We start from the raw sequence: 144,179 nt of genomic DNA, 5'->3' as shown, positions 1-144,179 counted from the left end.
TAGCACTAGTTAATAAAAAAGCAGACAGGCGAAACAAAAATGTCTCATTATAATGCAGTACTTCATCTGAGTGAATTTAATCCGAAAATTCGCGACAGCTGCTCACCGAGAAACGTCAAAAAGCGTATCTATGATGGGACTAGTTAAATAAACGTTGATTCATTTCTAACGCGTAAACGCAGCATATTGTTCTGAACAGCTATTATTACTGCTTTATATTTAACCATTTTATTTTATTATCATAACGATTTTTTCGGTATGGATCCGCTCGTTGGTATAATTTCTTTTGTTCCGCGTTCTGATATTGTTTCTTTTTTTGTTATTTTTTTTCATTGTGTCGCGGTGTTGCCATCGCAGCGCGCGCGTGATTTATTCCCCCTTTTGGGTAAAACAACACCCGTGCGAGTTACGATTAGTTGGGTAACGTAATATCTAATTACTATGTGCGAGCACGTACGAACATAACTCGTGTGCTTCCTCCCACCAATGTGGTTTATGGAATTGGATGCTCATATTTCGGCAGTCTCTCGGTGGCCATAGTTTTTGTCCGTGTCTTGGAAGTAGCACTTTTCCCGTGTAACCTGATATCTTTATAGTTCCAACATTCGGAAATCAAGTAACACCGCATAAAGAAAAAAACCGCGAGCCTCCCGTCGCTACAGCGCTGCCTACACAAACACAGTGGGTACACAAATGCTTTTTATGCAGCTTTCTTCCCCCGGGATGGTGGCTAATGTTAGTAATTCTGAATTCAATCATCTCAAACAAAGGACGTCTCTCGCGTAGCTAAATGGCGTTTTTTAATCGGATATTATAATTAATGTTCCTTTTGTCGCGTGCTGACGTGCCCTCGCGCGAACAATGGGATATCTAATAGAAAAAGATATAAATATTTTTTCTAAGAAACGGGAGGCTACCTGACGATAAAACACAGGCGACAGACGAATCCCGAGCCGAATTAAATTAGAATAATAATCGAAGAGCCTCTTTGTTCTGGCCTTAAACTTTTGATTTTGATATGAAATTAAAGCTACGATTGTGTATTCAACAGCTACTGAACGTCCGAACGTCTGCCTTGATGGCTGGCATACATTACCATTGACTGACACGTTACAGCCAATATTATCAGAGATCTCCAAACTAATTCGGAGATAGATTGTAAAGCAACAAAAGCACTCCAGTGACCCTTAAAAGTCTCATCTAAACGAATATCCTTGCAAAACTCGAATCGACGTAAATTTTTTATCAAGCTTAACCCTCTAGCCCTCGTCCAAACTGCGAACCCTTCCCCATCCCGTACAGAAAAAAACACTAATAGTTAAAATGTATAATACGCGTGTATGGTGGAGTTTTTTTACTTGTGGGTATAAGGAGTAAGCAATAAAAAACTGCATTATATCACGGTGCCCTCCCTTCATTATGTGTCGCGAGGGTCGTTATCAATGTGTGCGTATTCTCTCGTGCAGATACGTGCGTGTGTGTGTTTGGCGACACATTTAAACAATGTTCTTAAAAAAGTGTTACTTACACTTTTTACGTGACAATTTCTTGTAAGAAGTTTTTTCAAACAAGATTTGATGTGCCTACAAGTTGTTCATAAGGTCCGTGAGCCACATTTTTTAGGTTCTTATTGGATTAACTTGTTGAGCAGCCCTGTTTTTATTCAATATACCTAATGAAACGACTTTCGCTTTTTTTGCTGAACACCTTTTCTTGGTAGTCATAAAGTTTTCGATTAATTTCAGTATTAGTGTAACTTTATTTTTATTACTAAACAGGAGCTTGTATTGTATTAACAAAGAAAAGTAATAAAAGCCATCAATATCGGAACTAGCTCATAAAGCAAAACAAGGCACATCGGTAGCACCCTACCGAATCGAATCTATAACAAAATTAACACGGACAAAACATGGCTGCCAGTTTTTTTTATACGCAATTAAAAATAAACTACAGGGTGACAGTATTTGGTATCGAGATATTGCAAACGAACACTGTATTGCTTAGCTTAGTATGAAAATAATACTATTTATTAGGTCAGATAACTACCTAGTTGGTGACAAAATTCCTTCATGATAAGCTCTGATTTTTAACCACTGTTTTAAACTTTCTTCTATTAAAAAAATGTTACAATTTAATTAAAGTTTCAATTCAATTATAGATGGCACCGTTAAAAACATGTACATAAAACACACAAGTAAAAATATCGCAATTAATGTAACTAACATTTTACACCCTGTATAAAAAAATCGTATTGCGTTTCCCACATCGATTCGATTTTTTAAGCCATAAAAATAACGACTGTCTCCCTATAGTAACGATCATAAATCGATATTGTATCCCAGTGTTTGATTGATATTCTCGATACAATTTTATTAATCGAGATTTGACTATTAAGTTTTATGAAATGAGCCCTTTAGTTCTATGAGTTGTAACTAAGATGGGAAATGATGGGAAAATTGTTATGGGAACAAATTGTTTGTTTACAAAAATTGTCCAAAAGAAAATAATGTATGTAGTTGTTTCTTTTTTCCATAAAAACTAGTTGATGTTAATTTGTTTTGTCTCCTAAGTTTTATAATCCATTTGTATTGTTGCTAAAACTGATACATCTAAGTATCCAAATGAAAACAACTTTTTTAAGCATCAGTGCCTTCCGAATCAGACTTGCTTAAGGTGCCTACCTCTAAAAGCTCAGGTTTCAATAATCTCAATAGATGCAATTTTTTGTAACTTACCTCCTAAGTAGTTGAGAATACCTACGAATAAAAAACGCATGACGAATATTATTAACATACAACAATTATTATTGGAAGTCGAGACAACATTTTGCACATTTGTACACACAGTAACGAATGCGTTATAATGAGACTCTATGTAGCAATCAGTGACGGTAACCAATTAGGTATTATTTGCGCACAGATATTGCCTAAACACTGATCATACTTTGACAGGTCTGCACGAATATTTATAATAAGCTGCAGTAAAGCTACACTATAAACTAATCCACCCAATGATTTCCTATAAACGGTTGCCACTAAAACACAAAATATATAATATTAAAGAGTAGTAAAACAAACAGACTTTAGGTCCGAGACTGTGGCGTGCACCGTATCGCCATTCCACGCCATAAAAATAATCAAATATATTCGTTCCATCTCATTTGGCGGCGTCTTAAACGATTTCTCTCGTCCGTCCTTTATTACCGAAAACATAACTCCTCATTTTGTTTTTTATCCCCTATCCACGCCACCCCGATGGGGCATAAACCTACAGGGGTAACTGCATATATTTTATGGGTTTTACGCGGATTTTCCTCATGTAGACTGCCCTCTTATAATTTTAATCACATCTGTTAGAAACTATCCCGTTGTCTACGTCTCTATATAAATCAAGATTATTATATCTCCTGAAATATTATTTATGACGTTCCAATTACCTAACTTAATTTCAGTCGTTTGTTTACTTTCTTAAGGTTGAATTTTCCTTAGCAAGCAAGATCCCAGAATGAAACTGACAGGAATACATAATAACACATTGTTTCATTTACGCGAGAGACGTACATAAAGTGTTTTATCAGTGGGAGCCCACATATTGCGAGGGGACGGCATTTTTTCCTCGTTCTAATGCGGTTAATTTCCTTTTTTCCTCTTTATTTATAGTAATCCCTTTATAAGGTGATTACGGAAATGTGTTTTGTGGACGTAAAAGAGCGCGGCGTGGGGCCCACACGCTCGCTTGTGGAGCTTAGGCGTGCGGAGCCGGGGCGCGCGCTAGTCTACAACCCGCCGTGCTTCTGCACTGCTCCATGCAATGACTCTGTCCACATGTGAGTCACACTCCTTGTCCTATCTCCGACACTTCTAGAGAACTCATTAAAATAAACCATGACTTATTTATTTTCTTTACGTCATGACCGCTTGAGGAAAGTTTTTACTATTACAATCAAAAATATTCCATTGCAGATAAGAATGGAATATTTTCACATTAAATTGAATATTAAATGATAATTTACAAAGCAATTTTGTAAAAGAAACGTTAAATTGTCTCCTGTGTTCTTCAGATTCTGTTAATATTTTAGAATGTTAAATTAGGAAAATTATACGAACACGTTTTGTAAGTGGTATTTGAATGCAAGACTAGGTGGTGTTGTGACGCATTGAGTCCCGGGACTACATAATATGTCCTTGGTTCAGCCCATTCATATGTATGTAATACAGGAACGGTCGCAATCACATAAAAATAGTCTTAATATTAATGTGATTGAACACTTGTTAGGAAATATATGCAGGTCTGATATAATGGACCTTGTTCCTTTTTTAACATTTTAAATTACATACAAGGTCGCATTTTCAAAGCCGATCAATTTGTTCTGGAAGTTTAAATGACAAGTTGTTTACATAAGTTTTCTCACAATTCTGCCTTGCCAAATTCCAATAAGATTGATTCAATTCAACATCAGCACACATCTTGTCAATTAGAATTTATTAATCAAACTGGAAAAGTTTATTTAAATTCATTGTAAAATAAAGATTTTCGTAGTTTTTGAAACTATCATATTTTTTTCTTACACTTTAAGTTTGTTTTAGGGGTCAAAGATATCTTATTCATATCAAGACATTTTCAGTAACATCAGATTGCTCTACTACTATATTCCCAAAATAGTCCACAGTCATTCACCTCAGATAGCCACTAGTTTAACAAACAGTTACTACGTGTTCTCCACATTTCCTGTCCACTGAATCCCGTTGGACAGGGTTGACAAACCTTGACCCAGTATTCGTAGCCACTCGATATATATTCAGTATTTACTAAATCCACTGACGCTCGTATCACGGTCTTTCCCAATTTTCAATCTGTTGATTTAGTTACTAGAGATTTTTGACATTAGTTCCATTCAAGTAATGTCTTTCTATTTCTGATAACCAAAACAAAAGATAGATTGCATATTGGGACGGTTGTTACTGGCCACAATAGATGGATGATAAGTAAAATTTGCATCAAAGAAGTCTAGTATAGCTGCTATACTCGACTGAAATAATACTTTGAATGGTATTTAAGTCTTCTTCCTAAAGTTACTAGGATTTTGAAACGTTATACTCCACTGAACTATTAATATTTAAAAAGAGAGCATAAGACTTCTTTCTTCATAGTTGAGGATTATTTCTTGTAGAATTCTGATCCGAGTTTCATGTTGTACGTAATCCATAGACATAATATTAGTAAACAGGACTGCGCATATAAACCCAAAAAACGAGCCGAGTGAAACAGTTAGTACGGAGGCTGTCTGTCCCTTTCTAATAGGGTGACTATGAGATTAAGCTATGTGAGACAAATCCGAATTTGCTAAGATTATTAAACACAGATTAGTATTGAAGTTCTAACTTACGCAGTTTGTGACCTTAAGATACTAATAAAGGCTTTTAATAATTAGCGGAAATTAGCAGTATAAAAGCAGGAAGATTCGAAGTGAAGACTGTTTTTTTTGTATTTCTACTTCATATATAGACTGCTGAGCCATTTATGTCGCCTTTCTTCATTTTTTGGGAAGCTATAACAATAGTACAACAGTTTTAAAATCCATCACCCATATTTTGACTCGTTACAAGAATTCATGGACACCCTAGTTGTTTGGTTTACGAAAATGTTATTATTAGCTAACCTGTGGAACGATATATTGCAACCACCATAGGATTCACTTTTGCAAGTAGAAACGCAACACTTTTTCACCATTTTAATAGTTTAAATTGATTTAACACAAAAAAATATAAACAAAATTTTAAATGCTGATTACGCGCCAAGAATGTTCAGGGTTACCGCTAGAAAATAAAAAAAAAGCAAAATAAAAATTTATGTTGTTTATGTTTTAATAATAAATACGAATAAATTAATGCGATTGTTATTAATTTGTTGACTTACAATTGTTAAAATAAGATAAAAATATAAGTGATTCAATTGTTTTTGGGAAGACAAAACTTTTGATCACACCATTTTTTTATGCTGGCAAGGTGTTAGAAAGAGACAAACAGCCTCCGTTCGAACTATCCCTCTCGGCTCGGATTTGCCTCTGTGTATTATGCAACCAATTTAGTACCTTATTGCGTTAGAATAGAGTTCATTTTCGTAAATATATATTTTGAGCGTGCGCAATCTTGTTTAGTAATATTATATCTATGACGTAATCTGAATACCAACGCCATCTGTTGCGATAGTTGAAAAGTAAGCGCTATTTCTGCGCAAGTTACTCGTAATATTCATGTTATTCGATAGATAAGAATATCAATATCTGTATAAACCTACATTACTGGAAAACGTATAAATTTCCTTGGTAACAAACAAACCAAACTAAAGCTTTTTTAGGGTTCCGTAGCCAAAATGGCAAAAACGGAACCCTTATAGTTTCGTCATGTCCGTCTGTCCGTCTGTCCGTCTGTCCGTCTGTCACAGCCGATTTACTCGGAAACTATAAGTACTACAGTGATGAAATTTGATGGGAATATGTGTTGTATGAACCGCTACAAAAATATGACACTAAATAGTAAAAAAAAGAATTGGGGGTGGGGCCCCCCATACATGTAACTGAGGGATGAAATTTTTTTTTTCGATGTACATACCCGTGTGGGGTATCAATGGAAAGGTCTTTTAAAATGATATAAAGTTTTCTAAAAAACATTTTTCTTAAAGTGAACGGTTTTTGAGATATCAGCTCTCAAAGTCGTAAAAAGTATGTCCCCCCCCCCCTCTATTTTTATAACTACGGGGTATAAAATTCTAAAAAAAATAGAGGTGATGCATGCTAATTAACTCTTTCAACGATTTTTGGTTTGATCAAAGTATCTCTTATAGTTTTTGAGATAGGTTGATTTAACTGTAATTTACGGAACCCTTCGTGCACGAGTCCGACTCGCACTTGGCCGGTTTTTTGCGTAGGTATTGCAAAGTTATATGTAGTGGTACCTATACCAAACAATTTGAAAATATTTTACACTCTAACACAATTTATTTGTCTATAAAGGCGTCCAAAAACAAAATTCCAAATGTGGCTCATTACCAGAGTGCTCTACCCTCCCTTTGCATATAATTGCATCTTTTTGTCTGAAAAATGCTCGCCCCGAGCACTGATCTACGCATACAAGGTGTGCAATAATAACGCCGCCTCAGAAAAATATTATTCAAACATACAATCAAGATTACAGAAATGTGTACCTTAACTACTGTAAATAAGACACGTTTTCGTGTGAGCTCGTGATAAACAGAACGTATTTACTGAAAACGTTGAGTAAAGAATCTTGGGGAGCCTCGCACCCTCGGTTTTTTCAAGCATCTTTTCCTTAATTTATATAGAAATGTTTGGTCTCATCTGACGCCTTTGAACGTAACAAGCTCAAATACGCAAGTGAAATTTTCGATTTCAATTTGCATTTATTTTAGTTAGGATCTTAGGTTTTTTGTTAGTGTGACGATGTTATGCGATACTCAACTATTTTAGCACGTCTCAGTTTTTTCTATGAAAAAACTTTTACCTAACTATTTTCCAAGTAATAAATTGATTTTGAAACCACATTTAAAATATTGATTTGACTTCATTTTCATATTGGAATTTTCTTTGAAATTGTAGCACAATTCTAATTAGAACCAAGGTTTTCGTCAGTTCTTCGGGTCTAAACTTTGCAATTTCTTTGACGTACAACTTGTTACTACGAAATATAATAAACATTCACAAAAACTTCACACTTAGATTACGCCAAAATTCTCATTTCTCGCAAAAGAATTCTTTCTTGCGATGACTTTCTTTAGTCGAATCGTTATTAAAAATATATCCCCTGCTCCCCCTCCAAGGGAAAGTTGACTCATAATAAAGGACGGCATAATTTTTCCTTTTAAAACTTTTTGATTAGATAAAATAATAGGGTGGCGTGGGGAGGTCTGAGGCTCGCGGCGATGCGCCGATATCGGCTATTCTAATTGTTGTTCCTCCGCCGATGTTTACATTCCTTTGTAATTCAAAAATATATACCACTTCGTTAACTCGCTGGGTATTTCTTAAGAAAAATATTTGCTGAGTACGAATGAAAAGTTGAGTCTAATTAATCGCGTTTGAACTTCAAAAATCGATACCCCAGCCCTCTTTAGAGTTGGCACATAAAGCCGCCCTCTTTCTATCGATTTAAATTGAAAAAACATCGACAGTTGAGTTTGACATGTCGTTTAAGTTCGGCTGCTTTGTGTCGAACGCATTGCCTATTTGTATTGATTCGTATTCATTTATTTAATTCATTGAACACTGTTTGCACAACCTGACGAACATACTATTCATCCGTTAGTCAGCACTGAATGCAATGATTGCTTTGAATATTATACTTCTGCACATGTAGTCATTCCTCATAGACCAGATAAATGTATGACTGGTATTAACTGTACCATATTTGATAGTATAATGTATGCATCATTATAATCGAACTCAATGGGTAATGAAGCAGACAGACTCACAGACAGAGCCATGCCAGCTCTGCATTTCATTGTACATTTGTCCACAAGTACGGCAAACTCCCAATTAGTTGAGGTACTTTTTTGTCCAAAACCAAGTATAATAACTCCCTAAAATATAAAATGTCACAGACGCATTACTAGCCCCGGTTTAGGGTTGTCCCCCGTTCTTTTTCAATTTAAACCGTTTGACAAGCCGCGCGTCGAACGCAGCTATGGCCTTTCCGATGCCATACAATGCCAGTTTTCAATAAGATTGGTTACACTACACTAAGCAATGCAATCAATCAAAATTGCATCGGTTGATAGACTTCGACGCACGTTCGCCCCGACCTACCCACGATCGTTTTCGCTTGAGTTTTATGTGGCTATTCGTTATTTTAATTTTCGAAGTTCTTATTTTGAAATTGAATTCAGAGGTAAATAATAGTCTTGCCCATATGTGGGATTTTATGACGTCTTTAACTTATTAATGGTTATTTAGCAAACGCTTTGAATAAGTTAGGTTAATGCAAAGTCAATGCTTAGACACCATTGACTGTGTTTCGGATGGCACGTTAAACTGTAGGTCCCGGCTGTCATTAAACATCCTTGGCAGTCGTTACGGGTAGTCAGAAGCCAGTAAGTCTGACACCAGTCTAATCAAGGGGTATCGGGTTGCCCGGGTAACTGGGTTGAGGAGGTCAGATAGGCAGTCGCTTCTTGTAAAGCACTGGTTGCCGACCCCAACATGATTGGGAAAAGGCTCGAAGGATGATGCTTTGAATAAGTTAGGTTAATGCAAATTTATTTGTAAACAACGTAACGAGAATTCTTGCGAATTTGATGAATTGAAAATGTACATAGATAATTATAGTTCATCTACATTGTTTGAATAATTTAATTTAGAAAAACTACACATCTCAAACTACTTCAAATCCCTGCTGGATTAACACCCGTAATTTTGATTAAATCGCGAACTATGAACAATGAATTCTAGTCACTTTTTACACGGATGGTTAAATTACAAAAGACGGTGAGCGCAAAGCGTGGAAACCAATGTAATTATTAACGTACGTATGTAATTAAATAAAAACACGGTGTACAGCCGTTTAGCTAAGCCGCGACGGTGTCAAACGGTGCATGAAATTCTGACAAAAACTCGACAATTACTCGATATATCTCACATCACTTAGTTTTAATGACAGCCCTAGTACAGTTTAACACCTCGCTGACAGCGCGCCGTAATTATCGGCTTTTAATAGCCGTTACTCTGTTGTTTTTATTTTAATTGATGTTACAGTAAAATGACGTGACGACACGACGCTGAAGCTTGGTACAAAATGTACATTTTAATGTAAGTGGACGATTTTGGTTGATTACACCGTGAAAATGATCATATGTTAGGCAACAGAAATTGATTTAGTACTTATCGCTCGAGTTGTTTATGTTGAATAAATCGGCCATTATGCTGTTTATTGTTTTTTAGTGTTTTATCTTATTGAAAGTACATTTAGAAAAGCTACCTTCACGTTTTCGATCGTATATTTAATATTGATTTATTAATTTCTAAATTACCTAGCATCAGAAACGTGTGCTAACAATCCCTTCACAAATAATTATAGACAAACTTAGACTGAAATACTACTTAGTCCTAACAATTAATGTGAAAAAGTCTACAAAAAAACCTCTAAAAACTACTCAGTAAACTGCATACAACTCCACCCTTCTCTGATTAAGACACGCCAGAAAATGAAAGAACAACAAAACGCCTATCAAATATTCATAAAACTCACGATGTATCACCGTTTAAATAATTAATCCACTAAAAAAAGTGTAAGAGAAACAGTGGGAAGTTATCATTAATACTAATAATAATTGGTGGGCTGTTATTTTACCCGTTTCAAACAACAAATTAGTGAATAATGAATGCCGAGTGCCGCCCACGAAGCGTTCCCTACGATCCTTCATTTGTCTTTCGTACCATTTTGTATTTATTAATTTTTTAACGTTTTTTTTTTCTTCATTTCGTTTGTACGGAGTTGTGTCCTGTAATTATAGTTTACGTACCTTTAAATAGAGGCTTTAACTTGATAAGTAGTTGTTTGAAATTAGTAATTTATTTATCAGATGGGTTTTTGGTTTTTACTTGAGTAAATGGAAATGTTAAGTTGAGATTTGGTTGTACTAGAAATGATTGGTAGTTAGTTTCATGTCAGCTTAAAAATGGACATTTCTTTTGAATCACATTAATTTGTCGTATTCTTTTTCATACATAGTCTTCCTACATATGCAAAAATTACACAGAAGAATTCAACGCAGACACTAAACTTACTCTTCTTTAAAGTTACAAGCAATAATTACTTACCTACTTAAATATGTATAATAAACATTTTCTATCCCCGTTCAGTGATGACATTGGCACACTTAACACCGCCCCTCCAAACTGCAGCCTAATTAATAGCCCAGTACACTGACCTACTACAACTTTCCCATGAGTTTTCCTCCCCTCCACTAATTGCCAACCCTAACGAACCATCGGTTAACCCTGCAAACACCGACATGCAAATTAACCCTTTCTCTGCCGGCTGTTTGCGCAGTTTACACCGCTTTATTGAATTAAAACGAACTGACTTAATAAAAGGGTTGAGGGATGATACTGTGTAAGGAGATTCTCGCTCCTTAATTAATGAGTTCGCCCCAAGGGCTCTGTGATTTGGTGAAGTTGTTTAATTATTGTAAAGGGTTGAGTTCGGCGTTAATGTGGGTTAATCGCTTCGTCTTTGTCTTGTGAGAACACCTGCTTGTTTGTTTAGGCTGTGGTTTTATTGATGTTTCAATATGTTTTGTTTTTGTTTGCGTGTGTATGAACGTAGATATGTGTGGATACTGTGGCATCAGAGCTTCTTAAATACCCATACATAAATGTCGGAAATGGTGCTAAAAACAAAATTCTCAGATTGAGTTAGCGATAACGTTGTAAAAAACTCCATAAATTAAGCAAAAAAGTCATCAAATAAAAAACAAACAAGTGGATTAAAATTAAGCACAAAAGAAAATCCCTGAAAAGGAAACTGCAATAAACTTCGTAGCAGGTTTAAGACACAATTACCATAAGCAACTTCCTTGAAAAACAGAACCCTCCCCCAAATCTGTGGTGAAGGTCCTAAAATCAGAAGTTTCCCAACAGGAAAAGCCAGGATTGTTCAAATGAGCGAGTGTCCGCCCGCCCATCCGCGTTAATTGCTTAATCGCGTCGTCAGGGGCGGATTTAATTGGCCTCAGCCTGACCACTTAAGCCCGTCCAGGGGCCGACAACTGCCGACAATTTCCGACAACTTCCGACAAGTTTGAGTCGGTAATTACAAGGCGAGATGTTTAATTACGCTCGGTCGCTCGCTCGGACACCACGGATTAATTACTTAGAGCAACTTCGCCCGAGGGTTCGTGTTGCTTACAAACGCTTTCCTTGACTTTGAGCTATTTGAATGGCTGGGAAATCGTTTGTTTTATTTTTATGAATAATTAACAAGGGGAAATGTTTAATGATATTGCCGCTTTGAAATTTTCATTTCAGTGATTTTTTGCAGTTACTTTAAGTTCAAGTTTACAATCGTCTGTTTTTTTTAGCAAAAATATACTTATGATACCTTATCATTTATTCAAAATTATGACTCCTTTTGCAAATAGTTGATCAATGCCTTCGAAACTATAAACTTTATCGACACCAAAACTGAACTACATAATCGTCTCAGTATAAGACTCCGTACATTTGGCCGCGTAAGTGCTAATTATAATTACGAGCTAGGAATGAGGATACGTCGCGTGGAGGCGGCACTTACTTACGCCGTCCACCGGACACCGAGCTCATTGTTTAATAGCTTTTAGTAGGTCACCCGCTTTGCCTATCCGATGAGGCATGCTTCCGAAACACTGGCCGCATGAATGGAATGCCAGATCATCTGGTGTTATGAAATCGTTTGTGGAAATATTTTCACACGATATATGTCATTACCATATCTATGTTGTAATTTTGAAATTGTTCCACTTTGTGTACAGTTGAGCAAATGAGCTTATTTATTTATGTACCTCTATGTTTTGAACGGGAATACGAAATAGTTGTTGTCCCATCTCACTAGTGTCCTTAATCATATTGTCCAAGAGATGTAGTTACAAAGAGTATAGGAATCATCTTAGAAATTGTATTAGTCATGTAGCTAAAAGCATCGTTAGCGTTGCGGAGACTTCGACGTTCTCCTCACATAAAGAAAATAGCTCAGCAATTTATATCGAAGAAAGCACAGTAAAAAGCCTGACACTAAATGAATTACTTACCGTATTCGCAATCTATAAAACCAATGAGATATCGATGAAATAGAAGCCAGCGGGAAAATTAAAGAAATCTGAAATTGATCACAGCAAACACGTAATTTAATATCAATCAAGCGGTTCGCTAGAAAATTACTTGAACGAGAAAATGGAATTAAAAGAATCACGGATGCTAACAAGTCTCGATTACACATTAAACAGACTGAGTGTCAGCGCGATGCTGCTGATTTAAGGAGATGAAAAAGAATCTAATTACAAGGAGACTCCGTAGCCAGTCTTTAATTGAGAACTTTCCACCCCCGCCGCTGCCCGCACCCCCCCGCGCTCCCGCGTCCTGTTTGCATTTCCCCCTAATCGCGCTCCGGCGTCGATTACATTTTTTTAACATTTTTTAATTTCGTTCGAGCTTTTAATTTTCTTCGCGCGCGCCTTTTCTTTTATGCGGCGTTTTTCTTTTCCGTTCGCCGGGCGATATTTCTCACCGCCATTATACCCGCCGTAATGAGATTTTCTTTCATTATGTTTAATCTCCCGATTAATTCAAATGTTAATCTCCTTTTTCCACGTAGCTTTTTATGGATTAAATGTTACCGTAGCGAAATGCAGAGGCGTCGCAATCAACTACGGATTTCGGGCGCGACATTTAAAAATAATTAAGAAACGTGACGCTCTTCCGGCCGGTGGGAGCGTGGTAGCTACCAGCGGGTGGGTGTCCGAGTGAGATCGGCTCGCCGATTAGATCGTCAATAATTTAATTCGCAACAAATTCAAAACGCCGGTCCGCCCCCAGATAGGTGCGTCGAGACGTGTCCGGAACGCCAATGGCGAGTCCAGGAGTCGGCAAATTGAAAACACCTCCGGCGCGGCTGTAAACACGTCACGTGATTTAGGTTTTAATCAAGTAGGGACGCACCGCCCCGCCGTAATTGTGACAAATCCTCTGTTTGTCCGAAGAAACTTTTAACTCGGCGGCGGAACGGGGCCGGAACGGCTCTTCGCACGTGCCCGAAGAGGGAGACGCTTTTTTGTCGACACATGTGCTCCCTTCCCTCCTCCTCGCCCGTTCGGGCTCTTGATTAATTTTTAATATTTTTTCTTCCAGTTCACGTACGCAATTTTCACTTTCCCGCTTAGACAGCGCAGTTTCGATCCTCTCTGTTTGAAATAGTGACGTCACGCACTCTCAGTAAATCTATTAGCTCCGCTCTAGTTGCCGCGCATAGATACGTAGTACGGTTGCATCATATGCAGACTAACATTCTTTCGTCTAGTTAGCGTTAATGCGCGTCGCTTGTTAGTATTAAACGTTTATTTCGCCCGCGCTACACCTACATACCTCATTAACGAATTAGCAAGACTTGCAATTGTCGCACTTAACGCCAGTAATAAAGTCAATAAAGATTAAGCTGGAAGACGCGACGTTTGTACCACTGATTTTTTTCCTGTTCCCATTAAAGGCACTTAAGAATTAAGTGGCATTTAACGCAGTATTTTTCTTCAATGGTGTGTGTCAATCTCACAATACATTATTGATGACTGAAATCCACTGTAGTATGTAGAATACAGGCGGATTGTCGCTTCTGTGCGATCGCTTCAGTAATCGGAAGAGCGCGCATTGTGTCTGTAATCTGTCGCAATTATCGCGTGGCGCATATCCCGATTAGACGCGGCGCGACGGCAATTAGGTCGGCGGACACACGCGTTAACCTGCGCAATGAGGATACGCCTAAACACTGGCTCGTTGTGCCAAAACGACCGACGTGCGCTTATTAACGACCTCAAAGCTAATGGAAAAAATAACCTCCACCAACGATGAATGGTCAGCATACACAGCCATCTCCCCTATTTATAAATCACATCCGCACTCTTTGTAAATTCACGTTAGCAGCCCACCCCTCCCGAGTTCAAAGAGTGCGCCGTCCGGGGCAATGTCCAAATTATAAATTCGCATTAGATCGGACGCGCACGGTTCGTTTACCATTTCATTTTGGTTCAATATCGCCACTCTACTTTGTTCCACACACTCCCCTTGCCCCCGCTCACCCCAGCGCCTTAAGACGCCGGGAAATATCTGCGTTTTAAGCTATATTTCTTTCATCCCTCATTTTTGCAGTTCGTAGCAATCTGAAATCCAACACGTCCCCCGCAGGGGTCTCCTTCCTCCTCGGGTGGCGACCCCCTATTCTTGTACCCGGATAAAAAAAGCGATATCTATTTATAAAATGTACGCACGCATATACGTGGCGTGTGTGGACGCAGCATTAGCGTATGTGTGAGTGGTCGGGGCTGCGTGTGTGCGTGGCCCGCTCATTTGCAAACCGTCTCCTGAGATAACGTCCTCTAGTCGGTTATCCCGTTCTTATTGCCTCCATCTTTCCTTGATTGCTGTGTGTGTGGAAAACTTTGGAGCTCTCTCACTGATGGAAATTGATTTTGTCGCTGAAAACGAAAAAGTTACAATACATCTTATTTAGAGACGAATTGTTGTTGTTAAGTCTTTAAATGTTTAGCAAAAAAGGGAGCCTTTGTTCAAATGTTTTAAATTGGCAAGTTGTTTCATAAGGCTTTTAATAATTAAAAAGTAATCGCGAGCAAGAGTATGAAGCGGAGAACTATTCTAAATAAGTAATCGGATGGCGCTGGGTGGCGCGGCGGCGGCGGTGGTGGAAAGCGACGGCGCTCACGTATGAACGTAATTATAAAAATTGAAGGCAACTCGAGACCCACTCCTTGGGTCTCTCCCTCGCTCCCGCAGCGCCGTGCATTTTTTCGTACATATTAAAGTCCCCGCCGCCCGCTGCCCGCGTCACTTCGCCCCGCGACTCCTCTTTTTAATCGATTTTCCCGACACAAGGGGTGAGTCCTCTGGGGTGAATGTAATTTTTTATGCGTTTTTTTTCGAAGGAGGAGACCGTCGCCGGAGGTGCCATTACGCCACGGCTTGTTGAGAATATTTTAATTATAAAGCATTAGCGAGTTTTATGATACCACTCGAATATATAAACGATCGAGAGCTAAAGTAATTAAATATGTATTTGAATGCGGTGAGATTTCCGCAGGGAGTTGGAGGAAGCTGGGATAATGGACGCGGAGCGATGTCCGCCAGCGCGTTAATATGATGGATATAAAATTCGATGAAATTATTGGTTAATGGTCTCTAGAATTGCTTTGGGGTGTGAAACGATGTTTCAGCATTTTCACGTAGAAAGTCCATTTGTTTGATGGTTCCTTTTGTAGAGTGGAATAATTAATTCTTGTTTACATTCGAGTAGTTGCTACTTACTTCTTAATGTTTTTTGTATCCTGTTAGTTGACACAGGCCGGTGGCTGATTGATGACTCGAAGCAGTCGAGGCGACCGCTCCCTGCTTCCCTCCATCCAACGATTATCGCTTTAGATTGCGAGACACTTTATTTGTTCAGCAAAAAATAAGGTTTTTCAATTGGGTCCTTTTGTGATAGCATCTGTTTCGTTCATTCGTCTTAACTGGGACCGTACCTACAGGTGGACCCAGATTAATTAGGATTCTTGCCTAAAGCAAACTTTTTTAAGTATCACCCATTGATATGACTACATGCACAGTAGTCTCTCGTCCAAGTTATAACTACGACCAACTAATCTGTCCATTATCATCTTTGTTATGACTTAAGTCTTGAGACATATGATGAGAGAACGTGTACGACCGACGTGTACAATACTAATTCGATTACCGCAGCAAGTGTAGACGTACAAAGCCGATTCACGTATTTACACTGGTAACAGGCGACGAAAGAAAACGACTGACACCTAGGGTTTCATGCACTATCGACTTAGGGGTGTTAGTGTGCCCATTTGTTGTGTAAGTGGGTTATAATGCCTCCTGATATGTACGAGCTATTTATATTTCACGTGCATCTGTGGAATTCGTTGTAGATTTAATACTGTAATTTTACGATTGTTACAAGTGTTGGTTCGTCAGCAAAACAATCTTTTGACCCAAGAAAATCCATAAATAAGGCACATTCATATGTCTAAATAATCAAGTATATCCTTACATCAGGTCCCTTAACATACTATAAACACAGTACATCACAACCGTCTTCGTTACACGCAACGACACAGAAAGCATTCCTCACTAAATAATTGCCATGCACAAGATCAATCTCATACGTTTCCCTGGACCTCATTCTACAAACAAGGAGCCAAGTTCAAGTCTAAGGTCCGTTAGTCTAATTGCTCGGACATCCCGGACAGTGATGGGACGGACGCCTGTCCGACCTGTCTGGCCTGTCCGGGAGAAACGCTCTCGGAATACACTGCTCCGATAATGTTTAGCTTTGTGGCAAGATTGATTCGGTGATAGGGCGTTATGTTAATTTGAGTGCTTACATTTTGTAGATAAATGGTTTTAAAGATACAATAATATTCTGGAACGGCGAAACAGTAATGCATTTTCCTCTCAAGCCTTAGCTATAGACACTAACCGGTTCTCCCCTTCTACATCAGTCAAAACAGTCCTAAACTCGCTACCGTCACCATCTACGACTCGATACGTCAGATACCACCAGTTTCCACGTCCCACTTTAATTACCATCCATCAAGCATTGCTGGACTGCATATCTCGGGATCAGACACCGAACCGTCCAATACGGGTCCCGATAATTGATGTTGTTAATATACGTCGATATTTGGGGGACAAGTCTACTGACTGACTTGCGAAAAATGGGATCGTGGGTAACTTGATGTTGTGAGACTGTCGTGTATGGATTAGATTTTTGAAATATGGTTTTTAATCTTTCGGGATCGTATTTGGAAATAAGAGAAAGCATTTGCAAAGTACCTACCTACAGACTTTTACGAGGTGTCATTCTTGTTATTTAAAATATTATCAATCCAGCTTCAAATGTAGTAACAATACACCTTAAATATCGTCCAATTAAAAAAAGAAGACACTTAATCCCTTAAATGGGAGTTGACGCAATGCTCAAAACTCAAGCAGTTCCAACGAAAGTCTGCATAATGCGTTGTATAGTCCAATAATAGCATCCTTAATGAGATGTAAATGAGCGAAGAAATACCCGACTCAGGCCGTTATAATAACACGTAACGACCTACAAGTCCGGATTAAGAAGCCCTTTGACTTAAACTTGCCCACCGGACCAAGTGGACGACCTAACCATGAGAAACTCAATGGATAATCAACTTTATCACTCACTACAAAGGTCTAATTTAAATCGTAGATTTCGAATCGTTAGGTGCGATGTGTGGTCGTGTTAGCAGCACAATAGTGTGGCTATTTTGAAACTAATTGGCAGAAAGGGTTGCGAATTAACGTCAGGGCCAACGTGTCGTGGCAGCCGGCTTTGTGCCACCGACGCTTGATAAATAAGAATAGGAATTATAATAATATTAAGACAGATTATTTTACAGGGATTATGGAACCTAAGGCGGATGTGTAAAACGTTCCTAAGCCGTTTACTGAATAAATTATATCAAAACGGTTTGCATTACAAATAAATAACAATGTATCCGTCATATACGTCTGTCAATACCAAATGCGACCTTTTACTTTGTCCTACATTAGAACAAATGGTAAGCTCGCTCAATTAGCTTTTGAATTCCACTTGAGCCATGTACGGTGTTCATTACCATTAGAGGGAACATGACATACGTATGAGCAGTCCCTAAGGCCTCATTACACGAAACACGACCGACCAATCAGCCCAAACGATTGTTAAGAGTCTGATTGAAAGCCGCACGGTTTCGCACGGGATTGTTCGAGATACCGAGCCGCGATTAAGGCCGGTATCGCATCACCGGAATGGTTACGAACTCAGATCGCCTATCGAATGCAGCGAGCGTTAGAAGATACCACTTTTTGTGAGTTTTTCATTTAGTATGCCTTACTTACTTTGACTTTAAATTTTTCAATATGTGAGGTAATTTTATTTAAAGTCAGTGTGCAGGAGAATTGAAAAATATTTTTTACTCATTTGAGGACTAAGTAAATGCGTAGCTAAAGAATTCATACAAATAAAATTTTTGATAAGCAAAATACGTTTGCCAACTATGAATAAAGTGAGTTGAAATGACGAAGACGGCACATAACTATCTGTTAGTTCTTTGTTCTCGAGTTCATCGTGAAGCACCACTTTAAGCTTCGCTGCTCGTTCCCCGATATAAAACTCGATGGCGACTCAAAAGCTATGTATTATGCATTCGTGAATATAAGCCGCATAAAGCAGCGTCCGAATCAATTACAGAGCCGGGCTGGGCTCGTTAGAAACGCATCACGCATGTACAATCGCGTCGCAGTAAGGTAAACACTGTTTATCTGGTGCTAACCTATTCCGAACAATGGGACTCCCAATTTGGGCCTGCGGGACGACGAGATCGACCGATCATGTTTTACTTTTCGTCTCCAATGTATTTGCAACGTTGACTTTATCTTTGTTTAATGTAAACAATTTATCGATGAATAACGAGACATGTTACGTATTTACAAAAATACAAGGACAAAGTTGAAAAAACGTGTAAAAATTGTGGCTCGGTCGAAAGGTCAGTTCACGGCTGCGGGCCGACCCTCGGCCCTCGATGTAAGTGGATTAACCCCTTTACAACGCGCCCGAGTGTCACAAAAGCGTGTGTCGACAATGTCGATATTTGATGCTCCGCGATGCGATTTAGCAATCCCCTTAGCTATATGATATGTAGACAGATGCAGAATACTAACACGTGGCGTTAATGACGCTAATACTTGATTATCTCATTATAGAGGATATAGTTTTAACGCAGATTTTCTATTTTGTTACAGGACCTAGTGTCAACCCCGCAGCTCTTCAACCACAACCGCAAGGCTTAATAGTGGAGACGGGGAACGGCGCCAGCGTGCTGCAGCTGCCCGCGAGCACTCTGGAACAGATCCGGCACATCGCGGGGGACCCGGGCGCGTCCACGCTGCGCCTGCCGCCGCCCGCCACCGAGGCCCCGGCCGGCGCGCGCGAGCTGGACTTCGACCTGTGCTACGTGTGCAAGCACTGCAAGGTGGCGTTCCCGTCGCCGGCGCCGCTGCAGGCGCACCAGGCGCGCTCGTGCTACGTGGGGCGCGAGGCGGCGCGCGGCGTCATCCGCGTGGTGCAGCCCGCGCTCGAGTGCCGCGCCTGCCCCGCCGAGCGCTTCCGCACCGCGCTCGAGTTCCGCCGCCACGCCGAGACTGAGCAGCACCTGCGGAACTGCATGCCGCAGCCGCAGCTGGTGCAGCAGCCAGAGACCCTCACGCACGAGATGGAGGATGTAGTGAACCAGATCACGCTGCTGGCCGCCCGCGCCGCGCAGGAGACCGCTCCACCCAAGGACCCGAACGCCAACTTCTGCGCGCCCGGGCCACGCTTCCAGCCTCCCGGCGAGCTCCCCCTGGCGAGCGCCGGACACTAATCCTACTCTGAAGAAATGTATAGTTACTATCTATTAGAGCCCCTCGCTCTCTCCGTTGTCCGACAACGCAGCAGTTCACTATTAGCTCTTAACGCTTCTTTTCGTTGATGAATGTCGCCGCAGAAGCGGCACTTTCCTAGTTATATTTAAAGCTTGTAGTTGTTTAAGTATAGGTTAATGGGAGTTTGGCTCGGCGGTTGTCGCGTGACGGCCGCCGCTCGCCGCTCCGCCGTCGCCGCGCACTGGGACGCGGCGGCGGCAGCGCCCCGGCCGCGCCGCACGCCCGCACTTCATATCATACGTTAGACAGGTTTTATTATATACGTTTATCGTTGCGGCAGCGTGCGCGCCGCGGTTGGAGTCGCCACACACTCTTAACATCAATTCCCAGGAAAGCAAGTTCCTATCTTTATGGCATATAATATTATCGATATTGATAATTACGATTTAATTATTGTTTAAAGCTATGTAATACATACATATAATCGTTCTAATTTTAGGCATAGATACGTTCTCGTAAGAAGTTCCTGACGCATCGTAAATGTATGGAGATATATATAGTGATATACGTATATGATTTTTTTAAACATGAAGCGAAGTTAGGTACGTATGTTAGGCAGTAGAGCGGTCGTCCTCTCTCGCGGGTTCCACGCTCAGGAAACGGCGTGAACTCACGCACACGCAACTGATCTACATGGAAGTACCTCGAGTATTAAGTTGTGCGGCTGTCGCTCGCACGGCGCCGCATCGCGCCCTACATGCGATGTGTAAGCACCGCGCGACTCAGAGCTTCTAGCGCGCAGAGCCGCCCGCGGAGACGCGACGACACCGCGTAGGCTTATTGGTAACACTTAATTATAATAATTATTATCGTAGCAAACTTTTCCAAAACGAACGAACTCGAAACTCGGGCTGCGCGCTAGCGCTCAGCCTACCTCGCAAACAAGTGAGTTTATTTTGGAACTAAGTGTGATTCTTGAATTTTTATTGATATTGTAATGATTATTAGTAGTGGCGTAAGTGAGTCCAGTGTCCGAAGGCGTGGGGGGCGGGGGGCGGCGGGCGGGCACGTCTCGCCCGGCGCCTCCAGCTTCGACCGCTTTACCGAGTGCGTGGAGTCCCTAATATTTTCGATGGCACAGATCACGTTATTAAAAATATTTTACATATTTACATTTTATCTAGCGGAGTGTACTACAATATTTTATCTACGAGTGGATCCTACTACAACATTGAGTTTGTTTTTTTATAAAGTGCAATGTTTTATTCCACCGGTTGCCGGCGGTCCTTGTTATGTGTATACATGCTGGTGTGTGTGCAATGTGCCGATGCTCGAGCGCGTCGCCTCTCTCCGCGACTACTCCCAGCGGCGTCTGGGGTTACACCTCAAGGTTAATATTGACTAAATCACATTTGGAAATGAAATAGATTTTTATATATAATGATATTCGAGTCAACACCAGTAAAGATTAGATTGTAATATTTATCAGTCGACACGCGAGAGGTACACAGAGAGGAGACGGCGCGTGGTCGGAGGCTGCGCGCTCGAGCGCTGTTAGTTCGCGAAGGCGCGCGTCTACAACACAATTATTTTGTTTGATTAGTATTTAATATGATTGGTTAGGCGCCACCGCACGTGACGGCGAGATATTTATTTTGATTGGTTTGTAATCGGGAGTATATGTACGTGTAAGTTTGAGTTAGAGTAGGTGGACGTGTGGGTAGTGCGATGTTGTGTCTCCGCGCGGCGAGAGCCCGCGGAATGAATCATGGTTCCTATGTATATTTCAATATTATCGCATCTAGAGTTTCACTATACTTTCCGAATACAAATTTTAATATTTAAGATTAATTCGGACTAGTCTGTTGTGTCTGCTGCTAGAGGTGCCGCCACGGCCATGTTATTTGTTTCTTTGTATAATATCGTTTACTTCAGACTTGTCGAACTCTCATGTATATTTTATTTATTTCTGTTAATAGTGAAACCTTTTGTGTAGATTTTTGAAGCCCTCTAGATATTACATAATGTTGGTTACGAATATTAGTTTATGATCGTAAAAAGGTAGCATTCATGTCTATCATAGTTCCTAATACTGTATTGTAATACTAAAATTATTTTAAAGTTCTTTACTAGTAAAATATACCGTTCCTACTATTTTAAATCTGTGACAAGATGTTAAATGTATACACGAAGTAAAAGTCAAGATTCACTTTCAATTTTGTTGGTATGTTAACTGAGGTGTTCTTTAATTGTAATTTATTTTTGGTACAGTTGAGAAAAAATCCTTATTAACTAATTGTAAAACTAAAGTCTGTTATACATTGTACACGGATTTTTTTGGAAATAAAGAGATCGCTTGACTAAAACAATGGGAATTTTCTCTGATTGTACCTGTATTAATGTTAATGTATAATTTATGATACTTTACATACATAGTTGAATGTGAAACTGTCAACTGAATAGCTGATTTGGTAGCAATTAGTTTAAGTTCGTCCGCATGACGTGTGCGTAGCAACACTCTACGCGCGTGCTACGCGCCTACGACGCATGCCATCCGTAGCCGACAACAGATTACGAATACATTGTCAAGTGTAAATGGTAAAAATAAACTCAAAGTTAGTTTATCAGAATCTGGAGTTTCATTTATTCCCTTATTGAGGATTATCCTAGATATTATAAATAAGAAATAACAATACTATAGCAAAAATATAATGCAAAGAAAGTTTCGTAGCACGTGCTACGATTCTAAAACAAAATGTAGACTTCTTAGAGCTCTTTGAATATATTCAATAAAATTAACAGTCTATTATGCATACATGGTGTAGATTGCAACAACATTGCATGCACATTATAATATAAAAAGTAGTAAAGCACAGTGAAGACTAAAAAGTCGGCCGACATTTTACATAATAATTGGCAAATATATTTATTTGAGAGAATCTTGATTCCAATCAAAGTTTACAGTCGGTCTGACACCGTCTAAATACCTGATCTCTGTAAAGTGCGTACTACCATTCATTTTCAAACTGTTTTATGAGCTCGAACAAACAATCGGCCGACTAAAAGTATGTAGTCTACGAGTAAGTTAACTGTATAGTAATGTTAATAATTTTAGGTACATAGTTACAAATTTTTAATCAAGAGAATTGTTGTTTTCAATTTTAATACTACTTTACGATTAATGCTCATGGTCAGTAAGTCAGTAACAATTATGTTGTTTGGTTTACAACCTTATGATGAAAATGAAACGTAGCACGTAAGTATTTTACACGTAAGTATTTTCTTTAAATTAGGCGCTAGAAAGTCATCCTAGTGAATGAGCAGTAGATATAAGAATAATTAGGAAATAGTAATCGTGACTGAATGATACTTAAATTGTATAAAATTCTTTGTTATTACTGCCGAATAAATAGCCATTCAAAGCTATTTAAAATATTGAGGATGATATTTAAGAAGTTAAAGATATCAAAATCTACTTTAAAGGATCAAGATTCAACCTTTTATTTATTTATTTACAAGGCACACCAACAACTTATTTACGCATATACAAGTTTACAGTTATGGTTAGTCCTGTGTAAATAAGTTAGTTACAGGTGTGCACAACGCTCACAGAGAATAGGGTGATCGGCTTTAAAAAACTTAAATACTTAGGTATTGAAGTCAATAAAATAAAATTAACAATAACCTTACCTGTACCTACTAATAAAGTCAACACAAATTACTTATAAGTGTCAAATAATACTCAATAAATATTAATAAACAAATATAATTCTGAGTCAAACCTGACGATCGTATAACAGGTTATTTATGTCAATAGGCTGTCATTTGTAGACAAACCGACAACTCAATCGAGTCATGTGTATCGAGTACATATGTATCGAGCATCGGGTGGACAAGTGAGGTAAATAAACATTATAGGAGTCAAAACAATTGATAAGTTGAAGTGTACTTGTCAGGACTGTAAGTAATGTGTGGTACCTATAGTAAGTATGATTTGATACGATACTAAATTTATCGTTAGTTTAAAAACACTTTAGAAACATTTTAGAGAGATTTAACATACGATAATTAGACTTTCAGAGACAAACATTTTGATTGACCAACAATAAAATTGTAAGGAGTTATGTAGATAGTCTTGATCCAGAAATATAAAGCATGCACATGCTGTATTCTTAGCGAATTTGGAATTAAAATAATACATGCCAAAATATTTTTCAATTCACGACACTGTTAAACATAAGATTCCTTGATTTTTTTTTATTCTTCGCGACATTAAATAGATAAATTGTACCTACCCATCAAAAATATTCATGAATCGTGAATAGAAAAATATGTCCGTATTAGAGCTCCTATGGTATAAAGCATTTACTATGGGACACGGGCAAAACCGCAAAAAAAGCTGCTAAGCCTGCAATAAGTTGAGACGCAAAAATAAGCAAATATCTAAACTAAAAAGCTTTTCGTAAGTTATAAAATTTAATCTTACTAAATTGGACTAATTTACATACAGGTAAACTGTAAATTAAAGAAACTAACCAAAATATAACAGAAAAGTTCGTAGATATACCTACCTTATGTAAATAATAACCTAGATCTATAATAAAGCCTAGATATGTACCTACATACAATACGAAATCTATACTTTTTATTACATTAATTATATAAAACCACACGTTTGCATGACAAATTATTTTCTTTTTATAACTTAGAAAACACGCATATAATAAAATAGGTATGACATTAATAGTTAGGTCACACGCCAAGTTTATCTATCTTAAAACAATAAAATATCATTGTTTATATAAATCACCGATCATTGCCATGGTCTACTTGAAGAATCCGATGTATTTCTAATTTCTGATATCCCTATACAATAACGTCGGATGGCATTTAGTTATTTCACCGCATTATAAATACTGAGCATAAAATGAACTCAAGAAACTGAAGAAAATTGATTTTTCTATCGTTTTATAATCTTTGTGAGTTGAAGTACTCTAGAAGTTTAATCCCAACTTAATTCAGCTTGTGGCTAGACTTAGTAAGTCTTTCAATTTAGAGCTAGGTGCAGTCTTTGTAGAGCGTTCTAAGATGGCTGCGACTACATAGACCTTAACGATGTCATTCTACAAGTATTTTACTACTGAACACTTGAAAGACGTAGATAGGTAAAAGCTGGAAAAAGTTCAAAAAATAAAACAGAACATTAGCTTAATCTAAAGAAAACATCTAATCAAAACATGAATTCGAAAATGGTAACGACACGCGAAAAATCACGCAACATAACCAAAAGGGCCTCTCAAACAAACATTGACACACGTTTATGCAAAAGAAAAGGAATCGGGAGGCAAACATTTATTACCAAAAAGCACGATATAACGAAGGCAAACTATCTGAAACGACGTCAAGTTCAAAAAGCCGCACGTCGCCGTCGCGTCTCTAATCACGCTGTTTGAACAAAAATGTATAAAACAACCCTTAGCCGCTTCGATTGGAGAAACTGTCACATGGCTGGATGCAAAGGGGATCTCACTAAGTTATTGATTATATCGGAATAAGTCGCTCGCGGGGTCTATCTCCTCACACCCCGCCACCCACCGTCGGGGGGTTACGATATATCGGCCGCATTATTTTACATATATGAGACATAGTTGCAGCTAGTAATTTTCACTGTTATTGTATCGTGCGGGTAATCTTAAATTGGGTTTTACTTTCGGTGTTTGGGATTTGATGGTGATGTTTGACTCAAGTTATTATAAAGGTAGGTACTATGAAAACGTATGAATTTATAGAGGTAGGTAGATACTTTTATTTTCTTTGGTGAATCAAAAGATGAGTAAAAGACTAAATATTCATGACATTTTGAAACTTTCACGTTAAAGTAGAGCTTTTTGCCATTTCGTAACCGAATACTTGGAAAAGTACACACAGAGACAGACATAACCCATCCTACTCGCAATAAGTCTTAAAACAAAGGGGTAGTAAGAGTACCATAAAGCCCTTAAGTTAAATAGCTCTTGAAGAACTTTTATGATTACCTCACGACCATGAATACAATACATATCATAAGAACAATCTTAAATAAGGGACATAAAAAGTTCGAGAGCTAGTATTTATACTGTTCTACGGCTATAAAGAAATTGATGACGTAATTCCCTAGCCCTTATTGGCCGTATTACTCGAGTGTCATGTCTAACTCGTAGTTAGAAAGTTTGTAACAACAAAGTTAGCGTTACAAAATCCATAAGGTGGCAAGGTCACGCCAGGTGAACAACAACATTTATTTATACTTTTGATATCTGAGGCAGGATTCTTTTTGCGAGTTTGTCTAGAATATACAACTGAAAAATGAGTGTTCAGCAAAGTATTCAGACGCTTTGTGAACTAGATTCCGTTTGACTAATGAGTTCTAGAATAGTTTATCATTATAATATTGTACGAGAGTTGGATGAAGGATATACAGTAAAGTGGAACGAACAAGCGTAGTCGAAAAAATACCCCAAAAACAAACAATAGCTGATGATTGGAATAATATCGTATGTAAATGGCGAGCTCCAAGGAGAAAGCAAGTCGGGCGCTACTAAATCGTATTGCAATATCGACGAGGACATATGAGGTGGCGGCGATCAGGGAAGGCGCGGGTGGCAGCCAACCCTTCACGCGTTCACGCCAAATCCTTAACGCGCGATTTAAAAAAGAAAACTAACGGCTGAGGGCGGCGCGGGCGGGGGCCGATTGAGATGGAAATGCCGATTGTCCCGATCGTCGGATCGGTGCCGCTAACTCCAGTTATAACGATGGGGAGAGAATTTTAATGTGCCACCATTTTGGCGCAATGCTCAAATTTTACGACCACCGAGTCATTATGAGGGAAATTATTGGCGCTCTGATTGCTTTCGCTGTGATAAAAATTCTCAAGTCGGCAATAAGGTGGAACTAATTCCGAGTTAGATTGAAATGGCGCTTACCTAATGGAATTAGGTACATAGTTAATGCTGCGGTGACCCGCTCTCCGAGCGGAGCGCTCCGATAAAATATTATCTCATTATAATAAGAATCTGTAATAGTATTGTTTATTAAATTGAAACAATTTTCCATTACTCGTTGGGAATTGAAATTGGATTATTCAATTATCTTCTTCTTCTTACTTTTAGAATACATGGCTATTGGCATAACGCCAATAGCCATGTATTCTAAAAGTCTTTTGTTTTACAACTGAATTAAAAAATTGATTACACGACTGTAAGCGAATCTTTATAATAAACCGGTGTTTTGTGGTTTAAACTTTCAATGACTTGCGTATGAAAGAGATACCAATTATTTGATTTCTATTGGTTACGGTATTCGAATGGAGCCTCGCATAAAGTACCTATAGGTATACATTGCCCTTAGGTACAAGAACATAATGTTGCATCAAGAACATAATGTTGCATCATGTAAGTATTTTCTTTGTTATAGTTTTAAAAACACAAAGCATCCAAATGAGAGTTTACAATCATCACCATATTAAAAAAAAAACGCGCTTAATACAAACAAATAGCATCACAAAATGCTGGCAACATCACTTGATAACACAATAAAGGAGCGCTCGCACAAGATATATAACTATTCAACTTACTTAAAACTCTGAGTCCATCAAAAGTTTTGAACAAAGCTTAAAAGTTAAAAGAAAATATCCGAGTCAGGTGGAGTCTCAGTTGAATAGAGAAAGTTTGGTGGCTCAGCGTGATTAATGAGCACCCTGTGTTTATTCCGAGCATTTCCAATGAGGATTAGACGGTAGACGCCTCTCGTCGTTTGATATTTAGATATCGGGGGCGAGTGTTTTCTTACAGTACCTGAATAAAAATAGGACCCTCAGAGGAATTTTCCGGTAGTAAATTGCGACTATGGTTTCGCTTTTTTTTAACACTGTATTTTTTATTTATATAAGATGACACTGCCAACTTTTCTATCAATAATAATTTGATCGAACTCATAAACCAGCATGGATATTAAAAATGCATAGGTATACATTACAGTGATCAGGTACATGTATATGACTTTCTAAAAAGTTTGATAAAAAAATGACGATCAACCATGCATCGGGCCAACTATCGGACGACAGTTCAGTCTTCAGTGCACTGGGCGTTGACTCTCAGTTTTGTCAACTATGCATTTCTACATATAATGATCATGTTCACGTGCATATAAATACTCAATGAAGCTCTCTTTTAAATTAATGATCAGTAAATATGAGTCAACAAAGCTTACCCCCTCTGTCAGTCGCGAAGTTTGTACGTACATCCACTTGGATGGTACGTAAGAGTGCTCACGTTGTGCAAGTTTGTTTTATTCCCAAAAAGGGTTGTTCTTTTATACTGTCGGTTTAATGAACTGTTTTAGTACGAAACAAATGGTAAACTAAAAATAAAATATTTGAATATCTAATTTAGACGTAAAAAACGTCTTTGACGTTTATCAAAAGATTGAAAAAGAAAATTTTGTAAATTCGTTCTACAAAAGATCTAGGGCTGTTTTTGAAGTATTGTATATCCCAAAGGCCAAATTGTGCACTTGTAAATTATTAATGATAGGTACATGTAGGCAAATCTGCTGATATTGAAAAATTCTGTAAACAAACACGTTGTTAATATTGATGTTGAAAGATACAGTTCCTTAAGTGACGTATTCCTTAAAAATAGCACCACTAAAAACTACCAAACGTTACGCGTACAAATACGTAGCAATCGGTCAAATTCCTTCGCGTACGGAGTCGCCGCACCCCGTCCATTCGTACAGTTGCGCATTTGTATAGTCGTACCACGGAGTAGGTAAAGATGAGCGATGCCACAATGCTGGTAGGTCAGGCTTTCTTCTAGGTCAAATTCGTAGGTGGGCATGATCAAAACGATTGATTACGAGTGAAATAACGAGGAATTCGAAAAAGATATCTGTAAACGATTTTTGGTATTGCAAAAAATGGTCGGGTCCAAGGAAGGCGTACAAGGACTAAAACAGCATTTTGGCGCGCTAGTTTCTTAGGAGATTTTTTGTTATGGCACCTCCGCTAGTCATTTTGTTCTCCATGAGTCGTACAAATTGCTAGCCCCCTGTTTATCTGCGATGGCCGACCCCCAGCCCCTTGTACGTATTTATCTTCAACCCTTCGGCTGCGACGACATTGCATTGACTTTGTAACGTTTTGTTCGATCTCCGAACGATAGCTATTGAGTATTTTTAAGTTTTTTTTTTGTGAGTGTATGGTGGTAGTAACGTCATGCAGTGATTGTACCAACTATTTCAACTATATAATACAAAAAAAAACATTTCTTGATAAGTACATAATCAAAAAAAGAACACAAATATTAGTTGTTAGCACAGAGGTAGCATAAAGGAACTTGAGTGTCATCAAATAACGAATAGATAACAGTCAAAATAAGTCAACAAAATGAAACATTTTCTTTCTGGTAAGACATATCTTTGATGCCTCTAAGATGCGTTGCGAAAACCTCCATTAAAAACCAACAAAAAACACTGATGAAATAATGAGCCAACCGTACAAACCCCATGAAAACGAGGCAGGCATACAAAAGGTCGGTACAGTACCAAGTTATACAGACAACTCTAGCGTAAGAAGTTAACTGCATAATTTAGACAGTCATTTGCGGCTGGCGCCAAATGTCAGCCGGATTTGTGCCCTTATGGCCGATGTACCTACACCACTCCGGAGTTTTACACAACATGTTTAATCACGATGAATTTCAAACTTACACGATTTGTTGATTTCATATAATTTTGCATCTGTGTTGATATTTGTAATTTTGGTTAACAAATGTTGGCTCGTGTATCTATTGCCTACTTAGCATAGTTTGGTATTTGCGCATATTCATCTGGGAAAAGCTAGCTTAATGATGAAAATGCATTTAACAGAATAAAATGACTTACTGTTCTTTATTGATATCTATGTAAGTACCTCTGTAATATCTTAAGACTTCCTTGATTTTTTCATTCTAACAAAGTATGCCAAAAATACATCCTAAGTTTACAAAATTACCCCTTTGTTTCCTTGCACCTAAAACACAATTAGAAACACGCAATCAATAAGCACGTGATTATGGTTTATAGTTGAGCGCAAGCGCACCGCTTCAGGCTACAGACAGCTGTGAGAATGGGAGTATCACAGCGAGGGTGACAATAGTTAGACTGAACAGTTTGAAGGATTTAGACATTGCTTACAATTTTGTTATCAGATTGAATAAAATTGTATGATGTGCTTAATTTTTGGTAGTTACAAGATATATTGGACTTAAGGGTAGTTTGATAGGCTTTTCGAAAAGTTAGAAATGCGAAGGGTATTAAAAAGATCATGATTGGGAATTTGCCATTCTTAACAATCATAAGAAGGCATTGATTCCATCATACATGCTTCCTTGAATGTATACTATAATACAAAACATTAGTAAAAACTTCATAATTATACTAAAAAAATATGGACATTGCAGTATCTCCAAAATAAATTAGCGTTTAATTTAAACACGCTCAATCAAAGCACTTGATAAACAATGCCAGCACTTCGATCGAAGACCAGTCGTGGGGTGTAAACGAGCCTCCCATAGATTTATAGCCATAATTCCGTGTGCAAAAGAAAACGGCGAGGTGTTATCGAGGCCGTATTGACACTTTAATGCTATTGTTTGATTTAGAGGGCTCATTACAAGCGCGGGAAGAATGGCGATCGTGAACCAAAGGTGCGAACCTGTGCTATACAATCCTGTATTCATAATTTCTTTATAGAAACGCTTTAGTGTCGCACCAGCATTTGTAGCGTTTATTGCCAACACAATTTATGTAGCCGTTGTTCGGTTCTGGCTGATATGATAGCGAACCTAATGGACGATAGTCGATGGCGAGTGTCTTTATAAGGCTTCAATGGTCTCTGATACCATTATGTTCAGTGAGGAATGAATTAATATCGATGTTGCAGTGTAAGCTGACTGGGAACAGTTTATAGTGCTTGTGATGGCTATATTAGGTCGTTCGATCATTGATTTGCGTGTAGAGATAAAATCTAGTTACGTTATTTCAATTTTATTGTATCTATTTAAAAGTAATATCGAGACGCCATGAGCTCTGAAGGTTTACATCTTGTGTAGTCATAAAAACTGGAAAAACTGAAAACCGTTTCCTGCTCCTATCGAATACTTATATTAGGGAGTTTCAGCAAAAACGGTTTAATTAGTGAATTTGTGAAAGATTTTAAAGTCTTTGATATTGACAGTAGGTAATGTGGGTTATCTGAAATTGGGCTCCGTTGATTTTTTCAGAATAATTCTGAAATAGATGTAACCAAAGCAAATCTATAGTGTACATTATATTATCTCATTAACAATAATTTATTATGGAGCAGTTTTACAGTTGTGCTAAACGGATCGTGATTTGCGCGGTCGTTGTGTACGATCCGAGCGATGCGGCGATACGAGCAGTCTCCCCGCGCGTGCCGCCCGGCCCGTAATAACAACAGAAAATTTTACGCTCCGGGACAATGCGATATAAAATTATCTGTTAGATCCAATAATCGCACGGAACAGCCGGGACTTAATGCCGGCCAATCATTAGCTACGAGGGATAACGGAGCCGACGGCCAGCGGCCCATTAACGTGGCAACAGAACTGCGCTCGCCGATGCCCCGTGACCAAACGTCAATGCAACATTCACTGCACCGATGTGTTTGTTACGCCGGACTCATCCCTCAGGCATCGCCGCACAAAAGAATGACTTCATTGTAGCCTCCAATAGGCTGAAGATATTTTTATGACTCTTCTCCGAAACCGCCTTAACCCTCCCTGTAACAACAACCTCTTCACTCCAATTATTTATTATTCGTTTAATTATTGACATACTCGTTCCCACAGATTTCTCCAGGAAACTTTAAGTGCGCACGTATGCAGCTCACTTATATAATAACTAGTATAAAGCTGCGATTAAGTGCGAGCACTTATAAATACTGGTAATTATTTTATCGGGATCGACTAAAGAGGACGCGAGCGCAGGCGGCCGCACTATCATTAGCGCGAGGAAAGCGATCAGTTATTTACGCGGCCGGCCGAACAGCGAGCCGTGTTGGTTTACGGCGGGCAACCCCCGAAGGAGATGCATTCCGCCATTCCACCGGCTCACGAACTCACGACTGCACAACAATAATTACCCGTGGGTGTACGCCATTATACTTCGCGAGCGATTATTATCAATCGTTGTGCTAGCGAACGGTCACCGCTTAGAACCCGATGTAATGGAGCTAAATTATCGTAATGTTATAACGAGAGATGCAAAGCAGATTATTCGATAATTATACGAAATAAATCAAAATGTCGCGAGTGCAATAAGTCGGGCGGCGTCTGTCGCACGGGGTGTCGTGTCGGTCGCCGCGCCCGGGGCCTGCGCCCGCGCTCTTGCCGCTCTGTGCTGTATTGTTCGCTCGCCGCAGTCGCCGCCGGCGGCGATTCATACCTCACCCCAACTCTTACCAGGATGTTACTAATTTTCTATCATTGCGATCACAACTAAGTTTATAGACCTTTAGATTTTGAAATTTAGGTGTCAGTGCAGTATTTATTGCTGATGCAAAGTAGGTAATTTCCAACAATGTAAGAACAATAGCCGTTGTTTCTAGCGATAATATTTTATGTATTTTACTCATAATGTATCGATACTAACAATTTTCAGTCGTTTCCCTCAAGAAGTTAAAATTGCACATTGATTTAAGTAAAAACAATTAAAATCACAGTTATAATTCTAATTTAATTATCTGATTAGTTAAAAGTGGTCATCAATTTGCAATATCCTTTACAATAAGTCGATAGCTAATTTATTATATGAAAATGATCAATCTATATAACTCCTTAAAATAAACAATAATACTTGACAACAAAAAGACATCTAAAAAGAAGAAGAATATAAACTACTGCTGATAATGACTTTGCCGCATAAATCACCTCTACGCAAGTTCTGTACATTCCCAAGCAGTCGCTAAGTACTAGAAAGAAGCCAGAGAGCATCACCAAACCATAAAGTTGACAGTTATTGTAAAAACACTATGAAGAAAGCTCCACGAAGACCTTTTGAAGAACTATCTATGCTTTGAAAAGCCTTCTCAATTCGCGATACCCTACGCACCACTCTAAGGTGGTCATAAGGTTTAGTGCCCACTCCCAAACGCCTTTAGGAGTAAGTAAATTGTAGACTGCGAGGTTCACGCTCCTCTCATTACGACAATAATGTGTTCCGTCATCGAGATTAACTCCTCGTAATGGCGCCACTTCTTATACATTTCTACAACGTCACTATTACAATTTCACATAATTGAGGTTTGTCCGCTTTTAGTAAAATGGCCAATTTCGTTCCTAATGTTGTTGTTTTGTTAAATGACTTACAGTTGTCTCGTTGTGGCCTGTTGTTAGTTTTGTTTTTTTGTATCGTTTATTTGGAATAAGTAGGTTTATGGTTTTTGAGTGATTGTCTTAGTACACGATTCTATTATGGTGTAATGGTAAAAAGAAATCGAAAATACCACATTCTACACTACATTACGTTATCGTTTAACTACAAAATCTCCTGAAATATATGAAATGCACCAGCATTACAGCAGACCACACATACAACAGTTTCATCTTGCGAAAAAGCAAAATACCTAACATAATTTCTTCGGAATGTAATTTCTAATATCTGAAAAATCGCAACAACAGCTAAAAACGGTGATTAGTGAGCAGATTGTCCGGCAATAAGTTAATTGACGGTTAGTTGAGTGATCGATCTATGGCGTGCGGCGCGGGGGAGGGGAGGAGAGAGGGGTGCGCCGGCGCAGCGACGTGGAGGACCGCCGCAGGCGACGCACTGTCTCACCTGCAACAACACTGTAGGGTTGGCGAAATGGAACCTGGAGCTAGGAACTGTTTTCGAACAATATGACTCTTCACGACGTCAGCGTTTGCTTTGATAAATTTTGGATATCATTTCAAAGTTCTCTTTAAAGTTTTACCGATAATTTTTCGCAAAAAATCAGCACCACTCGATATAAATCGTTGCCTGGCAGACCGTCAGCACCAATCACCGCCACGTGTGGGTAACGAGTTGTTTAAAGATCACGATCTCGCGTAAATGACAGGCTCCTAAGTAATGGTGCGCGCGCATCACAAGTGCCCACGACTCCTTAATAACCCACTTCCTCGGTTGTACCTCACACTTGAGCGGAATTATAAACAGATAAAACAATTGAAGCTTTCTAACTTCTAGACTGTTGACGAAAGTATGGACTCGATTCTGGATTGTTCGCAATGTTTTGGATCGAGACAGTATGGGTTAGAGCTTTTCATCTAAATTACATATTTGATATTGTTTGTGAAAGAGAATATTTGCGTTCAAGCTACTAGTCACTTAGCTCCACTTCTTCCCTTAATCACGACTGTCTTCGAGTCTACCAATTAATATAATTGACCAAAGTCAAAACAATAGATGAGTAAGTTAATCACTGTAGTAAATCAAGAATAGGAATCCATTAACAAATCTTCCATCTCCAATATTAACAGTTGACGACAGATGATAATTAAGTCCACTAGTATTCCATCATTCATCTCCAAATTCAAACTAAAACCTCCTCCCACCCCTACTTCATCATAACAAAGCAAAAATGGCTGAGATAATGAAGCATAATGCAAAGCGTGATATAAACTCCATACGCGCCCGAGGCCGGATTAACTTGTTAGTTAGACCTCAGTTCTACCCCACACTTCACTTCAGCACCGTGTCAGGTTCCAGATTAGATGTGGGGATGATAAAACTGGACTTAATGTGATACAGGAATTGCTGTTGATTATTTTCAGCGTGGGAAAATGTATCCTGAAAAAAAAAAGAAAGTGTCAACACTTTTTTTTTGAGAAAATTCGATCAAATTCTTTATTTTTGTAAGAAAGGAGAATGATTTGACAAAGATGTGTACAAACATTAGGTACAAATTTTCACATAGTTTCACATAGTTTCACATAGTTTCACATAGTTTCAAAAAGTTGACAAATAATTTCCACTTCAGTGTTAGTCGCAGCACTTACCAATAGGTAAATAGCAAATGTCTGATTGTGTCCTTACATTTGGGACCATTGACGTTTTCAGCTTCAAACTGCTGTGATTATTAATAATAGAAATTTAAGTTACCTAACGTACTTACAAATTATGAGGTATAATTGGATGATAATAAAAAATATGCTATAAACCAGCCCAACAGTGTAATTTCACAAATAATTACAACATCCCATTCAAACGATAATTTTAATTACCTAAGATCGTCGAATCCGCAGTCCATTTTTTGTACACAACCAATCGGATTGCAACAAAGAAAACAAAAATGACGTCATACACCAAGGATCAAATTACACGGCTAACTATGTTTCAAACTCTCTGGTAAATCATAAATATCTCTTAACGTGTTTAACCCCAAATCACTGTAAATTATTATTGGAAGTTTACATTATTAAAATAATGAAAATGATCGCCGACGGCCTCCATGCGTGCCTCCTTGCGAACATAAAAACCACTCGAGGCGATTAAAAATAAACAATAATTGGGCCGGCCATTCACGCATGTAGCCTCATTAAAACAATTAAATCTTGATTGAACAGAAATTATAGCTGTCGATTCTTTAACATAATGCGATGGTACCTTGCCGGAATCTGCTCCGAAAAAAGATTAACGTTGATTTTAATAAGAAACAATTATATACGTAGGTATGTGTCTACATCCCACGCTCAAGTAGTTTGATCGCGTTTTGGACCGGTTATACATAATTATCAAAAATTACCGATGGCGTTTTTTAATGTAATTTTGGAGTTTTTGTTGTTGGCAACCACGACGGTTAGAAACGTACCTTTGGTTTATGAGTCATTGACATTATCATTTTATTATATGATTCATGAATCATTCATGGACGAAAATTAAACCATTTTTCAACCCGAGCCTAGAGACAACGGTATTTCTTGGTTTGACCGTTGATTCCAAACTCCAATGGGGCCCACATATAGTTAAATTGTCAGGAAGGCTTAGTTCAGCCGCCTATGCTATTAAAAAGATCCGACTTATCACCGATGTGGACACAGCCAGAATAGTTTATTTTAGTTACTTTCATAGTTCAATGACGTATGGGATTCTCCTTTGGGGAAACTGTGCGGATGTTGAAACTATATTTATTTTACAGAAAAGAGCTGTTCGAGCCATTTATAATCTGGGTCCAAAAGTTTCTCTCAGAGAGAAATTCAAAGAAATAAACATTCTGACTGTTGCCTCTCAATATATTTTTGAAAATTTAATGTACGTTCGTAAAAACATTTCAAACTTTGTTCAAATGTCTGATGTTCATTGCATAAATACTAGGAATAAACATAATCTTGCTGTACATGCTACTCGCCTCCACAGAGTAAGCAACTCGTTCATGGGTCAATGTATACGCTTTTACAATAAACTTCCCAAAGCGGTTCGTGACTTACCTATCAGGAAATTTAAAAATCATATAAAATCCAAACTTTTGAAAAAAGGATATTACACAATATCTGATTATTTAAATGATAAAGAAGCTTGGGAATGAGCTGCTCGCTTAGTGAGTGATATCTTTTTAAATGCCTGTGAATTGTTACTTTTGACATTTAAATATTATTATCATCAGATAACTTTTTATTAATGACATTCTTTTTATTGACATTTATATGTTATATGTTATAATTGTATTTTTTTTTAATTTATTATTATTATTGTAAATGTGAGTATCGTGTATGCGAGCAACATTATATATTCGTATAACATAAATACTGTCTGGCGGGTTTGAGTAATTTTGAATGGCCTACGCAAATGTTCTGCAGATCTGGTATCGTCGTGTGACAGGTCGTTGAGCTCCCTAAGATATGGTTGAGCTACACGACGACTGATGCATGCGTGCCGTCTGTTGGGACTGGTCAGCTCCAGCCTGATGTGGCTCTTTCCTCAAAAGGCCATTCCAGACCGCGTACATGGTGACACTCACACATAATTATTTCATGTATAACATGTTTGGACTTTAAAGGAGACTATGACCCTTGAGTTTGTTTCGGCGTTTCTTCTCAGGGATCAGTCAGTTAGGAAATGCCGGCCTCAGCGTTCTTAAAATGACGTGTAAAAGTGATGTAATGTCCAACTTGCAAAATAAACAATTTCATTTCATTTCATTTCATTTCATTTCATTTCATTTCATTTCATTTCATTTCAGACAATTATTCCTTATTGACAAATAAGTATAATACAGATAATTAACAACCATCAACACACGTAATATCTTTCAGCTGTAATTCTACGTACTATACCGGGGTAAGCTCAATCCGTCTACCATTTGACTGCAGCTGAAATCAACAATGCAATTATCAAGCACACCCTGTACTCAGGCTGCATAATTGCGGCTCAGTCTACAAGCTGAGCTACAATCTACATAATTGTGGTACAGACACCCAAAACCACAATGGACTTGGAATTGCCATATCTTTAGATAATGAATGTTTGCATTTACATCCAGTCCTACTTCCTGATATTTCAATGATGACTTTTTTAAAATGTGAAACCGACTAAAAGGTTAGTTGGTAAAAAACTTAAAAAAAATTGTAATTCAATATAGGTAATGCTTATAATTTTTGTTTGTTACATAAAGTGTATCTTCATCTTCACTTAAGTGGTTTTAGTCAACTAAGGGTTAATTTGGGATTGGGAAATTGTTTATCGTAATTTGATAATAAAGTCTTTCAGCAACACATATTATAACATACTTGTGTAAGCAAAAAATTATAATCCTGTATATCACTCACACATGTAAATTCTGAACAGAAAACAACATTTTTCCATGAAATATAAAGATGCTGTTTTATCATTTTACAAAAAGTTAATCCCCCAAGTTCGCATAAAGAAGTTAATTCATAACACGAATAGACGTTGATACCTCTATTTGGAAGGCGGTACCCAAACCTTAATATTAGTTATGGAAATGGGATCGTTAACATAATTATAATTAATCTCCTAAAGTGGCCCATCACCGACCATCGACAGGATTAAGGAGGGCCCATCATTATGTACCTATTCCATATATTTACGTTTTCTATGTAGCTATAATTAAAATAATTAATACCGGCCATTGGTATGCCTACGTGGTCTCATAAGTATAATGGTATCACATTTTTTTAATGTCAATTATCTATGTAATACTAATAAAAGCAATTGCCTCCTTGTCGTTAACTTAATTTCATAGAACATGCTCGAGAAATTAAGTTAGTTTACGTCTTCTTTAATTAAAACTACATATGTAAATGTTTTGCTCTTTCTTATCATGATTCTATTGCGAGGAACTGTCAATGACTATTCCTTCTGTTAAATTTTAATGGCTTTACAGGCATTGTTTGAGAATATTTGCAGTGTTAATAGAAAACACTCAAACACAACCATCGATCTATTAGAATCTATTATAATTTACTTTTTGACACTCGATTAAACAACAGCCCAATTCTCAAACTAAAAGGTCATAAAACTATTTTCGATTCCAATATGAGATCTCTCGATTTGATTTAACTTTTTGCTCGGATTATGTGTAATAAAATGCCTATCTCACATATTTGCTGAAAGTTATTCAAATAAAACTTATTTAATCTAATTTCGAAACGTCTGCGGGCTGAGTGCAGGAGCAACATCATTACGATACCCATACATATTTACGTCTTATGATATTTTTAATTTAATTTTCCCGGCGAAAGTTCGGAACCTACTCCGTTGAGTGTTGAAAGCTATCCAATTTGCGTAATACTGCCAAAATATCTCATTTCTACGCTCGCTACCGATATACTACCACCAGACGACCTAACTTTGTACGAAATTTGAAGAAAATACTCCTTTCATAGCTTGCAATAGAATTCAAAACCGTCTGCACAATGGCTAAGGTACACTGTTTGGATATAGAACGCAAATGGAGTTTTGGCAATTCCATAATGCGAAAGTGGTCTGTTCAAGCTTTTGACTCTATGAAAAAAATACGAAACTCGGAAAACGTTAGAAAAAAGGGAACATTTATGTTTTCATAGAGTTATTATTTATGGTTCGATGGACGTGTAAAAGCGATATTTAGAGGGCAGCACTCTGCCGATTAGTGGGCTTGTGTGCGCCGAGCTTTACGGAATTACAGCGCTTTGCGAGCCCCAGTGGCCGGCAACCCTTTCAGCTTTGAAGCTATCAAAATTATTTCGGAGAGGGCTTAATACAAGTTGAATTTCATATCGTCGTAGTGGATTTTAATATTGCAAATTTCACATAGAATATTACGCACTGATGACTGTGGCCTTCTGCGAAAATGTTATACAGTATTTTCTTATTGAAATCGGAGACATGAAAATAGAAAATTCTCTGTTGATTTAATTTACTTATGCGAGTGCCTACGATCACGTAATATTCTAAGAATACTAAATATTTACTACATATAATGCTCACTAAAGCGTGGGAAATTATTTTACCTTTGAATATTATTTTTTAAGTACTATGATAATACTGTCCCAACGAAACTGCACCAATGGTCTATCTATGCAGTTCTAATTCGAATTAGTTCCATAATTATGTAAGTCCCTCTAGTTTTCAGTAGCGCCGACCAGATAGGTATGCATTACGCTTGACAAAACCCTATTAATAATTTTCAAAACTACAAATGTACATACACTCACCTTCTGCAAAGTTCACAACACTATATTCCACGCAAACAAAAATCCATTTGAGTAACATGTTTTGTTCCTTTCAGAAGCTCTCAATACTTTTACAAAAGAAAATATTATATTACTCACTTCCCAGCGAGAAAAGGTGATTCCTAAATAAACGAGAAACATAAGATATCATTCAATAAAGGGTTAATTGAATCAAATAAATAATAATTCCTGATACAACGGGCCCCTAAGCTAGCGATGGCGCCTGGATATTCCTGTCACGCTCCTTGCTAATAAAGCGATATATGAAGTGCTTACACAAAACAATATTACCTTTCTGAGAATAAAGGAAATTATATCAAGGTCATAGGAACTCTTTTGCTTTTATTTGGTCAATTTTTCTTAAAGAATATTTTAAAGGAAAATCTTTTTAATGGGTAAGTACAAGTATGTAATTAGACACTAATTATGAAACGACAGAATACACATCACTAATAGTAAAAGATACATAAATTATTCATTACAGTTACGAAAACTCAAAGTACCGAAAGGTAAATTTATATCTAAGCCAATTTTCTTCGAAGTCTTTAAAAAACACTTCGGAAAACTGATACTTACACTACGCGTGCATGAAAAAAACTAAATAGTATAGTAATGTATATGTGAAGGTCCATAAATTAGTTTTCAGGGCTTAATCTTATATTAGCTGTCGCAAGTGCGGCCGCTGAGCACAAGGTCTCGGGTTCGATTCCCGAGTCGGGCTGAAATCGCTTTGTGGGTTTTAGAAGACTTTCACAAAGCAGCCCGGAGCCTGGAAGCTGGTGATTGATACACCCGTGCATCGGAGAGCACGTAAATGTCGGTCCTGCGCCTGATCTCTTACCGGTCGTGTCGGATTGCCGTCCCATCGGGTTATGAGAGTGAAGGAATAGTGAGTGCACCTGTGTCTGCGCAATTGCTCGTGCACTTTAATATGTCCTGCGTAGTTGGCTAATCTCTTTACATGAGAACAGCCGCCGTAGCCGATAATCGGCTAGGAGGACATCATCATCACCTATCGATTTGTTGTTCTATTGAAAAAAAAAAACACTAGAAACTAATCCGACAACAACAAAAACACTAGAAGCAAATCCGATATAATTTTCAGTGAAACAACACAATTTTCCCCTATAGTAACAACATGATACACTCATATCTCGGTCCCCGCAAAGACGCCTAACAACTACGTATGTGTCGGTAGAACCTTATCACAGTAACGACATACATCCCGCCAAGCTCTTATAATCCTATCAAGTTTACAAGACTTGCAGCTGTTGGCTTTGTTCTTTGAACTTAGATGGAAACGAAATGTTATGATTATTGGTGGAGAGGTTGTGTTACTTTTGGATTTAGTATCATATCAGAGAGGCATTTGATACCATCTTTAAGTTCCAACTTTTGCAGAAAATAATGATAGTTAAAACATGGGATATAAGAAGAAGAGAGCAAGAAATCATGGCTCCGGAATATCCAATAGTAGACGAGTATTCTTCATCGATAAAGAAGAACAAATTAAGAAGAAAACTTGTTTTGAAACCTCCAAGGAGTTGCTAGAAGAAAAATGGAAATGGTCATGGATCATAAAAGTCATTCAGAATTAAAATGTCAGAATTTCCTATTTCAAATTTCCATAAACACGTCTACTTAAACTTACCAATTAACCGGCAATTAACATCAAAAATTCATGTCACTAAATTTCCTACACTTAAAACAACCAGGCTTTAAATGAATTAAGCCCCACAATTAACACTTATGAGGTATCGAAACACGCCCTACGAAGCTGCCCCTAAGCTGCTGGCCGTTACCACGCCATATGTACGCAGGTTAATTCCGCTCTCTCGGTATGAACGATGACCCCTTTATTACTTATTAAGAAGCTTCTGGCTGCCTCACCCCTGTACCATGTTATTTATGTCGTCTAATAATAATTTGTATTAAATCACGGACGCTTCCCGCAGGACAAACAGGATTTGTTAGCTTTTGTTGTTGACGGTTCCCTGCGCCTTCTTCGCGAAACGATAAGATATTGTTTGTTTGTGTTATGGAAAAAAGATATTTCTAATCGTGTTTTGTTTTGTTTGCTTGGGTTTTTACTATTACGAGTAATTTTCTGGGGGTTTCCCTTCTTCTGTTTTGGTATACTTTATTTTAAATGAGATTTACTTATGCAAATACTTACAAATAAATTATTCCCTGACAATACTTAATGAGAAAGGCGATTTACGAATGACGAAAAATACGCGAATTTACCTAATACGGAAAAAATCTAGTGTTACCAAGCCATTTTCACGATGCAATTTTTGAAAAAAGAAACAATTGCCACTTTTTATAGTCTGAATTTCAGCTGTCACTCCCAAACGTTGATTGTTTGCGAAGTAATGGTGGGGACATGACACTTTTCCCATCACTAAACGTCAGAGGCTCGTAAAAATTAGGTTTTTTAATTTTTCATTTTAGTCTTCAAATCATGATACGACCACAACACGCCTTCGGATTTCAAAAAATGCTTTAATGTATGAAATTGCGTGGACAGTCACATTTATTTTGACACGCTACGGAAAGTTGTTTGGCACTGATGGAGACAAAAATTGCTTTTGCAAATACGAGCTCGTAAATGCACGAACGGCCCATCTAATTTTGTAAAGAGAGTATCATAAAATAGACAACCACTTCAAAAAGTCAAACAAATAAAATAACCAACTATAAAAAAACTCAAGTACATACAGGGACGAATGTCTTGAGGTCAAAATTAACGTATTTCCCCAATTAAAATATGACTGCAATATTTTTGACTTAAGTATTTGTTTCCAAGAACATGTTAATCACACAAAGTTCCTTAAAATAAAACAACAATTAATAACCCCTAAAACGGTGTCGGTCAACGAACGGTAAAGTCTGAAGTCATGACACGGCGAGGTGTAAATCTCATGCGCTTATCTGTTCCCGATTCGCATACATTACACGTTGAAGATACTTGGGGCGACAACATTTGCATTTCAACCACACACACGAGTAATTACAAGTGGGCGCTTTAATTATCCGCGGGTCAACAACACCGTGACGTCGGCTCAGGAACGCGCTGCAATTTGTTTTTGTGATTTAAACGTGTCGAAAGCGCGCGCGCACATTTCAGACGCTTTGTATAAGGATCGCGGCAGTGTAGGTACGCTACAAGTTATGTCTTTACTTAATTTATTATGTTGCCATACAATGTCCTAAGCTAGAAAAACATTACTCATGCCGCGGAATGTGTGAATACATGAATTATTAAAACATTGCTCTTTGTCGCTTCTTCGTAATAAACCATACACAAGACAAAACAAGCGTCCGCGCATCGCTTCAACGTTTCTTTTGCAACTTTTCAGCACATCGTCGAGCGAACGTCAATTTTATTTTTTAATTATGGAACTGCCTAACGAACGCCTCCGTGTTCGTCCTGTTTAACTAAAAAAACATTATAAGCGAATCAGCAATCATCGCAATATACACTTTATTTGCACGCTACAAAGTTGCAGTTCGTGCAAATGCACATTAATGAAAGCCTTTTTAAATAAGTCATAGATGGCATCCAAAGCTCCTCAGCCTGTCCACAGCCGTTGAGCTTCAACTTAAGTAATGAGATATGACTTCAGCTCATTATTATTTTCCTTGTAATTTGTACTGCGAAATAAATAAAAGTGTTGTAAATTTATAACGTGAGAGATTTACTGCGCGTTTGCGCAAGTTATAGGACGTGATCTCTTGCGTGGTAGACTTCGTTAATCAACCACTTAAGTACTTGCCTACCTACTATGAATGTGAAACCAGATGTGAACATTTTCTCAGAGTTTAACCGAGTTTATAATTATTGAAAGAAAAAACAGCATGTAGGTATTCAATGTACCTGTCTACGCCAAATATACCTATGTTCGCAAGCGTATGTTCGCTAGGGGCAGCATCGCATCAGTGCGTCGACGTCATTACCAACATCATCGAACCACTGTACGTAAATGAAAACTCGCCTCATCACGTTCCAAATTGAAATCCTTCGTTCCCTCGCTAAGGCAGGCCGCAGACGTACTTTTTCCCTTTGTTTTATTGTATTGGCCGAGCCTCGATTATTCGAATTATGTTTAATTCATTTCCATCTCGATGGTAATGCCCGCGGTCTATGTAACTAATGCTACGGTGAGATACTAGGGGTAATCGATTCAATATCGATTACTTTGGAATAAATCTGCGAACAAATTGGTCATGTCGCTATAAATAAAATCATTGATTTTTAAAGGAAAGAAATTAATATTTAAACAGTTACAATTCTCATTTCAGTAACCGCATAAAGCATTGGAAAATACATATAAGTAGGTAAGCACTATATTAAATGCAAACTTATATGGGTTTGGATTATAGGCATACCTACATTTAGGTACTAAGTACTTGGAGTTTTTCATTATTGCGGGGGAAAATTTTTCCCTCACGCGCCACGTATTGCACGATAACTATTCGAAGTAGATACGCACGAGTAAACGAATCGAGTAACAGTAGTGACGGTTGCTCCAGCACAAATTAACATTAAGAAAGGGGACCATTAACAGCAATAAATGCGGTTACGCAAGACAACAGATGCCTTCACTGACGAATTTTATTAGAAACGTGATGAATGATGAGTATATTCGTCCGTTTCGAAATCAAAATCAGTGACGAGCGAGTGATTGTGGCCAGCGGACGTGATACCAGCGACACCTTCCGGCCGGTGTGAAACATTATTATTTTTTGATAACTTAATGCTCCATCTGTAACGCTGTAATTGCACGTTTAGCGGTTTGTATTCCGAAAGATAATTTCTCGGTATCTTCCCACCCTTTGTTACGGCTAAACCGATTTCCTGCCGGGCTACGTGAAAATTTAAACCGACTTAATCCCCTATTGAGCTTTTAATGACATTTTCTTGGAACGTGAAGCCACAAGAAAACAACCAACATGCCCACGGATGGTTAGCCGCAAATCATAGAAAGATTTGCCGCATTGATAAAAATAAACGAGAGACGATATTACGAAATCAATATGAAATTGCATTTCCTAATGTCAATTGTTAGTTACGAAGTGCAATAAAGTTCCAATAATCATGATATGAAATAATTTCTGAGCGATGTGCTCGATGGGTAGGTTGTCTCTGTCGTTTGTTCTGGCTGCAGCTACATGCGTCTCTGTCTGGGCCCGAGGATCGCACGGGGTATGATGAACTCGGTAATGATCCAATCAGAACTGAAGTGCATCAAGTCCGGCCGCTCTGTGAGAATGCGGTTGGGGGTGCAAAAACTACGTGCACAGATTTAAATTAAACCGACCATTTGGTTTTGTTTCAGATCACCTCGCTTTTTTAAACGAACAGATGATTGGTTATAATAAAAGAAACACATAAGTATGCTGCAAATGAGTGTAGTTTGATCTTGTTTCCTTTGATTGGATTAGGTTAGGTTATTTTATTTATCTGTATACGTAGATACGTTAATTGGTTTGAAAAGCAAAAGCTGTATATGACCTTAAATACCTTTAAGACGACGACTGGTTTTACGACTGTAATTCTATAAAAGGGTCTTTTCCACTGAAAACGCTTCTGCTTAGACGAAAATTAATCTGACATTAGGGTGTTTTTCAGAAAACTTGACCCTAGCAAAATCGGCCTGTCCCACACCTTCAAACATTTTTATTTTGATTTTTTTATATGGCACGTGTGAAAGTGAGTTTTTGATAAATTTAGGTATATATTTTAATGTACAATTAAATCAATATGTAGCATAAAAAGTGGATAGTTATTTTTATATTTAAAATAAACCTAAAGAGGACGTATAAATATCGTGTGTCCCATGGCGCTCTTGGAGATTTCAAATACATCTTACTTCTAAAATATTCGTTTTTGGGTATGTTTAAGTTTTTGAACTTAGTCTCTGTATTTCTAAAAACGTATTTTTAATTTTTATGCCAAAAATTTATTGTTATTTTAAGAAATATCATTATTTTAATGTTGTCCTACGAAAATCATTGTTCCGGAAAATCCGGTTTCGTCACGGTGAATTTGATATCGTACTCAAGACAAAATCTACTAATTTGTGTTTTTTCTACCTTCTTGGCAACTTTATGACCGTATTAGGATTCCGCCATTGCCGTTTTAAAGTCAGTTAAGGCTAAAACTGTGACGACAATGTTGGTATCATCGGCGCGCAAAATGTTTGTTCCGGATAGTGGCAGTATTTAAAAGGTTAATAAATTGTTTTCTTAACTCTATAACACTGTATATAACATAAACAACTCATCATTATTAGATTAGTAAGGCTAAAAACAAGGTTTTTTAAATAAATATTAGTTACTTTCAATTTTAAAAGTCTCGTGAGTTGAAAACGTCACCTCCTGTGCGTCACGTTACATACTACCGGAACAAAATCGTAACGATCTTGAATTGTAAAGCTTAGTGTACAATTAAATAATTTATGGGAGCGTCCTGTCCGCGCGTGTGGTAGGTATCAAACGAAAAGGCTTACATTTAATCGGTTTTGTTTATATATGTGTGTGTAAAGGTTTAAAAAAGTCGTGGTGGCCTAGTGGGTAAAGGACCAATCTCTCAAGTATGAGGGCGCGGGTTCGATCCCAGGTCAGGCAAGTACCAATGCAACTTTTCTAAGTCTGTATGTACTTTCTAAGTATATCTTAGACACCATTGGCTGTGTTTCGGATGGCACGTTAAACTGTAGGTCCCGGCTGTCATTGAACATCCTTGGCAGTCGTTACGGGTAGTCAGAAGCCAGTAAGTCTGACACCAGTCTAACCAAGGGGTATCGGGTTGCCCGGGTAACCGGGTTGAGGAGGTCAGATAGGCAGTCGCTTCTTGTAAAGCACTGGTACTCAGCTGAATCCGGTTAGACTGGAAGCCGACCCCAACATGATTGGGAAAAAGGCTCGGAGGATGATGTAAAGGTTTATATCTAAAAATTTAGTGAGTTAATACTTTATTCTTTGTAATTGTGTTTTAAAATCGGCAGTGTGGACATTGCTCAAATTATTCTTATCCATCACGAAATTTTCATAATAGTCACTGTCCCATATTCTGGATGTTACAAAAATGGTTTAAAAATATATATTTTTCATTTTATAGCGTTTATTTTGGCATCATAGTATTTTGTTAGTATCTAAAATTTCTCACTAGGCTTGATTTTGGAAATTGTAGCGGGTATCATTAGTAATGACAACTTTTCTAGTGAGATGTGTCCAAGAAGTGACGAAAGTGAAATTATTTAGCTGATTATTTAGTAATCTTATAGAATTATGCTATCGTTTTGTTTGTTTTTAAAAGATTTTAAGTATATCTTTATGCCACCATAAGTTGATTTCGTTTTAATACTTGTTTGTTTTATTTCTAATTAATTATATTTTGTGACGTTCAGGAATACTATGCATCATACGCTGACAGAAAAACTTTAATATTTCTTAAAATCATATTATAATTTTAATTTAAAATGCAGATTTAGCTAGTTAACAATATATTCTTTAATATTAGAGTAAATAAAATAGAATTCACGAAATAAAAAAAAAATATTTCCTGTGCGTCACAGGGTATTCTTTTCTGAAAATCACCCATTAACGATTATGAACAACCTCAAACCAGTCTTACTCCGAAGCCTTTCAAATAGAAGAACCCGGTTTTAAGCCACCCGTACCCATATTGCACGTCTCCGGCGTGCAATTATTTTACCGAAAATGCTCCAATAATAATATAAATTTGGTGCAACAAAATTATACCAGAAACTTGTAATAGTCTCGTTTATTGGCCGCATTGCACCAAACGGCACTAAGTGTGTGCTTTTAAAAGTATTTTTTTGAATTAAAAAATAAGTAATGGTCTCAAAACACTGGCTGTTACGTTTCTCCGATGGCTTGTAATTATTTTAAATGTCCCGCGTGCGCCTGAGTCGATGCGCGCGCGCTCATGGCTGCATGGCTTCAGGCAATCCGCGCATTCAGAATCCATATTGAACAAAACTTTAACAACACTTTGTAATTTTTAATTAAAATATTTCACCCGTGTCAAATGTTGAGATGAGTTTACAAATAAGAAACGTGACCGCAGAATATGCACGTCTGTCGAAATAAGATCCAAATAAAAGAATAACTATTACCTACCTAAATTATACATTTATGTGGTAATATGGCTATTTAGTTACATGTGCCTCTATTGACAAAAAAATACTTGTTAATGCAAAATTAAACAACTCCAATTTAGACTTCTTGTCGAAAAGCAGCTAATTTCTATTAGTTGTCTTGTCACCTCTAATACATTTGAAACCATTGTTGACCAACAGCTTTATTGGCATTTGCATTGGCCCACAGCCTAGTTTTCAGGTGGCTTGCGTCGAGACTACAGAACATGTATTTTCTTTTCAGCGGCTGAGATGCAGTGTTGCTGCCAGTTATGCCACTGTCATCTTACCTCTTAGTTATGTCAGAACATAGAAAGCAGCTGAAGTCTTGAGAATTCTTTTCAAGAACAAAAAGGTCTTTTACGTAATATTTTTAGGAATTAAACCTAGTACCTAACCATATCTGCTTTTCAGCAACGCTGCGACATTAATTTGACCTCATAGAATGGTACTTTACCTATATTATTGCGATAAATACTTAGGTATGCACCGCATCTCCTTAAAACAAAGTTGAATTTGTGGAAGAAGCATTCGCACACAAAATAAATACTTATTTGATTAGAAAGTCCATTTTTTACTGATTATGTTACGGAATCGCGGGGTGCGGATGAAACTGCAGAGAACCTCACACACTTAACGAAATAAAATTTTATTATAACATTGTCAATCTTCAAGCGTTATAACACCTATATAATTCAATGAGATTATTTAATTGCACTTGATTACGTATGTATGTATATAAAAATAGTTCCTACTTGCCGACTTATCGTCACAAATTTATCGTTCACGAATGTTATCTGCTTTATAATTTTCGAGATAAAGTCGTTCGGCACAGGCATAACTATCAACAGCCTTTTATCTTACTGCGCTCACTTCAAGGCGATCGTAATAATCGAATCCACGTAGATATTTGAATTTGGAAATTAGATTAATATTAAAAAAAAATGCAAAGCTTCCATAAACCGCGAGTGCCACCTGTTCGGGATAGCGTGAGTTTCTTTATTTTTATTTATTGTTAAAATACTTTTTGTACAAAGGTTTTATCATAATAAACGTGAAGTTAGGCTAATGCTATCTGTTCTCGTTGCTATATTCTCATCGTTATCTAGTCAAACATATGTGAGTGTGTAGTTATTAGCGTTCGTAGGTTTGCAACGAGACATGGATAACCTAAGATTAATAGTAGGACAACCATAAGAGCTGTAGGTAAAATATCTAAACATTTCACATTATTTCTAAAACAATTATTTTATTACTTCATGGCATACCTTGACAGTAACTAGGTAGGTAATTAGGTAGGTTAGGTTAGTAGGTACAGGTTCATACTGAACTGATTTCTAACATGGATTTTTCCAAGTGGAAAAGCGGGAACGATGTGCGTTTAACCCATTCGGACTGATGCCTACTTAACTCTAGCTTGGAACAGTTGCAACCTACCACCTAAGGTACCTACTTATTTACTATTTTTTGCGGCTTTGATTAGTTTTCTCAATAAGTTTTGGCCTTACCTCGAGATCTGAAACACAATGCACGTTTAATTATTGGCTAACAATGCGTAAGTAAACGGGCACCAGCGATACAATCGAAGTAAACCTTTCTACAATAAAAATAGTTCTTCTTATAACGGCTTCCCAAACTCTATCGGAGGTGGTCAAGCGCAGCGCTGAGACAGTGAACGGTCGGTCACGGCCAAGGCCGAACTAAGATTCTGGATTCCACCATTTAATTCAACTCAGATAATAATTAAAATTGCCTTTCACACCGGGAAGTGTTATATACTTAAATACTTGGGTGTTAAGCTCTGACTGTTATCTAGCAACTTCACTTAGCATCAGTGAGAGAACAGTTAAGAAACAAAACTTTGCATCGGATTGACTAACTGTTGTAGTGAAAGCAAAATGATGAATTTGGTGTTTCGTGAAATTGTCGCAAGGGCTTCGGTTGAAGCTAAACAAAATACGGTTAGTACCCACCTTCTTTAATTTAACTTCATTGTTTATGTATTAATCTCCTTCAATCTATTAGATTTAGAATTAAATGAGCATACGTGCAGTGCACCTGCGAAGTAGGTACCAAATTAAATAAACGGTTTAGTCATTCCCACTTACCTAGTGTTGGTAAGATCAATTACTTAACTACATTCATACCTTAAATGCAAGAACATTGATATACCTACAAATAGCTATTATAGCTTATAGCACTATATAGGTACTTTGATATATCATGTTACTTTATTTGGATCTTCAATTTTATAAAATGTTCCAAATCTTCCGTTTATAAAGACAGCTTAATACAGAAACAAAAGTATGAATTATAAAGTTTTTTCTACATTTTTACCTATAAATTCCTATTTTTTTATCGTAACACCTTCCAAATGTTTAAATATGTTCAATCTTACTTACAATAAAACTGGAGATAATTAATAAAAAGGTGTTAAATTTTGCTTGAAAACTGACTTCGTAAACGTTTTCTGTATTTCACTCGGCCCTCTGGCGTCAACTACCAGAAACTACATTGACATACTTGAATCTGACATTTGATTGACAGCAAAAAATAATGTTTTGGACGTTTTTATAGATTTTTTACACGAATTATACAAAAAAGTGCTATGATTATGATCTTAGAAGTTAAACAACTATAATGCCATAAGTTCCCCTGTAATAAATGCCGTAGAAACAACAGAAAAGTGAGGTTATTTCAGGAATAACTGTGTCACTGATTGATCTCCGACCTACATGAAAAAAACAATGCAAATTGCAATAAATGAGTCTTATAATTAGGCCTTTATGTTATTCAGTCCTCATATGGCAGATATTAGCGGCAAACGCTCAGCATAAATCTCACTTGTACTGTTATTATATGAAGGACTGTCAACAAAACACTCCAAGGGATGGGATCAGTAAACTAAAGTCGAGGTTCTTGGAAGCTGCTGCAGAAGTACGTGGCGGTTCCGTAGACACAATGACGAGTAATTCAGGAGTCAATGGATTCTATCGGCCCCGGAGCGCTCTAGCCCGGGCCATGTATGAAAAGCAGCACAATGATAGATATTTGCAAGAACTTGATCAGAATGAGGTAAGTTTAATGTTAGCTTTATGAACATTGGTTGCTTAGTATCAGTAATTATTTGCCATTTATTCATTTTATAAAATTAAGTTCGAGCGGCTAAACTTTTATTCTTGGAAAAGCATGTCAACAGCTCTATTTATCAATGAATAGATTAAAAATGGGTCCATGACTTACGTCAGTCATAATGGCATTTAACACGCACAACTTGACGTTACAATACTGCTAAATAATTCCCAATATACACAATAGTGTAACATTTTAATCATTTGTTTTTTTATTTTAATCCAATATGAGCTATAGTATAATATCGTCAGAAAATAATTCATTCAGTTTCTTCTTCTTCCTGCCCTGTTCCCTATTTTATTTGGAGTCGGCAGAATATGTCTTCCGCTTTCATTCCTCATACTTATAATCATTCAGTTTATGAAGTGTTCTTTTTTAAATTGAGTCTCTCTAATTGTTTTTTGATAGAAACCATGCGTTTTTTCTGATCACTATTGAAGAATCCTGGGATTGGTAGTCTTGTGTTTTTTAATATTTCAAATCACGCACCATTTACAAACATGTTTAATTCATAAAAATAGTTTATTGGCTAATTTTTATTTCAAAAAGTGTTTTGTGTATTTTTAATAACTTTCCTTAGCAACATCATCAAAGCTGCTTAAAAAAAATACAGTGGACAGACTTTTGAACCTTATTTCTGCAGTCATAAAGTTGAAAGTTAAATGAAAACTTTTCCCTCCACAAACAGGGCTTTCATGTCATGGTTTGTTTTATTAATTTCCATACAAACAAGATTGGTTTTAATTTCAATTCTTATTTCAAAATTGCTAAGTGAATAAGTTGGTGATAAACGCATAGTTACTATACTTATATTCCTACCGAATTAGCTTGCTTTAATGAATGAATTAGCAAGTCATCAACCAATGTATTATATTATTATTTATTTATTAATTACAGTGTAATTATGTCACTTACAGTATGCACAACATTTACAATAACAGAGAATAATACTTATTTATAACATTACTGCAGTCAAAACTATGAAAAAAAAATAAACAATGAGTATAGTAGTAATAAGTTCATTAATTAAATACAATATAAATGGAGAATTGAATTACATTAGGGATACTAGCACCAATGCAAGATTTAGGCTGAGAATAAAAAACATTAAAAAAAAAATAGTAATTCATAAAATATAAAGATAAAAATTTTCAATTTATTTTGACTTAAGAAATAAAAAATTTGTTAATTCTGATAAAAGAAGCCACAACCCTATTGAACCGCCTTGTTTTTGAGTTGGTTGAAAAGTAATTTCAGTTAAGTTTATTTTTCCAAAGTATTTTTTACGAAAAAAGTCCTATAAATCATTTGTAAAAAGGGGTCATTTTGTTTTGCGTATTTTTCGCAAAAAAAAAAAAAAACAATCTTCAAAAAACTTCTTGCTGTATTTTTTTAACATAAGACTTGTCTCACACTTTAGCAGAGTTGTGTTATTATTTGTGTGTACATTTGATATCAATTTTTTTTAAATACATTTTGGGTTGTTAATCCCTATTTAGCTTTATGCAACTTACCATCTACCTACAGTGACCTTAGCCAAATAAATATCTTCTACGCTTAGCTTCTGACTCCATCATCGCCTCGAAGGACCATAGAAGGACCATAAATAAAGCGACGTAAGCTACGTTTCCTTGTTCAAGCTGTTTCAAGCCAAACAGAACAAATTGGACCTATCAGTAGTTTTTGCAAGTTTTTTTACTCTTCTAATTAAAAGTCTGGAGTTGGTGATATTTGTGGTTTAATTTAACATTTCATTTTAAGTAGGTACTCCGTTGCTTTTATCATATTTAGACAAACTTAATTTGGCAGATACTTTAGGTACCTAACTTACAAATCTTATCTTTTATCTTTGAATTTAACAGTCGAGAAAAACAGCATTTCTCCTTTGTGGACAATAAAATAAAAAACATTGCTAAGATATAAAAGAACTCCATAAGCGATATCCTCTTCATGAAATCCACAGGTATATAAAATTGGAAGTGTAAACTGTCAGTTTCATGTTATGTAACCGTTGAAGATATGAAGAAAACGATGTTATTTTACGTAATATGATCTTATGAATGAAGTGTTTTTTCTTATAAAAAATCTTAGACGTATGTTTTCTTAAGCTTCTTCCGCCATTCCTCCTTTTATATTGACGGACTCACCACCAAGTTTAACGAATATCAATATTACTATAAGTCATAAATAAGGCAAACAGCTATTTTGATAGTTTAAGTACCACTCAATAAATCCAAATACCATACTTACCAATGCATTACCATATGAGGAATATATTATTTCAGTTCAAAAACGCCTCAATTCAGTTACAGCCTTTTTATCGTCCCACTGCCTCGCACAGGCCTCATCTCACAAGGAAAAACACCTATCATTGGCTAATTTTGGAAAATATTTTTTACCTATTGCCCAGATCTTTGATGTCCTTTTACTGACAACCTTTGGAAAGGGGCAAATTTCTGGGCAGTAAACCAAACCAGGCTCCTGTGATGTCTATAAAAGCTGGATCATATCCAAAAGTCTAACAGCTAAGCATTACTCGGGAAATCTGACAGTATTGATGCTCTAATCTGAAATACTATATCTTAGGTCACGACTCATACTTAGATCCAAACCAACTTATAAGTGTATTTACAAAAATAAAGGAACAACATTTCAGTAAATTCCACTAGGTGTTCCTAGTTTCTTTAAATAAGTTTTCGTATTGTGTCACCGAGTGTCGGGCGATAACGACGCAACGTTTGTCCAATTCGCCGTTTGATTACTGAATCCAATTTTCTGGCAGGGACAATTCCCACGGTTCACCGTCGCACTTACTCGCCAGGGGTTTCCATACTAGACGCACACGCAATCGGAGGCTCACGTGTACCTCCGTAACGAGGATATATTTGCGTATGAAGAACACGAAATACCTCTGAATTGTGGAGGGAATAAGACATTCAACCCGCTCCTCCCCTTACACCACACCCCTTCTGCCCCCTCGCGACCCTTTTAACTTTCATCTCTGTCGAGTGCTCGGTCCACATACTTTTGTTCTATTTGATCAATGTTATTAAAATGTCGCGGGCTTGCTGGATTACAAACATTTGACTATAGTAAAGCCGATTCAGAATAATAATGTCCCCTGAATTTCAAGGAATTATTACGGTCGATTTGCTCGATAAACTGCTTAAATATGGTTTGGAGGATGAGACGAATTTCGCTAATGTGTTAGTCCACTCATAAAAAATCAATATATCAAATTGAATGCCGTAGAATTTCATTGAAAACAGGTTACGAACTTCAAAAACTATTCTGGGAGTACGTTGGTCACGCAAGACCAGTACAAAACAGTGTCATGTGATCGATCCTAATCATTGTTAAATCGCGTTATGCGTCCAACAATTGTAACGAATAACATTTGATTGCGGTCCACCCATGTGTGCGTACGCGCATCTCCGGCGCACCGAGCGTCACACGAGATCGTCGCCATCGGCCGTAATCACTGCTATCCATTCTGTTAAAACCACCCGAGGATAAATTAGTTAAGTAGAAGCTTCCGTTAATCGTCGGTCGCCGTCGGTGCCGGTCGCTCGCTCTAAATGGATTAATTTATACTTATATGAACGAGGACGTTTTCGGTGTCACGCGAGGATGGGGTGATTGTGTTGTGATTGCTTGCGCTTCCTATGAACACGTCCTATATTAAATGGCCTCGCCTTGCCGCCTTGCGCGCCTTGCCCCGTGGCCCTGCTAGTTGATGCCATTAAAACGTCCTATTACACTTAATGCTTGGACACGGCTATGTTGATATTGTGCTTTATGACTTTCAAATTGAGTTGTTAACAACATTTATTTTAATCTGTGTAAAGCAACCGTTAACAATTTTCCTGACGCTAGTGTTCCCGTTTTATGGATTATGTTTTATTTTCCCTTAAAACAAATATTTTATTGTGTACGTTCACCTGATACTATATTTCATTTGAACCATGTACGTATTAAGCGTATGGAGATATTAAAGGAATGCAAAATTCTGTAAAATGTAATTATTATTACAAGCATTTAAGCTGTCCTCAGTATACAAGCACCTATATACTGGTACGATGCTTATGTATTACAAACATAGACAAAGCTCGCTCCGTGAAGCGCAGGAGGCGTGATGTCCACACACAGAGCTAAGACACCTGAGTCGCGCTGGGCGCATCGCTCACTGCAATCTGTACATTATTTCTCCATTGTTCGCGTAACGAGCCCCCACCCCCTCCACGGCGCCACCCCGCACCCCTTCCCCCTATCTCCTATTTCCCACACCCCACCCTGAGGCGGTGGGACCTCGCTCGCGCCTTTCTTTTATCATTCCTCTCTTTATTTCCGAATGCAAATAATCCTCCACACGTGTGAGAACCGAAACCATTGTTCTCGCCTCCCCCCTCCACCCCCACCGGGGACCTTGGTGACGAAATCTTTTTCTACAGCATTTAGGCAAATGTACCTACACAAATATTTCACTTGCTTACATCATATCTCATACGAGCTTCCGCGTTACCGACATGGTATCAGAAAAAAACATTATTTGTGTGCACTGTCAAACAAACTGCGACATAATTCAGTAGGATCTTTTTGGCAAATGTTTTTCGATACAATTCTTTTTTATTGTAAGTTATGATCTATTTTCATTCTATCCATGTAAAAGGTCGATATGTGATTAGATAAGAAATTTTGCTCAAAGATCTGCAAATCATAAACCAAAAGTCATTAATTTATGTAATAGTTTTCTTGGCACCGATTTGCTGGACTGGACGTTGGCGCTGTCTTGTCCTCAATCAGAACTACCTACATTGAAGTAATTTAGACGACGCCAAAGTGTGGAGCGACAGCCGCCCTAGTTGCCGCGAGTAGAGGACAAACAGCTCGTTAGGCCTCCGGACGGCGGAAGGGTGGAGCGCCGCGATTCCCAAGAAAAACGCTAAGTGGGAAATCAATACGTATTAGGCGCGATATCGGACCGGTCGCCCGTCACACCATGATGGATGAACGCACCCAAACTTTCCGCACCAAGTCTAATAATGACAATATACAAATTGACGTCCGCGAACACTTCCGAAACGCGATAGCGCTCTGTCGCCGACGCCACTCACGTTATGTATACAAACATGAAAAAAACTGATCGCTTTCAATTTCTGTAATAGAAATCTCAATTACGGATATGTTTTTGGGTCTCATCTATCATGCGACGACCTGAGGAGGCGGTGCTCCCGTGTGAGTCAATCGTCGCATCGAATAATGGCGTCGCCTTACTGACGTCTCACAAGGAGTGCGATATTGGAGTGGATCGACAGGCGGGAGTCACCGCGTCTCTACATATTGAAAGCTATTCGGAATTTGCAAATAAATACACACATGCACGAGAGTACAGGCCGTGCCTCGTCCCGCGGTCCCGCCACCTCGCACACCACTCCGCTGCCTCTGTAAAATTGAAATCGCATTTACTACCTCACAGACACTATCATTTTGTTTGATGTTCAAAGAATAAAGTATACATAAATTAAATGAGTCCTTAACATTAAGTTTTATGTTTACCCTTGTTCATAACATTATTTAGGATATGTTATAGAGCTGTAAGAACGCTGAGAACTATACGACACAACTCTCGAAAGGTTAGGAAAAACATGCAAAATGCATTAGCGACTCGCCCACCTGGGATGCCCCATTACATTTAAGTCTATATTGTATACGTATTTACAAGACAATTTGCATAATTCTTCTCATATCTCACGGTTTGTGCTATGTGCTCGTAACTATTGCATTAAGTGCCTACTAGAATTACCAAAGTGATTCTGTAGAACCGTACCAGTTGAGATTTCAAGTAAGTTATTTAACCTGTAGTTGGCAGACGTTTTAATGCGGTCTGCTTCCGTGGCGTATAGCCTTACATGAGATTAACTCGGGGGTAGTTGGTAGCGAGGAGTTAGGGGGTAGTATTTATGTCACCTCGGGGACGCGAGCGCTCGCCCCACCCCAATTATACCGCAGTAAAAGTCATAAAAAGACACCCGAAGTTTTTACACGAACCAAGAAGAGGCTCACGCGAAATTAAGAGGGGCGCCGAAATGTGAGATGAGCATGAATTTTTTATAAGCCCAGATGATGGTGCTCCGTTTATGATGTCTTATAGCGGATAATGCCCGCGGTGCACGCTCGCTTTGTTTGTTCGCCTGAATCATTGATGAGCGCGCCTTTATAGCCGCCACAAGCCATAACTAATAATTAATTACCAATCCAACACTCCGCCGCCCTTAACGTGCACAACTCCAAATATGTTCCGAGTGTAGCCATTGTGAAACTTGAAGCTCATTGATGTCAACATTTTAATCGGCATCATGTTAAATATAGTGCCCATCTGCAATTTTTTCTCCACAGTTCCACTCAATTGGGTTGCACTGAGCGTATATCGTAAAGTATCAACGCGCCCAATATAACTCTTTTCGTAAAGCAAAAAACCTGGGCAACGTTATTTCTTTAAAAGAGAAGGTAATGCTTTTAATAATGAATCAATTTACTCGAGACCAACGATGCCTCGACAACAACGACGCGTAATTTAAAGAATACGAGACTAAATAAAAACAGATGGTTTAAATTCACTAGCTAGTGCATCGGTAATCTGTCCGGTTTAAGATAATGACCAAAATTTATCGAAAGAAAAGTAATAAGTTCAGGTTTATAGCCGAGGAGGCCCATTTGAATATTCAAACTCAAATTCACTTTTTCAATTCGAAGTATGGACGTCATAAATAATGCTTTTATTTAATGCGATTTATGTTCACGAAAGCAGGTCGAAAACGACCTGAGTGCTGGTTAACGCAAACAACGATTTTCGTTTTGTTCACGCTTGTATGAAACAATACATTCTCACGTTTAATTTCTTTCGGGTCTTAACAATTGATTCTTTTACGAGTGTGTTTATTGAGCACACTCGAAATGCTTTAATTTCAATTGTGATTTTCGATATCGCAAGGTGTACTGGGCTTACTTTAGACAGATGTGACGTCACTGTTAAGTTAGAGTTAGTGGTTTAAAATTTTTTCTAGAGCATATGTAATAAAAATCTAGCGCAGTCGATGGCATAATGTGTTCGATGCCTCGCCGGGTATGAGATAAAGAGTCCGCCTGGACACAATTCGATGTATAATTCATATTGTGAAAACACTTACATTAACGCGTTGCGTATCGCTCGCTACGCCATGTTTGTAATCGCTACTTTATGTGTAGAGAGACGTATTAAAAATTAAAATGAGTTTTACTTCTACATCAGAACTGGTAATAAGACCCTTTTATTAACTTACACTAACACGAAATATTAAATTATAAAGATATATCTTGGCTCCTAGACCTGTTTGGTATTTTATTGAGCGAATTTATTTTACTTAGAAATAATGTTGTCATAAATTCTACTCGTATCTCTGTTTCCATTTGCCAATTGTAATTGGCAATTACAGTGCGATTGTTTTGAATATCTTGAAGTAAAGAATGTTTGGAACAATATCCAATTGATAGTATCGCATCGTACTAGTTTATTTTTCAATTATAAAACATTTTTTATTAAACACGTCTAGTAATTGAATAATAAAGAATTTCTAACAATAAGGCTTCTGATATTTTCTATTTTTTATTAGTCTTTCAGAATACATATGACGTGAAGATTTTATTAAAGCAAAATGATGGAGTTACAATACAAATCTACGATACCTTTGGTTTTATCGGATTTGTTTGAATTAGCGTCAGCCCCAAAGATCATCTTTGATCAGCCCTTAACAATCAAAACTTCATCCATACGAAAAGTCTTCAATGATTACCATCGAAGTACTTAACCAATTAGTATAAATTACAGTAGTTGCCCTAGAATTGGTTGAAAGGAGAGTAGGTAGCAGAGCACAAGTGGACGGTGCGTGCGTGCGTGCCTAGCTGACTCCGGTCGCCGCGGCTAATATGATTATGACAGCAGTACGTGCCAGCCCAGCTCCGGGAATCCTCGCACAAATATTCATTAATCTTTCACGGTCCGACGTCCGCCGCGATGGAGATTTAATCAGATTAAGGATCATCTTTTTTTGCGGGAAAAGTCATGCCCTTTTGTTGCTAGTCGACCGTCGCTCGCACTTTTGTGCTGAATTTATGACGGCCGATGTTTGCTCTGAATGTAAATTTTGTCTGCCAGAAAATTATTTTCTTATCCTTTTACAGTAGGTAATAGGGAAATGTGTGTGTGTGTTTAAGTAATTACTTATGAACGTAGAATTTGAAACCGTAAGAAAAGTTGTTTATGTATGGTGTTGTGTTGTGTGGTAGACGGCGCCAAGACGACTGTCGGTGCCGCGGACGCAGAGTCGCGACCTCGCCACGCAGTCTGCCGGACCCATCTCGCTCGCTGCGCTTATAGCCCATAGGACCGACACTTTTACTCAGCCAAACACATTACCCTGTTATGTTAATGCCCTAACTCGTTACTTTATTTTAAATTCTTAACACATGCACGATTTTCATTAAAGTTCATAATCATAAATATAAAAGATGATAATGATGATGTATGTCGGTATGTGTAGACAACTCGCCGTTAGATTTATACAATTCATAAAAGAATTCGAAAGACTTCTCAAAAATGTTAACACTTAAATGGGCGCGCGCGAGCAGGCCGTTTGATTCGTAGATAGGGCGCGGAAGGCCAAATAAAAAGTAGAATTAAGCGCTGCGAAACGCGCGTAAAATTATTTTACCATTGTATGCAAATCGACGCCGCCGTGATTATTTTATTTCCTAAGAGACTCCGAATATAAATCTCGATTAAAAAATAAACCAGTCTTTGGAACGTCTCTCTGTTGATAGGTGTTTAAATACTTAGAGCTTAAAATTCAGCCAGTTTTAAAACCCCTTAACCTGACTCGTGGCTTTAACTTTTATGATACAGACATTTCCGAGTAAAATTACAAGCGGAGTCTGCGGACGCACTGAAAAGCAATAAACAAAAGGACAGACATACAAGAAATGTATGAATGAGTAAATAAATACACGAAAAGTTGACAACTGCGGGCCTTGCGGAGTTTGAGGACATTTACAGCTAACAAAAAGATCGTACGTGCCAACCGAATGTGGAAATACCTGCGCACATTTTTGATGAATTCTACACTGACAGCTACGCTTCATCTTGCTACCAACCCGAGGGGTAGTTGTATTGCTTTATTTAAGGTCTATTTTTTATACCCAGCCTTAGAATATTTTGATACATGAATTAAACTCATTCCGTTCTACAAAGGAGGACAACTGGAACAGGGCAGGCTGAAAAAAGGTATCCAAATACAATAATCATAACAATAATTTTCTGAAACAATGCAACTGTATAAGTCAAAAAGCTCGCGGCCATCGTAACATTCTTGACACCCTAGTGGTATAAAGCGGGCAGCCATCTTGGATATAAACGCATAACTCATTTATTAAAAGGAAACGCCTCGGTCCCGCGGCGCGCGGTGTCTAATGAAAGTTGGCGTAGCAAAAACGTCGCCTCGTCGAGAATGTGTCGCCCTCGCGTCGTGGGACGTGTACAGGCTATAAAAATACCGGTGGACCAGGCACCGGCCTCGACACCCCCTCTACGTTTCTTTTTCAATCAATTCAATCAACGGCCGTTCGATTGCCTTCTGACGTAAGGATGCTGTGACATCCCAAACAAACGATACTTCTATAAGGATCTCATTCAGAAGTGACTATACCCTTCAAATATACCATTTCTAGGTCACTTTCCAAACTAATTAAGCATTGGGAAGTTCATTTTTAAGGTAGTCAATAAGAGACATGGAATACAAAAAACGTCTCAATGATTATATAAATGACATTACCTATGTACCTTCCAAACAGAGACGTAGGTATCAGTTAACCATAGATACTACTTCAAGAATCTTGTTAATTAACGAAAGATTATATTATGAAGAAAATAAGGCATTGATGATCTCTAAATAAGAAATCACTTATGAGAGCCCTGCGTATCGAATCGAAGTGGACATCAATTTAGACTAAGTAAAAGCTAGTCGTCAACTTCAAACTGGAGCAGCTAAACCTTAAAAATGTATCAACGAAATAGTTTTTATTTAAAACAAGAAATTGAATGTGATAGAAGTGAAATTCAGAATCATGCTTTTCCTCAACCTGTCTCAACTGTCTGCTTTAGATAAAGTAGTTCTAAATATCATTGATCGATATACTTTTAAATTATTTGTAACAACGCTTTAGTCGACTTCGCTCGTTCGTTAAACGTGTTTTTTTACGGCCACTGTTAATTTCAGCGGACAATGGGTGGGGCATCGACGATCGCGTCCGAACAATCGGCCGGGCGTGAGCGCGCTTAATTGCTCTCTTTACCGAAGAGTAATTTCCATTCCAACACCTTAAATAAACACTAGTTATTTTAACAACCTTTGCCGTCAAACAACTTTATTGTATGGTCGGATACGTTTAGTCAAGTAGAAAGCCGAAGCCACTAAAATCGGAAAATATGTACAAATGGTATGTAGACACACCTTGGATACAGACGTACATACGATTAATGGGCTTCGTCAAAGAAGTGACCCGTAGTTAACCTGGAGTTAATTTAACAGTCCGCTGCTTGGGTGGTAACCAGCGACGATATTGTCTCGAAACATAACGGCTGATTTTACGATCAAATCGGCCAAGTTGGTGCTTAATGTAAAACCAGTTTAAATACACTCGTAAATCTCTTGAACGCGTGCCCACGCTGCAGATGACGTTGTGTCTCATGAAACTTCAATTTTTTTCAATCCATTTTAACGTGTACGCTAACTTGAACATTACTTAAGACCATAAAAATTTAGATTCTAAAAGCTATATTTATAAACACTTATGATAAAAAAGTGCTTGTCCACTTTTACGATTTATTATCAATTGCAGGCGATTAATAAGCAAGGAAAAAATAAAAATGCTAATTTAATAGCCTGACAAAATGTTCCAATGAATTGTTAGTTATTTAAATTCGTAGACGGTGCATTCCCATGGTCCGGCTACGCGGAAATAATAGCGCAAATGAATGTGAATGGCATTACGGCTGGAGATCACGTCGCCCCATAAATCCCAACCCTCGATAGAACAATTAAAAGACGAGTTTAAAACAATTACGCAACGGTGGCCCCCGGGCTTGCTCGTGATGCCATAGAACAAAGATCATTGAAATGGCTATCACATTAAATGAAAGTGCACGATATGCTTGCATTAATTAATAAATGACCTGGGGTGTAGCTTTTCGATACTGAGCCATTTTGGTCCTTCGACCCACATAACGTCGTAGCTAATGGAAACGTATTTTTATTTTATTTATGTCTAAATTACACAACTAAACCCAGTGTAATGTAAGTTACATACGAGTACTTTAACTCAAGTAATTCATACCGAGAATTTATTATACTTTTAGATTCGTCTATCGTTTTTCAATTCTGCGCGCTAGTCTTTGAATCTTTGAACACTTGAACATATAAATCTGCTAAAATATATGCGTATCTGATAGAATGCTTTATTGTTTAGTAGCTTTGTTGAGTGTTAATCGAAATCAATTGTTTCGCCGCAATAAGTCATGCACGGGCTTTTAATTGAGAGTATCGCTCTTATACATCTGAGCCTTGGGCTATTACCATAGTTTATTGGCTACCCAATGTCTGTTTGCTGTAGGTCTTAGACATAAATCCTGTTTATTATTTTTAATTTGAAACAATTGTTATACATGTACCTAACAACTACTTCTTTGGCAGTGACCAAAACATTTAGGCCCACGAGCATTATTAGCCACAGGTTTTATAAGTAGTGTAAATAAACAAGTATCCAGAAACCTTCAATCTTTCTTCAGTAGCTGCAGCACATTTTCCACTCGCCTCACCCCATCTCAATTGCTTCCATTAGTTACCGTATTTTGTGTTCCAGTATCCTTTAGCTATTTGTATCAGCTGTAATCAAATGACATCGAATAAAATAGAACATAAGAAATTGTAACCGGATACGGAGCAGTAGACAACTGACATAAATCTAAGACTACCTGCATTACGTCTCGAGTTCGTCCATCATGTGAACACGTACGCTACGTTCGGTATAATCAATATTGTACGTCGTATATCCCGAAGGCGGCAGCTCATGCGTCCCGCTTGCAGTACGTCCAAGCGATCTGCATCCCGCCTGATCCCATTTTAATGGAGCGCCCGGCAAACAAGCTTCCGAGCCGCTTACTGGCAAATCCACCGGGATCCCATGCACCACTTAGCTCACAAACGTACTATGTTTTATACTGCCCCAACACACCCTGAATGTTCGCTCCTCGTACGAACGTATCATTTCTTTTAAGGCTGCTGAAAATACTTTCTACGACTCCGTGCACTCATAAATTCCGACCTTATTAACCAATATAACGGTTATAAATCCAAGCTTATAACTTATGTACCAAAGCAGCGGTAAATAATATGGAAATTTTATCTCTACATATGTCGTGACAAATTGTATGATTGCGCTTTTCAAAGACACTTATTCACCATTCATCTATCGGAGAATTGATGTGTGGAAGTCAAACAAAACATCACTGGTTGGAGCGGCTGCTTTTAAATGGCCGCTGCTTTGCCATTTATTCGCACATTTAAATGGGAATTAATCTGGCATTGTGCGAGCTGAGCGCGTTCAGCGTTAATATTTCGCTTCGTATTGACAATATGCTCACACTAAGGGCTTTGATTCATTAGCTGGAGGCGAACGACCGGCGGATAAAGGAGCTGGATCCTCCATTCGTTCCATGGATGCGCCTGCGCTGACCTGCGCGCTAACGAGTCAGCCGAGTATAATGATCGCATTGAAGGCTATGACTGGCCGAATGACAAGTGCGAAACACAAACGGAAATAAAACATTTTATTATAATCTGACCTGTTGACCATTCCGCGAAAATCGGTAACCCACATAGACAGTAAAATAAATAAGAAATGGACTCGGCCTCGATAAGTCGTCGGATTGAATAAATCATTCACAATTTGTCTTCCTCAACAGGTAGATTTTTAAAATGAGGTGATTGTTATTCATGCAAATCTAACTTACACGAGCTGAAAATGAATCCTAAACATAGACTCTCATAAATAATATAATCGGACGGATGCCTCCTATCTACGGGATAGAATAACAAGGAAGTACCTACTCGTATGTTTTTAAGTAGTTGAGTATCATTAATTTACTTGGACGTAAACAACGATATACATGTCCACATAAAAGGATGTAACGTTAGCTCAAAATGTGTATGTCTTCAGGGCTAACAGAATCCTAAACCAATAGCACATTTCCTCCGAAACGTTTGACCTACAATTCTCGAGACGAGAGGCGGTCTATAATTTTCTATCATTTTCGAAACAGCACAGATATTATGCGTAATTGTGATACAATAGACCCGTTGTTATCTATTAACAAGTAAAACTGAAGTAGGTATATCATTGATGATTCTTGAGACTTCAAAATTTTCCACGATTTGTATTCCGTCTGGAGAATTTACCCCGTCGAATGCCGTAGTTCCGATGCAGGCTATTTTAAATGTAAAGACGGCGCATTGCATAATCACCAACGTGATTCGCTATCAGTATTCGGTACTAAATATTTATTTCCCTCGGTTTTTACGATACTTTTTGCCGTTCGTCGTAAAATGTTTTAGATATTATGGTTACGTTATAAGTAGACTTCTCTTTTCTAAGCCACATGACACCTCAATGAAACTGTTGACCTTTAAAATCATTAATTGTTAAATGCCTGTATTTTGTATTACAGCATTATTTTGTTGGTTAGAAGTCATTAAATGGAATGTTTACGTTGATCATTTTGGTTTGTTTTATTATTATCGATGAAGACAAATGTTAAAATTCCTCAACTTCATTCTGTTGGACACAAAAATGTAAAAGATCCTGACACACAAAAACGTCTAGAAATACTAGAAGCCCAACAAAAAACGGTGTCTAATCGGATGAATAATAGTATAAAACATTGATTGTATTACACAAAGTAAAGGCGGCCATCATTTATCGCCGCTCCGAGTCGAACTCACTATAAAATTGAATACGAGCTCCCGGCCTGACGTTTCGATTTGCCGTGACGATTGTTTCAACTACCGGTTTTAGACAATTTGGAGTTCCGTGTGTTGCCTTCTGAAGCTGTATTCTGTCACTTATGTTCTCATTTGTCACTCTTTACTCTGACGTTCCCTCTCGTATTTTTGACAATTTATTTACAGCATATTGATATGAACTTTAAAAGATTTTCATTTCTTAAATCAAGAGTCAGTTTTTTTTATGATTCGCAACCACATGCCTGACGTGTTATTATACGTCCCAAATAGTAATAAAAAATGAGATAATTGCTATCGTACACTAATTATACACACCTTAATTACACTCACTAATTAAACACTACAGAGAACCCTGTTTTATATGCAGGCCGAATCACCTTCCCAATTTTTTACACGGCCGCCGTTCGATTTTAATACAAAGACAGATCTGGCATTAATTAAGTTGGGCTGATGAGTTCGCATCGTCCGTCTCGCTCGCCGCTCGCCATCATTACGGCTACATGTAGAGGCGAGAAGTTTTTTAATTCGTCATTATTCTGTGGCGTAAAGAAATGTTAATTCGAGGCAGCGTGAAATTAACAGCCGCCGCGTTGCCCTTTGTAGGGCCGCTGCGGCTGACTTAAACACACAACGGGTGACGAGATGCACGCTCCTTTCATACTACACTCTCTTATTTGCACTCGATTACTCTTTTTTGTATGCTTTCATTAAGAAGTGCTGCAATGGGTTGTTAAACATCAATTTGTATAATGGTCGAGAAGAAGAAATTGCGACTTGCCTTTAATCATGTCATTACTAATATGTAACGCTGTAGACGCAGCATGTCTTACTTGAGACGTCTCGTCTAGATCCACGTCGTGTGCTTTATAAGGAACTTATGCAAGTTTTTAGACGTGGGGATAATTTGTTGGTTGCAAATGTAAGTTCGACAGAATAGATTAGTACAAATCACGATGTGTTAAACCAATGTTTACGAAACATTTATCTACGTTGAGGTAACACACTGGGTAATAAACGTTTTGAAAAAAGCAGTTGACAATCAAAGCCAAACTATCCTCTTCACAATTCGGCCATTTCTTACTCAAAGCATTTGTTGCAGTGGTACCGTGTGAACAAAGAGCGTCTGTGTCCTGATCTGATCAAGAAGTTTGTCCAGTTGTACCCCGATGAGGAGACCAAGGAGTTCCTATCGGCCTCCATCGACAAGTCCTCGTGGGTGTGGACGCAAATCTGGTACTTGCTGGCTAAGGCTGTGCTCAGGCACTTCTGGTCCGTCACGGATATTAATGGGTAAGTCTATTTTAATTTGATAAATGAAAATTACAAAATCATGAATTACTCATCGAGCTAATATTCTAAAGATATAACAAATTCAGTTTAAGAAAGTGTGTTAATCACCATGCTTTCTCGAGCCAGATTGACGACGACTTCAGACTTTTAAACCAGATTTTCTCCCGAAGTCTTTCTTCTCCGTTAGCAAAATTATGTATTCATCCAAGTTATCGGATTTGCTATTGGTACATGTGACGACATACCTAGGTAAAGGCTTTAACTTTGGCGTGCATCTGAACAATTCAGGTAAGTTGCAGAAGTCGTGTTATTTTTAATGTTCATTTATACCCGAATATACCTGTAAACATTCCTTATAATCAAACATGAATATATTTGTATTCCATAGTTGAACAGAGTGATCCTTCTGTTCGAATGAACTTGGAGACGTTATCAGTTTTATATGGTTTGAGAACCTAATAAATATGGTATAGTTTCAACTTAAATCAAAATTACATAAAAATATAAACCACAACTGTAGATGAGATGGAATATAAGATGAAAAGGGTAATGAAATTGGTGGCTGTCACAACTAAGGCTTAAGAAAACATGAAACAGGTTCAAAAAGCCTAGGAATCTTTCTAAGAATGTTCACGTACTTAATAATATCTTCTTCAATAAAATACACAGCAGAAAAAGCTCCACTGTAGCTAAAAAGAGAATGCCTGAAATTCATACTGGTTCTAAAGATATGACTTCGATATATGATTCCTGAGGCAAATAAAGATATCAAAGACAGTCGGTTATTTTTATTTAGTTACGTTACTAAATCAAAATAACCGACTGTCTATGGGTGACCTGACGATGAAGATAGTTATGGTATTTTAAGGTGTCCTCATGCACCATAAAAAGCCAAGATTTTTTTCTAAAGCGACCATTATTTGATCTTAGATTAGAGTGCATAAAATCTCACCTGGGCACTGGTGTTTCTTGGCACAAGCTAAACTAAGCCCTAAGAAGTATACATAGACGATGCAACTCATGCAACATAGACTGGCAGAACATAATAAATTTTGGGGAAGTGTGGAGTCTGTATTGGTCGCTGAAATTGATGAAATCACCATCACCATTTTAGGAAGATAAATGATCCTTAAAAGATTAAGTAAATATGGACCTTTATACTCAATTCGAAAGCTTTGCACACTCCTCCGAACTGGTTCGTCAAACTCTTTAATTTAAAAGTAATGAATCATATCTTTTACAAACGATGAATTGCCATTTGAATGACGACAATGGGGCATTATTAAGTGCGTCCAGATTCGTCCAATTACGCCAATTACAATCTCCCGGTACATAGCATGTGGATGTGGGTGTATGTGTTATTTCCTCATCCATTGTGTTGTGTCTGCACAAATTAACTAATTCGGGATGTGATTTGGTCTTTTGTTGCTGTTTAGCCGGTGGTTCTGTCGTTCTGTGAACTAGTATGAACAAGTGCACTACCTACGAGCTATCGTATCGTGGTTATGTTCAGCAATTTGTCAGAACAACTTAGTTTGTTTCGACTGCCAAAGCCTCTCCCAAATGAAGCTCTAGAAAATAACACGGTAGTTCTCCTGATCCAAGACGTCAATTTTCCAATGAAAGTGGTAAACGCTTTCTAAATCAAGATTCTAGTCTAGATCAATTTATTCAATCTTTAATATAATATAAGTACATCAGTGAATATCGATAACAGTATCCATCCGCCATAATTGCATCAGTAGGGGCGTCCGTCCGCTGATCGTCGGGTGTCTATAGCGAACCACTAATAAATAATTTAAATAAATTGACGGACGAGATTTACTCATTGGTTGCTTCCGTCTCTCAATTACGTTTTATTTATCACTTACTACGCGTCGACCGTTGTGAGTATTGGGCTAACGACTAAACTATCAAGGAAGAAGTCCTTTGATTTTTTGGGGAAGGAAAACGCTAAGCATTAGGCCATCGCTTTGCACGTGATCTCCCTGAAAGTCATTTGATAGGCTACGTTTGATCTTGATTATGAATAAGCTAAGGGATGCCTTGTTGTACGTTATGAGATGAACACTATTTATCTATTTCATTGACGATAAATGGTAATCTTCTGTCCTCTCCTGAATGTTACATCAGTATGCAAGATGCTTTAATCTAATCCTTCCAAAGGTACACATACACGAACCTAAAAGTATCGTAATTTAATGATCTTATGATTTCCATCAAAGTTCTTTGTTTTCTGTACCATCCTCATGAGTAATCACAATCTGACAGCAGAAATACTTGATACAAAAACTTGATTAAAAATAAAAACAGAGCGAAATAATTAACTTCTCTTATATAATTACTTGTACCTGCGTATGAGTTAGTGCCCTCTCTTTTTGGTGCCTTCCATTATCCTGTTGAATTAATCCCAGTCATCATCATTTGGTACTTTTATGTTTTTTGTTAATTTTCTGTTGTGATTATAATTACGTACGTGCGTTTGGAGCTTAGTACCAGTAATTTATATTCGGGATTTGAATCATGAAGTAAAATAACTGATGGAGAAGGTGGATTTACGAAATTGTTGGAGACATATTGATACTCGAATATATTGTTAAGATCTGTAACTTACATATGCCCACAATAAAGATAGTTTGACTTTGACAGCTTTTGACTGCAAATGAGGACACATTTCATGGAAATCCTATTTTCAAACACATTATTGAATAGATCATAATTGCAGAAGCAGGAAATCTTTATATACAAAAGCCCTACCTCATTATTCTTCTTCCCCGCAGCGGAATATTTAATTAAAAAATAATCTTCTCCGTAACTCAAAGTTGTCCCTGCTTTACTATTTACACATGCTAAGCTATTTATCATTATAAAATGGTAATACTTTTTGTGAAAGTTCCGTGTCGCTATGCCCCCTCACGCGGTGTATCCGGGATATTAATCATAGTGCTATTAGTGCCGATGTAGGACTGAGCACCGCCCTATCCACTATTCCGTCCTAAATTAATCTATTTTCAATGAATTTCAATTGTTTCGTTTTAGGAATATCCTCTTCGGAGATAATCATTTAATTTGATTATTTTGTCTGTCTAACGTTTTGTCCTAAGGGAGACACAGGTCAAATACAGGTAGGTAGGTCAAATACATTAACACAAAAATCGGTGACGGTCATAAGAAAACTATAGTTATTTTAAGATTACAAAATTATTTCCTGCAAGCTCACCAGATATCACAAGTATGAAATATAAAACGTTTAGAAGTCTTTTTGTAGTTTGTTCGTAATTTCTAAAAAAAACCAAGTTCAAGAAAATATACTTCTACTTAGTTTTTATAAAAACCGAAATACAAGCAGACTAAAGCCTTATCAGCTATCTTATTACTACTCTAAGAAGAAGTTCTCAAACCCCTAGATAATCTAAGAAATTACTGAATGCATTTGAACGAGATCTAGTAAAAGAAATTGGCTTCGATGTTCACTAGAGTTTTAGGAATTCAGGATCACTGTTTATGCAATTATCGAAGTGAATTTTACTGCTTATTAAATTCAAACTTAGCCGTAAATAATTACGATATAGAAGAAATAATTACATGAGAATAGAGCTGTATTTTTATCACATGAAAGAAATCTGAACCATAGAAGTTTCCTCAGGTAATGACAATTTCCAGAAATCCTTTTAGCTCAAAACTCCGGTTTTAACAATCATAAGTGTCTACTGCATGTTATTTCACCTATTCACACTCATAAGCATTAAGGAGGTATCATTAAAGTCATACAAACGCATTTCAATCAACCAGCAGACGCGCTCATTGACACCGCACAATAAATTTGGCAAATCAATTGGCAAATGGTAATATTTGGACCCGGCCATATATTGAAGATGTCTATGCTAATGTATGGATAAATTAAGCGCATTGGCGTTTATTAAGACGAATTTACTTTGCGTCAGGGTCCTTTCTATTATGTGATACATCTGTGCTGCGATTTGAGTTGCCTTTATAAGACCAGGAATAGTTATTTTGCTGTTTGAAATCGCTAACACATACTACATTGAACCGCTGAATGATTTTACAAATATGGTTTATGTTAATAAATAATTCACCTCTCTATCCGAATGTCCCGAACATAAGCAATAAGAAAAGATAGTGATCAAACTTGATTAATGCTCAATCCTTCTCCCTGTGAGAGGAGGCCTGTGCCCAGCAGTGGGACGATAAAAAGGCTGTAACAATTAGTGATCAAACAGATTTCCAATGATGATGGTTTTTTTTGCCAAAGCTTTTTTTTTGGCTTATCTTCTGACTCATAAAGAAGTCTTATTTTAAGAAATTACACTAAATTAGAAAATTTTAATCAACAAATAGATAAAAAAATTAAGGATAAGAGAGTTATAACATGACCCCCAAATACATACAGAAATGGCATTTGGCAATATGTAATTTCCTTGCAGACCGAAGCGACTTTGATAAATGATGTGGCATTAGATATGTGTCAACTGAAGACGTCAATAGACGTCGCCTAATTCACAATGAGGTCACAGGTCTTCTAGAACATTGCATGATCACGTCGACCTTCATGATTTTCATATTTTCATATTACCTAATGAGAAATAATAGATTGGAATTTTAAAATTCGTTTTTTTTTTTTAAACTTTCCTCAAGGTTAACTTTCACATTTTCCAGTACATCATTTTTATTTCGTTTAATTACCCCTTGTTTTACTCACAAGCTCCTAAGGCACTACGTATCTGATCACATTATGCGAAGAAATTCCGCGAAACATATTTACACAATAATTATTTTTGAATTAACGCGATAAAGTTAAAGAATCACCACAATATGCAAATTTCTCCATAAAGGCTTAATATTAAACATTAAAATGATTGTTATTGCACACGTTAATTATCTCGACCTTTTTAAATCGTTCAGGTTAATAATACTAAAATGCCATATAATTATTTTTCGGACACCATTAAATATTATTAAGTTTTTTGACATTTCTTCTTAATTGCTTGTTTTTTAAAAACTGTAATGAGATTCCTTATACAATCTCATATTTTACGTTGCAGGTAAATTGATTCGATTGTATTACACATTAAGTTTGGATTATAAGTTTCGATCGATATTAATAAGGTGTCAATGAAACACGTTATAAGTGTGGAATATTTATTGGCAGGGTCTTATTGAAATCAATTAAATTAAAGGTATGTTGCATATTTAAAATAAAATATAGGTAGTTGTTTTGTGTAGGAGATTTACAACGACCTTTAGTATGACTCTTATTGGTATGAATATTACCTTTTTGAAAACAGTCGATAGCGATATCGTTACCCATTAACCCACATCCCCCAGTTGCGTCCGACGAGTTGTGCGGAAAACAACAATTGTTTTTCCAGTCGCTGATCATTGGGATTGTTTATTTATTTATTGTGGCCACTAAACGGGCGTGTGGTCCGTATTCCGCGGCGGTCTCCACTTTTCAAGCGGCGGTGTGCGATCGCTCGATAGTGTACCATTAGCGCGAAGAGTCGCGCCGGCATCCAATTGTGCGCTTAGATAGCGCATACAAATGTCGATCGGCGGGCTCCGTTCCCGCCTCGCTCGCCCCGCTCATCTGCATTCAATCCCATTGTTGCCTTTATTATTGGATATATGCGTAATCGCTAATTTATGGATCGCACTGACCGCGCCAACGTCACCAGTGATCTAATCTACGTTTGCGGCTTTCGGCTTGTTTACGTAGAGTGCGTTTGTGCGAGGACTATTGTTACCATTTTCATATCATGTTATTGTAATAAGAATCAACTGTTTGCAATTTCAAATGGACTGGAATACTTTATGTCAGTAAAACATATCTAATTAATGAAAGCGATTTCTTGTGTAGCCAATGCACATAAAGCTGTAGCAGTAGATGAAGATAGAGAGTAGGTCGGACGGCATTGAATGCTGAATCGTTTCTTCTGGTCTGCGATTTCAAAGCATATAGCTAGGTATCGATGTGATATCTTAGGGTGACAATAATTATCTGCAACAAAAAGGCGACAGGATCGTAATAGGGACTGAAAAGACGCGCCGGGCGCGCCGCCGCCGTAAAAAGCGCAAAGAATACACCTCGATATAATCGCACAAAAGCCGCTCCTGAATCCTACCTCAATGCTAATTTCCACTATCGCGCTCGCCCTCATTCATTTTCAATCGGAGGCAGCCTCCGCTTACTTCTATTTTTTTAAAGATCACATTAAAGAATCGAATATGGTGGATGTTTTTTTGCGCGGCCGGTGCGTGCGACGCGATTTATTTATTTGCGAGGTTTTTTAAAGCGACATTCCGGCTCGCTGTATACTTGTGTCTACCCGCAATTGGCATTTCGGGCTAAGCGCGAGCTATACAAAGTCGCCGGTTTTAACGGTTGTTTTTAACGCTCGACCCTCTCGCGCAAGAAACCGAGGATACAAATAAATTATTAATCGTTTGTCCTGTCTTTTATAAATTAAAATCCGTCCTTTTTTTGGTCGAGCGCCCCGGTTGTGTATTTTTTGGTTGCGTCGCGTTTCGTTGTCTGTCCTCGAATTTATTAAAAAGCTTAAGCCAGAGGTGAGCAATTAAATCTGTGACAGAAATTAATACGGGAACGAGCCGGGGCGCGCGGTCGACCGGTCTGCGCCACCATATTAATTCACAGCTTGTATGCTTTATTAATCCTCTTATTATAAATAAAGATCTTTCAAAGTTGTATTTAATATATAATTTTTGTAATTAGCCGTTTACCTATAGTGCATGTGGTGTTAGCCTATAAGTGATTGTTACACTTACAAATGTTTATATGTAAATTCTAAATGTAATGTTATGTGTAAACAATTGTTGGCTAACCTAATAAAATAAAAAAAAAAAAAAAAGTGAGTCCAAAGTGATATATCAAAGCGGAATTTTGTGCGTAACTTACCTTTTCTACAGCGCTACGTATGGGAAAAAGAACATAAACATATAACGTGCTCCGTGTACACAATCCTTACTACGTGTAACTTCAGGGAAGGTTGTTTTGGCTCACATAATATATTAAAGAAAGCCTTCCGGGTTCGTCGGTCCGAGAAATTCATGAAAATTATCTAATTACGTGTGTGCAGAGAGAAAAATCGCGAGTTACTTACGTAACCGCCCGGAAAATTACAGGCATAAATCACGCGGCGGCGGGCGCGCAGGGAGGGATGATTTTCCATTCGCTATCTTTTACGTTGGTATTATTTTGATTTATTTCCGTACGTAATGAAAGCGTACGTCTCGCTGTTGATGTACCAGAAATCCAGTGGTTTATTCATTTCTTTAGATTGCCTTATTGGATGGGCACATCGTTATTAACTAAGTAGCCGATCTATAAATCTTGGTGATCATAAATTTAGTAGTAAAATAGGATGAGGATTACCACAAATAGGTGTTACTTGTGTGAGGAATAAAACGGCGGACGTTGTGGCGAGGTGTGGAGCAGTGGGATGCGTGATGGGGCGGTATACACGCTCGTTAACATGGAAAGTGCTACATTCCGCGACACCGCACATTAGGCTGCGGCCGCGCAATTATGCCGCGACTCTCATTGCGCGCCCCCGAGTCTCGCGTCCCTAGCTGCCTTGTTGAATAAAGATGTAACCGCTGCGATCAACCGGCTTACTTGTACCTCGTCATAACAGCCTCTTTATATTTATTTCCTGTACTCAACACAATCTCACGAGTATCTTGTGCCTTTTAAAAATCTCTTACTAGATACGGTAACTCATGGGCTGTTTTTCATGAAATCGTAATTAGATCACAAATATTCAATGTCTGTATGTATCCTCAAATATCTGACACTGTGAAATGCAAGTCTTACCCAACTACCAACGGCTTGTTAGTGAAAGTAACTGTTATAAATATCACAGCATTCATTGTATTGTTTGACCCTTAGGCCGGGTTCAATACAGCGGCGTTTTGTCGTCAATACGCAACGTTGTTATTGTGTATGTACGCGACGCGGGAATGCTGGGAATGACGCGTAATGGCCGCCATTATCGTTGCGCTAAGCAGCCAACGAGACGCGACCACCGGTCTCATGCCCGATGTCAAGTGTGTATACAGCTTTATACGCAATCCGGACTGTTAAGTTATACATATTAGCACTCGATAGTCTACTAGAAGTTAGTGTTTAATAATAAACTAAATAACAATAGGTGCCAAATAAAGATATTTCCCATTAATAAAACAAATGACATGTGTCTGTAATTACCTGAAAGAGCTAAACCTTAGAAATATACGCTACATAGTCAGCTATCAAATCACTATCGATACATAAATCCGGCTATCAATCGTTCCAAAGGCCACATAAACCTTATCCGACACAAACTCGAACGGTGGACCTAACAAATCGTATAACTTAGAATCCAGAACAAAAGGACCACAAATCTCTAACAGCAGCTCGAACATTTCTTAATTAGCCACTTTTTATTGAACAACAAATTCGGTTAACTTCAACAAAGGGTTCTAAGAAAATAAAATAAATTTGATTCGTGACGAATCACGAAGGTGTTTCGCCTGATCCCTCGTAACCCTTTTTGTGACTCTGACTAATCTAGAGATGGCCTCTGAAGGTTTTTAATTAAAGGTAATGTAACAGAGCAGCACGTACCTACTGCTGCTATGCCGTTTAGGGCTGTACCAAGGTCTGCCAATTAAGTTCTGGACCTGAAGGAATGTCTCGTCAATAAAAGTTGTGTCTCACGATAATAAATTGGACATTAGGTATATTTGTCTGTCATCTTATTTAACATATTCATTCAGTATTAGAATTGCTCGATCAATAAATAATTCAGTCCTGCAAAGCTACAGTATCTGCATATCTACGGGAACCATTGCCTATCTACTCTCTCTTATCAGTGAAGGCTTCGTCAAGGGAGATATTGGTTTCTGCTTTCTGTAAACAAGCTCTTGTTGCTTATTGTGAAGTGACAGCCCTGCGACGTCAAGTGTACGGCGGTAATTAGTAGAAAGCGCTCTCGAGCAGTGTGAATAGCATCAACAATGTAGCCGGTAGCCGCCTCGCCACCTCTATATTCAATTAAAAACACAATGCCCCGACAACTGACCACTTCTAAGAAGAAAACAACCTCACTCATCTTCGCGCAAACTAATTCAACTCGCTATATCGACCATAAATTATACGAGCGCTATGTATTGTCGAACGCGAACTTTTATTAGTTTTAAAGATAAATTATCCAAATCGTGATCATTGAAAATGACTCAACACACGAGACCCACATGTAACTGCTCTCGGACGGAACCTTTCTAACTCGTTGCCCAAAATGTTACATTAAGATGATCGTTAATAGTCGCCTTGATTACCATCTAAGTTGAGTGGTGAGCGATTATTTCGGAGTCGGCTTCTTGATGCGAGAGAAATAAAATGTACGCGCACGCGTCGCCACCGGGTTACGCTGTCGTTAAGAAATTACCGGGCGCGCCGTCGACGCCGCCGATTTTATCGATGGAATTTATCGTCGACACTGGTCGACTCGCGCGTGCGCCCTTCCCTATCAGTGCGCATACGATATATGGCCGTTTAGAAAATATCCAATATGATCCCAGATATCTACGAATCGTTAAGATTGTTATCTAACAAAAGTCTTCATTCGACTCGTACGATTCTGATTAACAGAAACTGCATTCATTGAACAGCTAACGACTCTACATAGTATGTAGAGTTTGAATCAATAAAATGTGTTCATTCATTTGTTTTGAAAACAATTTCTCTGTTTTCATTTATTGAGAGCACAGTGAGGAGTGTGTGCGCGGGCGCAGCACGGTAGTAACGAGTGTATAATTATTGTTGGCCGCGGCGCCGGTAGCCGAAAGGCCGACTCATCGTAATTTGATGGCGTCGGCCGGCCCGCCCCGCCGCTGCCGACAAAAAACTAATTAACACAGATGGACCACGAGATAGCCACCTCTACCTACTATGTTGCATTCGCGAGAACAAAATAAAACACTGTGAAACCATGACGATGACATTCAACTGGATCATTTTTGTGATTCAGAACCACGTGTCGCTTTAATTACAAACTAGTTCCAGTTCAGACTGCATTCCTTCTAAGACTTAGTGGGAAGCCAAACTAGACGGATCCTAAGCCTGGCATAGAAAATACTCAGTGTCAAATTACCATAGAAAACCTGTCGCTTTGGTTTATGATCGTATAGATCGTATATCGCTGAACGTTTTTATGGCTACCTACTGCGCACTTAAAGTCAGAATATGGACACCCACACGCACGTATATGTAGATGTGTTAGGTATAATGTGTAAAACATGCGTGTCGTGTGTAGCTGGGCACACTTGGTGATAGATTGTCGTGATGATGGATCGCGCGACGGCCGCTGCTGCCCGAGAGCCGACCGCAAACACGACACAACACACGCTACTTACTTGTTATTGCTCGCCAGTTTAACAACATTGGAAAAACAGATTGGACTCACTCTGCTTTTAATACCTCATAGAAAATAAAAAATTGGTGTCCCCTACTCTTGCACCTTAGGTTTGTACTTAGCAATTGACAAAACGTTATTGTCAATGGTCGATTTCTAACAACACTTCATTTTCTGACCACGGAATGTTGCCTTGTTGTCCTGGCTTTGGAATGGATATAATGAATGACGGTGATAATTATCTTTTTTAAATCTCAACGTAATTATTATCTTTAAAACATTTTGAGTATTCTGAAATTGAGTAGGTACTTAGGTACTGGAATAAAATAATGAGTCCTGGTAATTACATGAAATCTCGACTCCAGAGTCAACAATGAATAAACCATGAAAAATTATTTGGTAGCGGCCAGGACACGGTTGCTCGATTTCCGAAATTCGATAACCAGCCGCGACGCGTCAACAAGTCGAACTTAATCATTTTAAATATGTACTTTTAACCCTGCAACTGTATTGTCGCTGACGTGACTCGCCATTGTTTGCCAGTTTTACCACCGTTTTATACCTTTTAGTGAACGTTCCTAAACGTAGATATTATTATGGCTAACAGGCAAAACGAATTCCCTAAACTTTGATACGATGAATACATAACAATATTGATATCGGTAAACAATTAATTATGACGGGACCCACACCATTTGTGCCCAACAATAAAATTAACAAGGAATACTTTCGAGAAGTGCTAATTAAAGGTTTTTTGGAATAGAATGTGACCTCGCTTTGATTACACAAAATATGATTGTTTTTTTTTGGCGGCGCCGAAATCGGACGCTTCATTAACACAGGGACACGGCGCGACCCAAAGAAATGTCACGTCAAAATCGTTTTCCGAGAAGCGTAGAGCTACCGGAGCCGAAAGGGAATTAATAAATACAAAAGGGTTATAAAAACTGTGACAGAATTAAGAGCGGGCGCGTTAAAAATGGAGGTGCGAGCGCGACTGCGACGCGAACAAGTGAAACATAATGCGCGAAACAAAGCAGCCGGAGCGAATGCCTTAAATCATTTTTAATTATGTTATGGCGCGGGCGCGGCGCGTATGCGCACGGCTTGGGTTACAGCGGCTGCTGCGCGCACTAATCACGCGTGCGCACACGTATCTGTCCGTCCGATGCGTGACCCCGTCACGTCCAGCGCGCCACCACCTACGGGGTGCACGATCATAGAACAACTTGTACGTAACACCGCCTCACAGGATTTAATTACCGCCATGTGCAGGCTTCAGATACTCTGTTGTGCATACTCAGATTAAGGTAAAGAATCTACTTATAGAACTTTGTGGATTTTGAGGTTTGGTTTGGTTGGTTTCCTCAGCTCTTAAAAACTAATGATAGCTAACATACTAATCTTTATTGAGGTCTATAATTCGCAAATCATGAAATGAATGAGTGAAATGCGCTGACGCAGGTGGACTCTTTGTTTCCTACGACCTTAGAGAGGTCAATACCGAAATTTACGTGCTCTCCGAGGCACGAGTGTATCACCACCGATTTCCATTCGATTCCGGGTTGATTTATGAAAGTTATTAGAACCCTATAACCCATGCACAGCAAACCACCAACGAGATAAGTTATATTCTTATCCCTTTATTGGCAACATTCTTTGCCATCAAATATCATTCCATAATGAGTAGCAATTTTTATGAAGCATAATAATTCTGTTGCCCCTCAAAATAGCCTTAAAAGCTTTCACAGAAATATTTTAGTTTGTGTTGTGTGAAAAACAAGCGATTATTTAAGAGTCATACGTAACTCGGTGACTCATTGTTGGCCGGTTCTTATTTCACGGTAGCTTAGCGGCTGACTAGCGAGCAGCGATCGACACAACATGGTGCGCCCTTTGAATGAAGAAAATTAGATCAAGAAAATATAAACAAGGAATTTCCATATTTTATGTGCTTGCGTAAAAGATTGCGTCTTCGTCATTCATGTGACATTTAGGGAAGTGTGCTTAAAAATAAAGTTACGACATCACAATATTCAGATCGTGGGCAGATAAATGTCACGCTGTATACTTAACTGTGTATATTTCAGTTGAATAATACTTTCATTAAATAGACACACGTCTAATATACGGCATATAGACAAGTGCCTTTGCTTTTGAGAATAAGAATTCAAACTAACAGTTACTATCTCTTAATTGGTGTGAATGTCTATTACCTCCAATTACAGCTAAAAATATGTTGATGGCGTTAAAGATTAACTAAGACAGTTAAGTTTTAAAGATCCTTAACAATAAGAAAAGTTTTAGAAGGGTCTCTAATTAATGCGAATTCAAAATTGCAAAGCTGATAGAGAGGTATCCAAATCAACATAAACGACGTGACGTTAAAGGCTCCTAACAAAAATAGTTTTAAAAATCTTCAGTCTCTAATAAATACGAGCTTTAATGAATTCTCGCACCACATTCAATCGCACGCAGCACGAACACCACATTCCTAATGGTAAACAAACAGCCAGAGTGGTCTGCGTCCGATTCCTACAGAACGACGCCTGTTGTGACATTGTACTGCAAATATAAGCTTCCTGATAAATGTGACCTTCAGACAATACCACTGGTGAACACCCTTCAGATGATGGGTTCGGGGGTGTTGGATATAAGACAGTCAAAAAGTCGAGGGCTTCTTATGAGGTCTCATTTGATTAGAGGAGATTTTCTTATGAGGCCTCGTCGTTTTCAGAAGTAAACTAGTAGGTAAGCTTATAAATTATGGATACCTAACATATGTTCTCACTTAATGCAGTAATTTAAGCTTTTATTCTGTACTTTTGGATCAGGATTTAAAAAAATGTTATAAGCAGTGACTGGTTTTTTAGTGAGCCTATTTGCATTAAGAGCAGTGCGAGGCTACGCACGCGCTAATTTGCCACATCAACCGATATCGGGCACAGTCAGCAGTGTCCGCGTTCGGAATGCATGACCGATCGGCCACGAGGAAAAAGCGCTCACTCGCCGGTGAATGAAGCGATTAGCGCTGAATGGTCGGCCGGCACGCGGAACCAAACGCCCGGCACGACGCGCGCGCATCCACGCCGCGCTTTGTCTCAGCTCGTTTGACCCGTGCCCCGGGTAAAAACCGTGCCTGACCAAAAACTAATAAAAAGCCCAAAAAACTACCATCGAGCTGTTTTTAATTGGGGAAAAAATGTAACTGACCGCGTTTTTGTCGATTAAAACGACTCGACTAGTTCTTTCTAATGCATTATTTTTGTTACGCCGCAGTCTATTCTAATGCAGATGAAGATGCCAGTCCTTGTAATGATGGTATTGCTACTTCCTACCAACGTTTTTATTTAAAATACCATAGATACAACTACTTACTACTATTTTAAGAATAAATATATTTAAACCGTCATTAAAGCTCTTCTACACAATTGCACACGATCCGTATCCGATTGTATTTTTTGTGCAAATGGCTACACCGCACTCGACCGTTACGGGAACGTTTTCCTCGACGGATTCGCTAAATTCGATGCCTGAACGCGAGATCTTGGTAGAAAATCCGCTCGTTTAGGATAAATCCCTTAGGTAACAAGGCGTTTGTTAGGCGAGCGCGCGAGTCGCGAGTCGGCGCTAATTTAAGCCGGGGCTGTGCGCTCGAGCAGGCTCCGCATCTCATTTACCTTATTAAGCGGCAGGCTCGCGGCCGGCCGCGTCACTCAACGTCACTCGCTCGGCTGTGCGGACGCATGTTGGATTAGCGAGTAAGGTGCAGAAATTAAAGCCACGGTATTTTGAGGATAACTCTTTTATTGACTAAAATCCTATCTTAAGTGCATTTCTGACATACACAAGCAGTAGCAAGGCTGACACCCACGTCGAAAATGCAACTGACCAATGAGTGAACTGCACCCATCTTGCTCTGGCGTGTGCGCAACGTATAGCGCCGTCTGCTCGCACACTATTAATATGTCGGTGCGCCGGTGCGCATCATCAGTGCACCGTGCGCCGCTATGCGGACACCTCGTGCGATTGTGTATGATTCCCATATCACTCCCCCTCAAGAGAAGCGTACGTTTCTCTTCACCAATCTTCCGCTTCTCGTAACATAGGGTTGATTTACAGGAGCAGTGGCGGCGCTGTCAGCTGCCGATGCATGGGACTGCGCTGCCGACATCTGGGTACCCGTTTCAGTTTCGCTCACAACGTAGGCTGGTTTCAGTCGATCCAGTGCCACAACTGCAGTCCGTAATGGTAACTGGATCTTGTAGTACTTGCCATCACGCTTCAGCACTTCATAGGGACCATCGTAAGGCGGTGTTAGCGGTGCTCTGGTGGCGTCGTTTCGAACAAAAACATGTGTGCACGTCGATAAGTCCTTGTAAACAAAAGGCTTATCAGCTGATTGCGCGCGCTGCGGGGCAGGCGCGAGCGACGACATCGTGCGAGCGAGACGGCGCACGAGTTCGGCATCGTTGATACTTGCACTTTGTGGTTCTAAGAAATCAGACGGTATGCGGAGTGTGGTGCCATACGTCATTAGCGCTGGGCTGAGGTTGTTGTCTTGTCGCAGGGCAGTACGTAATCCTAATAATACGGTAGGAAGTTCTTCTGTCCATGTCGTTGTGGCCCCTCTAGCCATAAGCGCCGCTTTCATTGTCCGGTGCCATCGCTCAACTTGTCCGTTCGACTGCGGGTGATATGCCGTAGTGCGAATTCTGTTGATTCCCATCTTCTTCATGAGTGCGTTAAATAGTGCAGATTCAAATTGACGTCCTTGATCGGTAGTTATGCGCAGCGGGCAACCGAATCTGACTATCCATGTTTCATATAACACCTGCGCGATGACGTCAGCTGTGATGTCGCGAACCGGTATTGCCTCGGGCCATTTGGTGCACCGGTCGATTATAGTAACACAGTAGCGATACTCATTAGACAAGCGCAGCGGGCCAACGATATCTATATGTATATGTTCGAAGCGCTTAGACGGCGGGAATGGTACTAACGGCGTAATTACGTGCCGATGTATTTTCGCTCGCTGGCAGTTTATGCAGGCTCGCGTCCACCGTGCCACTTCTTTGTTCATAGATGGCCAAAATAGTTTCCTTGCCATCAGTTGTCTTGTACTGCGTACTCCCGGGTGACATAATTCATGTACCGCTTTGAAGGCTGCGTACCGATGTCTTTCGGGTAGATACGGTCTTGGTATTGACGTTGAGAACTCACACGTAATGGGACGGTTACATCCGGGTACAGATACTTCCTTGAATATCAGATTACTTTGTTTCTTAAGCAACTTTAGTTCTTGGTCTTGTTGTTGATCGATGCTTAGCTGATTATAATCGATAGATGTTGGACAATTAATTTCTTCGAGTCTTGATAAAGCGTCGGCGACTGTATTTTGTTCCCCTTCTATGTATTTTATGCTGGAGCAAAATTGACTAATAAAATGCAGTTGTCTTTCACGTCTTGGTGTGTCGGATGAACTCGCCTTCTTTGTAAGGGCATAAGTGAGCGGTTTGTGATCTGTATATATTTCGACGTCGCAGCCCTCTATTAATCGGCGAAAGTGTTTTACAGCTGTATACATGGCTAGCAGCTCGCGATCGTATACACTGTATCGGCGCTGTGTTTCGCTCATCGCCTTCGAATAAAATGCTAGTGGCTTCCACACTTTGTTCACTTTTTGTTGCAGCACAGCCCCAAGGCTGTAATCTGAAGCATCTGTCATAATGGCGAGGGCACTTCCATGAACTGGATGTGAGAGTATGGTAGCCTCTGTGATGCTTCGACGGCACTTCTCAAAGGCTTGCTCTGCTTCCGTTGTCCACTCGATCGGCGTGTTGTCATTCCGTTTTTTGTTATGTAGGTATTTGTTAAGCTCGCTCTGCAGCTCTGCTTGCCGGGGGAGACAGTCTCGGTAAAAGTTGATCATCCCAAGAAAACGTCGAAGTTGGAGAACGGTTGTTGGTTTCGGGTAAGTAGATATGGTTTTAACTCGTTCCGCCGTGGGTTTGATGCCGGTTGCCGACACTTCATATCCTAGAAAGTCTATTGTTTCTTTCCCAAATTCACACTTTTCTATGTTTAGCGTGAGACCGTATTTGTCTAGCCGCTGTAGCACTTGGTGAAGAAGCAGCTTGTGCTTTGTTTCGTTTTCTTCACAGAGAAGAATATCGTCGATAAAACAGAAACAGCCACTTATGCCTCTCAGTACTTCATGCATGAACCTTTGAAAGGTTTGACTGCCGTTCCGTAATCCAAATGTCATGCAGTTGAATTCAAACAGTCCAAAAGGTGTTGTGATCGCCGTTTTCTGCGCGTCGTCTTTTGCAATTGGTATCCAGTAGTACGCCATTTTCAAATCCAGTTTGGAAAATATATTCTTGTTATGTAATTGGTACGTAAAATCTTGAATGCGAGGTATGGGATAGCGATCTGGCTGAGTGACTGAGTTCAGGCGTCTGTAGTCACCACACACGCGCAGTTTTCCGTCTTTCTTTTTTACCACATGGAGGGGGCTGGCCCACGGGCTTTTTGATGGCTTGCATATCCCCATCTCCAACATGCGGTCAAACTCCTCCTTGGCTGCCTTGTACTTGTCTGGTGGCAGCGGGCGCGGGCGAGCGTATAGGGGTGGGCCGGTAGTTTCTATGTGGTGGACAACGTCATGTTTTGGTGGTTGTTTTAACGACATTGGGCGTAGCACATCAGGATATTGCTTCAAAATGTCGTAGTATAGTTGATTACTGCTTACAATGTGAACTGATTCCGTGCTTGTAGATACTTCTAATGCGTCTATAGCGAGTAATGTTACTTTATCCACCAGCTTCTTCTTGTCCAGGTCAACCAGCAGTTTAAAGTGACGGAGAAAATCAGCTCCCAGTATAGAGGTCTTGACGTCGGCAACGATGAACGACCACAGAAAGTCTCTGCGTAATCCAAAATTTAGCCTGATGGTTTTCTGTCCATAAGTCTTGATTGGCGTATTGTTCGCCGCATACAAACTGTAGGTACTTGGAGTTTTCTTATCTTTGTGATTGGCGGCCAAAACGGAGATATCTGCGCCTGTGTCCACGAGGAAACGCTCGTGAGTGTTACGATCGTGCACACAAAGGCGATTACTGGGGTACGGGACACCGACGTCCGCCACGGTCGGTGTCAACTTTAGTTTTCCGACGGCTTCTTCCTTCTGCAGCATGGTGATTCACAGCGTTTTGCTTTGTCCCCGAAGCGGTGGTGGTATCGGCACTCCCAGTTGGGGTCTCCCGGTTTCGGTGCTGCTCCACGTTGCGTAGACAGCGACCGTGAACGGGACCGAGATCGTGGATTGTATGCACGGCGACGGTATCTGTGCGGTGGCCGGCTTCGACGTAACTCGGCGATCTCCAGCGTAAGTTTCTCCACCTGCTTCGCCAGAGTTTCCAACTGCGTCATGGGTACTGTGGACGATGACGATGATGCTGGTGCTGTGACTGCGGCTACACTGGGACTCTCCGCGTACTCCACCATCTTGTCTGCCATAGCAGCCAAAGTGTCCAAAGATGATTCCTTGTTCACTGATAGGACGACTCGAACTTGTGCAGGTAGGTGGTTTAGCCATTCTATTTTTAAACCTTCCTCGGTTATCATACCGCTTGCGAGCTCCCGCATCTTCCTCAAAAGCTGAGAAGGCTTCTGATCGCCTAATTCCAGTCCACTGATGAGTTTCTGAAAATTCTTGACATCCGATTTGTCGTAGGCTTCCAGCAGGCGTTGCTTTACCTTCTCATATTTCCCAGTTGCAGGCGGATTGTAAAGTATGTCGGTTAAGTGCTGTAAGTCAACTGTTTGCAACTGCTGCAGCAGATAACGGAACTTCTGGTCGTCTGAGGTTTTCAGTGGGTCTATTACGGCTTCAAATTGGATAAACCAGGCACGTGGTATTTCTCTCCAAAACGGTAATAACCTTGATTGCACGGATACTGCACTCACGTCGTAATTTATGTCGGTTTGCACTTTCGCTTGTTGCTCTTCAGACATGGTAACTTGCAGAATACACTAGGATCTCCTTGTCAATATTCCGGTTTTGACTTGGATCACGTCGGGGTCACCAATTGTTGGATTAGCGAGTAAGGTGCAGAAATTAAAGCCACGGTATTTTGAGGATAACTCTTTTATTGACTAAAATCCTATCTTAAGTGCATTTCTGACATACACAAGCAGTAGCAAGGCTGACACCCACGTCGAAAATGCAACTGACCAATGAGTGAACTGCACCCATCTTGCTCTGGCGTGTGCGCAACGTATAGCGCCGTCTGCTCGCACACTATTAATATGTCGGTGCGCCGGTGCGCATCATCAGTGCACCGTGCGCCGCTATGCGGACACCTCGTGCGATTGTGTATGATTCCCATACGCATAAACACCTCCTTAGCTACCGTCTATCGCCTCTCTAATCGGAGCCGCGCACACACATTCTAACCGGCGTTGTTTACTTCGCAATCTCTAATGAATAGATCGTAACTCATCAATTACGTAAGTACCACGACACCATGCAGATCCTATCCGCGTATCCGCAGCTATGATTCATCCTTTAAAGACCAATATTAGGTATCTTTATTCGATAAAGGGATGCACAGGCTTAGGTAATAAAGAGAACGCTAAGTCGTTTAAATTATCAAAGACATGAAAAATCTGTAAGCGTGAAAATATTAGGTACAAGCCACATATAGTCAACTTTTTAGATAGGCTGGCTTTATTAAAGTTGGTTGGGTGCCTTATCTCCTTACTTATAAATTTTTTCTCGAAGTATAAAATTTAAACCTAAAATGCTCAGAGATACGAGCGCTGAAATACCGACAGGCGATCTTATTGGTACAAGCAGACGGATAAATCTGTGCTCCCGGCGCAGGCGGTGTTTCAGTAATGAGCTAATTCGGCATGCGCTCGCCTCTCTCACATAACATACGTGGGATCTAATGCTGCTGGGAATGCGAGGAATGCACTCCGCACGCTCGTTTTCATAACTCAGTATGGAACATTATCTACTTTGCTTGCGATTAGACATTCTCAGAATCATAATCGAAGAACATTAGATGCGCGAGATGTGAGAGCTTCAACTGTTCTATGAGCTGAATTCATGTGCTCGTAATAACATCGGACCGGTTTAAATACGTCATTACCAAGTTATTTAATCTTAAAACAAAAAAGAAATACTTAAATACAATGTAGTACGTACGACTCACAATCAAACCAGTAGAATAAAGTGTGAAGCGAGATAACATCGCAAAGACAATAGGCATTGTTTCTGAGTGTAAACAAGAAACGCTTCGACCAATCGGATGGCGTTCCACTGCTTGCGAGCGAGAGTAATTAAAAATTCAAATTAGGAACGTCGCCCCTCGCGCGACGCGGTTGGTGATTACACAGCGTTAATTACCAACGACCAATTAAAAGCCGGGGCGACAGAGCGGCACGTTTAGCCGGCCAATAGGGGCGCGTCGCTGAAGCGAGGCGTGGTAATTAAGACGAAGCGAAAGGGTTGTGATTTTCCGGGCGTTCTCGGGGGCGTGCAATTAATCACTGCCCGACGTGAAGGAGTGGCTCAGGCACTCCCTTGTCTGTCCACATTGTTTTAAATAGCCGTTGATGTAACAGCCTCATATACTTATGTAAAATAAACAATTAGATACTAAGTTCGACATTCGATAGAAAATCACGAACAAAACAAATATCTGAACTATCAACTGACTTTATTTTTATTAACCACACGCGTTTCTGGCAAAGTTTTTCGTGGAAGTGTAATTTTTACCTTTATCACCTTGACGGCAACTTAATATACTTATCTACTGAGTAAATAAAGATCTAAACCGACTTACGCACCCTTCAAAGAAACAATAACGCGGGTTTATTTACATGCAGCGATTCATTGGGACGTAAAACAGGTGTAGGTGGAAGAATTGGGCACAGGCTTTAGTGGCTTCCAACGACCCGGAGGCACACAACCCCATCCACACTGAGAACTTTAGCAATAACGAATTGTAGCTATGGCCATTTATGTTTACAAACAAAGGTAAATGTCTCAATTTATCAAACTGCTGGGCCCAGATTAATATGCTCTTATTATTTTGATACTTGAAGAAAATATTGCTCGCCTAGATTCTGCGAGTGGCAGGTATAAAGTCTCGCTTTCTCGAAAAGAACAAACATTCGTTTCATTGTTGGGGGCTTACAACACTGTTATTAACAAAGCCGATGAAGTATAAATGATCCGCGTAGCCATTCCTGAAAGAGAGTTATTCCAGCCCCCCCGCCCCGCGCACACCGCTCTCTCGCCCCCCCCGGCCGTCACCGCCAGAAGAAAAATGCTAACACGCCCCCGCGAAAACTATTAGTTATTTTGGCACCCCCACAGCCCTCGCTTCCTTGGATTATGAACCTCCACACATTGTATTCGAAGAGGTCACACGCTTATTAATTTCAATTTAGGTACTCCTCGCGCATTACCTGCTTTCGTTTACTTACGATCACGTTGAAACAATACCTAGCATAATAACTATGAAGGCGTTCCTAAAGGGGTATGTTACTGGCAATGAGGGCTAGTGACAGTTAGCTACCGACCTGTCATTACCTACACAGGCTAGGTACACATGAACATGAATACAATCAACTTCGAACCTTTTTGTTTGTGGCAAACGTGGTTTTCTCCCATGTGTGGTATGTCCAACTATCTCAGAATCAGAAACCATGCTAATAGCCAAGTGGCATCTTTGGAAAACAATGCGACATTCGTATCAATCTCAAAAGCAATAAGTATTTGCAAAGTAACTGTCGCTGGAGCGCGTCACATTTAATATGTATCGAGATCGATTCGGATCACCATACGGAGAAAATCCGACTGATAAGTTATTTGGATCCAATCTAGAGATTGCAAAACCGACTCTAAAACATTGGGAGGGTTACAAAAAGCCGGCTTAACACTTAAATCTCGCGTTGCAGACGAGATGATGAAATTCAAAACAAGATAAAGAATATGGGCCATAAAAGTTTCATTGCTGTTAACTTATTTATGAAGTCGGGCTACATATTTAAATGTGTACTTACGTCAACTGTACATACATACTGACTTGGCGTTTATGTATGTAGGTAGTATTGTTTGGTATATTGCGCATTGAGGCATTCTTCCTTGTTTAGTGTCGTTCTGATATTCAGGCAACAGCTATGTTAGTACGAAAACTGTTACCAAAAACGGGACTTATCTCTTTAGGTGGGTGGTGATGGCTTTGTAGATTATAATTAGGTATAATACGATGATCTATTGAAGCTATCTGAAGAGTCTTCTTTACCTTTTGGTAAGTAGAACTTTTTGAAATCATGAACCTTGATTTCAGATATCGCATCGTTAGGATTGTTATATAAAACAGAGTTTCACTTTGGAATTTTCTATGATTTACTTTCAACTATAAGTATCTACCATGACAACATCTCAATAATATACTCATCATTATGTGCTACACAAACTGAAAGAAAAACAAGTGCGTGTGAAAACAAATATGTGTTCAGACGCTTACGTTTCCTTGTTTTCATCCATTTTCCTTAAGGAGTTGGCAGACCTTCACACTGTAGAGTGTAGAATATTGCCGTGTGTACTTGTCTCACAGGTATTGCCATTGTGAAAATTACACACTAAGTGGTTTGAAAGTATTTCTTTGAGTGTAAAACCAGTACTTCATTAAAACCTTTTTGACCGTTAAGCAGTAGCAGTAGACTGGTAATAGACTTTTCGATCTAGAGTATTTGGATCAAATGCTTATATGGAAAGTATCTAACTATCAATGTCCCTCCTCATGTTATGATGTTTGTATTCTACGTTCATACATTATCGCATTCGATCACAGTCCGGCCTATGTGGCCGAGATACGCAAACATGTCCCTCGGCGCCCTCCCATCTGTCATAGAAGCTTCCGACGCAAGGCCTCCGCTTAATTGACCTCTCCGCCCTCCCTCACATACCCACTAATATACACGGTACATAGCCACCATACTGAAATAAGACACCATTTTCTGCGACCTAACGAGAAGTTTCTAACTTTAGCATCCTTATTTATTCCTCCGTAATATTTAACTTTTAAAATAGAGGGCCAATTTTTCAGTCATTATTGTGCAATTTCCTGATGTAGAGACATCATACACTGGATGTTTGACATATGGACTATGGACGTCCACGTGCATGACTTCTCTAGAACTGCCGCTGACAAATATAAAGAGGTCTATTATTCATATTGGTGGACATTGTGAAAGTGGCGGATGAATGCATGTCAATTACTCCAACGTTGGCGCGCGTACAATGTGTACAGTTGTTCGTGCTTAGTTGTGCGACACATGACAAAGTTTCCGCGGCCGCCCGGAGACGAGCTGTAGGTAATGTAACAACACAGCGGATGACCACTTACATAACATACACACAAAAGGCCAACACTTGCTGCACACAAATGAACGTAGTTTGCACATACGTTGAATAGACAAAGCACACAGTCACATGAGGTCATCTCCCCTCATTAGGTGGTTAGTTTTCCGGGCGTGTCCGCAGACTCCGGGGGGGTGAGGTGCACGGGGTAGGTGGCGGCGAGAGGGGGAGGGGGGTTTGCTAGACGGGAAGTTACTTAATTAATCCCCGCGCGGCCGCCATTGGCCAGCGGGACGTGCGGGCGGGCGGACGTCTCATCGCCCACGCGTTAATTGGGCGGGAAGGCGCACAGATTACAGCCACGATTCCCGTTAATGAAACCGGACTCGCATACCTACTGAAACATACCCATATCACTTATATGCAGCTATTTAGGTAGGGTTTGGTGGCGTTAATGTAATCTACACTTTTCGGGAAATCTTAGGTACGTATTCTAGCCAAATAGTACCTAACCTAACTAGGTATACCTGATATAGAAAGAACTTACCTATACTTAACGTTTTTTTATGAAATGAGAATGAGAGTAGTATAAAAACCATGTCGAATCATGCGCATTCATCGAAAATTTATTGACATCTGATTGGATTCTATAGATTTGTCGGTTATCCCCTTACACCTGTGATGAATAAATAGTTTATATTATCATCTGTCAAACATGTTTTAACAAAAAGGAAATGAAAAAGTCGCGTATGGCGCTGTTGGAGCGTTAATAAATATTGTAGTAGGGAAGGAGTTGACTCGAAACTAATATTGCTCTCGTCGCGTCAAGTGAACGTATAAAGCTCAGATTTAGCGTGAGCCGAGGGCTGAGCAGGCGCGAAACGCCCAGGTAAAGTACCTACTTACACCTCGATATACGAGGAAACGTAAATTATAATATTGTGTGTGTCGGTGCTAACCCTCTCGCGCTCACGTCGCGGCGCCCCGCGTGTGTGCGCGCCCACTGAAAGAAAAGCAATTTCCTCCGGGCGGCGGGCGGCCGCAGGGGGTTGAGGTCTCGCGCGAATATAATTTTGTTCATTTTTTTCATTCGGGCGAGTTAATTCGGCTTCGCGGCGGAGTCGGCTATTGATTAGGGCGCGTCTTACGTTTTAATTTGTTTGCGCGCGCAGCCAGCGATGCACCCAGTGAGATGAGCGCCCCCCTAGCCCATCTCGTGCACCCCGGCACATCTAATGAGCCTCTAACTACCGCCCGCTGTAATCACGAGCCTTTTCATAATCACGTCCGCGCCTCACATGCTCTACTGTATCAAGTACTATGGGGAAACTCGGCCGAGCCTCTTGTTTACACTTGAGCGAAAGCCTTACACGATGTGGAGACCTTTCAGGGTTGTCCTTTTGTTGATGATCGATAAGTATTACGTATCTTTATTTTCACGGGACTTGTAAGTAACTTAGTTAAGTAAAGTTAAGAATTTACAGAATAAATATTTGAGGAGCTACCCGAAATAAGTACCTGCTTATGCAACTTTTTATTTAGCATATCTAGGTACCTACTGAAGAGGGTTAGGCAATTTGTGGTTGTTCCAACAAGATTGACTACCCAATTTAATTTCAGCAGAGTTCTTTCCTAATTTTTCTTATGGTGATATAAGATATAAAAAAAGAACTTTATTTCATTAGTACCTATAAAGATTTCAATGTTCTATGGAACTCTTAAATTCCGAAGAGCCAACTTAACTAAAAGGTGATATAGGACCGTACAACTACCTAGCTTTACCTTCTACCTAGTTTTCCCGTTACATAGGTACACGCGCACTATCAGACACACACTTGATCATGATAGCGTAATTAACGTTGCATCGTCGGTGCGGCTCGGTGCGACGCCATTGGTCATCCCTCCCACCCCGCTCTACCACCCCACGTGCCTCTCCCCCCCTCTCCGGCCACCTGCCTCACCCCCCGCCCTCGTGCCTGAAACAACGCCGGCTGCATGTGACACATTAGTAAATGAGACGACATTCGTTACCGGGGCCCGAGCGCACTAGGAATTTCCTCATTGAAAGCCTGCGGACTTGATGGTTTAACGCAAATGCAATCTCTAATAAAATGTTGGCGATCTCTGTTTCGGTGGAAAAGTGTTTGCTCAGTTGTTAAACATTGATACCTACCTACCTCAACCTGAAAATGGTAGGGTTCGTAAAGGTTTATGAATCTTATGAAAAATCTGTCACTAAGTGAGACCTGTCAGAAAATAGGTTTGTAACTTTAAATTACTCATCCTAAAAATTGGTTGGAAAAAGTAAAATATATCTTAAATCATCCATACGTTACTTATACATTACCTACATTACTTCGTACATTATTATCTACTACCTAGGTACCTACCTAACCTTGCCACAAGATTTTTTAAACTTCTTCGATTTTCAGGATTGGTTCAGAGTTACTCAGTCATTTAACAATTAAATCTGTATTTCCTACAATAAATTATACGTACATTTAACTAGTGTTAGTGTGTCAATTAATTAGTTTTCCGATTTAGGCGTGTGCCCGAGGTTGCAGGGCGAAGCACCTTACTCAATAAATCGAGGGGCCGCCGCGGCCGCCTCCGCTCGGCCATTAAGGCTCGCGATAGTGGATACTCTTCGGGGTTCACTTTGTTTTATTACTTTCATTTTATTGTTTTAATTTGTGTGCGGGTGCGCTATTTGCGTGCGCGCAGTTTGTCGCGCGCCCCGCCCACCGCGCGGCGGCCAATGGCGCGCGGCCCGCTAACGAGGTGCTGTCGCGCCCGCACCCGCGCCGGCGACACGCGCCCGCGCCGCGCGCTCGCCGCACACGCACAGACATCGCGACAATGCTCATTGTTTCAAACTATTCTTATTTTGTTTTAGTTAGGTCCACCTCGCCGGCCGGCATCGCCTCCCACCGAGCGATAATTTCAATGTCGTCGCGTATATTGTGATATTGACTGAGATTCCACTCTGGCCATGTTTTATCGTCGGAGGCGCGTTTCGTCAGAGCTACTCAATAAGCAATAAACCATTCGCCTCCGAGGAGTTATTTTAAACCTTGACTGGGACTCGAATTGAGCCCACGCCTTTACACCTTTTAAAGGTTATTGTGTTTCCGAAACGCTAAGATATAAACATTCAGCAGCCTCGCAAACATTCACATCTTCAAGTGAACAGAATGCAAATAGACATTTTGAAATATACAATAACGAATGTATGAAATAATATAACCTACGCAGAGGCACCCGTTTTACATAATTTCAGTGTAATTTAAATTCGAAGGTTATGGCTCCTAATGGATCGTTAATATTGTCAAAAACCCGTGTGATATTCAAAGCAGAATCAGACACGACACAGCCACGAATAATATTAGGGGGAAACTAAGCAATTGATAGTAAAAATGGGCGTCGAAATAGAAAAATATCGCCGGACGCATTCGTGGCCTGGTAAAATATTCAATCGGGGCAATTCGGGTCCGCGTATAAATTTGGTACCGCCATTATTTGTAGCGCGTCCTCGCGACCGAAAATCGGTACCTACATTGATAGTCGTCATTTTTCTTGTAGGTATCGTTAATATTTTACGGGTGCGTGTCAACGGTTTATGGGCCCACTCTTAACACTAAAACGTTTTAGCCGTGCTCTCATTGTTTATACATTTTACTATCCACTTTTTATAGTTTATTGCAGCTTGAGTGCTGTTCGGGGTTATGACACGGCGTAACGTTCCACTGACGTTCGATTGTAAGTCATAGAAGTTGATTTTTATTGCGCCCTGATGTCAGACGGAAACTTTTGGAATTATCATGTGTATATTTGGCTGGCCTTCCAGGTAGTAAGTAGTAACCATGAACGTTTTGTTGGCGTGCCTCGACTAATTCTAGTAACTGGCCAATAAAGTTCAACAGAAAGCGGTATGATCATTTAATGACAATGAAACTCCATTCTCATAACAATTTTGTGAAAACGCGTCTGCTTGCACAGACTTCATTTTCTTTCAATCCAACAATCTCAATAGGTAACCACGTACTTTATGGTCACCATATTTAATTCCTACAACATTACATAATATAATTCGTTTCACATAAAATGGTGCTACCGTAGAACACATAACAAGGACGGGGTCTTATCTAAGTGTAATTATCCGTCCAAGTTTGCGAGCTGAGAGAAAGAATTGCTGGAGAGTGTGTGCATGTGTGTGTGTGGGGGGTGCGCCGGGGGAGGGGCGGCGGGGGGTAGGCTTACATGGGACGCGCTCTAATGAGGTGCCTGAAAGCGACAATGTCTTTGAGTAAAGCAAATGTGTAGGTATCTACATAAGGGAGGGCTGCCTCCTAGCTACGTTATATTTTAATGATTGTCTAGTGTGCTTTTACGATGCATACCTATATAAAACGAAATGGTGGACTAAACGACTTTTACAATTCAGTGCTGGAATAACTATTTTTATAAAGAGCTAGTCTTTCAAGAGCTTATTAAAGATTCCCGCGTTTTCTTTCAAACAGTTCTGCTCTGACTCTCGTAACTGAACAGAAACACGTGGTTTTTATAAATAAGCAATCAGAATCCGTGAAACCATGCATTGGTAACCAATCAGTGTAACAATGCCTATTAAGTATGATTTATTACAAAACCATGACACGATAACACAGAACATTTACAAGGCACATAAAGCCTTGCAATTTGATAGAGCCAGTTAATAGATGCCTACGTACCTACTTACTGAGATAACCCTTTTTAGTTGTTTATTTTTTACTTAACCTGACCAGTAAATCAAACATGTAGAACAATGCAATGTGCGGTGTGAGAGCGGCGGTGGCGGCTGTGTGAGCGGTGGCCGGCCGTGTCCCCGTACGAGGCGTGAGGGTCGATTGCTCCTTCCGGTCCGGAGCCGGTTTTAATTTCCCGCGCGAGGCGGCGGCGCGTTAAGTTTAAACGGCCGGAGATGAGCCGCACACGTACTAATATCATGCACGGCCCGGGCCGTCGCCATAGCGACGCACACTCTTATGACGTGTGTGGCGCTGGCGCGGCGCGGGTGTGAGGCCGGGGGTAATATGATTTGAGCGCCCCCGGGCGGGGTGTCGCGCCCGCTTGTTTGCTCTCCGATGCAATCGCGATACGAGCCCCGCCCGCGCCCCGGCCCCCGCCGGCGACACATCTCTCACCTCCGTCGTCGATAACCGCATCGGATTCCTTGTTGCAAGCCACCGCATTCTATTGAAATAGATACCCCGCGCCCGCCTATCCACCTACCTACTGCTCTACTCGATTTACACGTCACCCCGCGCCGCACAATTTTCAACTCCACTCGACAGACCGCGCTCTTCCGTGTGGTTTCTGTTACCTATTACTTCATCGCCTCGAGTACGTGTCTACCTATCTACCTTCACTACGGCCATGAAAATTCCCTCACTCTTTTCGTCAAAAGTCTAAAAAGTACCCATTTGGAAACTTTTTCATCAAAGGAGAAGGGTAAATTGTCACCTCGACAACGGTGCTTATCCTCGTTATAGTCCTAATAAATCAATCACCTGATTCCGCCGACAACACAGTAACAACCGCCGTCATATTCCCGTGATCTTTTTGCGTGTTGACTCAATCGTGCGTTGTCACATCGAGTGTGGAATCTGGCGAGTTTACGCGGCGGCCGGTGACAATTACGCGGTGCCGGTGCTCATTAGTTGCGGCCGCGCAGCCGCTTCATGTATCATGTATTGCGCGTCGCTCGCAGCGCCAGCCACCGACCAGACAATAAAGCAATCAATCGGTACCGCGCGCCTCCGCAAACGAGCTGCCAGCGACCGACGACGACGCTGCCCGCCGCGATACATATGTATCAAACTATACCTGTCGTGTAACGCGACTTAACTACGTGTTCTGCACTTGTTTGCTATCCCATGCAGACGATCATCTCGGAAATGTATTGAGGTACTCTAGTTTCAGACTCTGACACTGCTTTACTGAACACTACCTCTAAGGCTTTCCTAATAGGGCATTGTGACTGAACGGTGTGCGCTGTTCGGGCGGCTGTAATTGCGACGCCGGAGGCCTCGGATAATGCCGTACGTGATATATGGTACTACGGCTAATAACAGAGCTCGAGCCCAGCGCCGATTATCCCTTTACCCGGCGCAGACGAATTCGTATCGATCGGAGCGTCGCTCGGTCTCAGCTAATGAGAGCGGGATTTACTACTCATTATCCACTTGTGTTGGTGCCCGGGGCGCGATGAAGACGTCGCGGGGTCGCGGAGCCGCGGGCGCACAATTTGCAGCGAGCGGCGGCGCTGGCCGGCCGGCCGTAGCCCGCAGCGCGCTTTGTACTTGATCCCGGTAATTGCGGACACCGCGCACCGTGCATCGCGCACTGTTCCTTCCGACGCCGCCACCACACGACCCACGCCAGCACTAGATAATTGCGCTATTGTTGCCTAGCTCAGCGACTCGCTTACAAATCGCTTTCTAGAAACCTATCCACGTTTAAATTAGAAGGTTCAAAACATCGAACGAACTTTGTTATTTGGACAATTAAGTTAGATAAGAAAATTAATAGTTCCATTGAATCGTGGCTGTAATATAGCATCGCATGTTCACTCCAGGCGGTGGAACGTTACCACACCCTGTTCTTTAAAGCAATTTTCTCTTACCCCGTATTCATTTCATGATGATTGACTACTTAGTTGAACATAAGTCCTACTAGCTAATATTTTAGAAAAGAATATTTATGATATCCGTATTTTTAAATAATTCGAGCATACTTTTATGGAATTTAATGAATATGCACTGGTTCCCGGCGATATTTCATATATGTACATAACATTAAGCTAAGGAGATATTTTTGAAAAAAATTCTTTAAAATACCATACCATACTCTCCTACCTCTTAAAAATCGATGTGCATTCAAAATTTTGCCTGCACAACTGCCAGCAACTTCCGCTTACAATGAAGAAAATGAATCAGCACATGCTTGTTCCAGCTGGCTGGGTCGCGGCTCTATGTTCGTGCTGTCGGAGGCTCAGGCCCGGGCGCTGCTGCGCGTCACGGGGCACGGCATCGGCGCCGGCGCACTCGTCGACGTGGGCGCCGGAGACGGCGAGGTCAGCCGCCGGTTCGCGCACATCTACCCGCACAACTATGCCACTGAAATATCGGCCAGCATGAGGAAAACACTCGCTGAAAAAGGATACAAGTTAGTACTGTTTTTTATATTTTTATGTTGGTGCAAATTGGCAGTTTTTTTTAAGGATTTCGGAATGAGTGTTGTGTAAAAAACCGTGTGAAAAATACACTGGTCTGAAATAAAATCCCAGTTTTCCCATGTTCTTACTCGTGTCGTCAAAGCGTCGAACGAAAGGGTATCATTTCATTATAAAATAAATATAAACTTATTGGCACACTGCTATTTGGATAATTTTGCCTTTCACGTATAGATTCATCGTATCACTTAACTGCCTCTTTTAAATTTCTTAAACCCAAAGTTAATAATCATCACTCCATTACAGACTACTAGACACTGAGAAGTGGCACCATTACCGCCAGTTCGACTGCATATGCATGCTGAACCTGCTCGACCGCTGCAGCAAGCCGAAGACCATGCTGAAGCAAGCCAGGGACGCGCTCGCGCCCGGCGGCGTCCTCATGCTGGCTCTCGTATTGCCGTACAAGCCTTACGTGGAAGGTAAGGCCTTTAAATAGTTCCGTCAGATCAGACCTCTTCGGCGAAGAGGTGTGGTTGTCCCAGGACATAACTCGGAATATCGTAATTTTGCAAGACTTATTTTTGGTCTTCCTTGCGCCGTCCGAAAAAAATCAGACGAAGGATACATACAGAAGATACACATGGAAAAATCATATATGTCTGCTTTGTCTCCAAACAGAAGAAATAAGCTTTTTTTATTTGATAAATGTGTTAAAGCAGAAATTTTAGCTGTTGAGTAGAAAAATGACCCTCTTTTTTTTCCTGTTCCAGTGACCTCAGACCACAAACCAGAAGAGCGTTTGCCAATCGAAGGCTTATACTTCGAAGACCAGTTGACTGCCTTCGTGAAGTTCATGCGTGAGGAGGCAGGCTTCGAGCTGGTATCGTGGTCGCGAGCCCCCTACCTCTGCGAAGGAGACTTTGCCCAAGCATATTACTGGCTCGACGATTCCGTGTACGTATTCAAACCAACAGCCGTAGACCCCGCGTCTTAAACAAGAAACCTCATGCTACAACGATTATTTATTATACTCAATTAGCTTAAAGTTCTTATTCCTAACTTGTATTGTAAAAGTGAGAGTGAATTTGCATCTGACGCTTTCGTGAGAACACGCGCGAGAAAATTGGTATTTTCTTTCACACTAGCGGGTTTTCCGCACGGTTTTTTTATGGACTACCATTCCGACCACCAAAATCCTGTCCGACAGTTGTAGATGTGATCGTTTGAACCTGTCAATCAATTGTACGGTCCACTCGGAAAACCCAAGCAGAAAATCCGCTAGTCCGAAAGCGCTGTTACCCTTTGAATGTAAGTTCGAAATGCAGTATACGATTCTGAAATTACTTAAACTTACCTGTAGTAAATTTTATAAGGTTTTTTATACTTAATCGAACAACAGACTTCGGGAACTTGATCACGGTATTAGGATTTTTGTACATTAAATGTAACATTAATATATAGGCATTCAGTATCGTATATTGCATTCACTTGCAAGTACCGGTCCAGCTGTTTAACTAAACTAGTTGATTAGTTAAGACGTGCTGTTTTCATAATCGTTGATCATACCAGCCAGCCATTAATAGGTACTAAATAATCAAGGTATTATACTGATTCTTTTTCTAAAGGTCTTAACTAATACAGCCTCTTCAATTTCAATATAATATGAATGAAAGCTTTCTCGAAAGGAATAAAAATTTATATCATTATAATGATAGTTGGCTGAAGTGTAAGATTATTATGGTGGATCCAAAATATGTGTTAGGGGACAGTCCATATTAGGCCTTGAAAATCAAATTGGCTTAATGAGAGTAGTGTCGAATGTTTTCCACACCCTATTCTTTGGTTCCACCGACGTAGGGTGCATAAGATTACTTACATAATTACATTCCTAGTGTAGATCGCGTTCTATTCACAAACGCATTTGAACATTCGGACCCGTCAATCGGTCCAACGCATTTATCGATTACGTAATGTCCAATCGAGTTGCAAGTCTTTTTTTCTACGTACGGTTTTTAGGGTTCCGTACCTCAAAAGGAAAAAACGGAACCCTTATAGGATCACTTTGTTTAATAATTTAATTAATTCTTAAATAGTTTAATCATGTTGTCAATTTTCGTTCTAAAACGATTTATTTACGTACTTTAAAAGAATTATATATGTTGTAAATATAGTTTTGCTCTATTCAACACAAGGTAGTGACAATCATCGAATGTTCTAATTATCAAGTTCTCAAGTATTTGTAAGATTATTGTATTGGTCCATACATAACACACACATACGCACATCGATAGCTGTTGTTTAATATCATTATGAAATATATGAATATAATCTGTATACCATGTAACTTTAAAAAATATTAGATGTTTTGTACTTTTTCTACGGTGGTGTATTTAATATTACTATAGTCATAATAAAAAGTCCCTAACAACTCAGATCTGGTTGTCACAAGCGACATTGCTTGAGATCCTACTATAATTCCAAAGGATTCTGTTTATTAATAAAGGGTTCATGATAACTGGCGAGATGCCAGTGTACTATAAGTTGGAATACCCTCTGCCTAACTCTTTCGGAAAACAGGCGTGATATTGTGCTATGTAATTTGAATAAATACTCGTATAATAATATATTTTCAAAGATTATTGTATTACGCGTAGTTTGTGAAACTAAAGTTATTGATATTGTCGTTGATAAGCAATCAAAAATAAGTATTTGTTATATTGTGTACTTACATATTGTGCCAAATGTGTGTATGTAGAACATTCCACGAATATAATTTCGGTTTTGCATGCTTTCTCGTTCTTGCGCGTACAAAAAAATTAATAACAATTTGAAATAATATTGCTCGCAATATATGTATAATCGTGGCAATGTCATAAACATTCCGAACAGTTTCAGTTGATCAGAACATTGTTACTTCTTTCCAAAATGATTGGTGTAGGTAATAATGATTGTCATAAAAATAAAAATATTTTTCTCTGATCTACTCCCTTGTTTCATTTTGATTCGTTCAATGGTGGCTTCTACTGACTGCCAATCTACGAAGGGCTAGTTTCCTAAGTCAACCCTGATGCAGCTGAAAACAGTTTTAGAAGTAGTGGCTGCCTAACTGAGCGCATGTATCCTGTTGGTCCGAGATCCCACTGCAAGTTATATACATGCATAAGCTAGTTGATCAAATACTTTGGTATTGCAGGCAGGGAAACCTACGAAAAAATAATTCCCCTGTTTACAAGGATAAGTCTAATTAAGCATTTTTTCGTCAAATAGCTCATGCATCTTGGGAGGTTTCGGAATAAGTGTTTTTCAGATCCAGCCTAAATAATAAGTTTAAAAAAAAAAACAATTTTATCATTATTTATTTATTTACTTCTAAGCACTGCTTTTCATTACTAAATTACCACCATTACATTAAAAGAATCTTCAGATACAAATAATAAATTACATGGCAAGGCCAATTTTGATACTACATAAATACAATTGCTGATTGCTTAAATACCGAATCGACTTCTGTATCGGCGAAATAATAGTAATACTAGAGGTTTGTTGACACCTCCTTGTGTCGTGTATTTCTCAATTTGGATCAGTCTAAAACCAAGCAATCACCAGCTGAGATACACTATAAACTTAAATAAATTTCGAAACACAATTTTAAAATAATGTAAAATAGTAACTAATTTTCCGATTGGTATTGCGTTATGTCAAAATTAGATTTTGATTGAATAAAAATTTATCACAGAATTCAGATGCCAAACGTTGTTGAAAATTACGGGTACGTTTTACCAAACAATAATAAATGCTTTTACAGAGGATAAATATACTAATGAATGATGATGATGATGAATAATTTAACGTGTCCGTAAATACTACAATACAATACAAAAGACTATGTTATTACGTATGAATTAACCATCACTAAGAGGAAGTAATATAATAGAAAATAGTCAGTTTCATACTCTGTCATTGTCGCCCTACTGTTCAGAACGTGAATACCATGTAGTTACGTGCAACGGTAGGAGATCAAGTTATTTCTGCGCAAAAATAATAGCACGCTGAACTGACAGAGAGCTTCAAAGAAATAAGTCACATTAAATTTTATCAATTTCCAATACCTTATGAAAGAATTCCGATTATATCAATAAAAAAAATGCAATATGAAATCCATTTTTGACTAGAAAGCTTATAATTCTAATACAGAGAGAGATTCTTTTGGAAGTTTATAATACTTTTCAAGAGTAAGATTTTGACGGTTATATCAACTTAATTAATACTAGGTGTATTGTTAGTTGTCGATGAAAACATAGTAGCCTCGTAAATATTTGGATAATGTACCGAGACAAGAGTTGTAACGTAGAATATTATGCCGATTATAGTTCTGCCATAACCGACCGCTAATACGAATATGAAATACAACATAAGTGTACAACGCACTTACCTACAAAAAGCTGCTTACAATTAATGTTATTTGACAATAATCAAATAAATTGTGATGCGTACAACAATCCAATGAACCGAGACCATGTCAGAATCTGGTACTTACGCTATACAATACAACCTCACACTCACCTCCGTTGTGATGTGAATATGACAAATTATGTTTATAATTTAGAATTACAGTACTAAGATACAAAACTTTAAATTTAAAGTAGGCTTTGCCTAATTATTGCACTAATCATTAAACTTATGTAGTCCATTATTTCACATGATGATGTTATGGAAGTAAATAGTGACTCCTATCAGTGATACATCTCGATCAAAGTCCACTTCAGCTAAGCTCCTTCGACCGTCTATTTACTCTACTGTACACTGAGACATCAAAATAATAATAGGTACGTGAAAAAGTGTCCTAACTACGAATAATAATTTATACCTAAAACCTTATGAATAAAATTCCGTTTTGTACGAGGCGACAAGTGTCTCAGTGTACAGTATGCACATCTCATCATTTCTTACAGATCCTAATTTTATACATCCACAGGCAACATCAGCTAAGACGTGAAAAATTTGCAGTCTTCAATAAGATACTAACCTCCCTATCACTCACAAGACAAGACATGGCGATCAAACTTTATTACATAATGCGCATAATACTCGGCGAGCAGCCGGCGACGCTCACTACTACATACGTTCCTAAGTAACATTCATGTCAAGACTTCGCTCAGACCTACTCCTATTACACTTCTATCACAGTGTAAATAATGCACTTACGATAATAACTGAGATTAAACTTAAAATAATTAGGACGAATCTTCAAATTACGGTAGAAAAAAAACCTTAACCATTAAATACATTCAGTAACAACGAAAGCAATAACATACATTGACTGTATGAACTTTTACAACAGATAATATGGAAAAATGTAAGTAAAATATAAAAAAAAGAAACTTCTGCAAACACCAACAAGTAAAGCAATAAAAACCGCAAAAACAAGGACAGCAGATAACTACATTATTATATAAACCAAGTTTGTGCTGAACATGCTGTTACACAATCTCCTCCGCCCGATATTCAATTAATTCAGCGTAAGCGTAGACGCACAGATCCGCGTACAACAATATTACTAAATAATAAAATATTCGACAGCTCGGTGTCCGACACGGTTTCACTCTCAAGGTACAACATTCCAAATAAATGGAAATTTTATCTCAACTTACACACTACCTAATGACAAGTTGTAATCGAGAAATTACTGTTACGAATAATATGCTGATATTGATTAAATATGAAGTTAACATCAGATGTGGCCTGAATATTGAAGTTTACAGCAAGAGATGTGATAATATTGATATACAACACTATTATTACACGTTACATTGTGTCTACGGTTCTATTGCTAATATGAGATTACAAGACGTAGTTAATATATGTTACGCGATACAAAGTACAGAGATATGTTTTGCTGCAAGCTACAATGGTCAGATCATCGAACCGTGTGGACAGCGGGCGTGGTGACGTCACCGCGGCTCAGCCGTCGGCGGCGCTGGCGTCCGGTGGCTAGTTGCCGCTCACTATCTTACGGCTCTCCAGCTCCTCCATGTTGTTAGAGCTGAATAAAAAAATATTAAACCTAAGTTTTGCTTTCTATCACTAAGTAGCTGTTTTTCCGCGGTTTCACCCACGGCCCGAGCGAAATTCTTCCCCGGACAAAATATAGCCTTTGTTACTCGGGAATAGTGTGGCTTTCGAATGGTGGAACAATTTTAATATCGATTTAGAAAATCAGAGTCAACACAACAATATTCACTCTTCATTATATTCATAGAGATTATTGAATTAGGAAACAACTACTATGATTCGTTTATCTTTAGTGACAGTTAATTTGTCTTACCGAAGTTTATCATCATTCTTCCACGAGGTGACCTGAATGTGCGGCGGCGGCAGGTAGCTACGTAGCGACTGCACCAATTGGATGGTATCCAACAATACTGAAATTATAAAAAATAAACATAATTTAAACTTTTTAAACCATAGAAAAGACATCTACGACTGAGCAGCTCAAAATGTTTAATATAGCAGGACCTAATAGTATCTGCTCAACAGGATCTCTCAGGTCGGCAAGAAAAGGATAAATCCAAACTAATATTATAAATGCGAAAGTAACTCTGTCTGTCTGTCTGTCTGTCTTTCTGTCTGTCTGTCTGTCTGTCTGTCTGTCTGTCTTTTCTTCACGCCTAAACTACTGAACCGATTTGTGTGAAATTTGGTACAGACATAGTTTGAAACTTGAGAAAGGACATAGGATAGTTTTTATTACAAAAAAAAAATAAAAATAAAATTATTCCGGACATATAGCGCCATCTATTGGTCAAATCAAAAATCTGCTGGTAGTCACTATTCCACGCGAACGAAGTTGCGGGCAAAAGCTAGTTATAAATAAATAAATATTGGGACACCAATTTGACACACGATCGGCTGGCCCTATTCTTGTTTATTGATTAATTAATTTTAATAATTAAATTGTATCATAGGTGCTAACGCCTCGGCAAACGTAGTGTAGGACGTCCTCAGGCACGGTGGAGTGATGACTTGCGCAAGACGGCTGGCAGGAGCTGGATGCGAGCAGCCGAAAATCGATCTCAGTGGCGTGCACTTGGAGAGGCCTATGTCCAGCAGTGGACTGCTATAGGCTGATGATGATGATAGGTGCTAACGCAAGTAATAAATTGCGTAGCTACATACATATTTTTTATTGTTTTTTTTTGTTAGGTGATCCAATCTGTAGTTCACTCGATAAAAGCTAACTAAACTAAACTCTTTAGTGAGGATAGTTGGATGTAAAAAAACGGGAGATGGTTGCGCCATTTCTACTTCCTAGCGAAAACACATAGAAAAGGGTGGGCGTTTTGTGGGGCTGCAGGTTGCGCTGTAGGTTGCGGTACGTACTCTTCTGCAGCTGCTCGCTCTGCTTGCCGTAGGGCTTGCACATGGCGGGGCGCACGCAGGGCCGCATGCGCTGCAGGTTGCGCGCCAGCTCCGCGAAGGCGCGCACCACGCGCTCCTGCCCGCCCGCGCCGCGCTCCGCGTGCCCGGACCCGCCCGACAGCGACTCCAGGCTCTCCAGGTTAGCCCTGCAACCAATCAACATGCTTTGTTGTGTACTGCCACCGAGTAAAGAAAGAACGGAGATGCCATAAGGCAGGTAGGTTAAATGCCTTCTTCTAGGGCAAATACGGACGGTAGGAGTGACCAAAACAATGAGCTAACGAGTGTGAGTGAAGTAACAAGCGTTTTTGGTGTTACAAAAAATGGGCCGCACGTTCCCTTCCCAGAACATACGCATTTTTCGACGCTACTTTCTTAGATTTTCCATTTTTCTTGTAATAAATTACCCTCTTCTTTGTACACAAGAATAATCTTGCTAAGTCTGGTTGTCAAACTACAAGTAATAACTGCCAATGCAGCTGCAGGCGTGCCTTCCGAACCACGTTACTTTGTGCACAAAGATGTAAAAAAACATCAATTACCTCAGAAAATCAGTGAGCTTATGCTCATCAGCATAATGATGCTTAGACTTGGTGTCGAGACTGGCTTGTGAAGAGCTGGAGGAGCGTTGTTGAGAGTGAGCGTACTTGTCAATGGACGACTGATGGCCCAGTGATCGGTTCTGATGCTGAAGCAGCATCTGTTGGTGCTGTGACAGCTTGTCCTGGCTGCGACGGTCTGACTTCTCGCCTGTTAGGCTTGCTGCAATAGAAGAAAGTAAAAAGATTTTTCAACTCGTCTTTTCAATATTCATTAATGTATCAAAGACACTGGCCACATCAGTTGTGTACAATAAATAATGTTGAGAATAAATAAGTTGGGTTAGTAAAGGCAGGCAGTTAGTGAAGTCGTGGTGGCCTAGTGGGTAAAGAACCAACCTTTCGAGTATGAGGGTGTGGGTTCGATTCCAGGGTCAGGCAAGTACCAATGCAACTTTTCTAAGTTCGTATGTACTTTCTAAGTATACTTAGACACCAATGGCTGATAAAAAAGGTGAAGGAAAACATCTTGAGGAAACCTGGACTATAAAGTCTGAAATCACCAACCCGCATTGAGCAAGCGTGGTGATTAATGCTCAATCCTTCTCCATGTGAGAGGAGGCCTGTGCCCAGCAGTGGGACGATAAAAAGGCTGTAACAGTAAAGGCAGGCTGCCAAGAACCGCAAATATGTAAATGTGACCAACAAATGCCATTTCAAGAGTTAGTAAAACAGCATAAAAGACAAAGAAAGGTGATTTTTACATAACAACTCACTGAGAGCGGCGAGATGTGGTGCAAGCGGAAGCTGGTAGTCTTGTGCGAGAGCCGTGCTGCGTAGCAGACGCTCCACTGCCTGGCTGTCAGGCAAGTTAGAAGCACCCGCATCTGATGCAAAGAATAATGTACCATTTAAGATACATAACATTATCCTTTGCTTTCTCAATTATCAAAAATACATCTCACTCTCATTGTTTAGATTTGTTATGCATATTCAAAATTATGAATGTCAGGAAAAAAGTGCACCTTCCCACATGAATAAGCATTATATAGAGCAAAATTGGAAAAAAACATTTTCACATCAAACAACGCATTGGTATTAGCTTGTGTTCCATTAATTTCCCAAGTAGACCATGATACAGATAGAAAGTACATGATCTTAATGGAAACCAACTGGACCTTGACTGCACACTATAATTATTACTTTCTAATGAGAATCAGATCTATTGTTTTATTGAACAATAATAATTTGGTTAAATATCAGCACCACTTTTGTATGCGGTATGTTTCATTTATCTTACAAATTGTCAGAGTTATCATAAAATATGTAAGAACTAATGTTAAATTGCATAAATGAAGGTCTTCAGAATAATTTCTATCTCTCGGTTGCTTTGAGACTGCCTTATATTCCTAGTAAAATTGCAGAGATTATAGTAAGCTATAGTGCAGTAAATACCAGGTATGTATGTGGGCTGCTGCGATAGATGCTGCTGTATTGACTTCTGTGTCATCTCTAGCTGATTCTTGTAATACCGACAAGCTGGGTTAGGACAGTTCTGCACCACTTCTATTATGAACTCCTTCTCCATTCCAAACTGCTCTCTGCCTATTGTATATGACTCCACAACCTTAAAAGAATAATTTTCATTATGTTTAGCATGAATAATACTGAACTGAGGGGTTACACAATAGACTTCTGTTTATATTATAATATCATCATATCTAATAGTGACATGAACTTTAAATACAGTTGTACATATGTACTCACAGCTCTGACGGTGGCTTCTAATCCTAGATGGAGTCCATGAGGCCCATTCATGTGTTTCAACATAACAGCGTTTGCAAAATGTTCATACGGTAATATAATTTTACCATTTTCACGAAGAATCAGTCTCCCCTGTGTATCTAAACCCACTCTGGATGCCATCATTCTGTAAATAAGCATGATTTTGTTATAATGTGATATGCATTGCACCAAATGTGATTATGCTTAGAGATTTCTGGAAATTATTAATAATCAGAATAATAACTGAGGTGTTATTATGTTTGTGATGTTACATATGATATTTTATTTGTGTTTATATTTACACTAATGAGGAAAACATATAGAAAACAGGAATCTTGTAAGAATATATAGCATCAACAAAAATAAAAAGACTCACTGTAAATATGCAGCACTGGGAAGCATGGAGGACTCTTTGAGATCACTGAAACACTGTAAGAGTTCTATGCTGGGGCTCCATCCCTTGTTCTGTAGGTATAGCTGCAGCAGCATGTACAGTTTCTCCGTGACATAGCCCTCGGCGCCGTGCGGGGTCGCTGAGCTTGACGTACTCGCCGCTCCACTTGAAGTTCCAGTGCTTTTAGCCAATACACTCTTCATCGTCTCGGCCAAATCCATCTTGTAGATGTCTAAATATGTCCTCTTTTGGGAATCCTTCGAGATAACAAACAAACTGTTTAGCAAATAATGCCAACCACGGAGATCGATAGCGCCAGACGTTCACTAAAACACTGCCTCATACACCGTGTACACGCATACTTACCAGAATGATAATATGTTCGTGCTAAAGAATTAAACTGAATTTGAGTAATTAAATTTTAATTACAGATTTATCCATTCGATATCTTGCACAAAAAATAGAAATAGTGAAGTGAGGTTTTCGTTTTTCTCTTGACGCTGTCTGTCAATTTTTTCTGAAGATTGTCGATTGTTGACTAAAAAATACAAATTATATAAAAAATCTACTAGTGATGTCCTAGAAACTAACTGACTAATTTTAGATCCAAACTTAATTACAATTTTGATTCAGCATACATAAGGGGAAATAAAGACTTTTTCAGTTTCGAATAATTATCTATATTTAAAGTGAATTGATTTATTTATCGATAAATAGACGTATTCAGGACCATTTCTGGGCTGTTTCTGAGATTGACATCTCACATTTTGATTTGACGTTCTGGCAGTGGCACAAACAAAACGTGTATGTGTTGAGGTTATGAAGTGATCAAAATAATTGGTTTTTACGCATCATTTTAAAGAATTCAACAGTAAAATAGCAGGTTCACGACGGCAATGGATGAATTAGTAGTCGGCACTTACGAAGGCTTCTTGCTCGGTTACTCAATTCGTACAGAAGATGCGGTAAGCATACTTAAAATCATCCATTAAGGTGTGTTTGTTGCTTTGCTGCTTTTCAATGTAATTTCGCCTTTTCAGGTAACAAAACTGAAGCAAACGTTTGCAACTCATTCGCATACTGCATCAGTACGATGCATGTCTATTGGAGGCAAGTTCCTCGCCTCTGGTGGCACGGATGATAAAGTAGTTGTTATCGATATGAAAACTCGTAAAGAACACACGGTTCTCATGAATCACGATGGTACAATAAATACTGTTGCATTCACTAATGGTGGCACGCATCTGCTAACAGGCAGTGATGATGGTTCCATAATAGTTACTAGAACAGGCAACTGGCAAATAGAAAAGATATGGAAAAAAGCTCATGGAGGTAAGCAATTCCTTTATTTCAAATAAAAATATTTCAATAAACACTGCACTTTTGGCACATATATTTATTAGACTATAATACTTTATAATTTAACTTGTTGTATTACTTTTCAGGTCAGCCAGTGACTGCAATTGCAGTACATCCATCTGATAAACTTGCTCTCAGTGTTGGTGGTGACAAAACATTAAGAACATGGAACTTGATCAAGGGTCGGCCAGCTTTCACAATCAATCTTGCTAGTAAAGGAGTCCTATTACCAACAGAAATCAAGTTTTCACCAGGAGGTGATAGATTTTCACTAGTCTCACAACAAACAGTTGATGTGTGGACAATCAGTAAGGCGGGAGTAGAAAAACGAATCACTTGTAACTCAAAACCAACATCTGTACAATGGTTAACAGATGAAAGGTTATTTGTAGGACTAGAAAATGGTAATATAATCACACTGACTGTCTCTGATACTCAAGCTCTGACATACAAGGCACACAAACAGAGGGTAAAATCATTGCATTATGAAAATGAAATTCTGTATTCTGCATCTAGTTCAGGGGAATTGAAAGTTTGGTCTGTAGATGATTCAACACTGGATGAATTATGTTCCTGCAATGCTGCATGTCGAGTGACTTGTGTTACATTGAATAGACAAAGCCATCTTATCAAGAAGGAAGAGAAGTCTGATGAGGAAGAGGAAACTGAAGATAAAGCTGCAAGTGAAGAGAATGATGATTCAGATGAAGCGGAGGAAGTCACATCACCCCCCAAAAGGAAACCTGGTGCTTTTGTTACTATTAGCTATGGGGATGATGACAAAGACAATGATGAAAAGGATGGGGAAATTAAACCACCACCAGCAAAGAAATTCAAGAAACGAAAACGCAACAAAAAGCCCAAAAATAAAACCCCAGCTAATTAAATATATGTTTCAATTGGATATTTTTGTATTATTTATTTTGTTGATAAATTCTTATGTTATATTCCCATAAAAGATTTCATGCATCACATAGGCATCAAGTGTAGCAGCAAGAAAACTCACATCTACATTGCAGATTATATTTTTATATCTCTCACAAAATGTACATGATACTCACAAAGAACACAGTAAAAAACAATGTGATGTAGACTTTGGTTTGTTTATTAAATTATAAATAAAAAAATCTTTCTCTTGAACACACACCCAAATACATAATTAAATTCATAATAAATTAATTTGGTCCCGAAATAAATATATTTAAATAATAAAAGGAAACTGTAAATTAAAAAACAACAACATTAAACAAAAGTACTGATCAATTTTGGCAATGGACTCTACTTATTATTAAATCTTAAATGAAATAAATATTCTAAATGCGTAACGTACATCCAGTCACACAGTATGATTTCAAGCTCACTCTGGTAGTCTCCACATTATCTACTCGAGACTATTTACATGATTATATGATAGGGCACGGAACCAAACGACGCACATGAATACACAGACAGTAACACTTACTTGTTAGATAAACCATATTATGTATGTCGCCTAAGAAAAACTATAAAGCTCATCTAAAGGATCAAAACCTCACACAGAAACAACTATATAGATAGAAATAGTAATTTACTGGAATGTATAATAAATCGTGAAGATTGTATTTCATAAGAATTCACATGATAGTAGACATTTCGAATAAATACTGTGTCAAGGGCTGGGAAGATAACCTGGTACTCTTACATGACATGAGATCACAATACGTTTCATGAATGTTACTTCACTATACAAATTAAAACATACTAAAACGTTGGCGACATAATAGAATATAATCAGTCACCGTATCACTAAGTACATTTTGTGCATTATATTTCATAATAATTATAAATAAATGCCAAGGATTACCAAAATCAGTTTGCATTGCGTTGGCTACAAATGTAAAATAAATAACCACGTTACAATCTCGTTATTATAATTGGTGATAATTACATTACAAGAAAGTTTATATCCTAATCTTAAATACTTCAAAATTTCTAAGAAAAAATGTTATAATTCATGACTTTAGAACAGCTAATTCATCTTATGACTAGATTGAGCCAGTATTTTTCCTACAGTCCACAACTTGATCTCGAACTTCCAAGAAAAACTGACACAATTAATACAAAATGTAGGAACGATGAAGAAACCAACAAAATGCCAAGGATATACGGAAATAGATTACATTAGACAGTCTAGATAAATGAGTTCTACGTGTCCTGTTTCACATTCACTTACGTCTAATTTTCGATTAATAATATTCGTTTCTTCGTTTGAAGCAGCACTAAAGTCACTAGTCTCTAAGCTATGGGTCAGATGGCACTCTGTATGCTATCAGACGCAGCTTTATACCCACCACCAACACCGTCTCGAGCTTCAGTCACATGAACATTTTCCAAGTAATTACCTATATTTCTAATAATATCTTAGAACGTAACTACACGCTGCCGAACTTTCATACAATCATAAATAAAGAGAAGGCAAGAAAAACTAAAGATAAACACGAGTTTAAAATTCTAGATATTAGAAATTATACATGTACTGGGAAATTAGTTCAATATTTATAAAGTCACTATAATAATTTCATTTGACAGATTTAATATTATAGTTGCCAATATAATACAAATAATATAGTCGAGAAAAACAGGAGACAGTTCACATGAAACTTTAGCTATGCATTAGAGTTCAGCAACGTAGCGAGTTTAAAGTGCACAAACATTTAAACATCTCCAATAAGATTTGCTTCAAAGAGGCAAACGTAAACACTTATGTGTTAACCACATAAGCGGTGTTCTAAGTTCATGTGAACTGGCTCATTCTTTGGTGATGGCATGCCACGGCCGTGTCATAGGATTTACTTCTTCTTGGCTTTCTTTTCAGCTTTCTTGAGAGCTTTGAGGTGTTTCTCGTGCGCGGCGCGGAGCTCCTTGAGGCGGCGCTTCATGCGGCGGCGGTCGTCGCCGCCCAGCCCCAGCAGCTTGAGGTCGGCGGAGCTCAGCGCCAGCAGCAGCGCGCCGTCCACGCCGCGCGCCGCGAACGCGCCCGCGTGCCGCTCCAGGCCCTCGCCCAGCCCGGATACCCACTGCCATACCTGTTACATACAACGTGGAATTTAAATGCACTGTGCAAGTTTAATGTGGATCAGACTGCAAAACACCTTTTACTTTACAGACGTGCTCATCACTTTCACAATAACAACATTATTTTTGTCTTTCCTAAATGGCTCAAAATCCAAGTGGTTTTGGGGTTTCTGGTTTCCGTTCCGTAGAATAGAATTGTACAAAAATAAAAATTATTTTATCATATCAATCTATACTAACTAAAAAATAAAGAGGAAAGATTTGAGTGTTTCAATGAATTGAATAGGCTCTGACACTACTGAATCGATTTCAATAATTCTTTCACTGTTAGGAAGTTACACTGTCTGCGCTGGACATGGGCAATGTTTTATCCGGTTACGGGCAAAAGTTTGTCCGAAGAATACGGCTAGTATGATATCAATCTGTAGGACTGATGTAAGTACCTGTTGTTTGGTCCAGTGATTGACGGGATGCGGCTGCGCGTTGGGCGGCGGCGTGAGGCTGGCCTCGGACACGGCGCTGGACAGCGGCTGCCACGGCACCTCGCCGCCGACTACGCACGCCGGAGCTTTCTTTACTATAACCATAGCACTACGTCAAACTGAATACTAGGCAGCACGGCCTGCCTAGAAGCATAGTGTGCGGAAATGGAACTGCCATTTGTAAGAAAAACATGCTTGAGGATTAATTATGCTCGTTTCAGTATATTAGGAACATATAAGGAACGTAATATAATTTTAAAAGGGGCTAAATTCGCTTTAGATATCTTCTTTCCTCCGCACAAGAATGCTTCTAGGTTTGACTACATACTTTAGAAGACAAAAGTCAAATTCTACTGTACATCTAAAAACTATAGTTTATTTATTAGAATTTATTGCATTTTCTATTTGTATTGATTAAAAAGAAATGTACTTTAGCATATTTTATAATATGATTTTTACAAGAACTGGAAAAGTCTAAATAACACCACCACCAAAGAACACAGCGTTTTAGAAAAGCGAACCAACACCAACACAAGATACAAGATGAAATCCAAATAACTAAAGATACAACAGCTACAACACCACCACACTAAGAAATAAGATAGATCTTCGAAGACTTGCTGCTTACTCTGTAAATTCTGCAATCATCTGTTCTTTATAATTCAGACGCAGGTTTGAACTTTGAGCGACAAATCAATTTTACCAGAGGAAATGAGAGTCAAAAAATATTTAGGAAATAAAATATTCTAATCTTGCAACACTTGCACAACTATTTCTTAAAACAAAAGAAGCTGTACACGAAACTCCAAACTTAAAGAACAGAGAAAAAACAGATGGAATAGAGTAGAAGCAAGGTGTAGCGTGATAGATCAGTGGGGGTGGGTGCACAAACCTCTGGCGTTGGCCTCACTGACGGCTTGGCGGATCTCGTCGACGAGGTCGTTGGTGAGCTGCACGGCGTCGGGCTGCGGCGGCGACGCGCCGGCCGCCAGGCGCCGCTCGCGCTCCGCCAGCACCTGCTTCAGCTGCTCCGCCAGCGATGCGCTAGCACCTACCATCACGCACGCGCTACAGCCGCCGCCGCGACCGCCCCATGCGGCTGCCGCGGCCCTACTGACTGCGAGCCACGCCACCACACACCCGACGGCGTACCCAATAAGCTCGTCACGTTAATACGGGCCGCTATTATTCACATAGACAAGGGAGGACAAACAATTTCGCTTGACTGTGGTGAGTTTGTTAAAAACTTGTGATGGTTAGAACACAAATAGTGTGAACATTAGGTGTAGGTTTACCAATAGTCCAAAGAATTTAATTGTGAATGTGTCGTGTTGGGCTAATTGGTCCTATTGAAACGTACACTCAATGGTTGGCGACGCACGGGACACATAAAGTAAGCGGTTCATGCTCTTACCAGACAGGGGGTGATGCCTGTGGTCTCTGGAGTACACTGCGTCATCAGTCGCACTGCCCACTGAACTGCCGCAACTCTGGCGAGTGTCGCGATGCTAGAAAAATGTAATAAATCTATAAGTAATGTTGGGCATTGCAAAGAAGTTATCATTTTTTTCTAGGCTGTCCTATTGTTCTAATAAAAAAAAAATTGAAATAGAACTCACAGCACCAACATGAGGCGGTCCTCCCGATGTAGATTCGCTGAGTGATTCGTCAGCAGAATCATTGTATGAATCGTCAAGACCGTCGTACTGTAACAAAAAAAAACATTCAAGTATTCATTATAATATGTAAGAATAAGAAATTTTATTTACAAAGTACACGTTCTGTTATCATTAACCCCAAACAAGGCAAAGCCAGTATCTTGGGCGCTAATTTGGAGATGTACATAAGCAGAAGGCAATTTTTTGCAGTTCTCTTGACTTTTTACTGAGGTGGAGAAATCAAATACAAATGTCGACCGAACCGAGAATCCAATGTGACCATTGCGCCATCGAGGTCATGAATAATGTAGCAGTTACCGAGCTAGCGTTGCTGAGCGAGTGTGGCTCGTGCGGCGAGTGCGCGGCGTGGTGGCGGTGGCGCGCCAGGTCCGTGCGCGCGCGGTGCGCCGACGTGTCCAGCAGCGCGCCGCGCGGCACCGCCGCGTCCAGCTCGCGCGACGCGCCCAGCGACGAGCCCGTGCTGCCCGCGCCTACCAGCGACGACGACACTGATCTGGAACGTTACAATACATATAGGGAACTCACTTTAAACTTGCTGTGGAGTTTGTTGCGCCACTTTTTGAAATGAAATGAAATGTATTTATTTTTAACAGCAAAAAGGGCGTTTTGGGGCTGTCTTCTGTTTCAGACATTCAAAAAGCGCAGATTTATCAGTATCTCTCTTTCCTGCTATGTATCCCACATGGTGGTGGGGTCAGCTTTCCTAATTTGTATTGTTCATTTCGCTCTATCTACGACATTGATCTCGAACACCTGGCACTCCTTCATGTCTTTCGCCACTATATCGCTATCAGATTTATTTAAACAAACCTTTTTGCGTTTGCGATTGAAATATACAAAATATTGGAAAAGTAGAATTTCATCTATTAAAGCAGGAATGGAACTCACTGTGTATCTTGCTGATGATTCGTCGGCGGCGGAGCAGCGTGTGTTTGGTGAGCGGTGTGAGTGTGTGTCTGGTGGGTAGTGTGAGTGGTGTGTGACGGCGGCGCGGCGGTGACTGCGGGCGCGGGCTGCGCGGGCGGCGGCGCGGCGGCGGGGGCGGCGGGGGGCGAGTGCGCCACTTGCGACGCGGGAGTGGCGGGGAGCGCAGGAGCAGCGGTCACTGCAGGCTTGGGCTCTTCGGCGGCGGGCGCGGTGACGTCACCCAGGTCGGGCGCCTCACATCGCCTTGTCTTGTCCACTTTTGCATATTCGTCCTCCACGGGAGACAGGTCAGAGAGATCGCTGTCGGAACTCCATGGATCTGTAAAATTGAAACGGCAAAATGACGCTATGTGTACTATGTATGTGGTTTGGCTTATTTTATTATATTCTATGTTTGGGAGTTATCTATATATGTATATAAAAAGGAAACCCGCTTTCCGTTGTCACGACATAACATGAAAACGGCTTGACTGATTTGGCTGAAAATTAGAGGGGAGGTAACTTAGACCCGGGAGAAGGTTTTAGGATAGTTTTTGTCACCATCCGACTACGGGACGCGGGTGAAACCGCGGGCGAAAGCAAGTTTCATATAAATAGGGAAGCCAACGCATACATCGTGTATGTTTTGATCTAATCCTACTTATATTATAAATGTGAAAGTTTGTGAGAATGTATGGATGTATGTTTGTTATTCAATCGCGCAAAAACGGTTGGACCGATTTGGTTGAAATTTGGTATGTAGATAGGTGATACTCTGGATTAACACATAGGCTACTTTTTATCAACACACCACGCGGGCGAAGCCGCTGGCGGAAGCTAGTTTCATATAAATACGTACTGTTTATCAGAAGCGGATCCGGATCAGGTCGACGAGGCAGCGGCGGCGTTTCGCGACGGGCTGACGGCTCATGTGGCAACATCACTGGTAGACCAGCCTTCTTTTGAGTCTCCTGGAAATCATACAACATGTGTGAGAATTTTAAAGTACGTGCCTTTGAATAGATAGAGGCAATTTATATAAAATATTTGAAGGTATAAAAAAGCTTTTTGTTTATTTTGGATTTTAGATTTCATTATGTGCGTCTGTGCGTGTGGTATAGTGTAAGAATTGGTAATCGTTAAAAGATGATAGTATAGTACACCGATGTATTAAAAATGAATAATATAACTGTGAAATGATCTTACTATAATAACTACATATTTGAATCATATTTTAATGAGAAAATGTCCAGTTGATGGTATTTTTTAATCATGAAAGTGTAAATAGAATTTCTGGCTTTTTTATTTGTGAAATATAAATAATTGTTAATTAAATAAAGCTTTGAGGCAAACCCTAGTATAATCAGGGATTGATGATAGCAAAATAAAAACAGTAGCGATTTGAACATCCGAATCCCGTGGCCGTAAATGTTGTAATCTTGGATAATTGTAATACTCGACAACATAATTCTTTTTACAAATTCGGTTAGAATATCATAAAATGACGCGCAATATCCAATTTGCGTGACACTGCAAACGTTTGAAAGTGTCCCACTGCGAGAGCGGGCGAATGTGTCAATATCGTGCCATTTCTCATCGAGCGTAGTCGCGTATCATATCGTAGAACGTAACTATATTACACTATAATATTATATTATGCGAGTATGAGCGCCGTACTTGTCGTGCGCTCGCTTTTGTCTTACGGCGTTTGTCCATCGCCGCCGTTGCAGACACGTCAACGAAAACGAGATGACGGCGCCGATTTATATAGTGATACATACATTTACTACCTATAGCCTGTCCCGAGTGCCGTCATCCGGCCGCCGATACTAAACTCGACCCAAAAAAATCTCGTTCTCAGTGACGTGCCGGTGACGGCAGTAGGCACACGGCGTAAAGGTAATAGAAAGTAAGTTCGGATGTTCATGTGTGTGATCGGCGTGCAGCGCGTGAGCTCACCAGCAGCAGCACCTCGAGGCGCGCGACGCGGTCGTGCAGCGCGGACAGCGCGGCGCCGTACTCGCGGTGCGCGTCGCGCAGCGCGCCCGACCACCACTCCTCGCGCGCCCGCACCAGCGCGCGCGTGCGCCGCCACTCGCGCAGCGCGCGGCGAGCCTGGGGACAGTTACACGTTTACATTACTGTCAATGCCGACTGTGGAATTTTCTATCAAAACAAAAGCTAGGTGTTCAAAACCAGGGACGAATCTAGCCTGGTCGGGATAAAAAAGGTTGTGAGCAAAATTCAAATATACATACATTCATTAAATTCAGAAACATAAAAGAAAACCTACGATGAGACTATAAGAAAATACATAGAGATACATAGAGTATAAGAAGCATGGAGAATTACATCATGAAATACATATGATCTCCTCCGAGCTGCCGCCGCCCGAGTCCATGCCTACAGCTGCGATACTACGTACTACATACCTTGTCATACTTGCGCTGCGCCCGGTGCGCGGTGTCGGCGGCGGAGGCGAGCGCGTGACGCAACTGTTCATCCGGAGCCCGCGCCTGGCACCACTCGCGCACTCGCGCGGTGATCTCCTCCGAGCTGCCGCCGCCCGAGTCCATGCCTACAGCTGCGATACTACGTACTACATACCTTGTCATACTTGCGCTGCGCCCGGTGCGCGGTGTCGGCGGCGGAGGCGAGCGCGTGACGCAACTGTTCATCCGGAGCCCGCGCCTGGCACCACTCGCGCACTCGCGCGGTGATCTCCTCCGAGCTGCCGCCGCCCGAGTCCATGCCGACCAGCTGCGAAATACATACCACAAATGGATCAATTACCTATTTAAAGCATAAGGATAAATAGGGTAAAATGGCCCTTTTTGTCCCTTGTCTTAAGAAAAAAAGAAAAAGCATTTATTGACACAACACGATAAGAAAGAAAGAGTACAAAAACAATAGATGGTTGTGCCAAACAGATCCAGTACAGCATTATGCCAAACAGCTAGTGCTTGACGCTGGTTTTCCTTTAGCAAAAGGTTAGATTGAATCAGACCTACAAATGAGTTTATAGTGAATCTTAATTAGGATAGTCTTGCCATGAATTCAAATATTTTCAAAAATCAGGGGGTATAAAGGAGGTTTTTTGTTTATATAACACATACCTCTTGAAGGAAAGCTCTAAGCTCGTTGATCTCCGGGTGTCGCGTCTGTGGCGCGGAAGGTTCAGCGGGCGCGGTCTGATTCGAATCCTCCTCCTCAGCATGTTGCCGCCTTTGACGTTCGCGATTCGCTCTGAAATTATTTGATTACAATATTTCAACAAAATCCAATTGTGTACCTTACTATCGAGATATATGCCCGATTTTATTAGTTACCAAGTGTCAGTTAGTTATCTGATAGTTAGTACTATGTGCCAGACAAAGGCTGCTTATATTTTCTTGCCAGATAATGCTTTGTGAGACAGGTGAAACCAAAAGTTATATTTTATCTGTCGGATAAGTTCCTGATAGTCAATCAGAGTCTTTATCAGTAACCGGTAATACTAAGCAATAAGGTTGAAAATCAATTACCTTTCTTCCCTCTCTTTATCAGCGGCAAGAGACTGTCTAATGAGATGTGCTACTTCGCTATTTTCAGGGTCCTTCTCACGTCCAATAAGGAACTTTACAGGGCCCGATGTATTTCGAAGCACTGAAGCGGCGTATGCTTGCGTCACACCCACCTATGAATAAAAACCGAATTAATGCTTTGATTTTATGGAATTTTTAATTATTTTCATGTGAATATTATCCAAACTAATATTATAAATGCGAAAGTAACTCTGTCTGTCTGTCTGTCTGTCTGTCTTTTCTTCACGCCTAAACTACTGAACCGATTTGTGTGAAATTTGGTACAGACATAGTTTGAAACTTGAGAAAGGACATAGGATAGTTTTTATTACAAAAAAAAAATAAAAATAAAATTATTCCGGACATATAGCGCCATCTATTGGTCAAATCAAAAATCTGCTGGTAGTCACTATTCCACGCGAACGAAGTTGCGGGCAAAAGCTAGTCTTATATATAAAAATGAATTGCTGTTCGTTAGTCTGACTAAAACTCGAGAATGGCTGGACCGATTTGGCTTATTTTGGTTTTAAAATGTTTGTAGAGGTCCAGGGAAGGTTTAAACGATACGAAGTTCGCGGGATCAGCTAGTAACTATATATTATGTAATATTAATATTAATGTATTAGATTTCTTCCGCGATATCATCCGTGTACCGAGGGAACTACCTTTTTTGCTGTTTAAAAAGCCCACCCCATCGTCGGGTGTAAATTTTTTTATCTATAGAGTTACTTGTTTTAGCGTGAAAGCGCAACATACAACTTTTGGTACTAATCTAATAATATTATAATAATAAAGCTTACCAGACTCTTGCCATCAACTTCAATGATCTGGTCGTTAACTTGAATGCGTCCGTCGCGGGCGGCGGCTCCGCTCTCCGTGATGGTCTTCACGAATATGCCCAACTTCTCCAAGCCGGCGTCCGCGCCCACACCCATGCCTGTAAAGTAAGGAATATACATGATATTACGAATGTTGATTGAATCAAGCACTGCCACAATCTTCGGACCTAGATGCTCTGTGGCCAATGATGATGGATTGAATCTCGTCAGCATCATCGTAGGTACGGGACAGAATGTGGTAGAGCAAATCAAAGACCTTCGTCACTGTTAAATCTAATTATCACCATTGTCCTTGTAGAAAAATAGCACCTACATTTTTATATAGAATATCTGCGGTAATTGTGTGATTTAAGATGGTATTAAAATGTAAACAATTTCGATAATATTTAACAGCGAACAGTCATTTTTCATCAAAACTCGTCCACCGTAGCGCTTCCAGGTTTTCCCGGTACACAGAGTCTGAGGAATTTGGTCAAACTACCAGTCAAACCAAACAAAGGGAAACAGAATATTTAGCAAATTCCTACTTCCTTCAGAAAATAGAAAATATATTTACCGATAATAGAGAGTCCAAGTCCATCAGCTCCTTTAACGAGATCGACGGGAAAGACGTGCATCTTCTCGACGCGTTTTTCCAGCTCGTATTCGGCGCTGGCAGCGACGGGGTCAACGTCCTCGTTGCGACGGTCGTACTCGCGCACCGAGTGCGTCGAGAATACGCGCATTGGATTCGTACTAGAACACACGTATAAACAATATAATTTAACATTCGCACTGGAAGACACGTATCAAAAATATCAAGTAATTGTAAAATATTAAGGCCCACTTTCATTGGTTACTGATAGAGTCAGTTAGTTATCCGATAGTTTATGCTAGATAAAGGCAGCTTATAATTTCTGCCAGATATTGCTATCCAAAACCTGTGACACCAAGTTAGCTTTCTGATAGGCTATCAGAGACTTTGTTGGTAACCGGTGTAACTGGCCATTAAATATCGTATATTTCAATAAATAAATATGTATATTAAAAAAAGATAATATAACACTTATAGTATATTAGGCTATGTCCAGCAGTGGACTGCGATAGGCTGATGATGAATGAAAAAAATGAATGAAGTATATTAGTACACTTACAGGAAAGTTCAAGTTGTTCAGACTACTGTTGATGAAATTAGTGTACATTCTACATAGGACCTTACCTGAATTTAACTTTGGTATTTTTCTTGACAAATACTGGTGGGTAATAATCTTCGTCCTCGTCTTCTTCAATAGGCGGAAGACCGGCCACCTAAAATAAAAAATATATATTTAAAAAAATATATGAAGATTAAAAACGTAAAATCGGAGTAATACGTATCTTTGATTATTAGAAGTATTAATTAAAACCTGTTGACTGGGCGACATCATCGTTTTTATTCAAAAAAGAAACTTAAATTCAATTTAGAAGAACACTTTCACATTTTAGTGGTTTTTCTTGCCAATTTTTTAAAGAAGAAGCAGCACAAACAGCCAAATCACTAGCAAGGCATAATAGGTGGGCCCGACTTCAAAAGACAAAGAACAATCGAAATTAAAGCATTCTTTATTCAAACCACAAAAACAAATGCAACACTCACGCGGCCGCAACTCAGTGACATAAAAACAACCTTATCCACATTTCATAGAGACTAATTTTGACAAACGATAAATAGACGTTTACGCTTTAAACGTGCAGCTATTGATATTTGTTTTGAAAGAAATAATAATGGGTGAATCGACACTCGTGTTAGTACTGACCTCAGTATAAAAGTGCCCGTCTTCGAAGTAGTGTATGCCGTTCTCTTCGCCGAGCTCTCGCAGCTGCTGCGGCGGGTAGTGGTCGAAGACTGTGTCGGGTGGGGGCGGTGCCGCGCGTCGGTCTCCACCGGCCATGTTACTGTCCGCTTCAAGTGATACGAACTCGTAGCTCTCGTCCACTGACTGCATGCTGGAATGAGAATTTATTTTTGAGTGGAACACTGGTATTTATTTTTGAGTTCTTTGACTTAGTTTATGTCATCATTGGTGGTCATCATGAATAATAATAGTTTAAAAAACTAAAAACAACACGCTAGTCATGTATTGTCATCAGAACTCAGAGCGTTTGCAAAATTTCATCCTAGTAGAAGACCGGGAAAGTGGGCCAAATTAAGATTCTAAGAGTTTCTTATAGTTAAGTGAAGCTCATAAAAGCGTGTTAAAAGTGGGAGGTTATCCTCTAAATGCCCCAACGTTTCCCGCCCTTTAACAAAGTTTTACCTAAAGGTGTTTCTGTTGCAGAAATTATAGTGAATGTGAGGGACATAATGATGATTGAACACTTTATCTTTTTTCAAAGGAGGCCAAATAATATGGAACCTACCTCTCATAGGAGAGCACAGACTGGTAGCTGTCATTGAGCGACACGCCATTGTCGTGCGGCAGCGCGTGCGGCGACAGCATGGCCACGATCTCCTGCGCCTGTTCGTCTGACAGCAGGGCTTCTTGCCTACACAACACATTGAGGACCTCTAGCATGATTTCGTCATTAAGGAAAGAATAGACATTAGCAGTAAAGAGTTTGTACTTATGATGAAATGGTGTCTGAACAAAACTCATTTGTTCTCACTAGTGCACTACCATCGTGATAAGGACGGTCCTTACAGACGATTTAATTTTAATGATTCTTGGAAATAGGTACTTAAATGGTATGTATAGAGTATAAAAGAGCACATCAAGAAGCTTACTACAACAAAACTGCATTATAGAAGAAAACGACGGTTGCACAAATGCCCCGAGCTTACCTAAGTTTTTTCTCCAGAATACTGCAAATATCAGGCAATAATGAAGCGTTGTGCGGACAGGCAGCATGCAAATGATAAAAATACGACATTTAATTATATACTAAGCGTTACGAAAATCAAGACCTGAAAAAAGAAATTATAGAATAGCATACCGAACATCGAATACGATGCATAAATAATAGAAGTAATAAATAAAGACCGCGAATACAGACATCGATATAGACATTACATGTGCGTGGAATCATGCATTCAAGACAGAAATTTCAGATACATCACGCGTATGCCAATAAGAATTAAAATGAACCAGAAAGTAAACATTGATGAATAGCATGATTACATCGAGGAAGAAAGGTGTGACGAATATTAAACAGTTACTTAGTTCCGCATAGCGTACGTGCCTCAGATAAAGTAATTAAACAGGATTGATGTGTCGCTATATTATGTAACTAGCTACTATTATTGTTAAACTAACTAAAATGCTAAAGTTTTCAACCAGTGATTATAAATCTGATATTTTTGGTCTTACCCGAAGTTACACTCTGGGATCTAAGCCATTATTGAACTAACACGTTTCAGATCAGTGCATCCGAAGCTTAATACTTGCTACATATGGTAACAGTCGACCTTCCTCAACACGCTTGCACTGTGCAAAGATGTTCGGGGTGTCATATAACATGCACTTATGTGCATTATGCAACAGTAATTATTATTATCGTCGCCAAAGCTGGTGCGTCGTGAACAACCAAGCCCATCGTGTAAGTTGGGGATATGACCATGAACATGACTCAACAGCTCACGTCAAATAACTTTGCCAAAATCTCTCCGAAATTGGCTATTAGTGACTGCTGATGCGCGAGGCATCAAATGGCTAACAATGAGGACAAAGTAACTTGACGTAAGCTGTACTATTAGTAGTATTCTTGTGCAGTATGAAGCCATTGTTAAGGTCACCTCGAGCTGAGTAGTATCTCGGCCTCGTCGGGCGTCATGCTGTCGGGCTGCTTGGAGTCGGCGTCGCCGTCGTCCCAGCGCGTATCGGCCGCGTCCCCGCCCCGGCCGCTCTCCCCCGACGCGTTCTCGCCCTCCGACACGCTCCATTGACTGGTGGTCGACTTGTCGAGCACCTCTATGGAGCCTTGACTCGCTTCGCTCACTACCACGCCGGAGTCCTGTAATGCAGGCGTTGAAGGCTGAAACCATCATCGTTTAACTTTTTTGATTTTCCTGGATATGAAACAGATGTAGGCGGCGCACCCTTAGAGATACATAATTATAACCAAAATTAAAATTTTGGAACCACTATCAATAGTAAACTACTTCAGGACAGATTGTTGCACCTGATCTGGCTGTGTAAAAAACTTTTCACTATAATCTTAACCTAAGGAATGATTCATTATCACATGGCTTGGAAATTACAACATACACAACGACATAGCAAAAACGAACAGAGTTCTAGGCAATAATAATTGTGTTGGAATGAATAAGTACCTGCTGCAATACGGAGAGCGTATCAGGATCGGAGCGCGCCCGCTCTGCGTCCCGTATGTCCCTGGTGAGGGGCGGTGCGGGCGGGGGCGGCTCGCGGTAGTCTGCCGGCCGCAGCCGCGCCACCACCTCGGGCGAGGGCTCGTTGAAGCCTCCCTCGTCCGAGACACTCGACGCTCGCGATCCACTCCGCCGTGGTGTTTCTTCCGCCTCGGACGACTTGCGACCTCCGCCCGCTGTCGGTAAACCATTGATTAGTAAGACATCAGTCAAAATCAGTCCTAATGTCACAAATTCAGAAACGCTGGTAGGTCCTTTTAAAGGGTATGAAGCAGATACGCAAATTGACATCTTTATAAAAGTAGAGGACAGAATATGGAGGATCTGTAACTAACTGCTTGCATGATTTCACTTTCACACTGAAAACGGCGCAGCATGCTATCCATAAATTCCAGGCTACATAGCTAAATTTCCGCTTCAATGAAAACAGTAAAATATATTCTTTGAGGAGCGACTGGAGCGAGTACGGAGTAAATTTAGGCTAATGAGCTAACTATTTTTAACGCCGATACTCTACTTCCGCAGCTCAGGCAGGTGGCGAGTATACCCACAGTTCAGGTGCCCAACATAAACAAACATTATATTGGTACATGTTATTTCAACGCAAACTCTAACCACAGCTTTGGTTATTTAAAGTAGTATCTGTACGTTCATATAGACATTTGCAAAGTGCACAATTATTTAAACGTCCTTTTTTGTCCCTCAATGACATCGTCCAGACATAGAGAATACACTCTTTGCATGTATTATTATATTTCTACATGTATATCATTGCAAGATACTTTATACGTATATCAAGTCACGATTGATAGATAGCATCATAATATAAAGCTAATAATTTGACACGTGAGTATAAAGTATCTCTTGGAATTTCTTTGTTTGCAGTTTGCATGCGAGGCAATACTTTCGGTTCCTGAGCTCAAGATAACCAAACCTGCACATCTAGAAAAACCAATTCATGACAACAATAGTCTGACGATTCAACATTCATGATAATCTATGTAACGCATGAATTTGCAATAAACCGTTAGAACGATCACGCGATCTCTCGAGACAACGGAGCGAGTCATGCCCACTTTACTAATTAAAACTCAACTATATACATGTATGGGACGAGTAAGCTCTGATGATACTATATGAAATTGAATGTTTAATAACACTCCTGTTTTATCGGTTCAGTACTTCAAGAATGCAAATACTTTAGATTTGGTTAGAGTAGTAGACAAATTCTGTTGACAAAAGAAAGAGGGGAATCTAAATATAAATGTTGATGGAAATAGAAGTACGAGTTTAACATCTCGAATATATCCAAAATCTATTTTGGTTGTTTGTAATAGGGAATTTCTGTTATAGATTAATTATTCAGATCCATTATCTGAATGGGAGAAGCCTAAGAGCCATTGGAACAACGATAATGATAAACAGATTCTCTGATATAATATGAATATGTTCTTACGCAAAAAGACACTTTGGTACGAAAGACAAATAAACCCAATTCAATTTATAGCATACACCTTCAAAAATGAACCTTGTCGAAGCCACCACAAGTGGAAACATAAAGACCACCTTCCAAAAAAGGCAGCGATCATTTCTAACAAATGCGTCAAGATGTGGAGTGGATGCCCACGCTAACTTGTAAAATTCATAATGTCGGTACTTGTGCGATTTATAGTGTAGATTTGATACACGTTATGGTAATATTAGTCATAAAATTATCTGACAGGTAGGTCGTTGAAATCCTCGTGAACGAAATAGGTGTGAATGTGGGAACGATCTGATCATACGTGTTGAGATAAACATCAAAAACTTCGTATCAAAAGAAATTGGAGTACCAATACTTGACTACTACTACTTATACTAACTATAAGACTTCTAATCAAAGCAAGTTTGAATTTTCAAAATCTTGTATAGGTTCCAGATTCTTGCCGATTCAACATTCAACTTAAAATATCCAATCGATTACTGTTATTAGTGAAATTGCTTACAATCCTCGGCTGCCACCAATATTCTTTCATGCGTAAAGAATAAACACGTCGAAACTCATTGCTCATACAGATAATTAAATCAATGGAACATATTAGCAGGAAGGAAGGTTCGTTGAATGGACGCGATGTGCCAAGAACGATACTGTATACGGATGATGTGAAACACGACCATGCATAAAGCTAGTACAGTACTTCTGCGCTTTCAACAAACTCATTCACAAGTTAGCACACGCAGTTGAATGCTAGGCATGTAGAGATCGGATTATTGAATTGCAATATTTAGGTACCTATCTCAAAGTTTTATAGCGATAACCAACTTCAGTTCACATAATTTAAATTCTAGTGTTATGACTCATGCTTTTATTTCTCGGAACGCATGTAACCCTTAAAACTTCACTTAAACAGAAGTTAATTACGTATTCTCAATATCAGGTTTTCTTTGGCAAAAACGTATAATTCGACGGGGACTGTAACAGCAATGATAAAATATTTTTTAAGATTTGTGAATCAACATAATCTCTGTTAAATTAAAATTTGTCTGGCCTAGTAGAACATAGAATCATATCAAAACTTCAAACCAAAACTTGCTTTGTTTTATAGCAAGGAGCATACTGAGCTATCGTCGCAACAGATATAATTAATGAAAGCTCACTAAAATTAAACCAAACCCTATTAAGACGTACGATTATTATAAAAGTTTTTACCATTTTAAAAAACAAATCCATGGAAGCTGATTTAATTGAACGAATAGTTCAGAAACGCAAGAAATGCGTTCAGCTCCGGCTATAAAACTGGGACTGAGAAGCGACCTATATAATTATTGGTTCCTAGCAAAAGCAAAACAATAAATAAAGCAACTGACCGAGGCAACAGCCGCAGAGGCGCATGTTGAGCGAGCGCATGCGACGGGCACGCGCAGCGCCCGCCTCATCACCGCACCATCGCCGCCGACGCCCCGAGCCTCCACCGACCACCCTTACTCGCACATTCACTTCCAAACGATGTATTTTGTTCACCAGTCTAACTTCTATAGACACACGCAAATCTTAAACGTTGGGTTTACCGGAAAAAGCGTCACAAAGTCTTTAACTGAAACCATTTTTTTCCATTTGCTTCAGATGTTAACACCACAGTTACCTACTGAGTAGCACAAATGGGGAAATAGCGTCTTTTAGTTTATAGCAACATTGACACACACCGGTACCTGCGCGGTTTGTAAACAAACAGCCGCAGATAAGCAAGTTGGCAACATGACTAGACAAAAAGTTTACACGCCTCTTCAGAAAAATAAGATATTTTTTGGTAGAATCGTAAGCAACACACGTTTGTGACTCGAAGGTCAACCATAACACGAGTAAAATTTTGAAATGCCGATTCTTCGAACAAGGCAAAGATTCCGTATCTCAATTACGGATCATATTCTGCATTAAATATTGTATCAAATCCGAAACGTTGCTCAATGAATGTAATATTCAGGCTATGAGGCTAGGCGTGAACGCGTACCGGTCAGAACGAGACAACTAAAAGCAAAACGAGAAAGAGCATCGAGGAGCTTACAACAACTGAATTGATAAAAGGATGGAGGGACTGTTCGAAGTTTCTGCGCAAACTTTATCTTATACTTAATCAGTGTTTATACATAAATATCGAAGAACCCACGATCGTTTAAATTCTACACACGACAAATTCACAGTTTTTTAACATAAGACATTTTGTTTGATCACAAAAAAAGAATAGCACGCACTTGTTTATGAGGTCAATTGAGATGTTCATTATCTCTTTATAGACACAATAGCGAGTGTTATAGAGAGTAACCGATTGTCAAACGGTCCCGTAAAGTGTGTTAGTGTATGAAGGGGAGCGCACAGGGCGACGTCGCTCGGGTTACTGCGTCGCGACGACAGAGGCGGCGGCGGCGCCGGAGCATCTAAATCGGGATCGACTCGCAAGTCTCGCAACGACTCAAATACCTTGACTTCCTCAATATTACATTGAACCCACTGAACACGAGACCGCCAAACGTACGTCAATTGGACGCCCACATTTCTGTTTCTTATGGCTTAACTTCCTAGCATACAGACAACACGACAGCGGCTAGTCAAAATGCCTCCAAAATACCCTTGAAAATGTGTACTACACATCGCAAAATACATGATTGACATTGATTTATTATTTGATTTATATACGATATTTGAAATATATAAACCAAACATGCAGAAAATGAGACTGACCTTTAAAATATGTAATCCTTAAGAAAATATCCTAGTGTGAATAGTTTGCCAATAACTTATTTTGATAAGTACGTACCTATCTGTCTACTTTATACGTCAATAACATTTCTTATAGTACAGATAAAACAGAGATAAAGATTAATACATACAGATAGTACACTATACGCTCGAACTTAAAATACATAGTATGGTATTGGTAAAAGGGAAAAGAAAAACATACCAGGCGAAGGTGAAGCTTGAAGCGAAGCAGGAGGCGAAGAATCTGCGACACGATGCACAGGAGAAGCTAATGGCGACACTAGCGGAGAACGAGGCACATCCTCTATCTTCACTGGACATACTGGAGACTCTGGGGTTGAAGACCGCCGCCTGGATTTTTCTTCCCATTCCGAACTATAGTCCACGGACTCATAAGCATCATCATCCAAAATCTTCGATGATCTTGACCCGTTATCCAAGGTGACTGGACTTTGTGGGCTCGGGGATACACGTTCGCAAACATTCTTTGTGTTGTTTTCGTCAGGCTGAGACATGACAGTAGATTCTTGAGATGTTACAACAGGCGAGTGTGGGGATACTACTGCATTCAAAGCATAGTCCGGTGCTGCTGTACATGTTCGATTACTTGGTACTGGTGACATGGAAGATTCACGTTCAGCTGAAGGCAAACTTTCCTTATCGTGGTACAACGGTGAAACAGGTGATTTCGGTGACCTTGCTGAAGGCGATGGTGATTTTTGTCTTCGAGGAACAGTAACAGGCTCTAGTATCGTTGGCGTTGAAGACGGTGACGGTGGGGTAGGTGATATTCTTTCAATGGTGTTTGACATAGAACTAGAATACTGTGTTTGTTCACTAGTTTTGTGAATAGATGCATCACTATTTTCTTTATTTGCAATTCTTTCATCCTCATTTGGACTAAAACTCGGCGTCCTTACACTAGAATGACTTTTTTCAGTTGAAGACTGAAGGTAAGACGGAGGATCGGGTTTTGTTTTGATAGGCGAATTTATACGCTCTCTTCGAGCTGGCGGAGAAACCGATGATTCAGGCCTGGGTATTGGGGAAACTAAATTATTGGGTCTAGGTGACACGGGTGTAACCGCTTTTATTGGACTTGGTGTTTTTGTGCTTGGTATAACTCGACTTACTAACGAAGAAGGAAGAGTAGTAGGACGTTCCACCTGGGAATCACCAGCACAAGGGGAAAGCGGTGGAGAATAAACACGGGAAGGAACTACATATCTTTCAGGAACCTCCGGTGACTTTCTGTCTTGATACGCACTAGAATATTTGTTAGAGTCCACTTTACTAGGTTCATCATTACGACATTGGCGAGATTTATTAAAATGAGCAGTCCAATTTCTCTGTTTTTCTATGAGCTCCTTGTTAAATCTCCTGTCTGGTTTTTCAGGTTTAGGTAAAACACTTGGCTTGACAGGTTTTGGCGGCGGTGCAGTAGCACCATTGGCGAGGCGATCGCCATTGACAGCAGGTGCCGGCATCGGCGTCGGCGTCACAATTCGTCTGGGTGGGCTCACGGATCCCGCGGAACTGGAACGAGATCGCGCTGGCGCAGGCGGTGTTACCCCTCGGGTGCCCGCAAAACTGGCAGCTGCTGACGGTGATTTTTCAATACGAAATCCACGGTTTTCTTCACCCAATTTTTCAAAAAGTGCACGGGCGTTATTGAACCGTGCTAAATGGCTTTCGGTTCGGACGCCTGTTACGTCGCTGCCGCGAACTTCGTCTTCCTCTCTTGAAGGCATCCCTTGGAATATGTTTGCAATCTTTGAAACTTTAGTGCCTGAGTGCCTTTTCTTGCACTCCTCCATACTAGCCGGGTATGCCCGTTTTAATCCAACCTGTAAGAAAATAAATCAGGTTGAATACTTGAGCGCCGCCATTGACAAATAAATAGAACGCGGTTATACAAAATTGATAATATAGAATTAGATAGCCGCGATGTAAAATACGAACTGGCACGAGTAGTTAGCGCTCGGAACGGGCACTGCCGCGCGACTCGCGACGCCTGGGCCGGGCTGGCTTGATTATTCTCTGCGTTAAATTAACTTGAGATAGCGATAGTGCTGATAACAGCGTATTCTTATTTAAACGGTCAATCCTATTAGTTTAGCTTTGTTAAAAGTTGAACCACATGAACAAAAAACATTATTTCCCTCTCGTCTGGCTATAAAATTATATAAATTGAAATAAAATCATTAAAAACACCTGCCTTCTTGAAACAAATACCACTAAGACATACAATATTACCGCAGGAATATGTGGAGGAGGTGCTGTCATACGTAGCGCATACAATCTCTGTGTGAATCACAAGCACTGTACTGATAATCCTAAAATAATAAACGATAAGATGGCCGCGATAAAATGATAACAGATACCTGTCCAATCAGTAATTAACGTGTACTTATTGTTTGCGCTTGAATAGAATAATTTAAAAATAATATATTCATTACTTATTGACATCTAAGTCACAATAATGACCAGAAAATATCAGTTGTGGGTTTTAGTGTTTTGCTATACTTTTAGGGGTGTAAGCCTACAGTGTCAGATAGCACAAAAATGTGTTACTGATTTGTCAGTGGACGAGTGTTGGGGAAGTCAAGTTTTAGTACCTAACACTAGCGTGTTTGGGTGCTGTCCTTCCTGTGGAACTCCTAGCGGTAAGATACATAATCAGTTGATAAAAACAAAGAAATATTATAACAGTTGGTAAGTATTAATAGACCGTATCGTTGTATTAAATTTCACTCACACTGACCTGTCGGAAGTTGAGTTATTCGATCTAGTCGTTGCGATCGCCGACCGCAGTCTCCGGGAAAGGACTTATTACCTTGGAGAAAATGTCCGGTTGGAGGAGTTTCGTTAATTATCATTTGTTCAGATTGCCAAACATTGCTGCGAGCAGTGATATGATAACTTTATTTTTAGATTTATAAATTGATTGTAATTTAGCGTCAAGACCATTATATCGTACAGAGAAAAACAGTGCAGTACCTATATGACGTTTACAACGTTTACTTTGTTTCGCTTGCCCAAAAATGGCCAATTTGCCACTTAGTCCTGAGAAGCCAATTTGCCATTTACAAATTGCATTGCCCATATCCGTTCTACTTTTTCATCGTGAGACTGAGCTAGACTACACTTACATCAATAATGCCTGAATGAAATGTTTTGATGATGCTCTGTATGAGTAAAAGAGGAAATATCTAAAATCAATGAACCAAAGAAGATTGTAACCTAAGCTTCTTTTAAATCTTCTCCTTGAAGGAAATGCATTTAAGTATTAGGAGATAACCATAAAAAATAGGATTCTTGACATTGAATTCCAAGATTGACGAATTGTAACGAACTCGCTAGCCGGCCATCCGTAGCTCAGTTAATTAGGTCAGCAATAACAAATAAAATCATTTTGGCATGTACAATGTACATTTTGGTGATACTGGTATAAATGGAATTACTGAATTACTAGTAACTATTTAGAAGTCTGTGACATTACTTCCAATGTAGTACAAATATGCAGTCATCAGTGAAGCGTGTTTTGTTGATTTGTACTTTAGTTATGTATCAGATTACACAAACAATAGAATTATTTGAAATCTTTTGTTCATAAGACAAACATTATGACTTTCAGGAGGGACTGAAACCGGACCAGAAACGGAAGGTTGCAAGGCACCCTCTAATTGCTTGCCTGACGGACGATATGCCCCTGTGCAATGCAAGGGTAATCTATTTACTGGCAGGTTAGTACATTACGCCCAGGTTTTTTATCAGCCGTTTTTTGCCTAACATTACACAAAGTATTACAGGAAAAGCAAAAACCCTCCAACACAGTTAAACAATACAATGTATGATAATAGGAAATATTTTCAAAGTTTGATAAATGTGTTATTGATATATTAGAATTTACTATCAGTAGCGATTTCCGATCTGCTGGTTTACCAAGAATTTTAAAACATATTGTAGATAATGTATGGAATGTGAAAATAATATTCATTGTAGATGTTTCTGTTCGGACGAAAACGGAAAGAGAATATTTGGACAAATGTGGAGGGACGAAGCTGATGAAATGACTTGCGGTAAGTTTGTAGCAATTTATTTCACTAACCTGAATGTTATACATAATCAAGTGATTATAACATGCTAATGGTCCATTTCTCATTGGATCCTGCATTTTTTTAAACAATCTAAATTGCCAACATTCATCATTGACACAGTTAGAAATCGTAACACAATTATTTTGCTGTATATAAATATTTTGCAGCTTTCACTTATTATCCGACATTAAATTTTAGATGTAATCTTCCAAATTATTTCACATAAAATAAACAATAATTTTACGCTAAATAATACCATGCAACGTCAAAACATCATGGAAACCATAAAAGAAACTGTTTTTAAAACTATTTTAGTATTTTCTATGGTTGTAGTGACAAACAGGTCTAAAACCTCCACGAAAAAGGTTATTATGTTTTTATCTTATATTGTTCGGCTTCAGCATGCAGTCGCAGAAGAGCTGAACTAGAAGCCCAAGGAAAGGTCTCGACACTCCATTGTACTGAATCTGGTGATTATGAGCCTCTGCAATGCGATGGCGGAATGTGCTGGTGCGCGCAACCTAAGACCGGCCAGCCGACCGTCACTCCCATCCCGGAGGAAGACATGACACGACTACCATGTTGTAAGTATTTGAAATATTAAAAGTTAAAATAGCAGAAAATATACATGAGACATTCTAGCTAGTGGGAGATTAAAATATATGAACATTTCGGAAACGAAAGTAGCACTTTTTCCACGTTCATTTTTCTAAATAATTACACGCAACTTGTACAATGCCACTAAGAAGAATCTAATCAAATATATTTTATAAGATTTTAATAGGAATAACATTAAAATAAGTTCAGAGTTTTCTATAATATAATACATAATAAATCTGTAAGATTAATCTTGCCTCTGCCTGTCCATCATTCAATTGACGAGTGGATGCATCGACAGGATACACACAATATTCACAAGTGATTCACGGTCCCAAGATATTGAGTGACCAAAGGCATTGTATACAATCAGTATGACAAAGAACCCAGATACACTTGTACAAATACATTACGTTGATGAACGAACGTAAGGTATGTTTCAACTGCAACCGTCGAATAATGCGAAGTCTCGTTAAAGTGTCGCAACCATTTAAAATGTGTTTCTCCTATTCATGTTCGTTTTGCAGGAACAATAAATTATTGTTGTTGTTAAGTAGCTTCAAACGAAAATATTACTTTATTAAGAGAACAAAACTTGCTATACTAATGTAAATGGTAACATAAACTACAGCGTGACCTGGTTTCTAGAGAATCTACTTCTGCGCGTAGTGCAATTTATGCATATAGGTAGTAAATACAGGTGGGTGCGACCGGCACAAGGCACATGTCCACAGCACTGTGACGTCATACTACAGAGGGCAGCCACCCTACTATTCTGTATCGATCGTGGCGAACATAAACAAATATCTAAAACAGTTTGGATTCTTTTAACAAATTATATCCATCGAAACCAATATCAATCAACACTTTTTAGTAATAAATTATAAATTACAAACCATGTTCATTTAATGGTTAAGGAAAATTGTTATGATAGCGATTTATCTACGCAAATCAACTTTCTATATTTAGAATGTGTTATAAACACAAAGAGGACAATGATTTCACAAATTGTGCATGAAACAGTAGAAATAAACTTGCCCAATGTATGTGGAATTCTGATAAACATCTGTTGGCTTTGTATTATTATTGTTCCAATTGCAGATAGTCCTGCAGTCATCGGAGAGCAATATTTAAGAAAATGCGAAAGTTTAGTAATTGCCAGCGGTGAGATAGCGGAAGAGCAAGCGAGGCACGGAACAAATTTCCTCGGCAACCCAGTTGTTACGTGTGACTACGACGGAAGCTATGGACCTTATCAAATTAGAAACAGCGTGTATGGCATTATTCTCTTAAATGAAAGGGTATTTTTATTAATAAAGAAAATAAATATTCCTAAGAACAAAGGACGCAGACGTAATAGACGCCGTGAAAGCAAATAACAGCATTGTTCTTATAATCCTTGATAATAATGAATCCTGAATAATAATTGACAATTATTATTATTTATGATTTCAGTGCTTACTGTACTGGTCGCGATGGAGAAATTTTAGGTGCCTGGCAGGCAACCACAAGTGATATGCAGGGAATGAACTGCAGTAAGTATTTAAAGAAATGTTTAACTGCACTTTTAGCAAAACCCTTAGTGACTACGACTAGATTTAACGTAATCAGTAAGATGAAAAATTATTGAACTATATTTTCTACATCCAGCTAGAAGTTACAATGTTTTATATGTAGCTATGGAGAGTAATAAAATAACTAATACATAAATGTTAAATCTAATGAGCACTCCAACTATAATTATGAGGAAAAGCAGCAACTCGACAATCACGAAATCAATTTTAGCTTTACTATCATAAAAAGTCATTAGCATAAAAAGGTTACCTCACAAGCTGCAGAATTTCTAATTAATTATTACTAGCTAGTTTCCTCCCCAATCTATTTAAATATTGAATTTAATCGGGGTCAAACATCGTAGAAATTGGATAAGTCAGTTGTGTTTCAATCTACAACGAATGCATCAGACTTTAAATATTCACATTCCAATTTTTGTTAAAAGTAGTTTGTGTGGGTGATTAAGAGGCAAAATGAGAGCTCTAGCGGCTTATATGGGTACTACTCAAAACCATTTCCTAATTATTCAAGTTGCTGAACCAGCATTTCCAATTTTGGCAAAGCGAAGTATATGTTCAATGTCATCCACAAAATATGTTTTATACAAAATCGATATAAGATTTGTACTGAACGGTAATTAAAATTTATTAAAATTAAAACTTACATAGTTCAAACTTTAAATAAATCGTCTTTTGGCACTGATGTTATTGCGTATGTTCATTTTGCACATATTATAATCCAAGTCATTGATTGATATAATTTGCATACTACATGCACATAAAACGAGATAGGCTGGAGGGCATCAGCGTACCGTTAGCATGGCTCATTCGCATTGTGCCACTACGACCGGTTGTCGGCCGTGACCCTGTTCCCGATACGTTGTACGGTTCCACCCATCCTACCATTCAGCTGGAATGCGGAGACCAACATACTTCACCAATTAATTCAACAAAAGTTGCCTTCTGACAGGTGACTTCGCCTCTGCAACTTTCAACGTAGGTGGAATGAGAAAGCTAGTCAATAGAAAACATTCATTGATTTTGATATAACTATGTTTGTATGTAGGTATATTCACATTTTTATAAATTATGATTCCAGCGTTTCTCTGATCACAAAGATATTCATGTCTATAAATCTGTTGCTAACTTTGAAGTTGGGCTCTACGCTAACCAGTTACACTGTACCAGTAGCATTGTTCTAGTGTTGCTATGGAACATAATTTTCATACTTAGAGGTATAATCTCGACACTGAAATGGTTGCAGTTGTGAGAAATTAATTGACCGTGAACCACACTACCTTTAGCGATAAATCCGAAATTATTGAACAACAATTTTATTGATAGGCATACCTTGAAATAGAAACCTTGACTTGTGTTCTTGAATTTCAGACTTCATTTCTAGTAGGTCTTGAAAATAAGAATCTGTCGATCGGGATAACACACACGTTGTTTGAATAGACCTATTGTTATTTGCCATCCTAAAGAATGATGTTTTGAGCAGATTGTGCACGAGACACCATGATTATCTTCCCGGCGCGAGGAATGACGGTGACGGAGACTTGCATGGGGAATGGCAACTACCGTCCGAACCAGAACGTGGGCGACGTCTACTACTGTGTCGATAGTGACGGGTACCACGGTGAATTGTTAGATGCCTGGCCATCAGATAATTGTGCTAGCTACGCTTAAATTTTATATAATTTCATTCATGTATAATATTATTATATCCATCTAATTGAGCTAATAAATGTTATATATTGGGATTTAATTCGAGTCATTTCTTTTGTGTAACACTTAGATGTAGGATGTATGTGTGTGATGTGTTTTTGAGGTGTCTGAATACCTATAGTCATTTCATTGAGACATCAGCATAAATATTACAAATAGATATTTCCATCAGCAGCTTCAACCACATATTCATCATTATCAACAGTTCACTGCAGTTCAGGGCCAATTACTCTGAATAAACTAGGCGACACTCGTGATTGCTATTTGGGATCTTTTCACAGTATAGTAGTGCACAAAAGCTTACGTACCGGATAAATGGATGGTCATTAGACGAGCCAAGTACCGCGCAGCGCGTGTCACCCGACGCCGGGGTGCCGCCGCCCGCTCGCCGTGCAAGCTCTTCCATCTGGAACAAGTGGCTTAGGTTATCGGTCTGATGCTGGGACGCTGAGGCTAAGATCCAAATACTCATCACCTGCGGCTACACCAAGATATAGATATAAAGCGTTGATTTTGGAGTATATCAATTCAAATAACAGCCTCATATTGAAGGATCACAAGAAGATCTATTAATTAGCAACTAAATTCAATCTATTTGTTATTCTTGGTGTTGAAGGGCAACTGTTTGTTACAGTCCCATGGCAAAGTTCAAGTATTTCACATAAATCTGGGTCCAATAGTCGTGGGGGGTATTCATATTATACTTTTTGCAATTTATTCATCGATGCTAACTAAACCCTTAACCTATACACGTGTATTCTTTTAATACATTCCTTCTAGTCTGTTCCTATTATTGTAAAAGCGAATGACATACTGTCTTCCTTTGCGGATCGGTAAATAGGGCAGTATTATCTAAATTCCTAATATTCTACAGTACACTTGCAGTCACTCGTTTGTAGGAGAGGACGTAAGCCATGTCCTAAAAGTCTAAACATGTCTGCAGTTTTTGGGACTGCTGCGAAAATAACAAACGACCTCCCGCAACTAGACATGCTGCATGCAAGTTATGTTGGTTTAGAAATAGGAAATTGAACAGTTTACAGAAACACTCCCAATATTGTGCGATGTTATCTTTCATATTACCTTATCAAACTCTAATATACAAGGTTTATTAACGTAGGTTTGGATTATTGTCAACATAGCTTATTTATTACTATGCTTTTAGCGTTTGACCATTTTGGGACATAATGACGCACTTAATAATCCTATGGTAGCAGATTGCTTTGAGTAGGCGTTTTACAAAATAGACAATTCACAAAGACAGCGTAACAAAGAGTGACAATTAAAATTTCCTTAAAGTTTCCTTCATTTTATGACCTTCCATGAAACGTCTATGAAAAAAATAACATAACAGTTTTAAAGCCTGTCGTGTCAGTATTTTTAAACTATTCTCAACGAACTAACAGCCATACTTGGCTGAATCTTTTCAGCCAGTATCCATACTTAGCAGTTACTTAAGTACTTGAAAATGTATTAATAAATACGTAATTATAGGTGCCAAAGTTAATAGCGTGAAAAGGGGTCACTGCCTTGCTAATTTATAGGCTCGACGTTGACACCCGAAACATGAAACCCCCTAAACATTGTGGGTGTCGCGGCCCAAACAACAAATCGAAATAACGTACCTATGTGTTTTCCTGTAGGATTTTCTTTTATAATAACTCAGATCAAAGAAATAGTATAATAACATGTAGTGACAATGCAATGATAACATGATGCCCATTTGAGTTGCTTGTTAGAATAATCTTCAAAGGCAGTTATCAAGTACGTACTTGCAATGCCTGTATGTATTCATTATATAGGTAGTAAACGTATGCTATGGGGAAGTTGGTAAAAGAACAGATATACCTAGAATACCCTTTATGTATATTTTCTAATCAATTCAGTTACTTTTCCTAATTTTATTGGGTTATACATATTATTGTCGAAGTTATCATTTGCGCGGTATTTTGGTTGGCAATTACGTATCACGTGTCATATTGTATTAAAGTAACGTGAGGCTTTGATAAATGATAAGGTTTTCTCTGCCTCAGTGAATCCGATTTCTAAAATAAAATGCTAATAATTCAGCTGCCTATTATGTTTTGAGTTTTGACATTCAAATTACAGAAATAACACTTTCTTCAACGTTTCTTAACTATGCTTATTTTCTGGATGAAGTGAAAACACCGATTTTTTTTTCGTAGCGCAAAACTCCGTTAACTGATTTTTCCTTGCACATACATAATATTTGTCTCCTTGACCGGTAATGTGGGGGCATAATAACCACTGTGAGTGACGATGTCGGCTTCCACATAGTCAGCATGTTCGAACCTTCGCTGACTGGCTAATCTTTTTAGCACGACATTAATGCGCACTGTAGTTTCTGCCGACACGATAGAAGAGAAGTACATAAACATTATAACCAATAAAATACATCAAGAAGTTCCTACCTGTATATTTTAATGCATTGTTGCAAGTTACAATGGTAATGATAGGTAGTTAATGCCCACTGTCTATACATATAATAAAATGATAGGAAAGTCAAAACTGTACATTGAATATTTTTTTAAAAGAATACTTTTAGTTACTTTTAGTTTTTAGAATTTTTGTCTGTATGTCTGTTTGTCTGTATGTTTGTCCCGGATAAACTCAAAAAGTACTGCATGGATTTAAATCAAATTTTGCATGACTATTACCTGGGGGCCGGTTCAACACATAGGCTATATATTATCACGCTATCACCTACGGGGGATGAGCAATGAACGTTAATGAACGAAAATTAGAAATTCTATATTGCCCACGCAGACGAAGTCGCGGGCAACAGCTAGTAAGTAAATAAAATCATTCATTAAAGGATACTTCAGATCTAGTAGTTCTTAGGACCCTCAGTGGTGGCTATAAGTATAGTATTTTTTAGCACATCGAGTGGACTTGGTATGCGATACTACTAATAGGACTCTAAAATAGGTAATTCGTGTTAGATGGATTCAACCTAACAAAACTTCGTGATGATTTGCCAAAAAATGTCAATATAGTGATCTTATCTCCCCTCTTAATAAGTGGGTTTTATAACTTCAAGGTATGTAGATATGTAGCAAACTTATACCAATGATAAGTGATGTTGATTCATCAGCCTAGCCGTTTTCCCAACTATGCTGGAGTCGGATTGCGGATGCAGCTGAGTACCCGTGTTTTACATGGAACCACTACCTATCTGCCCTCTTCAACCCCTTGGTGAGTCTGGTTGTCAGACTTTCTGGTTTCTGATGACGACTGATACAGGTAGCTTAATTTTGTATGTCATATGGCAATAAACGTAAATACACATGATGTTACAGTTAAGTAATCGAGCAAATGAAGGTATCCCATATGGCCTAGATTGAATTAAAGATTTGTGCAAGGTTCAGGGTATTCGTAAAATGCAATGATCGTTTCACGTGTACAGTTATCAAAGCACGATGTCGCGCTAGCTAACGAGTGCAATCGTGAATCGAGTCGAGGGTCGTTGATGGAGGGTGGACCGGAGGGCGCCGCGTCCGTACCCCACCACTTGGACACGCCACGACCCCTCTCAACAGCACGCGAACGACGAACTAACCTATCGTATCATGTCGTATCGATGCGATGTTCTTATATTTTTACCTGTCACCTACTTAGTTTGTTTGCTTTACAGATAGACATGTAGATACGAGAGATAATATATCAGCCTGAATTGTGAGAAAGTAATAATGTTAGTTGAGTCACGTGTATCGTATGACGAAAATGTACATGTAACATAGAGTAGAATAATATAGTAGGCTATATATAGGAATAATGGTAAATCTTTGATGTCACCTACGTAGTTATATATTTTCCTAGGCTGGTACCAATAACACTGGTCAACAAATTATTATTTTTTGTTGGTGCAAAGGTGAAATATGCAATTTCTTATAGAATATTTGATACGTAATCGAAGTCCAGAACATAAAGTTGCACTAGCACGTAGGGATTTAGAGATATACCCTCCTAAAGTACCAAAAACGCGTTTTTTTATGAAATTTAATGTAATTTTTTGGGGACAGCAGAATTTTCTAGTAATTTCTAACTAAAGCATTATATAGTACTACTTTCCCCGCATTAACCCCATTTTAATTTATATTTTTGCAAGTTATCTTTCTCAATATATACCATTTTATATCTAAAGTGGAGTTTTTTCATACTAACAGGCCAAATAAAATATAGGGAAGATCAAACTACCGTAGCTGTATACATATTTCATGAAAATTTAAACTCTTAGCATTCGAAATAAAAATGAATTTCAATCGGGAAGAGTAGTACTATATAATGCTATAGATAGAAACTAAAAAACAATTTTGCTGTCCTTCAAAAAAATCGTCAAATATGTTTAAATGCGTGAATGATTCAAATGCGTTTTTGGTACTTTAGGAGGGGTATATCTCTAAATCCCCATGTGCTAGTGCAACTTTATGTTCTGGACTTCGATTATGTATCAAATAATCTATAAGAAATGATATATTTCACCTTTGCACCAAAAATGCTGTTGACCAGTGTAATATATCAGTTTGCTTGCTTCCTTCAAACTAAGTACATAGAAATAATTTACTAAACAAATTACATCTATTTTAAATTAACCAAATCTTGTTACATCTGGCAACTTGTTGCCTACAGTGGCAACAAATACTGAAAACTAGAATAGAAATAATATTTTACGTGGCTCCAATACAACATGGTGTGATTTTTTTGCCCGTTTTAAAGTATACGCATTCGGATTGGCAGTGGAGAACCCACTGTGAATCCTTATTAAGAGCGAATAGCACTTGATTAAAATCATATCAGAAACATCTTACAAAAATCTGTCTCACTATCACAATCACTATATGCTTACAGTGCAGTTGGCATTAGTTAGATTCTCATCAACAGCACGGTAATTTTAACTGCAAATCCAGATTATCAACATTTTAGCTACAAACTTACATAAGGAGATTTTTAAGCATAAAGTAAAAAGAACAATGGTGTGATTTTGAATAAGTAAAATATTCACTTTCATTTTTTAGGTACCCATTACAAATGTAAATTACTTAAGTAATGTGGAATAATGACTATTGTCTTTTATCCATAACTAGGCATCACAGCAATAAAATCTTTTATCTCTAAGTAAATTTTCTAATTTCCATATTACGTTGTTGAAGAAACCTTTCTATTAGTGCTGGCTGATTCAATAAAACATTGTCTAAATTAATTTTTAGTGCTTCTACATAGGTACTAATTTTAAATGTCTACCTATTCATCCATTTGAGTGGGCACTGACAAAATCTTAATAGGACTTTTTCACTTATTTTTAAGAGTTTAGCAATCCATAGGCAGATGTCATGCCATAGGCATAGCCGATTTACCTGATAGCCGGCTATTTCATTGCTGGTAATGGTTTGGTTAACATTACAGTTAAAGGGTGCCACTTTTACATACTCAAATAAACTAAGGTAATAATTAACACAGGTACTAAGCACTTAGATGCCTGAATATTTTTACTGTTGTAGCTTTCTACTTATGACCAAAGCTAATAGATATAGCTCTGTTTGGGTATTACAAATCAAGATTTTTTCTATTTTTGAATTATTGGTGTAGCATGTAATCTGAATATAAAAATAAACAAATATTTGTTATTAAAGTGCTTTGAATACTAGACTGAAATAATTGTTTTGTCTTTAGTCACAAATATTGACAAGTGGACAATTATGTGGATAATATTAGTTAAATAATGGGCAGTTTATGATATAACCCATTTCTAATTCAGTGATTTGATGTGTTATTATTACTTACATATACATTTAGTTTGGGAAAGCACTGTCTGCTCCGAAAAGGATATATATTTCTATGTATCTCAAAGCAAATATTAATATTCTATTGACAAAAGGCTGAACTATCGTTTCAAACAAGTTGCATGGATGCATTAACTACATTTGTGTTTTATATTCGAAATAGAAGGTATTTATTAGAACTACTCCCATTTACGCCAAGACTGACAAAAATAACTTAATTTAATTGCGTGTACGGTATTGCCCATAAGTACAGCTTCGGACAAAGAATAGTGAAACATTTAAAAGTAATATTATATCTAATCAATGTTGTAAATTTGTTACTGACCTTAAAAGAGCGTCACGTTTTCTCCAACTTGGTGCAATCCGGTTTGCCACATCAATACCAATTTGTAACACATATCAGACCAATAGATTAGCACAATTTCACTTTTTTCACAATATTCAATAATTTCTTCTGTAGTTACTACTCACTACGTACCTAGACCACACGCCCACAAAATAGCGTACACAAACAGTATTCGGAAGCTAAAATTCTAAGTAGATGCTTATAATAAACGTCAATAACCCGGGCCAAGCGGCTGTGAAGATGAAGAGTTATCTAAGCTCAGCGAACAGTATCACTTTGTATTGGTTTCGATAATTCAATACACTAATAACTTGTAGCTCAATTAGTAAAAAAATAATACGTACAGTAGATCATTTCATTCATAAATAAAATAAAACTATCCTACTAAAAGTTAGCCACTTCCCTAGCTTTCCGTCGTTCACTCTCGCTCGTCCCGGAATGGCAATGTTACCAGTCTACGGACGAAAACGCTTTTCCCAGATGGTAGAAAATAACTTCGTAAAAAAAACTTTAAAATAAATCTTCCAATAAATTAATTCTTAAATTACTGATTGTATCCGTGTCCTAAACTACATCATTGTACCTGTATTGTTTTTTATTTACCTTGCAAATATTATGTACGCAATGAGGAGAAAGTTTTTGAAAGGGTGGAGGTTTTTGGAAAGAAATTGGCACAGTCTGCAATGCATGTCCATCAGGATTGAGGAGCCACTTTTTGTATCTTAATGAAATTTTGTACTTATTTAGTAGTAAGTTAAAAAGTATTGTAGACTCAATCTTGGAATTTGTAGTATAATAGTTCAAAAGTTATATGAACACAAAGGTGGCTCCTCAATCTAAATATTTGGACTGAGGAGCCACGTTGGAACACAGAAAGTATACGATGTACATTCTTGAAAATTTTGTATGATTTAGTAGTAATTGAGCGCAATGAGTACTAAAAATTTAATTCCACTACCTTTAATATTTAAGAAGGTACAATACTTTTAATGTGGCACCTTAACCCATACAATGAAAGTGTGAATTCCCATGAATCGTAAGTGGCAAATTCAAATTACACCCCATAAACATTTAGTAGTAAGTGTGCCTGAATTTGTAGTACATAAACAAAGTAGCAAAACTGAGTGAATTTTGTAAGAAAACGTATTTTAAGTGGCTCCTCAATCCTGACGTTTCTGAAATGAGAAAATGCTTGAGTTACCTGAAATCGGAATGGAATAAAAAAAATAAAGACACTAACATTTAGTATAAATTTCTACTAAATATACATGCACAAATGAAAATTGTATGTATTCAATATCTGATAAAAAATCATCTTTTCCATATTCCTTAAGACGTCGCCATTAAGGGTGACCATGTAATATGAAGAACATCAGGATAAATAGCTCTCAGCTTTGCCGCCGTGCTCTCGCTGTGGCGGCATATTGGGCTGACATAGTGTAGTCTCAATATATGACATGTCATCGACACGAAAGAAGAAGAAGCTTTGCCGCCAATTTTTTTATATTCTTTATTATTTTTTATCTCTAATAATTTGTCGTCAATCGTCGTGCTGTATCATCTTATTCTCATTTAGTACAGCTGTCAATTTTACTAAATGTGCATGATTTTTCTAAAATGTTTTGATGTAACAAAAATGTTCATCAATCAGTTATTAAAACTGCAGTATCAGTTTCCTGAACATGACTTGGAAAACTTGCTATTCAAAACACCGACAAAATTTCTACTAGAAATTAAGAACAAGGTTTTAACAACTTACTTAGCAATTCTCCAAAATTAAAATTAAGAATAGATACACATGCTTGGCAAAACCTTTTGATGCTAGTAATATTATGACGATCTCGATGGCGCAATGATCATCATGCCGGACCGCCGAACCTGAGGTCCCGGGTTCGATTCCCGGTTCGGTCGACATTTGTGCTTGTTGGCCGTGGTCTGGGTGTTATGATATGTATTTATAAATATGTATATATGTAGCTATATGTAGTTTATCAGTTGTGTTAGCACCCATAACACAAGTTAATAAATAACTTACCATGGGGCTAACCGACCGTGTGTGAAAAAGGTGTCCCGACATTATTTATGTCCCGACATTATTTAATATATTCTAGTCATTAAAACCTTTTGAAACATAAAGTTCTTAAAACCAAGATTGAACATAGGTGCCCGCTTTTTTTGCAAAAGAGTGTATTTTAAGTACCCTTAGTGGCAGTTGCGGAAACTCTTTACCAAACTAAATAAAATATGGCCTAACACAAGGTAGCTGCTATCAACCGTTAAGGAGTTCCCTTAACGCACTTTGTCTTCATTGTCAGCAGTGGCGTAGCGTGGGGGGGGCAGAGGGGGCACATTCCCCGGGCGGCAGCTTTTAGGGGGCGGCAAAATTAACCCAATTAAAAAAAAATTGTTCGCAACTAGTATCTGCGCTACATAAAACTGTCTAACAATAACAAAACATTAAACAAGTTGAAACTTTTTAAACTTAAAATTAATTATTGTTAAAATTTGGTACTTAAAACACACGTGACACTACATTTTACGTTATTTTGGTTTTGAGTCTTCAATAAAAAATAATTAAAATTTCGCGCTCGCTTCGCTCGCGTATTCAGAAACTGTATGCGCTTGATTTTGCATTTGTCAACAAACAGAAAGTTAAGGGGAACAAATATAATGACCACCATAAAATGCTTTGATACCCTTAGTTTTGTAACCAGAAATATCTACTGAACACCAGAAAAATAAAGTCTAAAAATGTAATAGT

The 144,179-nt window shown here is 39.0% G+C and overlaps 6 protein-coding genes across 8 annotated transcripts; 3 read left to right on the top strand and 3 right to left on the bottom strand.

The window, feature by feature from the left end:
• The first annotated feature begins 50,647 nt into the window (after nt 1–50,647).
• LOC124635168 (protein-L-histidine N-pros-methyltransferase) lies at nt 50,648–99,678 on the top strand. The gene is made up of 5 exons (XM_047170974.1): nt 50,648–51,203; nt 66,468–66,658; nt 96,473–96,685; nt 96,999–97,174; nt 97,466–99,678. Exons 1-5 carry the CDS (start codon nt 50,892–50,894, stop codon nt 97,687–97,689), a joined length of 1,116 nt encoding a protein of 371 aa, XP_047026930.1. The 5' UTR covers nt 50,648–50,891; the 3' UTR covers nt 97,690–99,678.
• LOC124635169 lies at nt 84,259–85,113 on the bottom strand. The gene has a single exon (XM_047170975.1). It carries the CDS (start codon nt 85,111–85,113, stop codon nt 84,259–84,261), a length of 855 nt encoding a protein of 284 aa, XP_047026931.1.
• Nucleotides 99,679–100,038: 360 nt separating the features above from the next.
• LOC124635097 lies at nt 100,039–107,365 on the bottom strand. Of its 3 annotated transcripts, none has more exons than XM_047170884.1 (9): nt 107,199–107,365; nt 106,815–107,089; nt 106,421–106,583; nt 106,109–106,280; nt 105,418–105,540; nt 104,657–104,876; nt 104,076–104,260; nt 103,021–103,117; nt 100,039–102,738 (listed from the first exon to the last, which is right to left on the bottom strand). In XM_047170884.1, the coding sequence occupies exons 2-9, from the start codon at nt 107,051–107,053 to the stop codon at nt 102,687–102,689; spliced, it is 1,251 nt and encodes a 416-aa protein (XP_047026840.1). In that variant the 5' UTR covers nt 107,054–107,089; nt 107,199–107,365; the 3' UTR covers nt 100,039–102,686. The 3 variants fall into 3 exon arrangements, with proteins under 3 accessions (XP_047026840.1, XP_047026842.1, XP_047026843.1); XM_047170886.1 differs by having other exon boundaries at nt 105,430–105,540; nt 107,199–107,364; XM_047170887.1 differs by lacking the exon at nt 105,418–105,540.
• A 231-nt stretch (nt 107,366–107,596) lies between these two features.
• Nucleotides 107,597–109,095, top strand: LOC124635098 (p21-activated protein kinase-interacting protein 1-like). The gene is made up of 3 exons (XM_047170888.1): nt 107,597–107,797; nt 107,873–108,164; nt 108,278–109,095. The coding sequence occupies exons 1-3, from the start codon at nt 107,729–107,731 to the stop codon at nt 109,075–109,077; spliced, it is 1,161 nt and encodes a 386-aa protein (XP_047026844.1). The 5' UTR covers nt 107,597–107,728; the 3' UTR covers nt 109,078–109,095.
• A 105-nt stretch (nt 109,096–109,200) lies between these two features.
• On the bottom strand, nt 109,201–129,579 carry LOC124635332. Its single transcript, XM_047171210.1, has 22 exons — nt 129,550–129,579; nt 127,496–129,140; nt 123,003–123,235; nt 122,466–122,704; nt 121,515–121,535; nt 121,094–121,219; nt 120,490–120,679; nt 119,913–120,001; nt 119,271–119,449; nt 118,676–118,812; nt 117,837–117,988; nt 117,429–117,558; nt 116,920–117,072; nt 116,272–116,427; nt 115,172–115,283; nt 114,295–114,652; nt 113,704–113,899; nt 113,347–113,433; nt 113,142–113,235; nt 112,620–112,778; nt 111,689–111,822; nt 109,201–111,256 (listed from the first exon to the last, which is right to left on the bottom strand). The coding sequence occupies exons 1-22, from the start codon at nt 129,577–129,579 to the stop codon at nt 111,020–111,022; spliced, it is 4,857 nt and encodes a 1,618-aa protein (XP_047027166.1). The 3' UTR covers nt 109,201–111,019.
• Nucleotides 129,580–129,654: 75 nt separating this feature from the next.
• LOC124635099 (thyroglobulin-like) lies at nt 129,655–135,311 on the top strand. The gene is made up of 7 exons (XM_047170889.1): nt 129,655–129,959; nt 130,931–131,039; nt 131,299–131,375; nt 131,795–131,977; nt 133,092–133,263; nt 133,446–133,525; nt 135,045–135,311. Exons 1-7 carry the CDS (start codon nt 129,776–129,778, stop codon nt 135,230–135,232), a joined length of 993 nt encoding a protein of 330 aa, XP_047026845.1. The 5' UTR covers nt 129,655–129,775; the 3' UTR covers nt 135,233–135,311.
• Nucleotides 135,312–144,179: the final 8,868 nt, after the last annotated feature.

Source organism: Helicoverpa zea, chromosome 12 (assembly GCF_022581195.2).
Source record: "Helicoverpa zea isolate HzStark_Cry1AcR chromosome 12, ilHelZeax1.1, whole genome shotgun sequence".
Lineage (NCBI taxonomy): Eukaryota > Metazoa > Arthropoda > Insecta > Lepidoptera > Noctuidae > Helicoverpa > Helicoverpa zea.
This window is presented reverse-complemented; position numbering and strand designations above follow the sequence as displayed.

What these genes read in the sequence shown, in the direction of transcription:
- LOC124635168 (XM_047170974.1), top strand. Translation starts at nt 50,892, where the DNA reads ATGAGTCTTATAATTAGGCCTTTATGTTATTCAGTCCTCATATGGCAG. An exon ending in AAGAACTTGATCAGAATGAG is followed by an intron (nt 51,204 to 66,467) that starts GTAAGTTTAATG and finishes CATTTGTTGCAG; the next exon opens with TGGTACCGTGTGAACAAAGA. An exon ending in TCCGTCACGGATATTAATGG is followed by an intron (nt 66,659 to 96,472) that starts GTAAGTCTATTT and finishes TGCTTGTTCCAG; the next exon opens with CTGGCTGGGTCGCGGCTCTA.
- LOC124635169 (XM_047170975.1), bottom strand. Translation starts at nt 85,113, where the DNA reads ATGTCTGAAGAGCAACAAGCGAAAGTGCAAACCGACATAAATTACGAC.
- LOC124635097 (XM_047170884.1), bottom strand. Translation starts at nt 107,053, where the DNA reads ATGGATTTGGCCGAGACGATGAAGAGTGTATTGGCTAAAAGCACTGGA. An exon ending in CCCAGTGCTGCATATTTACA is followed by an intron (nt 106,584 to 106,814) that starts GTGAGTCTTTTT and finishes GCTTATTTACAG; the next exon opens with AATGATGGCATCCAGAGTGG. An exon ending in GCAGCCCACATACATACCTG is followed by an intron (nt 105,541 to 106,108) that starts GTATTTACTGCA and finishes TCTTTGCATCAG; the next exon opens with ATGCGGGTGCTTCTAACTTG.
- LOC124635098 (XM_047170888.1), top strand. Translation starts at nt 107,729, where the DNA reads ATGGATGAATTAGTAGTCGGCACTTACGAAGGCTTCTTGCTCGGTTAC. An exon ending in CAATTCGTACAGAAGATGCG is followed by an intron (nt 107,798 to 107,872) that starts GTAAGCATACTT and finishes TCGCCTTTTCAG; the next exon opens with GTAACAAAACTGAAGCAAAC. An exon ending in ATGGAAAAAAGCTCATGGAG is followed by an intron (nt 108,165 to 108,277) that starts GTAAGCAATTCC and finishes ATTACTTTTCAG; the next exon opens with GTCAGCCAGTGACTGCAATT.
- LOC124635332 (XM_047171210.1), bottom strand. Translation starts at nt 129,579, where the DNA reads ATGACAGCACCTCCTCCACATATTCCTGCG. An exon ending in GGATCCGCTTCTGATAAACA is followed by an intron (nt 114,653 to 115,171) that starts GTACGTATTTAT and finishes TCAATTTTACAG; the next exon opens with ATCCATGGAGTTCCGACAGC. An exon ending in AATCATCAGCAAGATACACA is followed by an intron (nt 113,900 to 114,294) that starts GTGAGTTCCATT and finishes GTAACGTTCCAG; the next exon opens with ATCAGTGTCGTCGTCGCTGG.
- LOC124635099 (XM_047170889.1), top strand. Translation starts at nt 129,776, where the DNA reads ATGACCAGAAAATATCAGTTGTGGGTTTTAGTGTTTTGCTATACTTTT. An exon ending in GGTAATCTATTTACTGGCAG is followed by an intron (nt 131,040 to 131,298) that starts GTTAGTACATTA and finishes TATTCATTGTAG; the next exon opens with ATGTTTCTGTTCGGACGAAA. An exon ending in AGCTGATGAAATGACTTGCG is followed by an intron (nt 131,376 to 131,794) that starts GTAAGTTTGTAG and finishes GTTCGGCTTCAG; the next exon opens with CATGCAGTCGCAGAAGAGCT.